The sequence below is a fragment of the Peromyscus eremicus genome, chromosome 1, assembly GCF_949786415.1.
Source record: "Peromyscus eremicus chromosome 1, PerEre_H2_v1, whole genome shotgun sequence".
NCBI lineage: Eukaryota > Metazoa > Chordata > Mammalia > Rodentia > Cricetidae > Peromyscus > Peromyscus eremicus.
The window spans coordinates 43,221,353-43,365,531 of NC_081416.1; the positions used below are offsets into that span (position 1 = coordinate 43,221,353).

Sequence of the window (144,179 nt, forward strand, 5' to 3'; positions counted from 1 at the left end):
GAAAAAAAGAAAGAAAGAAAAAGAAAAAAGAGAATATAGATATGAGGTAGATCATTGAATCTACTCTGAGAAAAAAGATAAAGAAATAATAGGATAAATGGGTAGGTCATTGAATCTACTCTAAAAAGAAAAAGGGGAAGATATAAAAATGACAAAAGGTAGATTACTGAATCTATTATGAAAAGAATAAATGCTTTTAAAAAGGAACTACTTGTTTTACATAGGATAAGTAATGAATTTTTTTTTTTTTTTTGGTTTTTCGAGACAGGGTTTCTCTGTGTAGCTTTGCGCCTTTCCTGGAACTCACTTGGTAGCCCAGGCTGGCCTCGAACTCACAGAGATCCGCCTGGCTCTGCCTCCCGAGTGCTGGGATTAAAGGCGTGCGCCGCCGCCGCCGCCGCCGCCGCCGCCGCCGCCGCCGCCGCCACCGCCACCACCACCACCACCACCACCTGGCTAAGAAATGAATTTTTTGTCTGAGTTTATCAAATACTATAGGACTGGACATTGTCAAAATATATAATGGAGTTTTTATCAGAATCTGTCAAATGTTAGTGGACTAGACATTGTTAATGTAACTCTAAACTGTATATATTGTATATCTTATTGGATAGTTTTTCTTGTATTAGTTATAATCTTTTTTTAATTTTAGACAAAAAAGGGGGGAAATGTGGTGGTATTGTGTTCCCCGAAATATTGTGCACCCTAATAAACTTATCTGGGGTCAGAGACAGAACAGCCACAATATTAAACATAGAGGTTAGGCAGTGGTAGCACACGCCTTTAATCCTAGCATTCTAGAGGCAGAAATCTCTCTGGATCTCTGTGAGTTCAAGGCCACATTGGAAACAGCCAGGCATGGTGAATCATGCCTTTAATCCCAGGGAGTGATGGCAGAAAGCAGAAAGATATATAAGGCATGAGGACCAGAAACTAGAAGCATTTGGCTGGTTAAGCTTTTAGGCTTTGGAGCAGCAGTTCAGCTGAGACCCATTCAGATGAGGACACTGAGGCTTCCAGTCTGAGGAAACAGGATCAGCTGAGGAACTGGTGAGGTGAGGTAGCTGTGGCTTGTTCTGCTTCTCTGATCTTCCAGCATTCACCCCAATAACTGGCCTTAGGTTTGATTTAATTAATAAGACCTTTTAAGATTCCTGCTACATACAATGTTTAAGGATCTGTGTTACTAAGGTGCTTGAGTGTAAACACAGCAGTGATTTGCACATAAGGAAACCTAGGGATCAGCATGGAGCCATACCAGCAAGTTCCTGGCACTGTCTTACTTACCCGAGATGCATGCCTACATATTGTCAGTCCTCCTTATGACTCTGACTGTACTTACATTAGAACATGATATAATCTAACACTTACCATTTACATTTTTCAAACAGTTTCCTCCTATTTTATTATTTCAGTTTTGTGAAGCAGGTGCCATTACCTTCCCTTAACAGGTAAAGAAACAGGTTCAGACGGATCCATTTTCCTGCCCTGGACACACAAACCTCAAGTCTGAGATTCTTCTCTTATTCCCTTTTTTTCTGTCTTTTTCACGACTGTGTTGATTGTCTCCTGTTTTTTACACTTTTGAGCTGAAGGCCACTAGGAGCTGCCGGAAGTAGGGTTTCTCCTTTTCATGTTGTCACTTAATTCTACAGCTTGTTGAAAATTCTTCACTTGAATTATTTGTAGAATGGACACAATATCTTTTTTACAGTGTCGCTGGGATAAATGAATGAGCTAGATTGAGACAAGCTTGACTTATTATCTCAATAAATGTGTTTTCTTACCTCTTCTCAGAGCTTTTTAGAATACATCTTCAACTTTCTTTAAAAAGACTTTTCTTTCCAGCTAAAGCAACCAGAATTATTTCCAGATGTTGAGTTCCCAGTAGTATCATCATTCATAAGAACCACAGGTAATGGAGGGCTGGAGAGATGGCTCAGTGGTTAAGAGTATTTTCTGCTCTTGCTGAGGACCTGAATTTAGTTCCCAGAACCCACATGGTGGCTTACAACAAGCTGAAAAAAAATTTTTTTCCCTTAAGACTTCCTTGACCTAACTTGTTTGCAATGATTTTTCCACTATGAACATCTTCCCAAAACATGAAACCAACCATGGGGGCTGAGGGCTATGGAATGTTTTCATCAGAAGGTCATGTCCAGGAATAACAACAACAAAAAATGCACAGTCAAGGTCATGTCCAGGAACAACTGAAAAGCAGCTTTGCTCCCTTCCGTTGTTCGACAGAGCTGTTCAGTAAGCATTTAAAGTGCCTTCATGTGTCTATTGCTGAAGAGAATCTGTAGTGACAGACCTACCTGCTCTGAGAAGGAGCAGAGAAGTGTGATGTGTAATGGTTTCCAAATCCTGCATCTACTGAGACAGAAAACTTGCATCTATTGGTTACATGAAGCAGATTCATTAGGTACAGATGGACAGCAAGGGTCAGTGGAAGCCTGGAATTCCTTATGAGCTAGCTGGTCCTGCCAAGGCTCAGGGATGCTGGAGTCTCTCATTTGTGCATGTGTCATCTACATCACAGCTGAGAGCCATGGAAAGCAGACCACCTGGCTTTTATATCCTGGGCCATATGACACACTGGGCTAAACTACTGAAGACCATCTTGTTTCTAGGGAGCAGGAACAGAGATGAAACTTATTTGAGGATGCTGACTTCCCAGAAGGCTCATTATTCATAAGAATGACAGGGAAGGATTGGAGAGATGGCTCGGTAGTTAAGAGCATTTTCTGCTCTTGCTGAGGACCTGAGTTTAGTTCCCAGAACCCGCAGTGCTACAACTGTCTGTAACCTCAGTTACAGGGGATCCAATGACTTTGTCTGATCTCCTCTGACACATATACACTCAGGCACATATACATAAAATATTTATTTTTAGAAAAGAAATACAAGTAAGAAAGGGGTGGGACCTAGTCCGTCTAAGGCTGTGTGGACGGACTAGGAACTGTTCAGCAAAGGCTCTAGTAATTTCTTACAAACCCAAACACACACACTTAACCATGCAGCCCAGTGTTCATATGCATAGATGCTCGTCCTGGAGAGTGAAAACACATGTGTTCACAAAAGCATGTGTAAGGTCAGTACAATATGCTGTATTTATTTAAACTTGTATGTAACAAATCTAAAGCCAGGAACCAAAAAGAAGCCAAGTGTTCTTCAGCAGATGAAAGCAAACATAATAAACGGGTAAAGCACGAAGAAATTATTCTGAGTTGTTTTTCTTTCAAGACAATTTGCAGTAAACACACTGCACCCTGGGTGTTATGGTGTGTTCAGATTTCCTCTGATAGACAGCCCAGCCCTTTGTTTTGTTTTGGCTTTGGTTTTTCCAGTTTGTTTGTTTGTTTGTTTGTTTGTTTCACTCTGCCTCACTCAAATTTTCAGGATGTGTGGAATGAACTCAGATTGTTTGCCAGAATATAACACAAACGGCCTTTAGCTCAATTCCCAATAGAGTGTCTGTTCTTTTATGGAACCTTATGAGCCAGGCATGGTTATACATATTGCCCAGCATTCAGGAGGCTGAGATAGGAGAATAGTGATTTCAAGGCCAACTGGCACATGTGGCAAGATAGGGAATCAAAAAAAAAGGTTTTTTCAGAGCTGAGGGCCAAACCCAGAGCCTTGTGCTTGCTAGACAAGCACTCTACAACTGAGTTAAATCCCCAACCCCTCAAAAAGAAAAATCTTAAATACAACATATTGTATGTTGTATTTATGTTTTTGAATGACAAAGTGGCACTGCTGGTAAACATATTAAGGGTGGTCCATGGTTGTGAGTATGAAGGACTAAAAGCAGGGGATATAGCTACGATAGACAGCTCAACATGTGCCTTTTGTTGGACTCTTCGTGTGCTGTCTTTGACTTGTAGCTAGCTGGCTTTGCACATAGTTCTTCATTTTAGTCATGGGCTCTATGCTGAGGATGTCATACTTTGGCCTTAAAATAATGAGAATACACTGTGGGACTGGGGATAGGTCTCCAGGAAATAATCACATGGACCTTAAGTAGATGATTATAGTCTTACAAGAAACCAGTACCCAGACACAACGGTGTACACACGAGCCGTGGTCTCAAAGTGAAGCAAACAAAAGCAAGTGTGTCTAATCTTAGGAAGTAGAACAACAAGATATGGGTGTCAATCATGTGTAAGTAGGGAAGAAAAGCAGGAAGATGGGAAGGTACACACTGTCGGAGGAGGCTAGCACCAGGTAGAGTCATCTTCCTGCTGTTTCCTTTCCCTGGTTGCTAGCTCAGAGGGGCAGATTCTTCCTCATTTTAGGAAACTGGACATCCAACGTTCCAATCTGGAAAACTAGGATTTCTGTAGTTGAAGGTGTCACAGATGGAAATTATGTTCCCAGCAATAAATCAGCCATTTCCCTGTAGGGTTGGAACACATCACTGTTTTCCCAGCTGAGCAATAGAGAAAGTATCCCCTGGCAGTAGGATGAGAATCCATCCCTGGTGCATGAGCTAGCTTTTTGAAGCCCATTCCCTATGATGGGACACCTTGCACAGCCTTGATGCAGGGGGAGGGGCTTGGACCTGCCTCTACTGAATGTACCAGGCTCTGCTGACTCCCATGGGAGGCCTTACCTTTTTGGAGGAGGGAATGGATTGCAGGGAGGGGGGGGATAGGTTGGGGCAGGGGGGAGGCGGGTGGGAAATGGGAAGAGAGGGGTATCTGTGATTGGCATGTAAAATGAATAAAAAAAATTCTTAATAAAAAAACTAAAACTAAAAAAACAAAACAAAACAAAAAACAGAAAGTATCTAAGTATCTGTAAGGAATTTTCTGAGCCAAACCTTACCTCGGTGCCTCAAGATACTGGTATGATTCGTGTACTTGGGGGCCGATTATTGTCTTCTTCTCATCTCATGGCAGTGGAACTATTTGTTAAGAGGCTATTAATATTGATTAATTAAGGGATGAGATAAATGATGGTTAAAGGCTGGAGGACAAGTGTGAAAGTTGGAATATGATGAGACTTTTAAGGTAAAAATACAAGAATTTGGCTGAGGTTTGAAAGAACTCAACTTGAGAAAAGTTGAAACAGTACGTAGCATGGAGTTTTCCTGACTTTTCACCTAGTGCCTTCTTCTATTGGTGTGTTGGGGTTATTTTGGCTTACAGTTCCAGCGAGATGCAGTGCATCATGACAGGAGGGGGAGGAGACAGAGGGTCACACTGCAAGGAAGTCAGGAAGCAGAGAGTGAACAGGAAGTGGAGCCCAGCTATAGAATGTAAAGGCTTGCCTCCCATGTTCTACTTCCTCTAGCAAGGCTCCACCTATGGTTTCTCAACCTCCCAAAATAGCATCACTACCTGGGGACCCAGTTTTCAAACACATGAGCATATGAAAGGTACATTTCACACTCAAATCACAACATTTTGCCTGTGGACCTTATAGCCTCATGGCTATCTCATAATGCAAAATGAACTGTTCCAATTTCCAATGTCCCCACAGTCTTCAACAGCCCCAACACTATTCAAAAGTCCAAAGTCTCTTCTGAGACTCAATAATTTCTTAATTGTGATTCCTTATAATCAAGAAACACATTACATATGTCCAACATGCAATGGCAGTTTTCACCCAGTACCCTCTAGTATTAACACAGAGCATAATCATAGCACAATTATCAAAACAAGAAACTCATACACTACAACTAAGCTACAAAGCTTACTTCCAGTGAAGCTATTTTCCCATTACTATTCCAGTGTTCCAGAATCCAACTCAGGTCTGGCATTGCATATAGTTATCATGTCTCTCTAGTGTTCTCCAGTCAGGGACAGGTCCTAGCCTTTTTTTTTTTTTTCTTTTCTTTCATAGTTATGACACTGTGGGGGAGGACTAGTCTATTTCATGGGTTGCCAGTAGTTTGAGTTTATCTGAGGTCGTTACAGGATTAGACTGAAGGTATCCATTTTCAGCAACTGCACTACAGAAGTGACAACCTTCCCAGTGAGGAGAGGAGAGGAGAGGTGTGTTGCCAGTAGTGGCAGGCTTCCAATCAAACAAGAAGCACAAAGCACCCTACAATGTAGTAACAAAAATCTTGGAGTTAGAACTGACCTGGCAGAAGATTACCAATGGAACTATTTGTTAAGAGGCTATTAATATTGATTAATTAAGGGATGAGATAAATGATGATTAAAGGCTGGAGGACAAGTGTGAAAGTTGGAATATGATGAGACTTTTAAGGTAAAAATACAAAAATTTGCCTGAGGTTCTGTTTGTGAAGAGACACAGAAACTGAAGAGAATTACTAGGGAATTGGGATATTAGATTGATTCCATTACCAATTGGCAATCAGAATCTTTGCAATTAGATTAAAAACCAGTATTAGTGTGTTATAGTGTAACTGCTATATGAAGCTACTTGCCTGTTCATGGAAAAGATAAGAAAGAGAGGCATAAAAGATGCTCTGCCTTTTGCCAACTTATTTCCTAGCTTCAGTGTTGGACATTCAGTATCTTTGGACCGTGTGTGTGGGCTGAGGAGGATCAGACAGAAGCCAAGCATGACACTGTCTTCCTTGTTTCCTCTGCACAAAAAGGAACCTTTACAGACACTTGAAAAATATTGTTGAATGGTTCTTGAAAGAATTTATCATGTCCAAGTCATCAGTTAGCCTTCAGTCTAATCATGGCAGTAGAGCATGGTGGAAGTAGTAAATTGTTCCATGGCCAATGAGACACCCACACCAAACACCTACGTCTGTCATAGGACAATAAGGCCAAGACAGAAACTGAACAGCAAGGTAATCTTTCTTGGCTGTCTCTCTCTTAGAGAGGTAAAAGGGAAATAGATTGGTTTCTTGTGTGGGAAAACTCTGACTTAGCTTCTATCCTTGAAGGCTGGTCTTAACCCTCAGAATGAAGTGTGGTGTATAATTACATGATAAATATCTACAGTCCCAGTTGAAGCAGAGGTTTGCAACTGGCTCCCTACTGTTATCAACTGTTGGGCATTTGAACTGTATTGATGCATAAGACCCATCCCCAGTGATTTGAATACTGTTCAGATGTTCTTCAGAATTTCTTTGGCTGAGGGAGGCAGGAACTCAAAGCAGCCTCAGCTGGCATTCTGGAGTAGGTTGTGTTATTAGTTTGCTGCATGGCAAATTACCCAAAGCTTAGCAATCAAAACCCAGTCATCTTGTATAGTTGGGGTGGGGCTGGGATTTTAGGAGTGGGTATGTTGTTGATTCTACTTCAGGGTCTCTTATGTTAAAACCAAGACATTATATGGGCTTCAGATTTGAAGATTTGGCTAGGGTTGGAGAGCAAGATGGCTCAGTCTTCTAGGTGGTGAACTGGCACTGGATCTTGACACATTTGTGGTCCTGCTACTTTGCCACACAGCCTTTTGTGCAGGATAGAGTGAATGATTTTCTCCAGAATGAGTAGTCCAAGAGAACAAGGCAGAAGCAGCTTGGTAGAATGGCTTGGCTGGGGTTAAGATTCCCTTGAGTAGTAGGAGGGATAGAACTCAATAGAACTCACTGAAAAGTTTTTTGCACCCCAATAAACCCCTCTGCTGACGCAGCAATCCAAATCAAAGCAAATCAGACCGAATTAGAAAAAGCCCCGGTTTAATGGGTAAAGCATTTCCAGGTGATTCTCTAGCCCTCCAGACAGGAGACTGGGAGGAGAGACCGGAAAACCACGTGCCTTTTTTCTGGGATGCAGCTTAAATACCCTATGGAAGTGGTCTTGAGCATCTCTGGGGAAGGAGCTGTGTTTGGCGGGCTTTGAATGGGCAGGTTTGGGGAAAGAGATGGGGGAGGGGAGTTGAGGTGGAGCTTCCACCAGAACATTCCAGACTCTTTGGGTATATGGATGCCAGGGTGCCAGGGGCTGAGGTGGAGCTTCCACTAGAACACTCACAGGTTGAATAATCTCTTACAAAAGCTGAGGACCACTCTCATATCATCTCACATCCTAGAGGAAATATACTGTTCACCCCATCCATTCAGTTTTTACAGAATGAAACGGATTAAAATGATATAAAGAGAAGCTTTGAAGGGGAAAGAATCATAATTTTAAAAACCCCAGCCGGGCGGTGGTGGCGCACGCCTTTAATCCCAGCACTCGGGAGGCAGAGCCAGGTGGATCTCTGTGAGTTCGAGGCCAACCTGGGCTACCAAGTGAGTCCCAGGAAAGGCGCAAAGCTACACAGAGAAACCCTGTCTCGAAAAACCAAAAAAAAAAAAAAAAAAAAAAAAAAAACCCAAGGGTTATAAGTGACTCACCTCTAGCCATAGTGACAGGCTTAGATCTGTCTAATAAACTTTTAACAGCTTTCACATTTGCTGGGCCTCTTAGACTTTCCCAGATGATTTCATAACATGCTATTTGATCTTGAGAGCAGTTTTAGGTCTGTAGGATGGAGTCAAGAGGGTTGGGATTGAAAGATGGATCTAATAACAGTGAACACTCACCAGGTGCCAGGCATTTGATGACACTTTATATCAACCCATAATCAATTTCGTCAGGCACAACAGAATGATTTCAATTTTGTGCTAAGTTCAGTTTCTTTAGGCTTGGAGAGGTAAATAGCACAAATGTGCTCAAGCTCCCCAGTTAAGTGAAAACATAGGTTTATCTTTCTCTGTTCTATGCAATTTCTATTCATTTCCTCTATGCATTTCATTAAAAACATAATTTCCAGGCAGTACACATCATCTCTATTAGTGGCTCCATCTCCTTAGTTACTCTTCTAACTTCTGGTTTCATCTGAATATGAAGCAAATCATGGTTTCCAATTGCAGCAAGTAAACCTTTCTTCTTCGTGTGATTTGTGACTTACTGTAAGCACTAACCATAATCTGAGATAATCCTTCATAAATGTTAACTTTACTCTCAGGTGGCTTCTGTGGTATTACAACACAACCACAGAATCTTAAAAAAACTTTTAATAGTGTACAAAATGGGTGGCTAAGGATGGTGCTGGTGTAATTGAAAGGTGGGTTCAGGAAGCTGGGTGTCTTAGTCACTGTTCTATTGCTGTGAAGAGACTCCATGACCAAGGGAACTCTTACGAAAGAAAGCATTTAATTGGGGGCTTGATTACAGTTTCAGAGACTTAGTCCATTAACATCACGGCAGAAAGCATGGGAGCAGGCATGCGCAGCACTGGAGCAGTAGCTGAGGGCGACTCCTGGATCCTGGTCTGGAGGTGGGGGTGGGGGTGGGCGCGGGGAGAGTGGGGCTAGGAAAAGAAAGAGTGGAGGCAAGGGGAGAGGGAGAGACTGGGACTGGCTTGGGCTTTTGAAATCTCAAAGCCCACCCCCAGTGACACATTTCCTCCAACAAGGCCACACCTGCTAATCCGACTAATCCTTTCGTCCACTCCCGGGGTGACTTAGCATTCAAACACAGGAACAAATGGGGGCCATTCTTAGTCAAACCACCACGCTGAGCTACAGAGTTTGGGGACTGGCAGGGACTCATAAGACAGGATAGCATAGTGGTTAAGGGTGTCACTACTTGAGCCATAAAAGCTGCTGGAAGCATGACCATATATTATACCATATATAGTCTCATAATTATATGGTTGTTCAAACATTAAATAATGTATGTTACCCTTCGTATAGTTAAAAATATGAGTTGTAGAATATAAAGCAAGCATGTCTAAAAGATTCATTTAAGAAATTAATAAGCTGGGCAGTGGTGGCACACACCTTTAGTCCCAGCACTTGGGAGGCAGAGGCAGGCGGATCTCTGTGAGTTCGAGGCCAGCCTGGTCTCCAAAGCGAGTTCCAGGAAAGGCGCAAAACTACACAGAGAAACCCTGTCTGGAAAAACCAAAAAAAAAAAAAAAAAAAAAAAAAAAAAGAAATTAATAAGCTGGCAAGATAGTAACGCTGGCTCAGAGAGAATTAGAGACAGTATTTGTGGTGTCTGTAAGAAAACTACTGGAATAACATCACTTTGATATAAATCTGGTCCCTGTATAGAGCAATAAGCTGAAGCTTTTAGGGTTGTTGTCTCTACCAGAAAAATGATTTGCATCTCTGCCGGCCATATTAATTTTGCTTATCAGCTGTTTTCAAGTGGGGAGTGGTTTTGTCCCTAGGGGGCATTGGTAATGGGAAACATGTTGAAGTTACAACTCGGGGCAGGGGTGGGGGGTGCAAAAGAAGACAGGGACAGTTGTAAGTACTCTGCAGTGTGTACCACACCACCCATAGAAGACCTCTCTAGACTCAAATGCCAGCAGGGTCGAGGAGACAGGGATGGTTGTAAGTACTCTGCAGTGTGTACCACACCACCCATAGAAGACCTCTCTAGACTCAAATGCCAGCAGGGTCAAGAGAGAAAACCTGGTGGTGTTTGTACAGGTTAACATCTACACTTACAAGATCTAAACTGTTCTACTCAGGAGAGAACTGGATAATCTTTGGTTGAGTCAGCTAACTTTGAAGGGGCAGGAAAAAAACCACCTTTTCCTGTTTCCAGGCTTTAGAGGACAGTTCTTCACTCCTACCCTTCCTTTTTTTGGAGTTTTTGAGGCATAGAAGGTATCACTGCGTAGTCCAGGATATCCTGGAACTGGCAGTTGTGCATCAGCCTTCTAAATGCTGGTATCACAGGCACTGCCAGCCGTCAAAACTGAATTTTGTTTGCCTGGTTTTTATTTTTATTTTTTTGTTGTTGAATTTTTGTTTTCTCAGACTGACCTCAAACTCAGCATGTAGCTGAGACTGGTCTTGAACTCCTGATCCTCCTGACCCCACCCTGACCTTCTGTGTGCCATCACATCCGGCAGCACATTTTTTTATTAGCATTTGACACTGTGTGTCGATACAGTTAATGCTCAGTAAAGGTTATTATTGTAAAATTTCAGATTCTATGTGGGTGTCTACATGCTTGTGTGATAAACAAAACCCTCAGCAGCCTTGGACTCTTTTAAAGAACATTGTGACAGCATCACTATTGGAAATGACTTTCCTGTCAGGTGACTTCTTCATGGTCACTTTGAAGTGTTAAGAAAATCCATATAATCTTCAAACTAATCTACGGTAGGTTGTATTTTAAAAGGCAAGTCACATTTTAAAGAGTAATTTGAAATACTAGACTCAAAAAACCCAGCCTCTCTTTTTCCCCAAGGGACTATACTGTCAAATGGAGAGCATCCAAGATGTAGAGAGAAAACCCACTAGATACCTGATGTGAAAAAGTTAGGGAAGTGCAAAAATCAGAGTTGCAGTTTGTGGCACATTAATTGACTGGCTTATTAATCGATGGGGCTGGGGACTGTGTGTCTAGGTGAGTTCTCTGTCACTGAACTATATCTAGGCTCCGTCTGGAGCACTTCTGATTGGCTAACTCATTTTTTTTTTCTTATGGGCAAATGGTGTATGCATAATATCTCAGAAACAAGAAATGGAAAATGAAAAGAAATACAAATGGGCAAATGGTGTATGCATAATATCTCAGAAACAAGAAATGGAAAATGAAAAGAAATACAGGAAATGAAGATGCACAGTTTTCCAAATTCATCTTCTATAATTAGTTGAACAGCATGCCCAATAGTTGTATTAGTTCTGAGTACATCTGGCAGGAAAGTCATATAATAATGAAAACTAGAAGCTAATATGTAAAGAATTGAATACATTACTTATATAAAATCAGTAATTATTTTAAAATGTAACAATTGTGTTAAAATAAATATAATAGTATAGAAATACATAAATGAATGAAATGTTTAAAATAGATCCATGTGTTTAAAGTAGGTACAATGTGAAACAATAGGATATACACATAATTTCATAAACACAAGTGATATTTATTACATAAACAAAAATAATAAAAAAATTGGAGCTAGTAAGAAGCACAAAGAACTAAGACAGAAGAGGAACTTCCCCATCCTGTGGGGCTGAGAAGACACCCAAGGAGCCTTCTCTGACCTCCTCCCTCTGCACCAAGGTTGGCTAGACCTCAGGAGAGGGCACTGCCAGAACCCACTGAATGACAGAGGTCATGCTGGCACATTTTCGGGAGGGTCGTTCTTTAGAATGTTGAGGGAGTCCATCCTCTCTCGTGGTACTCCACCACAGCTGCGGGCTCTAGGGGCTGCTGCCTTCCCTGGACCTATGATCTGGACTCTGGGGGAAGCCATGTTTGCTGCAGGCTCCTGGCCGGCAAACACCCTGCTGTTTCTCCAGCTGCGGCGACTATGGGGATGATTGACAGCTGTTAGTAGTCACACTCTGTCAGTGTGAGCACTTCAGTGTGTGCAGCTGCTATCTGCTGACTACAGGAGTAACTGAAGAGGTCCTCCCTGGGTCACCTAAAATGTCATCGCTAAGACCCTACTACAAGCTACAGAAGTTTGAGGTAGGGACTAGTAGTCTACATTCTTAGCAAATCTTCCAAATGATTCTCAGATACACTAAAGGGTAGGAACTAGTAAAGTTTCAGAAATGTGCATGAGTGGGTGTGACAGAAAGACACACACACACACACACACACACACACACACACACACACACACAGAGAGAGAGAGGCAGGTGGGGGAGGGAAAAGGAAAAGCTCACAGAGATTTCTCTGCTCTAAGCTTTAGTCTCAACTTCCTCAGCGTCTGGATCCATGGGCACAAACATATCAGGTATGCCCACTTCAGTGACCCCCTGTCCCTGATGTTGTCAAGGTCGTGCTACTCTGACTAGAACCTCTGAGTTACCATTAAAAACTTCAGTGAATGTCTGTATGTACACAGAAGTGGTGAGCAATGCCTACCTTGCCTTTTCCATATCTATATTTCCTTCCCTTTGGACCACTGACAGCATATTGAAGGATTAGCCTGTGCCAAAAATTCAAGGTCAGCACAGGAGCTCATCATTGTGCCCTGCCCTGTGGCTAACCTCATGAGCTGGCTAGCTTCCCTGACTAGGTTCCAAATCCAGAACAGAAAGCTCCATCCCCTCTGCCCCAGGGCCCTTGCTTGGTTCCTTCCCAGGGAGGGAGAGGTGGTACATTTTAGTAGGCTATTTCTCTGAGGTTCTTTGCTCTAAAATGGAAAATCTATGTCCATGCTGATGTACTCTGGGGTGATGGCCCGGCCCTGCTCCTACCATTAGCTAGCTGCATGGAGTGGTCTAGCTCTCTGGCTCTGGTTTCAGAGTCCATACTGAGCTAGAATTGGGACAGACAGTAACATTCTAAGATCTTACGATTCTAAATAATAAACAAACTCACTCTTTTTTTTTTTTTTTTGGTTTTTCGAGACAGGGTTTCTCTGTGTAGCTTTGCGCCTTTTCTGGAACTCACTCGGTAGCCCAGGCTGGCCTCGAACTCACAGAGATCCGCCTGCCTCTGCCTCCTGAGTGCTGGGATTAAAGGCATGCGCCACCACCACCCGGCCAACAAACTCACTCTTGAACGTTAAACGGGTACCTAAAAAGGTAAAGCTTGAATCGTATCCATTGGTGATAGATGGTGCGTCTCAGTGCATAGTCTTTACTCAACCTTTGCTAATCTTGTCTTCATTTCTCTGTGTGTGAGGCATACATGTGCATGTGTTTGTGTACACGTGTGTGCACATGAATATGCACTTGGATACAAAGGCCAGAGTTTGACATTGGGCATCTTCCTTTATTGCTTTCTACCTTATTTTTTGAGACAGGGTCTCACTACACCCAGGGGTTGTCAGTTCAGGTAGAGTGGCAGACCAGCGTGAGTCCTCTCAGGTCTCTGCCTCTCCAGCCCTAGCAATGCAGGTGAGTGCTGCTGCACCAGGGTTTTTCTTTTTATTTATTTATTTATTTATTTATTTATTTATTTATTTATTTATTTAATGCCAAATGCTGTTTATTGAAGGACAGGGTTTTTCATGTGAGTACTAGGAATCCAAACTCCGGTCCTCATGCTCATGTGGCAAGTACTTCTGGTTGGGAGCCTTAGCATTTAAGCTATTTCTCCAGCCCCAGTCTTGTCTTTTCCATCTTCTGCCATGTTTAATACTAAGCGCAAGTCTTCAGGCAGCACATCCTAAGGGGACCGAGAAAGCTCAGATTTTAGCAGGCTCGCTCCTTGTCAGTACAAAGAGCAGACACTTGCTCCCTGTATCTTTTTGGATTCAGTATGATCACTAACTGATAAAGGGCAACTGTAATATGAAACAATACATACAAAGAACAAGCACTGGAATTTTTTATTTTAAATTCCTGATTTATGGGGTTGGGGATTTAGCTCAGTGATAAAGTGCTTGCCTAGCAAACGCAAGGCCCTGGGTTCAGTTCGGTCCTCAGCTCTGGGGGGTGGGGGGGAGCGGGGGTGGAATTCCTGATTTATTTCTTACTGATAATGGTAAGCAAAAGATGGTAGTTTTAGCAAACTTAATACAATGTTTCCATTTTTAATGTCCATTGTTCAGTTTCCTCACCACACTCCCCCCCATAAGGCAACCTTTCTCTGTTTAAGTTTTCAATGCTGAAACAGAGCAAAAAATTAAGTATAATAATTCTCTATCACACCTTTATGGTGGAGGGGCATCTCAGAAATTCTTAAGAGGTCTGAAGTGTACATAAAATGTACAATCTATAGACATGAAAATGTGTATTACAGAAGGGCCTGGTGGTGCACACCTTTAATCCCAGCACTCAGAAGGCAGAGGCAGATGGATCTCTATGAGTTCCAGGCCAGCCTGGTCTATACAATGATATCCAGGTCAGCTAAGGCTTCATAGTGAGAGACTATGTCTCAAAATCAAACAAAAATATATACTGCGTTTCCCCACAAAATCAACAAAGTCTACTATGATAATGACAACCATTTAGTTTTGACAGGATCTTGCTAGGGAGGGGAAGCAGGCAGAAGCTGTGGTAGATAGTTTCAGTTCCTATTTCACCCTCCTTTCTTGCTAAAATATCCTTGCTCTGTCCTGTGGCAATGTTCCAAGGCAATGAATGAGTCAAGACTGGCATGAGCTTATCATTATGGCATCCTCTTCCCAACCCCCCAGGCAGTGAGCAGTGGCCATATGGCCCAGTTCTGACAGGAACTGTGGGAAAAGAAGCTAGGTCAGAGAGGGCCTTGAAGGCCACAGGGGGATTTTGACACTTACCCTTTAATCAAGGATAATTAAAATCAGGACTTTTAACAGCTTGGCCAAAAACATGTATGTAGCTGCTAATTTGAGCCTCGGTTTTGTTTATGTTTTGTGTTTTTTATATTGTGTATAACCAAAAACACTCACTGGTTATCAATGGATTTTAGAAATTAAGAAATAATGACAACTGACCAAATGAGGCAATATGACAATATGTAAGAATTGAGAAGATTGTGCGCAATCTATTTTATTATTAATAAACCAATTTTATATTTGAATTAGGACTGCTCTACATGGATACATAATTTTAATCCCAGCATTGAAAAAGGCATTAAGAAATTATATAATTCCCATCCCCTGCCTGTGACTTTTAAAGAAAGGTTCTGGTTTTCCACATGACTGAAGAAATTATGTGATTTTGTAATTCTAGTGCTAGTTTCAGAAAACCAAATAAAACACACCAAATCCTTCAATGGATATAAAAATCTCATCCCAGACACACTGGTATTGGACAAGCAGAAGAAAACCTATACCACAAAGCACAAAATCTCCAGACACCACAGTAAACTGCTGACTCAGCCAATGTGAGACCATTATTTTGGGTCATGCTGCTGGTTGCACGTGGGGAGCATTGCTATGAGATTGCAGACAACAGCATTTTTCAAATTATACAACTAATGCAATGAAAACTAGAAAAAAAAATGCCGGTTGGTATACAAGGTTCATTTCGTAGTGTTTGAGTGTGTGTATACAACACAAATATACATAATAATGTAGACACATAACTATACACACAAATGCAGAAACACACAACACAATACTCATTGCTGGACTAGACACCAATCCTTTTCTCATGCCAGGAACTAGTCAGGAAAATCTGACCTCCATTCTTTAAAGGAACTGACCCTTTGTGCATGAACTGTGCTGTGCCTCCTGCAGAATGAGAGTAAGCCATTCTTGCATTCATGAGAGGTTCCTGTCCAATGGCATGGACACACATTGCTCTACAGATTGTGGAAAGTGTGATAAAAAATGAACAAAGATACAGAAGAGATGTCACTGTCCTGTGGGACATACTGCATTCTGGTTAATGTTCTTCAGCACAACCCTCCACATGTCTCTTTCTTTCTTTCTTTCTTCCTTTCTTTCTTTCTTTCTTTCTTTCTTTCTTTCTTTCTTTCTTTCTTTCTTTCTTTCTTTCTTTCTTTCTTTTTCTTTCTTTTTCCCCCAACATAGGGTTTTGTTGTCTTTCAAGTGTCTTAATCCATCCCAGGAGGACTTGCTGCATTCCATCTTTGTGCTGTTACTCACACACCTTAGGAATAAAGAGAAAAATATGAATACCCCACGTCTTATTTGATTAGATCTTCACACCCAATACCCAAGAACGTTAAGATTACAAGGATTTTTGAGGCAAAAATTCTGCTTTCTCCATAAAGAACCACTCTGAATACAAATCCTGTTGTTTTAATGCTTGCATCAAATTTTGAGCCTATCTTTAGAAATTAGACCCCTCAACAGTTAATGAAGACTCATTACTAAGAATGAATGACTGCTGAGCGCTAAGCCATAAACAGGGCATATATATATATATCACTACCCTGCTTCCCAAGGCTCAAAGAACATTTTGGAAGATGGGGCAGAAGGGATTAGAGAGGTGGAATATGGGGAGAAGAGTGAAACGCTATCTTCTGAACTGGAAGTGAACTCACTGCAGCTACGGTTTCATGCCCAAGACCTGCCCAAGATGGGGCCCACCAACACTGTCATGATAGGGAGGGGCTCTTGAGGCCCCACTCCTCCTGAGGAACTATTTGCAGTCAATTGTGTCTGGGAGAGAGGAAGTCATTTTCTTCTGTAGTGTAACCACTGGTAAGTTGCCTATGTCTGGTAAACGCTCCCTACCTATGCTCACACAACTCTAATTAAACTCAGTGGTTCACAAGCAACAACAACAAAAACAACAACCAGAGTAAACATAGAAAAAAAAAGACATGAAAATACTGGGGGAGGGGAATGTACTGGGAAGAAGGGGTTCAGAGGGAGTGGGAGAGTGGTGAGAGAGGATTATGGGTAATGGAAATGACCAAGTACATTATATACGTGTACATAATCATCAAACAATGAAAAACAGAAAGTCCAGATGCCCAATGTCATTTGCAATCGGCATAGATACTTGACTGCAGGAAAGGAAAACTTTGAGGACCAGAGGTGCATTAAAGGGCAGCTGCCTGCAGCATGCTTTTTGTTTTTGAGTGTTGTCTGGATGTAGGAAAGAAGTATTATAGCCTTCAATCCACTGTCTTAAATGAAGGAGGCTTAGCTGAATTGTTCAGGAATTCAAGAAAATACCTGACCCATTCTTATTCCTCAGTTTTTTTCAGAGAAAACATCTTTTCAGCAGTATTTAATTGCTGAAATAAGTAAAATGTAAAAATGATTGCACTCTCTAACCAAAACTGCTTCTGGGAACTTATTTCAAGAACATAATTCAAAAAGAAAACCAACAGTATACACAGATGTGTGTATGTGTGGGGGGGGAGCGAGAGAGAGACATACAGAGACAGACAGATAGACATACACACACATAAAGGGGGGGGGGGAATTAAACCCAGGGCCTCATGTTAGTCAAGCACTGTGTATTGGTTAGTTTTATGTCAACTTGACGGAAGCTAGAGTTATCTGAGAGTATAGAATCTCAATTGAGAAAATGTTTCCATAAGATCAGGCTGCAGACAGTAGGACATTTTCTTAATTAGTGATTGATGGGAGAGAGCCTAGCCCATTTTGGGTGGAGCTACTCCTGGGCTGGTAGTCTTGGGTTCTATAAGAAAGCAGACTAAGCAAGCCATGATGAGCAAGGCAATAAGGAGTACCCTTCCATGGCCTCTGCATCAGCTCCTGCCTCCATCCTGGCTTGTGTGAGTTCCTGTCCTCACTGGTCTTATCTAGGGACTTATTGCTTATCTATATTTGCAAAGGATAAGGCACTACTATCTTTGAACATTAAAATACACATAATTCAAAACTTTTCAGAAACTTTCTAAAAATTATAGCTAAACACTAACTCTAGTCAAATAATCAGTGAATCTGGTAAAATCTAGTTGTTCCTGTTGCCTGGGGATCAAATGCAGAACTCTCAGCTCCTTCTTGAGTATCATGTCTGCCTGCATGCAGCCATGTCCCTCCATGACGATAATGGACTAAACCTCTGACACAGTCAGCCAGCCCAATTAAATGTGTTTCCTTTATAAGAGCTACCATGGTCATGGTGTCTCTTCACGGTAATAGAAACCTAACCTTCCTGGGTTATTTATCTTTTTCATTTATGCATCAATTTATTACCTTATTACAATCATGACTGTATATTCTTATAATGAAGAATTTGCTGAACAGGTTATGCAAAGTGAAAAAACCAGAGTCAACATTTGACATGTTAGAAAGGTCACCTTGGCTCTCTGAGGCTTAGGGGTTAAAGCAGGCTGTGCTGAGGATCCTTCTGGCTGGAAGAACTTGGAAAGGTGATGGTTACTATAAATAGCACAGTAATTTATCTCTGCAATGGAAGACTACCATAAATCTTGGAGGCAGGAAAAATGGATCTGTTTCAAGCTTTTTCTCTTCTAGTGTTTCTTTTATTATTTTATCTCTATCTTGTATCCAGAACAGAAACTAGGTAGCCTTGAGAAGAATACTTCTCATCTGCCTCTAGATGCAGGCAGGAAAGGTGGTGTGTGTGTGTGTGTGTGTGTGTGTGTGTGTGTATGTGTGTGTGTACATGCACATTTAAGTCCCATACACAGATATGTACTATCTTGTGGCTTCACAGCATCTACTGCAACATGCTAGCTGTTCCTGGCCCTTGTGGACTAATGGCAAAAGAAGGATTTGGGGTGGTATGGGGTATAATACATCTGAGGAACATGACCAAAGCTTCCACTGTCTTTATTGTTAGACAGATCTAAGGCCAAACTCCAGTATACAACTTAATCACTAAAAGGGACTGGGCCTAAGTCTTGGCCATTACTGGGAAGACAGATAACTAGTATCTGGGCACTAAAACACCCCGAAGCCTTTCACTGGGCCAGAAAGAGGATCTGGTCTCTTCCAGATAAATAGTTCTGGCTCAGGGTTATCATTTATAAAGGCTGAACAATTCACATCACCCCACCACTCTTGATCTATTTATGTGAGTGCCCTGGGTTGTATTATGGGAGGCTAACCTTCCATCAGAGTGACAGTTGGCAGGGGTGGGGTGGTGGGAGTGAGATGGCAGAGGTGAGATGGTGGGGGTGAGGTGGCAGGGGTGAGATGGCGGGGGTGAGATGGTGGGGATGAGGTGGCGGGGGTGGGGTGGCAGGGTAGGGTGGCAGACTTGATAAGGATTATTAGTTCTATTTATATGAAGAAAATTTAACAAGGTCCTACAATTTCCTCAAAGGGCTTCCTGCCTATGTGAAGGGCTGACCTCATATAGTCAGGATCAATGGATGCCCAGATGGCCTGGATGGCTAGTCATAGAGGAAATGCTGACGAGAGGGGAAATGTGGTGACATATTGTGTACCCTAATAAAGCTTGCCTGAGGATCAGAGGACAGAGCCAGCCACTAGATTAGACACAGAGGCCAGACAGTGGTGGCACACACCCTTAATCCTATCACTCGGGAAGCAGAGATCTGTCTGGATCTCTGTGAGTTCAAGGCCACACTGAAAACAGAGCCAGGCAGTGGTGGCACACACCTTTAATCCCAGTACTGGGAAGCACACACGCCTTTAATCCCAGGAAGTGATGGTTGGATGGACAAAGGTCTATAAGGCGTGAGGAGACAGGAACTAAAGGCTTTTCAGCAGAAGCATCCCTTTCAGCTAGAGGCTTTTTTTTTTTGGCTAGAGCCTTTCGGATGAGGACTTAGAGGATTTCAGTCAGAGGATTCGTGGAGTTGGTGAGGTGAGATGTGGCAGTGGCTTGTGCCTTTGTCTCTCTGATCTTTCAGCGTTTACCCCGGTATCTGGTACTGGGTTTTTTATTATAAGACCAATTTAAGATTTGAGCAGCAGGTAAACTTAACTCTACCGAGTGACTGACCTGTGGACTACAGCTGGGTTTTCTCACCCCAAACCCTGCTACATTCTTCCCTGCTGTTGAGACTTATGCTGCTCTCTCTTTAGCCAGCTGACCATGACATTTTATCTGTGTTGGCCACAAGAATTGTTTCCCTTTTTTTGAGACAGGGCGCCACTCTGTAGCTTAAGCTATCTTTGAACTCACGATTCTTCTGCCTCATCTACCTGAGTGCTGAGATATAGGAATGCACCATCAGCTCAGCATCAGAATCATTTTATTTTTTTTTAACATTTGTTTTTGTTAGGCTAGATGTGGTGGCTCATGCCTTTAATCCCAGCACTATAGAAGGAAGAAGCAAATAGATCTTTGTGAGTTTGAGGCTAGCCTAGACTTCACAGCTAGTTCCAGGCCAGTAAGGGCAACATAGTGAGAGCTTCATTTAAAAAAAATTATTATTATTATTATTTGTGTGTGTGTGTGTGTGTGTGTGTGTGTGTGTGTGTGTGTATGTGTGTGAGTGTATAAGAGAGGGGGGGCGGAGAGAGGGAAGGGGGAGGAGAAGAGTGGGAGAGAGATACACATTCATGTGGGTGCCAGCAGAGGCCAGAAGAAAGTGTCAGCTCTCCTGGAGCTAGAGTTACAGGCAGCTGTGAGCTTCCCACTGTGGGTGCTGGGTAGTGAACTCCAGTCCTTGGCAAGAGTAGCAAGTGTTCTTAACTGCTGAGCCATCTCTACAGCTCCTGCTCTAATTCTTATAATTCAAATCTAGCAGCTGCTAGACTTAGAGTTTTGTCCTCTCAGCATGGTATTCCATTTCTCTATGGAAAAAATTTAAAAACCAGGTCTCAGGTGGGGCCTTCAACCATGATGGGGTGTATGATTTAGTTATGGTCAATCACAGTATGCCATTTTTTTTTCTGGCCGAAGTGATAGCTTTAGCAAGTCATGTGATCCAAGAAAGATAAATTTAAAAATTTTACCTGGATCATTTCAGTTGAGTTAAATTGGAAATTTACACTAAAAAAACCAAACTGTTGAAGTCTGGGTATATAACCTAGTGATGCTCAGCATGTGCATGTAGGTCTGGGTTTATTCCCTGCACCATAGAAACAAGCCCATATAAAATAAATAATTTGACATCTAGGAAGTAGTAAAGGTAACTCACGAACACCCAGCTCCCCATTTATCATTTCACACTGGATACTGACAGCAGATTATCATGTCTGTGGGTAGAGCAAGCTGATTTAAAAATAAACTCAAAACTGTGGCAGAGCCCTGAGGATACTATCCCAGCCCTTTACTCCAGCTGACCCTAAAGCCATGGCCACCTCCAGATTTTCTTTTCACTTGAGCCAGATGCCTGCTACATCTTTCAGGAAAGTTGTATTTGAAAAACAGAGACTTCAGCCTGGTCTACGGAGCTAGTTCCAGGACAGCCAAGGCTACAAAAAAAACCAAACAAAAACCTGTCTAAACCAAACAAACAAACAAAACCAAAAACCAAATAAACAAACAAAAAACCAAACACCCCCCCCCCCCAAAAAAAAACAAAAACAAAAACAAAAAAAACGAAAAGCCCAGAAACTTTATAAAAACATTTGAGAGAATAAAGCAAAAGGGGACTTCCAGATCTATTAAAATCATCAGCATTTCAGGCCCAATGTGTCAGTCCTCACCCACCACCTCCATGAATTTAAACTATATAACATACAAACCATTAAGAGACGTAACAGGGATAAGTACTTCCAAACCTAAAGCTCCCTGACAACAAAACGATGAAGATCCAGACAGGCACTGTATCTCGGCCTCTGAGCTATGCTCTAGGGAAGCATGAATGAATGAATGAATGCAGTCTCTCCTTTTTGGCATTTGTGCACACCATTCTTGGAGTGCCGTGAACTGTTCTCAAGATTCTTGTTCCTCCACCATTCGATTTGATAGAACAATATTTACCATTTTGCTTCTCTAATTCTTGCTTGACATCTTCATACACTTGAGAAAAGAGGTCCTCTTCAGATCTTGTTCCATCTAGGTAAACTGAGAAGTGAGAAATAGCGATTTAAATGTTAACAGGCTTATTAATAAAGGATGCTTTGGCATTTCTTTAAAACACCAATAGCTTTCACCAAAGAACCCAGAACTGTGACCTAAGGAAGGAAGGAGGGAGGGAAGGAATGAAAAGAGAAAGAGACAGAGGTTAAGCACTGTGCACATGGTATTCACTGTATACCTATTTCTTCTGCATTAGGACACTCCCTCCTAGAGGGAGGAAGGAGGCTCATAAGACTCCAAAGTAAATGAACTCACTGGCTCATGTGTGGTGATATATTGTGTATCAAATAAAGCTTACCTGAGGATCAGAGGACAAGCCAGCCACCAGATTAAACACAGAGGCCAGGCAGTGGTAGCACACACTTTTAATCCTAGCACTTGGGAGGCAGAGATCTGTTTGGATCTCTGTGAGTTCAAAGCCACCATGGACTACATGAGATTGATTCTGTTTAGGAGAGAAACATAACCATGCAGTGGTGGCACACACCTTTAATACCAGTACTTGGGAGTCACACACCTTTAATCCCAGCACTTGAGATCTCATGCCTTTGCTCCCAGTATTTGGGAAGCACACACACAATTAATCCCAGCACTAGGAAGGGAGTGAAATGGCTGGGCAGAGAAGGGCATATAAGGCATGAGGACTCAGGAGCTTTCAGTCAGAGGATTCATGGAGACAGGATCTTGCCTTCCATTCGGCCTGAGGGGTCTGTTATGGTGAGAAGTTTCTCTAGTGGCTTGTTCCTTTGTCTCTCTGATCTTCCAGCAAGCTTTATTTGGTACACAATCTATCACCACACTCACGGAGCTTCTGAGATTCATAAGGCCCCTTGCGAAGGTTACATTAGCAGCAACAACTGCTGGGGACAGAAGACTCTCCCATGCCCGGAGCAGCCAGGAGGTTGTACAAGCAGCTCCAGGGATTCTGCTTAGAGGAGGCGTTGCCATGGTGACATGAACTTTTTAGTGATGCAACTGTCTTTGAGTCACCATGCTCCTGTAAGTAACCCCAATAAACTCACTGGCTGACTAAGCTGGATGTGGGCAGTTTCTTTGGTTTGTTCTTGGTGCCTGACTATCACAGAATGGCAGGAGACTGCAGTGGTACCTGGCCCCAAGAGGAGCAATTCCCCTACCCAACACATGGCCCAACTGGGATCATCTGTGATGCTTTTAAAATGTGTGTCAGTCTGGACTTTACCACACACTACCGAGACCAGAGGGATACATATTTACATAGTTTCAGCAAAACTGGCATGAACACTTTTTGTGAAAAAGAAGTTACCTGGGTTAAAGAAAAAATGACCCTCTAGTCGTAAAACAGCAAGGATGAGGAGATCTGAAGAGAGGTTGCCTGTTGGGCAGTGTGAGTGGCTAGCAGCAGAGGAAGGAACAGCATGGGAGATGAAGTTTTGGAGAAAGGTTGTGTCTTACTGTCTTTCTAGATTTTTTTTTTTTTCCCCAAAGAGCTGGAAACCATGGACTGACTTCATTTAAACAGGGTGACCTAGTTTCTTTTCTGGAGTTGTGATAAAACACTCTAACCAAAAGCAACTTGGGGAAGAAAGGGTTTATTTGGCTTAGACTTCCAGATCACAGTTCACTGAGGGAAGTCGGGCTGGCAGGCAAGGTGAGAACCAGCCACAGGAACCGTGGAGGAATGCTGCTTGCTGGCTTGCTCCCTGCTCGATCGGCTGGCTTTCCTCTACAGCCCAGGCCTAACTGACTACAGTGGCACTGCTCACAAGGGATGGAGCCCTTCCACATCAAATGTCAGTCAGGACAATCTGTCACAGAGATGGCCACAGGCTGACATAATCTAGGTAATCCCTCAATTCGGACTCCCTCAGACGACTCTAGGCTGTGTGAATCTGACAGCTGACATTAACTAGGCCAAAGAACGAGGCCAAAGTTAGACTTGTAGTTTAGACGGAGGGAGCGAAGTGTGCAGGAGGATGTTTCTCCTGTCCGGCACAGCAGCTGCTGGGACAGCACGACCCAACAACAGCTCTAGATGGACTCTGTGCCCTGGCTGCACAGATCTCAACAGAGCTACCTTCCCTGGAGGCCAACAGCCTCTTTTAATACGGATGAGCCTCCTTCGCTCTGAAAAGTATACCAGTCCGACTCCTCCGATGTCCTGTCCAACAGACTTACGCCACTCTCTCACCATGAGCACTGTATAAACACTCCAGTGACAGTCTCTTAGCTCAAGGCCCCAAAATTCATCTTGCCTCCAAACTGGTACCTTGTCGCTCAGGTACCTCAATCTTATTTCTTGCAAAACACGTTTGTCCTACCTCACATATCTACAACTCCTTCATGTTTTCTCCCCCAAAATATCACCTGCTAGTTCCTGGGGGTGTCTGTCATCTTCAACAGCTTTCTGCCCCAGTTCTACTGCGTACTCGTGTTCAATACTGCAACCTCTATATCTACCCTTCGGATCACGAGAGACCCTACTGAAAAGAATAAGTATCAACCACAACCGTGTGTGGAGCCTGTCTGCAGAGAGTTTCCCAGTTCTCCTAGGACATCCTACTAGCATGAGAGGGCCCGGCCTTGGCCTGTATCAACAGAGATAGCACAACCTCCCCTTGCTTTTCTCTACTACAAACACAACAACCTCTTTTGGGTATTTCTCGTGCCTTCCTGTTCCTAGGTCTTTTCTCGGTTCTTCCTATGATCTGGATGACAATCATTCCTCCCAACTTAACTATCCCCTGCCCGCCCCACCCCAAGGCAGCTACACACAGGAGTTTAGTGACAGTTTTCTCAAGGGACCTGGAGGTGGGCAGTCTCCCTGGTGCTTAAAGTCAGTGCTTACCTGGAGAAAAGACCTGTTTGTAAAGCTCACACTTTTAAAGCAGTTTCCCTGTGAAATCTGAGCTGGGTGAGGTAGAGACTGGGTCTGCCTCCCTTACCTTACCTTCAGGCAAGGGTGGGTCAATGAATGATCACGTGACATGCTTGACAAGGAGAAAAAGAAACCAGCAAGAACTAGTTTCAGAGGAGAGGATCCCTGAGATTGCCTGAGCATCTCTTTAAAAACTCCTTGAGAAAAATGACTTCCAAGTAATCCTTCCTGTACTTTGACATAAATGAGAAGTAAAAGGCCTTAAGAGAAAGGGGGGAGGTACTTACCAATCTCCCAGGTGATGGCGTTCATTTCTTGTCTGTGCTTTAGGTACATGGGCCACACGTGGCCATCAAAATACCCTGGGGGGTCAGGAGGTTCATACACCCTTGTACTGGAAAAACATGCAGGAAACTTGATGTTCATACGAAATGATGACTGACAAAGCAAATGAATCCAGTCAAAATAATGCGAAAATCACTCATGTTAAATCTAAAGAGCAATTCAGACTTTTTTTTAAAAAACTCAATCATAGTGAGAAAAGTAGCAAAATGGACTTAGTTCTATAATTCAAACCATAAGCCTGTAACTCATTAACACTCACAATTACCTTTTCTCAGCCTCCGGTGTTTTATAAAAGAATTACGGGACAAGTACAAGAGGAAATAAGGAGTGAGATAGGGACAGGCTGGCTTCCTCACCTATTTAGCTGGTGTTCTCTGCAGCGATAGCAGACCCTGGGCATGGAGGCTGTAAGAGGAGGAAGGAGCTCACAGGATGACTCTGGCCCTTCTTAGAGAAGTTCCTGGGTACTACCCCAGGTGATGAGCACTTCTACAAAAAACGTCTGACTTCTGATATAAGGCTTGATCAATAATGTCACTTTCCTTGTTTTCCTATTTCATCTTTTGGATAACAATGCACAGAGATAGTTTCTAAATGTACCTCCTCCTCCTCTTACATTCTTCATAGGGAATGGTCAGGAAGTAACTTCTGTTCCATATGGTGTCCAGTGGCCTAAGATAACAACACTCAGTTTACAAGGCTCTGTCTCCCACCCCCGCATTCCTTCTGGTTGGTGTTAGGGTGGGGAGGCTTACCTATAATTAAAGAGAAGGAAACCTTCGATAATTAAGATGGGAATGCCTTGAGCATTTTCCAAGGCTACTGGTCCCACAGAGTGTCCTGGGTTTTCCATCCAACATGAAACAGCTGACATCATTTTTTCCATGTTAAGTGCTTCGAGCACTGAGACAAACATAAAACATATGAAATTAATATAGCAAACATTTTTTTTAGGTGGTTGGCTTTTGTGATAAGTGTCTCCAGGGCCCTATAAATGTATGACATAAGAGCATTTCACTTATCCTTCAAGGTATCTAATAATAAATATTTAAAACACCCAATTAAAACACTAATAGAGATATATGTAAATGGTATGTCTGAGACACTTATAGTGGAAAACCAAAGATGTACAAATGTAAAATACAATGAACAGCATGCCACTATTTCTAGCTGTAATTTTTTTTGATGTATTTATTGTGTATGTGTTGGGGTCAGAGGACAACTTGAGGGATCCAGTTCTGTCCTTCTACCACGGGGATCCTAGGGATGGAACTCAGGTTGTCAAAGTGCCTTTACTTACTGAGTTTTCTCCCCCGCCCCCAGCCTTGATACCATAAATTCACAGCTGACTATCCCATCAACTCCTTCCTGATATTGAAAAATTTAAAGTTTATGGTACTGGAGACTAAATCCAGGATTTTGTGTATGTTGGGTAAGCACTCAACTACTGAACTATATATCTCCAGCAAATTCTTTAAAAATCAAAATTAAATTAGGGCTGGAGAGATGGCTTGGTGGTTGAGTCCCCAATGCTCTGGCTGAGGAGCCCCCGTGGTACTGGACTAGGCCCTCTGGATAAGTGAGAGGCTTGAACTGTTTAGGGGACCCCCAGACAGTGGGACCGGGACCTGTCCCTAGTGAATGAGCTGGCTTTTTGGAGCCCAGTGCCTATGGTGGGACACTTTGCACAGCCTTGGTGCAGGGAGGAGGGGCTTGGACCTGCCTCAACTTGAATGTACCAGGCTCTGCTGACTCCCCATGGGAGACCTTGCCTTGGAGAGGGTGGGAGTGAGGGGTGGGTTGGGGGGGACGGCTGGGGAGGTGGGAGGAGGGAGGACGGGGGAATCCGTGGTTGATATGTAAAATGAATAGGAAATCTCTTAATAAAATAAAAAGGAGAAAAGAAAAAAAAAAAAAAGAAGAAGATTCATGGTCAATTCCCAGCACTGACATGGTGGCTCACAGCTGCCTGTAATTCCAATTTTGGAAGACAAAATAAACTACAGATACATTTGAAAGATAAATAACATATCATAATCTATTTGGAAAGTAGCTACTATTTTTAATTGTAAAGGATATCTTATAAATGAAAAAGTTTTTTTTTTTTTAAATGTTCACAGGTGTTTTGCCTGCTTGTATGTCTGTACATATGTGTTCAGTGCTCACAGATGCCAGAAGAACACATCAGATCCCCTGGAAACTGAAGTTACATACAGTTGTAAGCTGCCATGTGGGTGCTGGGACTTGAACCTATCTGCTAGAAGGGCAATCAGTGACTAATCACCAAGCCCACATCTCTCCAGTTGTACATGAAACCTTTTAAAAGTTATAGGATACAAATGTCATTGTAAACCCTGAAATGTGCAACTTCTAGAGCTAACAAATATGACTCTATAGAAGCAGAACATATATTCCTTACGCACGGTCTTAGACCAGACCAGCAACTTGTCAGACATGAAAATTCTCAGCCTCATGCCTGGACCACTAATCACACCATGTGCCCTCCCAAGTGTTCCTACTGGAAAGTTTTAAAGGGTGGTCTAATTAAGTTAATAGAGATAAGACTATTAAGATTTTCTATGGTTATCCGCTGGTTTGGCTAAGTGCCACTTTTTCCAGGAAACTGTCCATTTTATCAGTTTACAAATAAATCTCAGAGGAATATCCACGATTGAGGTAAGCACACATATGCACAGACATACAAGCAGGCAAAGCACCAGGGCTTCTTTTCAACATCTGTAGGGTCTACGATCCCGCGGTTCCCCATGGTTGCTATTTGTAACTTGTACCTCCCCTAATTACTTCTTGACCCATTTTGTTGAACCCCTGTGGGGGTCACTCAGATTCCTCAAACAACAGGTTTATGTCTCCTCTCAACGTGAAGTCTTCACTATTATGTCACTGAGTCCTTGTTCCCTCTTTCTGAAACTCCACAGGTAGAGATGTTAGGTCTTTTGCTATCACTCCATCTTTCTCAATGTTCTCCCATTCAGAGTAATTTCTACCACGTGTTCAAGTTACAACTCTTTTTCTCTCATATTTATTTTTCCACTGAGCCTATCCAGAGGGTTGTAAGACTTAGGTTATTACACTTGTTTCAGTTACCAAATTGCTTCTTGGTTCCTTTTTCGCATTTCCATTTCTTCCCTGGAGCATTTAAACTTTTCTGTTTCAAGCCTATCTACAGTTGCTTGCTGACCCTTTTTTACAAAGCCACTTTAAAAACCTTTGTCAGACAATTTCGGCAGCGTCATCACAGAATTGGTGTTTATCAGCCATTATTTCTCTAATTCAAGTTGAGGTTTTCCTGCCTCTTTGATTGACATACGCCTTTCAGGTATGTCCTGATGATCTGGGGTACTGCGTATTGAGGCTACTATCTAATCTTATTTTGCGGCCAGTCACTCTGAAGTGCACCCAGATTCAGAGGGGCAGGTATGTTCAGTGTCCTTATGATACCAGGCGGGGGGAGGGGGTCATAGAGGGGAAAGGTTCATTGCTGCTGCATGAAGGCAGACGATCAGGCCTCCACTGGTTCCTGATGACAACAGCTGACAAGGCCTGGGTGAGGAAGACAGAGGGGCAGCCTGCACATCCTATCCCGTCTCATTCTGCCAAAGTTTGGAAATTTGGTTCACTGTTTGGTGTATCCCTAAGTTTCTCTGGTCTCACCCGGGCCTGCAGCTGCTTATAAAATAATCACTCAGAGGCTTATATTAATTATCAACTGGATGGCCTATGGCTCAAGCTTCTGGCTAGCCAGCTCTTATAACTCCACCCACTTCTATAAATCTATATGTTGCCACATGGCCATGGCATTACCGGTCTGGTGACATCTTACTCCTTTGGCAGCGGCTCGACATCTCTCCCTGGTCTCCTTTCTCCTTTCCCTATCTCTCTTGGATTTTCCTGCCTGGCTCCATCCTGCCCTGCTATAGGCCAATGCAGCTTTATTTATTAGCCAATGGGAGCAACATATATTCACAGCATACAGAAAGACATCCCACAGCAGTTTGGCTCTGCTAAATCTCCTGTGGGTGATGTAGAGGCCAAGTTACTCCACATTGCTGGTGGTAGGTTAAGGTCTTGGGGTGTAGCCCTCCACTGACCCTGTGGATACAGCAGGGGAATAAGATTTCTCTTTTGAGCCTAGCTAAAGCAGGAGAAAAGGAAACTGTATTCTGGTAGGCCACCCTTATTCTGGTCCTTTGGTTGTAGGTTTCTTGGTGCTTTTCATGTTCATTGATGTTCATGTTGCATACATTTCCAGCACTCCAGGTCATACATGGGAAGAAATAAAGAAAACACAGTGTCTTAGGGTTTCTATTGCTGTGAAGAGACACCATGACCAAGGCAACGCTTATAAAGAAAACATTTAATTGAGGCAGCTGCTAACAGTTTCAGAGTTTTAGTCCATTATCATTTTGGTGGGATGTGGTAGCATGCAGGCAGATATGGTGCTGGAGAGGTAACCAAGTGTCCTGCATCTTGGCTTGTAGGCAATAGGAAGTGGTCTGAGTATCACACTGAGGGAAGCTTGAACAAAAGAGACCTCAAAACCCACTCCCACAGTGACACACTTCCTCCAACAATGCCACACCTCCTAATAGTGCCACTCTCTTTGGGGCCATTTTCTTTCAAACCACCACACCTCAGCCAGCATACTGTCTTCTTTTTCAGCCTTCTTTTCTTTGTTATATTGTGTCGCAGGTTCTGGCTAAATGAATGAGGCCAATGACAAGGGGACAGAGAGTTAAAACATTTTCTATGTTTCCTAGTGACCTATCTTTTAGTCCATGGAATCCATGTGTCTTACTTCACACAAGATGTGATGATACTTAGGATTTGCTAAAAAAAAAAAAATGCAGTTATGATAGAAAGTAAATTAGGTGTAAAACTTTGGATTCACTAAGATAGGATGGATAGTGCATTATTTTCTCTGAAGATGCTAACTACAAATGGACAGATTATTGTAAATGTAATTCTTACTTGATAACTGTTTTTGTTGTGTATAGTTTTACTATGTTAAAGCTAACCCCTTTTTATTTATTTAGTTTTATACCTAATTTACTTTCTATCATAACTAAGGAAAACTATAATTCTAATTATTTAGTCTTTAACTCCATCAAAAACCCAGAAGGATGTAATATTACCTAACAACAGAGACACCTTGCTGCCTGGACAGTCACCCAAAGTTCCTCTGCAATGTTGTGGCATCCATCTTCAGCCTACAGGCCCAGAATATCTGGCAAACTTTTCAGTGAAGCAGGAAATGTGAAGGACTGTCCTACCTTGTATTGGCAAAGTTCCTCAGTCACTTTCCTTTGTCTCCTGTAGAATATCTGGCAGATGCTTCTGTGAAGCAGGAATTTTGAAGGACTGCCCTGCCTTGTTTTGGCAAAGTTTAACATTCTTTTTCCTGTGTGTCCTGCATGCCCAGTCTGCACAGCACATTGTCAGCAGTCAAAGGCAAGAGCAGTTTCTTTGCCTAGTGGCTAACCTTGCCACAATGAAAGCAAACTCCATAAGGAGTTTCTTCAGTAAACTGTCCTTTTAGTAGTTACAAAGGTGTTGAGTCTACCTGGACTCACTTTACCTTGCAACATTTACCTAAAAAGTTTTTTCCCTAAAAATAGACTCTTGGGTATAGGATACATGAACTCATGGCAGGAACATTTCATGGCATTTGAGTGACATATTTGCACTAGTTTGTAATTGCATGTTATGTGCATGAGGCCACGCCATTGGGTCACTATCTCTCTATTAAAATTCTTTGTTTACGAGAGAACTGGAGAAAAGGTGACTGCAATTATTTGATGACCTCCTGCTTTTTTAGAAGGCTTATTCTCATTCTTGCATTTTTTTCTATTGGAATATTACCTTTTTGTTAGCTAGTTTATGAGAACTCTCTAATGAATGGGGGCCATCAATAATGCTTTGTCACCGCTGAAATTGTTTTTTCATTCTTTCTTTACAAAATGTTTTCTAACTTTTGGAAGAAAGAAAGAGAAAAAACAATGTATCAGGATTGAACTTGACATAGAACAGCAAAGAAAGGACTTGGTCTGAAAGTTACTGTGTGTCTGCAAGAACTGTTATATAACAACACCAAATCCTCAGACCCACAAAGTTGAAGATAAGGAACATGACATTTTAGGAAAGTCCCCTTGGTTGGTCTACATACATACTAACAATAGCCTGTTACATGACATTTTAGGAGAGCACCCTCAGTTGGTCTACATACATTCTAAGGATAGCCTGTTACATGATGTTTTAGGAGAGCACCCTCAGTTGGACTACATACATATTAACGATAGCCTGTTAATTACAAAAGGCAGTACGAACAAAAACTCTAGTCTGCTAGTCTCTGGAGGAAAAGAAATGTTTTCAAGCTGACTTGAATTCTTTGGCTTCCAAACAGTATCAGCTTGGGTCAAGAGAATAAAGTGAGTCTAAAAACCATTCCAAAATTTTCTCAGTAGTAAAACAAACAAACACACTTCCTGGTGCTTTGCAACCAGGAAGAGAAGCTGAAGGCCTGAAAGCTTAGTCTGGTGTAGATGAAATATTCTGGTGGGCGAGGGTCAAAGTGTAAGCATGGCTAGTCACATATGCCAGAGTCAGGAATGGACAGAAGGATGGCAAACCTACCCTGTCCTAGCTTCTGGAAAAAAAAAAAAATCTACCATCCCAGTTTTGAGTTTGAAATATACATCTTCAGGAAAATTTCTGTTTACTTAAATAGTTAACAGAAATCATAAAAACCTACAAAGGCAGGCTTAAAATACAGTGATATTTAAGAGAGAGAGAGAGAAAGAAGGAGAGAGAGATGTGTGTGTGTGTGGGGGGGTGGGGGTAGGGGGGAGCTGCATGCCACAGCACACTTGTAGAGACCAGAGGACATCTTGTGGAGGCAGGTCTCTCCTTCCACCTTTACAAAGGCTCAAGGGAATGAAGCTCAGTTCTTCAGGCTTGTGTGACAAGTGCATTAACCCAGGGAGCCTGCTTGCCCTCCCTATTTAAACATTTAACGTTATGTTAATAGAGAGAGACACTGTTTGGATTTGAGAAAGAAAATGAACATAAGCTCATAATATTTTACATGTGACTCTACTTACCATCATACTGCAAAAATCCATTTTCATCTGTGTCTATCTCACACTCTGGCTGGAAAAGCAATAAGACATAAAATCAAAATAGTATGAAGGGCAGAAATGATGCAATTATACAATTAAGCCTTTAATAAATGCTTTGGATAATGAGGAACAAGAGCAAAGACAGATGGTGCCATCTAGTGGGCAGGTAACACTATTCACCAAGTTCATCCTCAGCCAAAGCTTTTGGATATAATTTAATTAACTTTGTTATCACAACTTTTTGTGTTCGGTAAGTTATCTAAGAGACTTCATACGTACCTTGAAGAAGTCATCCTGGGATATTATGCTGCAATTGGGAAGGTGTTTCTGCAAGTTCTTAGCCAGGGTTGTCTTCCCACCATTTGTCACGCTAAGCCAAGAAAAAACACGAGGCCCAGGAAGACATTAGGGAACAGGGAACATTCTTCAACAATAGTTTTTAAAAGGATATTTAAAGCAATATTTACTGCTTGAGATAGAAATGCTCATCTTCACTGATCATGTTTTGCTTCACAGGCAACAATCACAGGTTTGGAAGACAAGCCACCCTAACCGTAAGAGTCAAATGTAGGATGGGAAGAGGCAAATGACAGGCGGGTAAGTGAACTGAACACTAGAACTTCAGAACACAGACACTGTGCAGGAAGCAAAACAACGTTTTCACTATCTAAACAGCTCTGGGTTCCAGAGAAGTCCTTGACACACCTTTCTGCAAGTTTATAGAACTGCCCACAGTCATTGTGATTGTTTCAACCACACAGGAAAAAAAAAAGAGGAAAAACCCCTGCCTATTAGAAGCCCACCTACCAACAGCCCACATTTCCTGTGCCCTGTCTCTTTCCCCTCTCTCTATAGCTGGGGCCCATGTAGAGGCCCAGGGCCACTTCTCCCATCAGGTCAGTTATTTGTTCCCTCTGGCTGGGCTGTGACATCTGGAGGCACGGGTACCCGACTAACTTATGTGTCCTGTTTCCTTCTCTCCTGCAGGTGAGAGGCATTTCTCTAGCCAATCTTTCTTTTCTTTTTGGGTTCTTCTTTGAACCGGGTGTCGCTCTGCAGTCCATATTGACCCCTAACTGGGTAGCCCAGGCTGCGCTTGAATTTACAGTGAACCTTTTACGCTAACCTCCTGAGTTCTGGAATTACAGGTATCAGCCACCAAGCCTGGCTTATTCTACCAGGTTTGCAAAGAGGTGATTGGCTCAGAGCTCAGTCATACCCAAAGGGTCTGTGAAAGAATTCAGGGTCATTGTGAATTTGAAAGGAAAGAGACTGCACCATTTTCACTAAATTCTAACAGGAAGTTAGCAGCTCCTCTTATTATAAGTAGTAATTTACTGTAGTGACGGTGCCTGTGATTTGGGGCATCTACAAGAACCGCACCCCTTTTCAAACTGAGCTGTAGGAGGACGAGTATCTTGAAGTGTCACAGGTGCTCATTATTGTTTTAAACTTAACATATGCTATTTATTACACTAGCAATGAACTATCACAAGGTCACAGATCTGTTTACAAATATTTTATATCTGCATGTTAATACAGTTAATTTTCTTTGTACTCCTGTATCTTATTTTGTGCATTTAAAGTCTCCCCGAAAAGAGGTCAAGATTTTACCACACACCAAATGTTCAAAGCACAAAACTCCTGACGGTACATCTATTGGCAAGAACCCATGATTAGTTCTGGGTAAGACCAACATGACAATGTTTATAACCTAGAGAGAGAAATATACTCATCCAAAGTACTTGTTGTGAGGCTGGGCATGGTGGTATGTGCCTTTAATTCTAGTACCCAGGAGCCAGAGGCAGGTGGATCTCTTGTGAGTTCAAGGCCACCCTGGTCTACAAAGTGAGTACCAGGCTGGCAAGGGCTACATAATGAAACTCTGTCTGCATTTAAAACAAAAACCACCAAAAAGACCCATCCCACCAAACAATAACAACAACAACCCCCCCCCCCAAAATGCTTATTGGATATAAATTATCGTACCTTATACCTGCAAAGTAGAAGATATTAATAATAAGACTGTCCATTTTATCTTACAATACACAGGTAGGTACTGAGAAAATTTATATGACCTTCTCTTTTTTAACAAAAAAAAAAGTCTCTAAACCATACTGCAAGTCCATATTCAAGACACCGAACTTTAGTTTAAAATGAGGAAACTTTACTATGGTCTGAGAAACCTGGCCAGAAAAATGTGTCATTTCTTATACTTTCTCTTTAAGATCGTGTAACTAAATCAACAATAAATAGACCCCTCCCCACTGATACAGCTGAAGACACAGAGAAGGAAGTGCTTTTCACAGGAGTCCTGCAGGGAATGGACTAGCTGCGAAAGAGTTTCATCTTTGAGCACAGAGCCTGTAATCCATGCTTGTAACCATCCCAGTGGGTCAGGTGATGGATGCCTCAGGATCCACTTCTTCCCGGTCAGTAAGCTCAGAACCTCCTTCACACAAGCTCTCTGTGTGAAGAGCTCCAGAGCATGGCTTTAGGATCTGAGGGAGGGAAGTGAGTGGCTACCCGATGCTTTCCTTTCCTTGTTTACAAATAAATGTTTAGCTCCTCTTGTAGTAGGAGGGTGCCGAAGTACAAGCAGAAGCTGAAAACAGTGTTCACAGTTCATCAAACAAGACGAGAGAATACTTGGGTAACAAGGTGATATTAATACCCCCATTTTCCAGCCGAGGAAGGTGGGGCTTAGGAAGCTGCTTATCGCTGGAGGAGGAAGCAAAGTTTAACTACAGCATGGGTCCCCTGCTCCCCAGCCACGAGGATTAAACTGGTAGATGTGTGGAGGAAAATTAGAAGATTATAATTAGGAATTGATGGCCTGCTATGGGAAAGTGGCAGTGAGTGTGAAATCTAGGGCAAGACAAGAGTAGCCTTGCAGAATAACACATCCATGGCTCTGGGCAGACAGAAACCACAACAGAGCACATTCTGATGCTCAATTCACTCTTATTTGCTTTTTTTTTTTTTTTCTATGTCTGATGCTGCGGTTAGAACCTAGGACCTCATACACGCAGGTAAATGCTCTACTACCCAACTACACCCAGTCCTACCTGACTCCTAATTGATTCCTGTATGATGTAATATAATAACACAACAGATTATCTCTCTCAAATTACATCTGTAATATCTTAATGTCTTATCAATAAGACACACATGAAGAATGACAGACATAATCCAGTAGCAAGACAAATAATACCTTTCCAATTGTTGTTGCTGTCACATTTGCACATCATCCTCTGGTACCACAGGTCAGATGACCACGCAATTTAGAATACTTGTGAAAGAGGGATTTGTGGCTAATATTACACCAGGGTAACATAAACTAGCCTAGCCAAATAGTTCACCTGGTTACCCTAAAAGTGGGGGAAGAGGGCTGGAGGAATGAAGGAGCCTGTATTCCTAGGTCAAAGTGGCCACAAAAAAAGAAGGGAGTGACCTCAACCAAAGGAGTGACCAATCAGGTCTCAGCTTCAGTAAACAAATGGAAATGTTGGTAATACTGCTGGTCCTACTACTTCCTTCCCTGGGAAACCCTTTCCCCTCCCACTGGTGTTCACATAGCAGTCCCCTCCTGGGACTTGGGACTCCTCACAGCTTTCTCTACCATGGCCACATGAAACACCATCTGGACATCTGGAGTGTGTGGCCCAGCTGTTTATGGAGGAACTACTCACCCACCAATTCCAATGACAAATGTTTTCATAATGGGCTTTGGAAATCACGTCTTCTTAATATTTCCTAAAATTATATAGAGAGATAAAAAATAAAATCAGTATCATTTAGTTGTCTAGAGTTAGTCCTGAAGAGAAGTCACAGCTGAGAGGGGATCAGTGGCCTCAACCCCACGTTACCCACACTGTCTGCTTCCTGTTGCCAATAGCTGGTGTTTCCTTAGGGCCTGTTAACTAATGTCACGCTTGTGTGACCTGTTACGCTGGGTTACCTTGTGACAACTACTCTTAGTTGTCAACTTGACTACATCTAGAATGAACAAAAATCCAAGCAGCTGGGCACATCTGTGAGAGACTTTTTTTTTCTTACTTAAATCATTTGAAGGGGGACGACCTACTTTTATATTTTTCCTTTTTTTTTTACAATTTATTTTTACTTAATGTGAATTGGTGTTTTGCCATGGGTGTCGGGTCCCTTGAAACTACTTTTATTAATTAATAATTAATTAATTAATTAATTAATTTTGTATACGGTGTGCCTGTGTGTCAGAAGAGGGCACCAGATCTCACTACTGATGGTTGTGAGCCACCGTGTGGTTGCTGGGAATTGAACTCAGGACCTCTGGAAGAGCAGCCAGTGCTCTTAACCTCTGAGCCATCTCTCCAGCCCTGAAACTACTTTGAATCCAGATCTTCTGAGGTGGGAAGATACGGCTTCTGCTGGCAGCCTACAGAAAGAACATGGAAGAAAGGAGGTTGTTCTTTCCCCTCATTGCTCTCGCTCTCACTGGCAACTCCACTCCTTCACTGATATTGGAGCCTGTTTCTTTGGAACTGTGACATATACTGAAGATGAGGTGAGACATCCAGCCTCATGGACTGAAAGACTGCTGGATTCTTGGACCTTCTGTTGGTAGACAGCCATTGTGACTGGCTGGACCACAGCCTGGAAGCCATTCCAATAAATCCCTTATATATTTCTTTCTCCTGTAAGTACTGTTCCTCTAGAGAACTCTGACTAATATACCTCTCTCTATGCCCTTCCTACTTTCCTAGTAAAAGGAGGCACTGCCGCCAGGGGCAGAGGCAAACAGAAGCCAGTCTGTCTCTCATTTCCTCCCTCTCTCTCTCTGAAAAGCTTTCACTGGTAATAGCATACATTCTCAAGCTTTGCAGAAGTGCAAACCGGCCCAGACTGGAATGACATATATCCATTTCTAGAAAAGCCAGAAAGGGAACTAGATCAATCAAGTGAGCATCTTCCTATTGTCGCGAGAGGCTCTGAAATGCTTCATTACTAAGAGCACAAAGGGATGTTTTAAGTGTACTGGCTTGTCAGGCTCTGGTGGATAATCCATGTCATACTTATTGATGTATTATTGAAAAGCCATGCATTTGCCGTGCACAGTTATTGGAAAGTTCTGGTCCCCTTCCTGCCTGACAAATTTGTGCACATTCATCAGGATATTGCCTCAATTACATAGGATGTAAATAATGACTGGTTGTGGTACTAGAAAGACTTGAGGGGGTTACCTCTGTGGGAACTCTAGCAATTCAGAGATGAGGAATGAGATGGAAGAACCTTTGGGTAAGAGAGGTAGAAACTCCCACAGAAACATAAGGAAATGCAAGGCTGTTTTCTCTCTCAAATCAAAACAGCACCCCACCCCCAAACCTGATGACCTGAGTTACTCACTACTAGCTTGATGACTGGAGTTCGATCCCCAGAATTCACATGAAAGGAGAGAACTGACTCCTCTGAGTTGCCCTCTGACCTCTGCATGACACTCATGTGTGTGCCCATGTATACACTAAATAAATAAATGAAAAGTTTAAAACTCAGGTACCCCAGGTCTACATTAGTTAGCAACCTGGGACTATCTAAAGCAGTGTTTGGGTAAATGCTGGACCTATCTTACAGCAATGAGCAGGTGACAATGTGGGAGAGGAGGAGAACTGGGCCATGCAGAAACAAGGCTGGGGCCAGGCTGAGTGGCAGTGGAGCAATGAGCAGCCTACCAATCCCTGAAGCTGTCCATTTCAAAACCTGTTGGATTTGCAAGGCAATTCACTCCAGGCTCAGACATGGCACCAGCAACTTCCATTTCATCATAAGTTTGGACTTCTTTTTTTTTTTTGTTTGTTTGTTTGTTTGTTTTTTCGAGACAGGGTTTCTCTGTGTAGCTTTGCGCCTCTCCTGGAACTCACTTGGTAGCCCAGGCTGGCCTCGAACTCACAGAGATCCGCCTGGCTCTGCCTCCTGAGTGCTGGGATTAAAGGCGTGCGCCACCACCGCCCGTCCAAGTTTGGACTTCTTTAAACATGGTTTAAAACCCAAATTTTGAATAAACTGCAATCAAGAGGTGTCATGCACATACATATATATATATATATACATATATATATATATATATATATGTATATATATATATATATATACACATGCTGAAGAGTTGTTTGTTTTGGGGGCTTTCACGTGGTTCAGCCTGGCCTTAAAGTGGCTATGTAGATGGATGACCTTATATTGATCCTCTTGCCTCTACCATTCAAGTGGTGGCATTACAGGTGTGCACCTCTAAATCTGGCCTTGCAGCAGAGTATGTTATGAAGTACATACAACTTGGAGCAAAGATAAACTGTAAATCTTATGTTGCCTCTGGAGAAACAACCTTTTGAACTTTCCGCGTGTCCTATCACCTTGAATCTTGGGTGGTATTTATGCAGTTTCGTTTACTCAGCGGCAGAGATCATTTGCCCAGGGACACAGGGAGCAGAGAAAACAGACTCAGACAGGAGCAAACCTTAACCGAGTCACTTATATTTCTTTCACATTTATTTACTATTATACTTTTGCGACAGAATCTCACTATGTAGCCCGGGTTGGTCAGGAACTTGCCTCACAGTCAAGGCTGCTTCTGTGGCAAAGCTCCCTTCCTCTAAGTGCTGGGATCACAGGCATGCATCCATCACAAGACTGGCTCACTTACAGAATTTTTAAAAATACTTTTGGTTTACTCTTAGTGAAATGTTGAATCTTCCTCATAGCTGGCTTACGTTGATATTTGATCTACTCCACTTCTAAACATGGTTTACTTTGAATTCTAAAGTACAGAAAGCTCCCAGGGGCATGTGAAGACTCAGCAGGCTGGAAAGAGACAGTAACTCCACCACAAAATCTGAGAGATGATGAGGAAAAAACACATGTGCTCTTCAGATGAGTTCAAGACACATGTTTTCAGGACTTCTGTGCTTTATTCAACAGTGATCTGAATACTCTCTCACGAACGGGACAATCTCTTGCTACTAATTTAAACTTTGATCCCTTTTGGTAAACAGAAATCTCCCACAGCTGCCCTGGTAAGCAAGGCCCAGGAGTATGGCCACCACGAAGCTCCTGGTAACCTATGCCTCTTGAAGTTTCACTCACTTTATTTTAAAATTAACCTTCAGTAGACACTTTGACACTCCATTTTATGAAGGTTCTTTTTTTTTTTTTTTAAATGCTTTATTACATTTGTATTTACATTGTGTGCATGCCATGGATCACCACGGTACACAGGTAGAGGTCATAGGTCTACTTGTGGGAGTCAGTTCTCTTTCCATCGTGTGGGTGCTGAAGATTGAACTCTGGTCATCAGGTATGGCAGCTGAACCATCTTGCTGACCCTGTAGTTTCTTATGTAATCAATGTTTTCATTTTTCTTTTTCTTTCCCCTAATATGCACTCGCCATATAATACTAATCATAACATTGTGAGTTTATGTGTGCGTGAATACAGTCTCAAGAGATGAGCTGTTAGGTTAAGCTTGGGCAACTTTTGTCAAGTACCAGACAGTATATAGTTTTGGCTGCGTGGGCAACTATTCAACTCTGAAGTTGTAATGAGAAAGCTGTCACAATCAATGCATAAGAAAACGAGCTTAGTGTGCTCTAATAAAATTTAACAGACACGGAGATTTAAGTTTCCCCTAACTTTCATATGCCACATGCCACAAAACACTATGCTTTTGCTTTTGTCTCAGCTATTAAAAACACCAAAAGCATTCTTAGAAAGCTTTATAAAAGCCAGGTAACAAGTGGATTGGAATTTGTTAACCAAATGCTGCAGAAAGGGGCGACCTGTCCCGTGGGAATCAAGACCCAGTTCTCCCACCAGCAAATGTGCCACCAGCAAATGTGTAGTCACCTAGAGCTAGCACCGGTGCCGGTGCCCTGAAGAGCTGTAGCTAGCCGCATCCTAGGTGCGCGAGTCTTAACGCGGTTTCCCTAGACGCAATCAGGTTCCGGGTCCCGCGCAGGAGACTCTGGAAGGTGCCCAGGCCTCGGCGTGGCTACGCAGCGGGCAGCGAGTACTCACCGAAGCAGGTTCGAGTCCTCCCCAGCAGGGCCGCAGAACAGGCCGCACGAGGGAACCACTGCTGGTGGCTCACCCGGACTGTGCGAGCACTCTACCGGCTTTCATATTCCTAGCCAAGCAGGGCCCGGGGGGCGTGGCCACCCTAAGGCTCCTCCCCCACGGAGAGGGCGGGGCCCCAGCGCTCCGGAGCAGGTCCGCTCCCGAGCAGGCTGGACCTCCGAGGCTCCGCCGGCTGCCCGCCGCAGCCAATCAGCGGCCGGCGAGGCGCGGCCACTTCCTGGTGGGAAGGCAGGGCGGTCTGCGGAGCTCGCTGGTCCGAGTGTCCCGCATCGGCTACACGCGGGTTCTGAGCGGCCGCGGCCAGCGCAGGCTTGGCGCCCGGTTCCCGTCTGCGTGTGGGGGCTCCCGCGGCTGAGCCTGGCCGCTCCGCGAAGCGCCATGTCCAAGCCACCTCCCAAACCGGTCAAACCAGGTAAGAAACTGCGCGCTGCGCGTGCGGGTCTCCGGGCTGCGGGGCGCAGAGCAGGAGTTCCCGTGGGGCGCCCTCGGGCTCCCTCCGCACGGCTCGCCAGGACGTGCCAGCGAAGTGGTGACAAGCACCTAGGTCGCGGCCACTTCCTCATAGCTCTGCGTGTCGCTTGTCAAGTTGGAGTTCTTGACCCGCCGGCGAACGGGAAGTGCGCTGCGGCTGGGTGGGGTTTGCGCCCGCTGCCTGCGGGGCCGGAGGAGAGCAGGCTGGGGATCCGAGGTCTCTGGGCAGCTTTGGAGGGCTGCACCCGGGCTGCCAGCGGGACAGTCTGGCCCCCGACCCTCTCGGTTCTTCGCTTGAGGCACTGTCGCTCTGTCGTGCGTCCTAGTGCTTTGCTTAGGGTGACTCTGGCGAACTAAACTAGAGAGAGCCCGAAGTTCCTCAAAGCAGTTTTCTTGACCACTCTTCCTGGTTCACTTTTTAAACGTTGTTCTTAGAGTGTTTTCTGTGATGTGGAGAAACGAGAGAATTTAAAGGGACTGCTATATTTCAGTTCGGCCAAATAAACTCGTAGGAGCTTTCATTGGATAGGTAATTAACAGAATTCATAGGAAAGTGGGAGATTAATGACTGACGAATTCCCAGCTCTTTTTTTTTCCCAGTCTGCAACTTTGGTATTGCAAAGGCTGAAACTTGAAACGAGCCATTTACATCATCCTTTATGGCAGCTTATGCTGCTTCAGTGATTTTTTTCCCTTGAGTTTTTTTTTTTTTGTCAGTCACTCGAAATTTAATAACTATTTAGTTTTATTCTTTTGTGGCAGTATCAAGCCCCTGAATTTGAAAATAATGCACACACATTTATGAAGTAGGCATTCTTTGACGACTTAAATTTTTCAGGGCCAAGGGTGAGGGAAGTGGCTCAGACTGGCTTTGGCCTGATCAGAGTCAGGGCGGTGCTGGTTAGAGGCTGCCTTCGATGTGAAATCTGAGAAGTTTGCAATTTGCAATTTAGATGCGGATGTATGAGATGGCAGTTTTGTAAACTCAGATGTAAGTCAGGACCTCAAGTGTACAGCTATGCTGAATTCTTTGATAGCTAAACAAAGCGCTTGATTTAGAAGATTGACTTCGGAATCAGGTCGTGAGTTTTTCATCCCTCCAGACACATTAAAAGAGAAGTCGCGAGTTGCATCTGTGAACTTGTGTGTTCACGCACCTTTGGGTGTGGTTTAGGATTCATCCTGTTACTAAATGGAGATAGTCTCTGGGAACTATTTTGTTGTCTACATCTCTGCTTTTTTCCCTAGCAAGCCAGAAAACACATGGCTAAACATTTTTGCTATTTAGAAAGAACTGACTTCACAGGGATTTACAAGTGAGGCCAAGACATAAGTGAACTTGCCATGAAAATCAGTTTGGTGACTTAGTAACTTACAATGAGAAATATTAGTGTCAGTAGGACTTAACAAAAAAAAAAAACAAAAAAAAACTGGCCCACATGTACTGTGTGGTAGGCACTGGTCTAGTCACCCATACATGTTTGAATTCATTTACTTCTCCCAGCAGCTGTATTAGGTCAGTACCATTCTTTTTTTCCTATTGCCCAGGGGGAATCGAAGAGGTTAACTCATCTCATATCAGTGGTGGGGTGGTGATGGATGGAGGAGCCGGGCTCAGCTAGTCAGGCTCCACTGTGTGAGGGGCCCTGAATATTTTACAGCTGGCTAGGGATCTAAGGTTTCTGACAGCAGTGCTGAACACCTTGGGTACTGACAGCAGGTGTACTGGACTCTCCTTGTTCTCCAGGCAAGTCGCAGGGGTGAAGGTCTCCAAAGAAACCTGGCATTCACGAGAACATATTTAAGGTTTAAATTCTCATTTATTGCTTTGTTTACACCCTCCTTCGTCCCAAAATATTTTTTTTTTAAAAATTCACATTGTCAGAGAGTTGGGGGAGAGGAAAAGGAAAAAGGCTTGGGGCAGTGAGGGAAGAATATTAAGAAATGAGAAGAAAAGTAAGCTGATAGGCACACATGTCATAAGCTCCTGTAAAGTTACTGACCTGGGGCTGTCATGTTATTCCTGATCAGCATCATGCACACAGACAAAAGAGCAATGATAAGGTCCTTTGTGCTCAGGAAATTAACATGTGTTGCTTATTCTGGGACGTAGTTACTTTAATGCCACTGAGATCTGAGACAAAATTCCCCCAGATTCTCTTCATATGTTGGGCTGGATATATGTACAGGAAAACGCTGAGGAATAAAACACCCCGACTCCCAATTTATTGGGCAGCACCGCAAAGAGAGGAGCTGGATGAGGGGGTAGAGTCTAGTTGTGCCTGCCTTGTTTTTCCTGTTGCAATTTAAGAGACTAAGGATTTCTTTTGGCTCACAGTTTCCGGGGGTAGTCTACCACAGTTGAAAAGTCCTGGAGGCAGATGTGTGAGGCAGCTGGCCGCAGTGCATCTGCAGTCACCAAGCAGAGAAGGATGTATGCTCCTGCTCAGATAGCATCCTCCTTTTTATCCAGATGCAGTACCCAAACCCAAAGAATGGTGCTGCCCTTGCCAAGGATGAGTCTTCACAGCTCAGTTAACCTAATCAAGGAAATCCCTCCCAGGCATTCTTAAAGGCTGACCTATGCTAGATAATACCCATAGGTAAATCTGGAAGCTTGTCTCCTATGGGATGTCGTAGCCTAATGTAAGTCAGTATAAATTATCACAAATAGCAAGCAACGGACATTAAATAACAAAGTGGGTAATGTATCTTTCAGGCCAAACAGCCTATACCCAGCAAGGGGCTCTTCTTGGAAGGAGGCTCTCCAGGAAAGTTCTGTTGAGATCTTACAAGGAGAGAGTCCAGCCACGTTCGAACTACCGAGGACTGAGCAGAATCTCACTGTACTTTTTTTTTTTTTTTTTTTTTTTTGGCCTGTGTCCAGAGTGTCCTTTCTGTTTTCTCTCTGTCTTTGCTTCTTTCTCTGTTTCTTTTTGAGACAGGATCTCACTTTCTAGCCCTGGCTGATCTGGAACTTACTTTGCAGACCAGCCTGGGCTGGACCTCACTAAGCTCAGTCTGCCTCTGCCTCACCACCTTGCCTGGTCTTTTGTTTAGACATTCCTTACTGTGGCTTGCACTGGGCCCTGGGGGTTCTGGGGAACAATAAGATAAAGTTCTTACTTGTTTGGTATTTAGTTTCTTTATCTACAGCTAGATGGCTGACCATGTCCATTTAATTGTTTAATCTTGTATAAAAAAAGCAAAATCTTAATGTGGTGCGTGTCTGGAATCCTTGCACTCAAGAGGCTGAAGTCAAAGAGGCCTAGCTATGCAGCACCTACCTCAAAAAACAAACCAAGTAATAAAATATATTTTCTATTTTAGAATATTTGGAGCATACAGATAAACAATAAATATAATAAAATTTAAAAACCATCCTTATCACCTAGAGATAGTACACTGTATGAATAACCTCTCAGGTTTTATTTATTTTTTTCCCCTGTAAGTCAGTTTTTCATCACAAAAGGAAAAATAGAAGCAGTTATCCTCAGAATGGTGTCCGAGAGTCAGTTTGAGATATCTTGCTGTGGGCTGGGATTCTATATTGTCTGTATTGTGCTTGAAACACCATTTCAGTCACAGTTTGCCTGTGCCTTTCCTGGCCTTTTATCTTCTGTGGGGCCACTTTTGGCTCCTGAAGGTTTGTCAATAGATATGGCACCCCAGCTCAGTCTTCAGTGCATAGGACTGACCTGCCCTTCAGAGCCCTGAGACCTCTCAGTTTGTGTAGAGAGCTGTTATGTGGTTTTCAGCCACCCTCAGGAGCCTTGCACTGCAAGGAGAGTGGTTCTACCTAGCTTGAAGGTGGACAGGACAGAATTTAGTCCTCACAGAGACTGAGAAATTTGATGGGCCCTGGGATAAGGAATGCACCGAATATCACCTGAACCTTCAGACCCTCTCATTTTGGACAGATTTGGTGACAGTCCACTGTAGTTGGAAACCTGATGTCTGACCTTGGCCATCTCCTCCAAATGGCTTATTGATTTTGGTGGTGAGAGGAAAGCAATATAAATATTTCATGTGTCCTGTGAAAATAAATCTGTGGAACTTTAGAAGAAACCAGCCAGTGTTCTGACTTCTTTGTTATTCACGATAAAAGCATAAAGGGCATTGTATATATGCCCTTTGACTTGGCTTTCAGATATACACTGGACTGTTTTCTTCTATCAGTGTGATGTATTTATACCTAATGGCTGAGTATAGTCCAAGGGGAAACTTCCGAAAACTCCCTGGATGATGATGGTGGTGATGGGGAAAATTAACATTTAGTTGGCCCCACATGTCAGGCACGATAGCAAGCACTCTGTGTCCTCACTCTCCTGCCTTTATTCTAACTTCACTGTGAAGGAGGTCCCTAGATCCTTGTTTTACTCAGGATAAATAAGCCTCCAAGCTAGCTGTTAGTGATGTATGTGGCTTGGGACTAGAGCTCAGGCTTTAACTCGGACATGCTACGGGGAGGAGGTTCATGTTTGTGTGTGTGTGTGTGGAGATCAGAGCACAGCTTGCTGGAGTCTGTTCTGTCTTCTACCGTGTGCGTCCCAGGGTTTGGCTGCAGGTACCTCAACCCTTGAGATGTCTTCCTGGCCCACATTAGGGGAGTGTGGTAAAAGAAGCACATAGTACCAAGAGTGGCTGAGTTTCTTTTAAACTCCTACATGGTGTTTGCTGATGTTTGTTTAAGGGAACCCTACTGATGCACATTTAGATGGATTCCGGTCTGTTGTTATAGCAGTGTTATAACACACGGTGTAGTTTTGCAAATCCACAGGATAGAGTAGATATAGCCCTGTAGTGGCATTTGGGTATCAGAATGTGGCTATACTGCCATTTTTCAGAGAGATTGCAAATGGATTGTATCAGTTCACTAACCCTCAAAAATTGTGACCCAGCCAAAGCAGAAAAAAAACTTAATTAATACATTGGACTTGGATATTATTTATTGCAGATGATCAGAGTATTGGAAGCACAGGACACAGAATTTGGGGAAACTGAAAAGGTGTCACGGAGGAGGGGTAATTATAAGAAGGGTCTTGAGAGCTGAGTCAGGGTTTGCTGGCGTGTGGACAGGCAAGTCATCCTTTGAAGTACATCCTACCATGCACATCTGACTGACCACAGGTGCCAAGTTTCTCTAAGAATCCAGGGAAACCTGGTGCACGTATGGAACTGCAAATTGTGTGTGTGTGTGTGTGTGTGTGTGTGTGTGTGTGTGTGTGTGTGTTGAGTTAAAGAGAAAGCCACCGCATGCCTTTAATCTCAGTACTTGGGAGGTAGAGGCAGGTGGATCTCAGTGAGTTCGACAGCCTGGTCTACAAAGCGAGTTCCAGAATAGCCAGGACTGTTACACAGAGAAACCCTGTCTTAAAAAACAAAAACAAAACAAAACAAAAAAACAAACAAAAACAAAAAAATAAAGAGAAAGCCATTTGCCTACTTTTAGAAAAATGGTTCTGTTCTATACTGAAAGTGAGAATTGAAGTGTTGGAATTCCAGTCCTCCACTCAGGTGCTTTTGGGTATTGGTAGGCTGTGGCTGTTTAGCTTGTAGCTGTAGTTAAAGAGGGTTAGGTACTTCAAAAGAATGAAGCAAGTTACCTGGTGACTGATGCAGCCACCTTCCTATTCTTGCCAGTCATTTCCTACTTTATTTTTAACACCTGAAGAACTTTTGAGCGCCACAGGCAAGCTTCTCAACTTATTTTGGAGGCAGGACTTGAAGGGCAATTTTGCAGTTGTACATGTTTTTTTGTTTTTTTTTTTTAAAGATTTATTTATTTATTATGTATACAGTATTCTGCCTGCATGTGTCCCTGCAGGCCAGAAGAGGGCACCAGATCTCATTACAGGTGGTTGTGAGCCACCATGTGGTTGCTGGGAATTGAACTCAGGAGCTCTGGAAGAGCAGTCAGTGCTCTTAACCGCTGAGCCATCTCTCCAGCCCGCAGTTGTACATGTTTTGTGTTTTGTCAGTTGTACATGTTTTGTTTTTTTGTTTTTTTGTTTTTTTGTTTTTTTCAAGAAAGGGTCTCTCTGTTACCCTGGATGTCCTGGAACTCACTCTGTAGACCAGGTGGGCCTCCAACTCAGAGATCTGCTTGCCTCTGCCTCCCCAATGCTGGGATTAAAGTTGCATACCGCCACGACCCAGCTTTAGTTTTACATTTTTATTGGCATCGATTTTAAAACAATATCATCCCTACGAATTTGATGAGCTACTCTGGTTTTACATTCTTGGAATTCACCAAGCACTTGGAGTACATCTTTTCTCCTGGCCCTCCTAATTTCTTGGAAACTTGTGAGCAATTTGAACTCAAACTAAGGAAGATGTCACAACCAGTGGCATTGTACCTGAGCCAGAGGGCCTCACTCAGGTCCCTTACAGAAATCAGAGGGAGCACCAAGCAGAGTCTTCATGACCTGCCTTGTTCAGAGAAACTCCTGGGTTCCATTTCAGGACTCCCTGCTGGCTATCCATGGCCTAACTCACTCCTGTGAGACAAGAGCTATCTTCAGCCTGGGGTTAATTTGGAAAGGCTCTTGACAATCTCCCAAGCAAACACTGCACTAACTGGGAGATGCTTCTACATCCTAACATGCTGAGCATAGGTGAGAGCCTTAGATGAGACTCAGTTGACATATCTCTGACTCCAGAAGTCTGGAGCATTTCTGTGTCTCATCTTTGCTTAAGGCCCAGACTCTGACACTTATGTCTGATGCATTGCTTGCTGAGGTTTCTGGGGTTTTCTAGAGCACATCCTCTTTAACTGTTTGAGGGTCTGTTATCTTGATGAATCAGAGAAGCTTCATCTTGATGGTACTTCTGGAGGACCTCAATTGGAGACATTCTCACAGTGTCACGGGCTAAGACAGGGCTTTGGAACATTGCAACAGAAAACAGACTCCTGACTTTAGTGTTCTGTTGGGGGAAGAAAGCTGTCTCTTGAACCACATCTGCATGTAGGGTCTGAAAACCAGTCACCTACTGAGCTGCCTGCCAGGATCTGGCCCAACAGAGCTGCAGGCTGAAGTAGGAGCTGCTGCCGTGGCAATTGTTACCATCCTCTTTCTGAGAACCCCTCCCCGCTCCCACAGGGGTTCTGGTTCTTGCTGAATACCTTCCTTCCCCTTCTGGAGGGCCAAGTCTGTACTTGAATGTTGAGAGTCAGGGGTTCTTTGGGGACTTTTGGTTCCTAGGACTTGATTCTGCTTATTAGGAGCTCTACTTTCCGTAACAAGCTCTTGCCCATTTCCTGGTTGAACTGGGGTCTCTGATGTCAGAGATCTGTTCTGGACTCCCTTTTGACTAGTGTCTAGATCCCCGATGCTTAAACTGTCCTTAGCCCTTACTCTTTGCCACTGTTTTACTGTCTAGCTACCTGTCCGTATGGGCCCCCTGCATTTCTGATGTACCGTTTCACAGTTGGCCTGGAGGCCTGTCTACTTTCACAGTTGACCTGGAGGCTTGTCTACTTTCGGGTAGGCCTTGGTGTGGTTTCACAGTTGGCCTGGAGGCCTGTCTACTTTCACAGTTGACCTGGAGGCTTGTCTGATTTCGGGTAGGCCTTGGTGTGGGCTTACTTCCCTCTTCAGGCCTCATGTTAGGCAGACCCTAATGGCATGGCCAACTTGTTTGGGCATGATGGTGGCACTGTAAGGTACCAGGGTTACAGGCCTGGGGAGACTTATCCCAGTCTTCCTCGCTCACAGCAGTTACAACTTGGTTTCCTTTTTGCTCTGTCCATGGGCCCTGAGGATGAGCTCACTGCTTCTCATCTGATGAGTTAGTGCACTGTCAGTGTTAACCCGATCATTGATCTATTGTAGTTTCCAGCTCCAAAGTACTTACATTAAAATATAAGGTAAGGGTCTGGGATGTAGCTCATCCAGTAGAGTGTTTGCCATGTGTCAGGGACCAGCCCTATTGAACAGTCCTTGAAGGGAGGAGTGAGGACTGAGAAATAATAGATAAGAAAAATAGCATAGAAGAAAAAGACAGAGACACAGGGTAGGTTCTGGAGGGCTCTGAGTCAATACCACAGTTGCCTCGAGTTTATTCCTAATGGGCCTTTTATACACCAGCAAGGGGAGAAGCAAAAGACCTCCCCTTTTCAAAGTCAAGGTACAAAGTACAACAAATGTAGACCCTTCCTTAATTTTCAGAACACCTGGTGACCACGCCTTCCCGCAAAGCATCTTGTAATTAGGCCTTGAAATATAAGACACCCGGTAACCACACCTTTGCCCAAAACATTCTATTATGTAGCCTTGTGGGCAAAGCAAACACACACTCTCTGACCCTGAGTCAAGATGGAATAAGGCATCACCTTGGAGTCTCTGTGGGCCCCCACAACCATGTGTGCACAAAGACCTGAGTTCAATCCCCAGTATCATATAAAGCATGATGGTACATCCTGTAATTCCAGCACGGGAAGTAGAGGAAGGAGGATCAGAAACTTAAGGCCAGATTTACCAACATAGCAAGTTTGGGGCCAGCCTGGGCTACATGAGACCCTGTCTCAAAACAGACACACAGACACACACACATACACACACACACACACACACACACACACACACACACACACACAGTGTGTGTAGTAAGTAAGAAACATGCTTCTGGAAAGGAACTCCTGAATAGTGAGTGACTTTCTAATGGCAGAATTTGGGTATGAAAACCGCCTCAGAGTGGATATTAGAGGCCTACACTATACACTGTAGAGGAGGCCACTTACAGAAATGAAAAATAAAACCCGGCTTCGAGAGGAAGTTCTGGTCTCGAGTTTTCAGTTAACTTGCTAGGTGACCTTGGTAAGTCATAAAAACCACTCTGGACTTCAGTTTCTTCATCACATCTTAAGTCTGATTCCAAGTTTACTTCATTGCTTTGGACTGGCCTTTTATATAATCTCCCACATATCTGAATAATTTCATGCACACTGCCTCTCACAGACCCTTGGGTCTTTTAGTTACTCCCTACCTACCCCTCGCTGTGCCTAGTACCATGTGGATCCACACTTGTGGGGAGATGGAATACTCCAGGTCAGAGTTCAGGACTGATCCTCAGAGGTAGGGAGGTAGGGAGGATGGCCGGAGGACTAGGGTGGGGTACAGTGTATTGATAATGAGATCTGATCCCATTTCACTAGTTCTGCCTGTGTAGGGTAGTGCTTTGCTTACAGCTAACTGGAGAAAGAACTTTGGGAACCTGGCATGATGCTCCTGGGCCACCATAGGCACTGATTCTAAGGAGACCATTGTAAAATGTGACCATGCATGCATGACTGCCAAGGCAGGTTGTTTATTTTTCTCTGTGAGGTTTTTGTTCATTAAACTAATATATTCAGTTATTTATTTGTTTGTTTGTTGAGACAAGGTTTCTCTGTGTAACAGCCCTAGATGTCCTGGAAATAGCTCTGTAGACCAGGCTGGCCTCAAACTCACAGAGATCCGCCTACCTCTACCTCCCAAATGCTGGGATTAAAGGCATGTGCCACCACCACCTGGCCCTAAAACTAATATTTTTCATATAGTCCTCTCCCAGCTCATTCCAGACCTAACCTTTACCCACCCCACTCCCTCCCAACTTCATGTCCCCCCCTCCTTTTTTTTTTTTTTTTTAAATAATCCGCTGAATCCAGTTTTGCTGCCTATATGCTCATGGCTTTGGGGCCATCCTCTGGAGCATGATCAACCTAGCAGGGGTCACACCCTTAAAGAAAACTGACTCCCCCTCCACAGAAGCCATCAACCCATACAGGATTTTATGTTTAGAAAATGTCAGCTCTGTGGATGGGAGCTCTGGGAATATGACTTGTAGTTTTTAGAAATTCATTCTCTGTGTTAAGTGTCCTTTAGAGGTCTTCTTTCTGGGGCACTCCCATCTTATCTTTCTGTCTCTTTGAAATGATACAGTCTTAAACTGTGGGCTCAAGGTCAGCTTCATAGGGATTCTCACTTCCGATTCTAGGCAAGAGGGTTTTCATTGCTGGCCTTTAACCAGAGAGATGAAAAGGCTTCCCCTAAAAGGATGACTGCCCATGTGTTACTCTGCATTGAGGTGCATCTTACTAAGAAACTAAAAACCTCTTTCTTTCTTCCATCTCTGCTCCCTGACTACTAAATAAACAACTCTTAGACCTGGAGTTAAGGAATTAACTCAAGAATTTATAATTACCGTGCTAGGAACAGGTTTCATTGCAGTGTCTTTAGGATTCAACAGATTCTATTTATTGGAGAGTATAATACTATGAATATTAATTTCTTGGGATAGACAGTGAGGGAGGGTGGGCTACATAGGAATGTAGACAATGAGTATAGAGGAGAGTGAATTCTGTGTCTACCTCAGAGCCCGCGGTTCAGATGACCATGGTGTGTGGGTGGGGTCAGGCCCTGAGAGTGCAGATTCTTCCATCTTCTGTCCCAGCCACTCCATTCACATATTACACAGCAAAACAGCAAATAATGCCTGCCATAGGATCTAGGCTGGAGAGGAAGGCAGGGCATCTCTAGATTTTGTTGTTGTTGTTGTTCTTTTTCGAGACAGGGTTTCTCTGTGTAGCTTAGCGCCTTTCCTGGAACTCACTTGGTAGCCCAGGCAGGCCTCGAACTCACAGAGATCTGCCTGGCTCTGCCTCCTGAGTGGGCATCTCTAGATTTTAAGAGCAGATTCCATAGTCTCCTGCCAAACATCTCTATACACATAAATCTGGGTACCCGTCAATTCTAATGGGTTTTCAAAGCATTCCATGAGCCTAGTATAGCCTCAGAGGGGAGTGGGACCTTCCCCGGTCTTAGAGTGTCCTGGAGGTGAAGTACTGAAGTTTGTGACCTTCATGGGTTGCCACCTCCTTTGTCAGGCCCTGCGAGAAAAGGAGGTTTCTATTCTAACAGTCCTGTAATTTACCCTGTTCTGTTGTGGCCCCAGAAAACCACATCTCTAGTTTACCTGGTCCTGATCTCCAGTGAAGTTCTAGAGGCCTCTGTTCCCTTTGGACTTTTCCTTCTTTTTAAGTCTGGGTAGTGTGGGGAAACACCATGATACTTCACCCAGTAAAGGTCACCTCTGGCCCTGTGGGAGCCTCTTGGACTTACTGGGCCTTTCCAGACCTCCTTATATCTGTCAAGCCCTTCATCTCTATAAAGGGTCTCAACTGTGAGGACTGCTCACTACCTAGCTGTCTGTCTGCTGCTTAGTGGCCAGGGTTGAAGAGATGGAGACTCCAGGCCAGGCTCTGAAGTGGAATGGCAGTAGAAGGTACTGGGCCACATTTCCAAGGCCACCATCCATCCTTTTCCCTCCTATGACAGGCATGGTACAGACCTCTGAAGTAAAGCTGCCCTGCTGAGAGAAGACACACCCAGGGAAGCAGTTTCCAGCTGAAAGCCGGGTGTCAGTGGGTTTGACTGCTCTGGACACCTTGCTGATTTCTGGCAGATGAACCCCTTTCCCTTTTTTGAGCCCACCCCACCCCGGTTGTGCCTCCCCCCAACCCAAACACCAACAACTGGTAACTAGACCAAGGGCCTCACACACACTACCCTTAAGCCATATCTCCAGCCATCTTTTTATTTTGGGACAGAGTCCTCACTAAGTTGCTTAGGCTGGCCTAGCCTGGCCTTGAATTTGCAATCCTCCTGCCTCAGTCTCCTAAGTATTGTAGGACTTTGCTATCAAGCCTGACTCCTTGAGACAGGGTCTTTGTGATCGCTTTGGCATGCTGCAGAGAAAAAAAATGGAATCCTTTTGCTTTGGGAAGAGGAAGAGCTCAGTTTTCAAAGGCATTGTTTGTTGACTTTTTTTTCTCTTTTTCTCATGATTTTTACATTTCAAACACACCCAGGTTTGTTTTGTTACACCAGAGTTTGAGTATTAACTTGCTGCTACAGATTTGGCCACCCTTCTGAGACTACATTTTGGCCCCCAGTGATTCTTCCCGTCTCTCCCACACTGCACACCCTTGTTTCTGTGCCAGGTTTCAAAAGTTCAGACGTTCTCAACACATTTCTAGGGTTCATAAATGAACACATTTCTCCCAGCACGTCTTGCTAGGGTGTGCCTGTGGGAGCTAAGTCTAAAAGAGTGTTTCATTGACGCAGGTGTTCTAGATAGTTAAAATCTGAAGTCATTTTTGTTGTTGTTGCTGTTTGTTTTTTCACAAACTTTTTAAACACTGGTTGCACACATTAATACATGAAATGATCTGACCTGTTGTTTCAAATTACCGACCTCCCAGTAGTAGGACGGAATGTCTGTAATTAGTTATGACTAGTATACAGAAGGGTGAAGGCAGGGGTGTGGATACTTCAGGGGGAGGAGAGAAAATAGGAACCAAAACATTGGAGTCAATCGCTGAAAGGAAGGTTGCTTTTTAATAAAATTATCTTTGGTTTTATGAAAATGTGTATGTGTGTATGAGTGTGTGTGTGTGTGTGTGTGTGTGTGTGTGTGTGTGTGTGTGTGTCTGGTTGACTATATTTCTTTTGTGGATCTTTCTAATGCTCTTGAAAGAGTGTGCACACTGGTGTAGACATGTAAGTGTTCTAGCGATTGCTTCCCTAGAGGAGTTGGTTGTGTCTGCCGTTTTTGAGTATGTGGGATTTACACAGTTCCCAGCCACTGGAAATCATATGGAAAACAGCTAAAAGATCAAGTGCAAACACCCCTCCCCTGCCTCTCTGATCTTGAGACAGCCCTGGCACATGTTCATGCCCCAAGCCTGATCTCTCGCTCTTCTTTCCACCCTCTGCCTCAAGCACCCTGATCTGGTGGATGTCCTCAGAATGCACTTCCTGCCCTGCACCCCTGTGCACCACACTGGGCTTTGTTCTGGGGCTTCCTTTCCCTCGCCTCCCTCTCCACGGGTACCTTATGTGATCATTCTAAATTGAAGTAGACGTTGCCTCCTGTAAGCTGTGCTGATCTCAGCGCTCACTAGTGTCTGTGAGTGTTTTTGCCATTGTAGGGGTTTGTCTGTCTGCCATTTCTTTTCATGGCTATTTCAGGGAGAAAACAGGGAGCAAAGGGGACCCTATTAGTAAATCCTGATAAATTTCACATGACTTCCAAATTGTCCTTCAACAGGACATTAATAAAGATCATATTTTCTAGTAATTCCTCTTTACTCTTGGCAGTTCATAACATAAAGGAAATAAATGTGACTTGTAGTTCTGCTACCCAGTTTTTCTTTTTATGCGTATCTTGCTTTACATAGCTAGTTGCATGTACATTACAGCCAGTCTCTTACATAATAGTAAAACATAAGTTTGTTCCCCCAAAGCTATATTTTTCAAACATTACTGATCCTGGGACCGTGCTCATATGAGACTAGTGCTCTGCCACTGAGCCATGTCTCCAGCCTTCGATTTACTTTTTGAAACAAGCTCTTGCTCAGTTGCCCTGGCCTGGAGTACTGACTCTGCTGCTTGGCGGCTTTGAGTGTGTGATCATACATCCTGCTTGAATCTTCCAAGTACCTGGAATAACAGGTAATACCACCAGGCCTAGCTCAAAAACCAAATTTTTAAGAAGGTAATAAAACTGTTGTATACATGTACACATGAATGAACATTTTAAGTCTATATATTCGTGTTCCTAAATCTGTTTTAAAAGTACAAATTTAAACTTATTTAATTCTCCAGTGGTCATCAGGGATGTAATGTATGTTCTGTTCCCTTAATTAAAGCATTGAGGTATTTTTTGCCAGGATATTGTATGTGATGCATTCCCTAATATACAAGGCTAGAATTTGATAATACTGTTTTGTTAGTGACAACAAAGACATATGCATTAATCCCCAAGTAATGTACAAATGCACACAATGATGACTAACAAGGATGCATACATGTCAGAAGCTGTATGTGCTACTTTATGTATATGAATGTTTTCACTCTCAGGAACCTGTGAGTTCTCTTGAGGACTGTCCAGTGCTGAGAACTGGGGTTCTTCATCATGACCTCAGCAATCCCATGGCCCTAGGGAAGCTTTCTCCTTGTTCTGTGGACCCAGACTAGGTACTTCCCAACTGGAACTGTAGCTTCTCGGCTATAAAATATGGTTAATAAAGGATTTGAATTGTTTCAAGGATTCGGTGAATCATAGTGAGTTAGTGCTTTGCATGGTGCCTGGCCCATGGTAAATAAATGTCTTGTAAGTGTGAGTTTAGAAGGGTCATTTAGTTTTCAATGAATGGTTTTAGTATTGGGGAATTTCCTGTCTCTGGTCTTAGCTATGTAGAGTCATTTGCCCAGCTAATGGTCTTATTTTAGAGGGAGCTGGGCCCAGCCTCATTTGGGGTCTTTGTAGAGCACATGGGCTGCAGCTCCCCATAATGTGCCTTTGTCCAATTTGTTACTTTCAGAAGGGGCCGTGGGATGGGGCTTTTCTGTATGGGGGCAGAGACTGAGGATTTCAGGTTTGGTGGGTTCCATGAAGTCTGGAGTGACTGCATGTGTGAGGGAATGAACCAGACAGAATGCAAATGAACAGCTGTGTTCTGATAAATGATCAGTCTTCAGTCCTGGACACTGAACTCCGATCATTTTCATGCTGAGAACTGTTTAAAACTATAAAGCTATTCTGGCCGTGGGTCATACAAAACTAGGCCTTGCTGTCCGACGCCCGTCATTAGGCTTCTGCCTTTCACAGAAGATGGTCCAGATAGTCTCAGAACTGAAATCATTTTCTTCCACTTTTCCTCCTGGTCTCCTCAAACTATTGAGGAATGTTTAGCAATCGTTGTCCCCTTTCTTTAATGGTTAGTTACCCAGGACATAGTCAGACAAGAACGTGTCATTTGGACGTTTGAATCCTCTTATTTAGGACGTTTATGTCATATGTGGAGGAAATGAAAGTAGCCAGTGTTTGTGATCTTTCACGAAGTAAAAGTAAATGACTAAGGTTGCTGAGAGGCGCTGCAGAGTGGAAGCGAATGAAACGAAAATGGACTAGAAAGGCACCCTGTTAATAAACAGAGCCCTCTTGTCAGGAAACACACTGGTTACTGTTTGTAAGGAGCCTGCCATTCCTGCCCCTGAAATCAAGACATACTGCAAATTCTTCTGTGTCCCCCCCCCTTTGGATTGGAGAAGGGGGTGGCAGTCAGAGAAGAGGTAGTATTGGAATAAGAGGAATACAAACAGCATTTATAATCTTTTCTATTGATCTGCTTTAATCCAAGAATATGAGTGTGTGGGAAGAAATGTATGCAGTTACATTATTCTTCACATCCTCAGCTCTTGGACATTGCTGTGCCTCGTTATTTTTGAAGCAGTGGGCTTTTGTGGAATGATACACATGAGAATCCAAGCCAAGAAATGTGTTCTGGGATGATCTCTCATTTATGGGCGTTGGAGTCCACAAAACCCCAGGGAAGCCTGTGTTGGCCTCACAGAGCACAGCTGTTTCCTTTCACCTCAGGAGCGGAAAGATGGCTTTGGCTCTTGGATACCGTCGTTTAGACTCCCCTGTTTCGTTTCTGAGCAGAAAACATCCTGTTTCAGGGCCTGGAGAAATGGCCCAGCAGTTAAGAGTGCTTGCTGCTCTTGCAGAGGACTCAGGTTCAATTCTCAGCACCTTTGTGGGGACAGCTTGTGACTGTAACTCTAGCCTCAGGGGATCTGATGCCTGTTTCTGGATCCCTAGGACCCCTGTACTTACATGCACGTACCCACACACAGATGTAAAGTATGCATAATCAAAAAGAAAACAAATCTAAAAGTAAAAACAGCAAAAGCAACCATTCTGCTATAATCCTGGTAGAAAGCATACTGAAGCTTTCACTTACCCTAAGGATATCCAAGGTAGGACGCTTTGTTTTATACCCACAAAGTATGATGTAAGGTTAGTATTGCTTTCATTCTCTTAGGAAAAATGTGAAGAATAAATGTATATACTAAATTCATGTTTTCTATAATTTACTTTTGGTCAAATGACTTCCTTTTGAGAACTCTAAAATTAGTTATACTATTTGCTTTTGAGGGAGAGGGGAGAATGTTGTGTTTTTAATGCATAGCTGAATCTTAAAACTAAAACAAAATTGAGGAAATATTTAGTATTCCTTATAAACTCCTTCAGCAGATTTTAGGGCTTTTAGGGTTTATCTTTTGACCTTGACTTCTAGTAAGACGTTTTGTAGCTCGAGTTTTCCTGCCTGGCCCACAGTCAGGACAAATCTCTATCACCTGCCAGTCCCACAGCCTCAGACCCGACCAAGTAAACACAGAGACTTATGTTGCTTTCAAACTGTATGGCCGTGGCAGGCTTCTTGCTAGCTGTTCTTATAGCTTAAATTAATTCATTTCCATTAATCTATACCTTGCCACATGGCTCGTGGCTTACCGGCATCTTCACTAGCTGTTTCTCATCGTGGCGGCTGGCAGTGTCTCTCTGACTCAGCCTTCCACTTCCCAGCTTTATTCTCCTCCTTGCCCCACCTATACTTCCTGCCTAGCCAACGGCCAATCAGTGTTTTATTGATTAATTAGCAACACATTTGCCATACATCCCACAGCACTTCCCCCTTTTTTTTTTTCAAAAAGGAAGGTTTTAACCTTAACAAAGCAAAATTACATATCATTTGGGAATTTGGGCGTAGCTTCTCTTACTACTTCCTGCTGGAAGGGGGCGCTGTATCTTATGGGGAAACAAAGAAAATTTTAGAATTATGGAATAGTCCATGAGGCTGTATCGTCTGAGCCAGATGCCTTCAAACCATTCTGGATGTTGGATCATCTGGGCCATGGTGTCATTGGAGACCTTCAGGGGGTCTTGGCTGGTCAAACCTGATGTATCTTAATCTTGAACAAATCCAGAGCCTTTGGCTTTCTGTGGGAACAAAAGCAGAGTCTCTTTTCCAAAGTAACATATCCTTACATTCAAATTTTGAAGTCAAGGTATCTTTAAAATATACATATTGGTTTAACTCAACATCTTTTATGATCAAATGTTTTTCTGCAGTTAGAAATCCCAAAGACAACACAATCCAGATTCTCTGTGTAATATCCATTTTTACGTGGCTTATTTTTTATACTACCTTTACTGTCTCTTTAAAGACTTTATTTTTAAAAACTATTTCTTTATATAACTGTATATATTCCTTTTTCTCTCTTTCAAGCCTACGTACATTTTTACACACATTGTAAACTATTACATCTGAATCTGTCTTATTGTAAATCTATTGCTTTAAACTGCAGCATTTGTAAGACTGAAACGGCAATCTGAATCTGTCTTATCGTGAATCTATTGCCTTAAACTGCAGCAGCTGTGGCTGCTGGCTCCGCCCACCTCAGCTTCCCAACATGGTGGTATGGTACAGTATGTTTACCGCCAGCTCTGGGAGCTATGATGGGTCTATGCTTTTGTCCAAGCAGCGTGTAGCCCAAAAACCTCTTTTTTTGTTTTGTACCAGCAAAGGCTAAATCCACCATGCAGCTTAATGTGCCACTTGCAGAGGCCTCATTCCTGCCATACTGCAGGTCGAGCACGCACACTAGGAACCCACAAGTAGCTCAAACCGGCAGCTGCCGCTCATTTGAGAGAGACAATTAGGAAGCTGTTTTTAGCTCCGTTTTAGAATCTTTTTTCTCAGTTTTTTAGGTGGAAACTCTTGCCACAACGTTGGACGCCATTTGTAGCTAGAGTTTTCCTGACTGGCCCACAGTCAGGGCAAATCTCTTTCACCTGCCAGTCCCACAGCCTCTCAGACCCGACCAAGTAAACACAGAGACTTATGTTGCTTTCAAACTGTATGGCCGTGGCAGGCTTCTTGCTAGCTGTTCTTATAGCTTAAATTAATTCATTTCCATTAATCTATACCTTGCCACATGGCTCGTGGCTTACCGGCATCTTCACTAGCTGTTTCTCATTGTGGCGGCTGGCAGTGTCTCTCTGACTCAGCCTTCCACTTCCCAGCTTTATTCTCCTCCTTGCCCCACCTATACTTCCTGCCTAGCCAACGGCCAATCAGTGTTTTATTGATTAATTAGCAACACATTTGCCATACATCCCACAGCAACGTTTTGCTTGATGATCTAGTTCATAAAACTACATAGAAACATATGCATACACATATATGCACCTACACATCCCATACACTCAGGAATGTAGTAGTATAAGAAGTTCATCTTAGCCTTATACTTCTTTCAGAACCTGCCTCTCAGCTTTGACCAACTGGCCAGCTGACATGACCCACAGACATCTGCTCAAGTATTCATTGTAGATGGCAGAGGAAACCCCCATACCTAATTTTGGTACCCACACCAGTAATCAAACAAGGCGTGATATTTGGGTTTACTATTAACAATGTTGTAATAATTAACAATGATTGTGAAACCATGAATTTTAAGCCCCCAAATCATTTCAACAGTGAAAATTATGCATACAATTTGAGAATTATTGTTGAGGTAGAGTGGTTGCTGATAATCTTTGTGGGATTATCGTCATCATCATCATCGTCATCATCGTCATCGTCGTTGTTGTCTAGTTAAGTCTAGGTGATGAGAAGGTACACACTGCCCTCAGCTACTGCTACATAGGAACCAAGGCTTTACTATCACACTGGCAACTGTGTCGTGGGCAATTGCTGTACTAGCAGAGCTGGTGTGATAGAGAGTGAGCTTAGTTTTACCAAAGTCCCTTTGAGCTAGACTCATAGCGTGGAGAAATTATGGTTCCTGTCCTTTTAAAGGAAATTCTGAAAGTTGGTGTACAGCTGGTAGATGGCTCAGTGGGTAAAGTACTTGCCACTCAAGAATGAGAACCTGAGTTTCAGTTCCAAGAACCCAGGTAAAAGTTACACATGTGGTGTAAGCATCTGTAATCTAGCACTCCCACAGGAGGTGGGAGGTCGAGACAGAATTCCCAGAAACTCTCAGGCCAGCCAGCCTGGAGTACATACTAGAAAAACAGGAGACCCTTCCTGGAATGCCTGGGCTAGTTCTCTGAATATGCCTGCTTTCACAAACATAAGCACATGCTTACATTGTACAGACACACACACACACACACACACACACACACACACACACATATTATAGATGAGCAAAAAAGTTAAAAAGGGTTTTCTAGATTGTCTAATAAATTTATAATCGTATAATTGAACTTTTGAATAGTTTCCTATTTTTGTTATATTGCAGTATTTCATTCTGTCTAGGTGAATGACATTTACTTTTGCCAAATATTAATTTTAACAGTTGCTTGTTTGTCACCAGTATGCTAAAATCTGTATTTGATAAATTCCAAAATATCTATTTAGGCATTTGTCCATTCCCAGTAAAGCAAACATTTCACAAAATCATTATTTCAGCTAAATATAGTATGCTCATCTTTTCTGATCTAGTTGATCTTTTGTTATTCTTTTCAGACAGTCTCACTGTGTGGCCCAGACTGCACAGAATCATCCTGCCTCATTATCCTGTAGGATGATAGTCCTGTGCCACCCTGCATGGCCACATTTCATTTTGAAAGCTGCTCATTTTGTTTCTCGGTCCACTCATGGTTTCTGACCTGTGGTTTTCAACTGCTGAGACCCACTTGCTCTGGGAACAGTGAGATAGCAAGGACAAGTCATTTTGGCATGTGATATTTTCTTGTGCAAGAGAAAGGGTTTTCTGATTTTCTTCTTTTCCTATGTGGATTAGTCAGGGTTCTAGAACTGCGATTTAAAATGTTATGTTAAGACTTGTAGAAAATGGATTGATGCTATTGCTGAACAGTTTCTTTGGCTAATTCCTGCCAGCTATTTCAGAATTGAAGTGATTCTATGCTTTTATTAGCATGGTAAAAATTACTGCGTGGGCATCCTTTAATCAAAATGCTTGGCTGTTTTTCTTTGTTTTGTTTGCTTTACACCTAAGAGTTTTAGTGGTTGAACCTCCCTAATCTGAACATTTGAAGGCCTGAGTGTTCTGGAATCCCAAACTTGCTTTTAGAGAAGTCTTAAATTCCCAGCAAGATTGAGTGGAAGAAACAAAGCTTCCCTGTCTGTCCCGTGCCAGTTCCCATGCATAGCCTCTGAACTGTTGTTAGTTTCCCCCTGTTGTGTTTTGCTAAATTGTTCTATTACCAATAAAAACTTGAGAGGCAATATTGGGGTGGAAATCTGAGAGATCAAAGAAGCAGAGGAAGAGCAACCAGCTAACTTTCCCCTTCTTACCGGGGACCCAGCCAGGGCCTCTTCTCTCCACACTCTTGGATCTCTCCCAGATCCAAGAGAGCATGTGAATTCCAAGTCTTCCCTTCTCCTTCCTGTCTGTATTCCTGGCTTCACTATGGCTAATATCTGGTTGCTGGCTCCACCTCCAGATTCAAAGTTAACTTTATTAACACAATCTAGGAATGTCACACTATGATCAATATCTTGCAACATCCCCCACTGTATTTTCTGTTCCTGTGACAAAATACTATGACAAAGACAACCTTCAGGAGAAAGAGATTCTTTGGGTTTACGGTTCTGGAGGATAAGAGTTCATCATGGCGGGGAGGCATGGCAGTGTTGTAGCTGGTGCAGGAAGCTGAGAGCCCACATCCTTAATCACAGTCTGGAGCAGGGAGCAAGGTGGAAGTGACAAGTTGTTTTTTATTACAGTTCCTACCCCTCAGTGATGTACTTCTTCTGACAAGACTACACCACCTAAACTTCCCTAAACAGCCCCGCCAACTAGTAACCAAGTAGTTGAATGCCTGAGACTCTGGGGGCCATTCTCACTCAAACCACCCATATTCAGTTCCCTGGCCCCCATAGGCTTATGGTCTTACCATAATGCAAAATGCATTTAGTCCAACTTGAAAAGTCTCCATAATTTTTCACACTCTCAACACTGAGTCTCTCCTGAGACTCAAAGTAATCTCTTAATTATAACTCCCCCCATCTGTAAAATTAAGAAGCAAATTATACACTTCCAATGTATATTAGCACAGAATATTCATTACCATTCCAGAAGGGAGGAATGGGGCATAGTAAAGAAATACTGAACTAAAACAAGACTAGAACCCAGCAAGGCAAACATCAAATCTTGCAACTCCGTGTCCAACATCTGCTACTTAATTTTTAAAGGGCTTAAAGGCTCTGCCCCTCCAGCTTTGCTCTCTTCAACATCTCTCTCTCTCTCTCTCTCTCTCTCTCTCTCTCTCTCTCTCTCTCTCTCTCTCTCTCTGCTGATTCTATACCCTGTCTATACCTTGTATAGCTCTGCTTGGCAGATGTTTCATGGCTCTGGCATCTCCAGTATCATGGGTTGTCTTCTGCAACTCAGGCTTCACTTGATAGCATTACACAATGGCTTTTCACAGCCTCTTGCCCTCTCCTGGCCTTCATGCAAAGACTCCCTTGTTTTGTACTGATTGCCCCAGCAGCTCTCTGAAACCATGGAGGAAGAATCCACGACCCCTTCATTCTTCCAGCCTTCATGACTCTAAAGTCAGTATCAAGTAGACATGGAATTCACTGCCAAGTTCAGCTGTCAACGTGGGATGGATGCTGGCGCCCTTGAATCGCATTAGCAGCCGAGTGTTTATTTAGTTGCTATGAGGAGAAGGTGCCTTCAGCTCTCTTCTGCAGGTTAGAAGCTTAGCAAGTGGAGTCTTGCCCCGAGGATACCCTCCTTTTGTTCCAGTGCAGAGAAGGCCTCTCTAATTTCTAGTAGTTACAGCCTCAAGCCTCTAACATTAAGCTTCCTGTTGTTCTTTTTCTCTCTAAACTGTACATTTTGCCCTACTTGCTCTTTTTCATTGTTGACTGTATAAAAGTTACCAATAATACATACCACAGGTTCAGTAATGTGCTGTTTTGAAATCTCCTCTGCCAAGGAAATTAATCCATCCCCTTTTTTAGCCATAGGCAAGTTCTTAGGACAGGGACAGACTGCAAGCCAGAATTTTTGCCAAAATATCACAGGAATGGCCTATAGCTCACTGCTGGTAAAGTCTTTGCTTCCTTCTGAAAACCTTTGAGCTGGGCTTACAGGGTTCACTGCTGTCGGTATGGCTGTCTTCTAGGTTCCTAAGGTTCCTATGTAGATAGCTCTTTAAGCTCTGCTGGTAGCATTCAACTGGTTTCTAGCCCAAGGTTCCAAATTCCTCCTAAAAACAACATGGCCAGATTCTTCACAGCAACCCCCCCCCCCCCGCCCCCCTCTGGTACGAACTTCTAGGCCAGCAGAGCATAAGAACAGGAAGCAAAAGTTTTCTTAGTTTTGAGTGATACCTTTTCCTATTCCACTCCCTATTCCTGGACCCTTGAATCCTGGCTGTAGGAGGGAAAGTACCATGTATTGGATGCTGATTCAAAGCATATATTTTCTTCTGAAGAACCCTGCCTCTGCCGTCCAGGCTATTACCACCATTGGCACTTTAACTGTGTCTTTAAAGGACCATTCTACCTCCACCATTTTATCCAGCCATTTGTTTTAGAATGGTGGGGAACATGGCAAGACTAGTGGATTCCATGAGCATGCACCCTCTGTTGCAGTTCTTTGACCATGAAGTGAGTTTCTTGGTCAGAAGCAATACAGTGTGAAATGAAATGATGATAGAATGGCATGATGGTGGATAAGGCATTCTGTACGACCACACTGTTGGTAGTTTTTGCAGACGCATTACATGCAGCGAAGGCAAATCTCTAACCAGAATAAGAATTTATCCCAGTAAGGTCAAAGCAATGGCCTTCCCACAAAGAAAGCATAATCAATATGCCATCATGTTGCTGGCTGGTCATTCCGGGGAATGGAGCATGTCATATCAGGGCTCATTGTTGGTCTCTGTTGCTGGTAGATCCACCACTCAGCAGGAGCCAGAGCCCTTAAGTCAGCCTCGGTGAGTGGAAGTCCTTGTTATCAAACCCCTACAAAACCTCCATCTCTGCCACCATAGCCACTTTGTTCATGGGTCCACCCAGCAGTGACCAGGACAGGGATGCCTGGGGAAAGAGGCTGGCTGTCCACAGAATGAGGACTAGCTCCTATGCTTAAGTCATCTTTTGACGAGCATTTACATGGAACTGAAGTATCTTCACACCCTTTGTCCATTTGGAGAGCTCTGTCCACATATTTCTTCTATGAATGCCTTTCTCACCAATTATTCTATGATGTTCCTTCCAAGTCCCTGACCATCTGGCCATTTAACCTTATAAGCAAAGTGTAAGACCACGTGTACTGCTGGAAATTCTGCCCACTGTGAATATTTTCCTTTATCCCAGTGTCTTTCATGGTTGTCCCAGAAAGGAGTAGCCACTTCTGGATGTTGCCTACATAAACCTATCAGTAAAACAAGCCCTAGGCTTCTCTTTCTTAGTCAACTGATCATAAGGCACACTCAATGAAGCCATCACTGCATACTTGGGAACAGAAGGCATTCTAACAGGAGTAAAAACCATAGACATTTGGGCAACTTCTTCTTGTAACTTGATTGTACCCTCAGGGCCTGCTTGAGTGTATATACTACTTCCATTTGATAATGGATTGCTGCTGTGCACCCGTACATTATGGGTTAGTGGGTCAGATAATACTCAGCTTAGGTTACATGGTAATTTTGTGCCTCCCCCACTCTCACCCCCTGCCAAGTTTCTACTAAGGTTTAATAGCAGGTTAAGAGCTATCTTTCTAGTCAGCAGACAATGATAGAGCCTTGCTTCAAAAGCCCCAGTCTCTGCTGTGATTTATGCGTAGCAGCCTGCTTAAGACCCCAGACAGTATCCTTGTCTGCCAGTGACACCTCAGGTACTGTCAGGTCTGCTCAGTCACATACTCCAAGTGGTAGAGCAGCCAGGACCTGTTGAAGAGCTCTCTCTTGTTCCAGGTCCCACTCAAAGCTGGCATCTTTCTGAGTCACTTGGTATATAGGCCAGAGAAACAAACCTAAGTGAAGACTGTGCTGCTTCCAAAATCCAAATAGGCCCACTAAGCATTGTGCTTCTTTCTTGGTGGTGGCGGGGGCTGGGTACAACAACTTATCCTTAGAGTATCTATGCACACTCCACACGACATGACTAGAAATTTTACTGAGGTAGAACACTGTTGAGTTTTGATTGGATTTATTTCCTGTGCTCTGACGTATGTATCAACAAGTCCAAGGTGTTTGTTGCCTCCTGCTCACTTGGTCCAATCAGCATGATGTTATTAATATAGTGGACTGGTGTAATATTTTGTGGAAGAGACAAATGATCTAGATCCCAACACGGAGCTGGAGAGTTAATATACCCTTGAGGTAGGGCAGTGAAGGTGTATTGCTATCCTTGCCAGCTGAGAGCAAATTATTTCTTGTGGTGCTTTTGGGCAGATATTTTAAGTTGTATTTGCTAGATATCAAGTACCAGGAAATGTGTTAGCAGCTGCAGTTAGAATTACTACTTGATTATGTTTTTGATAGTCAGTTGTATGCTCCATGATCCATCCACCTGTCTTCTGCACAGGCCAAATAGAGTTAAAGGGAAATATGATGAGAACCACCAACCCTGCATCTTTCAAGTTCTTGATGGTGGCATTAGTTTCTGTAGTCTGTTTCAGAAGGTGATCACTGTTTTTCCTGGTATGTAGTTTTTTTTTTTTTTCTGACTCTTTGGGGGTCCACCACCCAGCTCCCAAATAAATACATGGAGACTTATTCTTACTTATGAATGCTCAGCCTTACCTTGGTTTGTTCCTAGCCAGCTTTTCTAACTTAACTTAAATTATCCTGTTTTTCTTGTTAACTATGTTTTCCTCTGAGCCTTTTACCTTTCTTTGTTCTATATATCGTTCTTTCCTTCTTACTCCAAGGCTGAGTGTGTAGCTGGGTGACTAGCCCCTGGCGTCCTCCCCTCCTTCCCCTTTCCTTACTCCTCCTCTCCTGAGCCTAGATTTCTCCTCCTGTTTATTCTCACTGCCTGGCAACCCTGCCTATTTCTCTCTCCTGCCTAGCTATTGGCCATTCAGCTCTTTATTAGATCAGTCAGGTGTTTTAGACAGGCAAAGTAACACAGCTTTACAGAGTTAAACAAATGCAACACATCTTTATATCATTAAACAGATATTCCACAAGCATAAATAAATGTAACACATTTTAAAATATTCCACAGCACTGGTATGTTAGACTATCTAGATCATATAGTCTAAAAAATCCCCTTTTAATATTTCTATTCATTCTGTGGGTCCTCTTCATTTGGAGAACCCTGACTAACACACCCACCCACCAACACACATAACATCATTATCACCCATAGACTAATTTATAGTGATATGTATCTACCATTACAGTACAACACAATCATTTCACTGCCCTAAAGATTATCTTTGCTCTGTCTTTTTTTTTCTTTTTGATCTTTGTGCTGTCTCTATTGTTTTCCCCTTTCCAGAAAGTCACATAGTTAGAGTCATTAAGATATGTGGCTTTCTTAGATTGATCTCTTTTACTTAGTAATGTGCATTGAAGTCTGCCCCATCTTTTAATTTCTTTTTATTGCTAATAGTATCATTCCATTTTCTGAGCATGTCTTCTAGGCCAGTCAATTGTTGTAGCTTGTTGAATTCATAGCTGGGCATGATTGATAGTAGTTTTCTTCCCTAGTAGCTTGAATAGCACTTTCTAGCACTATGAAAGCTAGCATGTAGGATGAACCTTCCAGGTCAACACTAGCTTGATTTTGCAATGTTTATGACTTTAGCATGTGGTGTGTGTAGTAATAAGGTCTTACCGCCAAGTTCTAGATGATAACCTAGAGCTTTGGCTATAGCCTGTAATATTTGTGGGCCTAAGGGACCTCACTGGCTATTCTGGCTACTTTTATGTCAAACTTGACACAAGCCAGAGTCATGTGGGAAGATGGAACATCAATTGAGGACATTCACCCACCAGAGAGTGGCCTTTGGGCAAGCCTGTGCTATATTTTCTTAATTGATGATTGATGTGAGAGGGTCCAGTTAGCTCACTATGGGTGGTGCCACCTCTGGGCTGGTGGTTCTGGGAGCTGAAGAAAGGCTGAGCAAGTGGTGGAGAGCAAGCCAGTAAGCAGCACTCCTCCACAGCCTCTGCATCAGCTCCTGCCTTCAAGTTCCAGCCCTGTTGAGTTCCTGCCCAGACTGCCTTCAGTGAAGGACTGTGATGTGGAATTATAACAGAAATAAACCCTTGCCTCCAAGTTGCTTATGGTCATAGGGTTTTATTCCATTAATAGAAACCCTAACTAAGATACTGCCCAACAACTCCAAAAGAAATAACTCATACTTGAAATTTGGCTTTTTACTTGTTATTTTTATTGTTTTGATAGGGTAACTTTTATAGGGTAACTTTGTTTTCTCTCTTTTTATGTATGTGTACATGCCAGTTAAATACAGTTATGTGAAGCTCCACCAGCCCTTCACTAACAAGTTAGATGTGACCTTTTTTTTTTTTGCTCTCTTTTACAAATCCCAAGTCATCTATGTCTTGTTCCAGAGGTGCAAAGATAAACACTGGAGAAGCCCACACTTCCTTTCTGGCTGTGAAAGACTAGATCTCCTCCCTCCGCATTCACCCTTCTGTGACCTTGACCTTCACATTTTAAAGTCTGGGGCCAGCCTTCCTGCAGAGGAAGAGGCAGCACTTGGCTGCTGATGGTGGTCTCCTCTCTAGTGACAGCAGGGAGTTAGTGAGAAAAGGGAAGGGCAAGGCTGGAGAAGGGAAACACAGCCACCGACGTGAGTTAGAACTGCTTAACTCAGAGACCCCCACACAGGGTCTCCCTACAGTACCATTCGGACGCTGCTGGATCATCCCAGACTCAGCCCATGTTTAAGACAGAGGTTCTGTTGGGTCTTTTCCAGGGCTTTCATTCTGATGAATCCCAATTTCAGGCCATTTCCAGTCTCTCAGCTCCCAGGCAGGCCTCTTTGTTATATGTAACCATGCTTGTGTGAGAAAATGCTGAGCAGAGAGCCTTAGAGAGCATGTGTTGCACGTCCAGCAGCACAGCTCGTTGACGTTTGTGAGTCTGCCTTCCTTAAGTAAATTTGGAATTGATCAGTGTGTGCCCTGCATCTGTTTCGATGCTCCCTGTCGTGGGATGTCTGTCAGATGTCAGCAAGAAACAGAGCTTAGGTCTTGCCCCTTAGACACTGCTGTAAGGCTGAAGTCAGTCTGTGGAGCACTGGACAGAGCTAACTCAGTATGTCAGAAGGACCAGTGGATTATGTATTAGTATTAATTGATCTAACAACAAAATATTCCAACCCGTTGCCTGGCAGTTGTGAGCAATCTACTGGTTTTGTGATTCCTTAGCCTCTGGATGTTTCTGTTATGTTCTTTCATTTCCAGTTGACTCAATTTTGAGAATTCGGGCCATGATGTTTTGGAATATGAAGTGAAAGGGATCTACAAAAGGTTAATGGCCCAGTATTAAGCTGTAAATAGTGTCCTGTGTTGAAGTGTCTTCTGGGTTTCACACTTTGTTCTGTGTTAGGATAATTGCTGTTCAGTATTTAGTATGCATCAGAACTGAAAGGACTTCAGTTATGCAGATTAGTGGTTCGGTCACTTACTGTGTATTTACTTGCAGGTTCTTCAATTTCTATTGAGTTTTATCTGAGCCCATTGAAGTTGTCCTTGTATCTTGTTTGCAAGACTATCCACATCTTTCATCCTTACCATTATCTGTAAGGAACTAGAAAGTTCTATTGTTGATGTTGATCACAATGGACTGCTTCCTTGCTCTTTGGAAAGTTTGAAGTAATTGAGATAACTAATCTCCACCGTCTGTAAACAATCAACTCTACAGAAAATGTTCTCTGGCAGCTCCTCCTGCCTCCTTGTTTCTGCACCAGCTCTCACTCTGTAGCCCAGGCTGTCCTGGAACTTGCTATGTAGATCAGTGTGGCCTCAAACTTAGAGATCCAAGTGTTGGAATTAAAGGTGGGTACCATCACACCTGGCTTCCTCCTTGTGATGTTTTCTTTCTCACTATGGGTTGTGAGGTGTGGATGGAGTCTCCAAACAAGCAAACTAACAAAAACAAGGAAAAAAATTATATTTATTTCTGCCAGTGACTTTCTCTTCATAGAAACAGAGAGACATAGGACAATAATTCAGATTGCAAAATGTGTGTATGTGTGTGAGTGAGTGTGAGTGTGTGAGTAAGTGTGTGTGTGTGTGTGTGTGAGAGAGAGAGAGAGAGAGAGAGAGAGAGAGAGAGAGAGAGAGAGAGGAGGGGGAAGTTAATTTCATAGGTCCTTCCTCAGGTGCCATACACCTTGTTTGTAGGAACTTTACGAACTGAGCTATCTTCTCTAGCTCTCTGTGTTTTGAGACAGGGCTTCTCTCTATGGTACAGGCTGACCTGGATCTTACTGTGTATAGCCCAAGGTGGTCCAAACTCATGTCAGTCCTGCCTTAGCCTCTGAATGCTATAACTACAGGTGTGACCAACTACAGTTGACAAAAGTTTTCTGGTTGACACATTAAGTCATGTGAGAATCTGAGTTGCTCTTCTGTGGTTGGATGTTTAATGATTTCCTCCTCTGCTTAAAATGAGTGTGGTTGCTTTTTTCGCATGTTATAAATATTACATACATTAGTGTCATGAACGTAAACAGCAATGTAATTTAGAATATGAAGGGCCCCATAAATGGTGTGGATGTTCAAGGTATGTGTGTGAACTTGTGCATTCAGGTGCATGTGCATGTGTGTGGAGGCCGGAGGTCAACATCGGTGTTTTGCTCAGTTACTCTGTTTTGTATTTTGAGATAGGGTCTCTCACTGAACTTGGAGCGTCCTGCTTTGGCTATGCTGGCTGGCCTCTGTCTCCTGAGTGCTGAGATTGTTGGTATGCACCACCACACCTCACCTAGTTAATTAAGATTAATTTTATAATTCATTTATGTGCACACACACATGTGTGTGTGTGTGTGTGTGTGTGTGTGTGTGTGTGTGTGTGTGTGTGTGTGTGTAGGTTCCTGTACAGACCACAGGAGGGTGTTAGATCCTCTGGAATGGAGTTGTAGGCAGTTGTGAGCTGCCTGCATGGCATCTGTATTGGGTCTTCTGGAAGAGAGACAAGTGCTCTTAACTGCTGAGCCATCTCTCCAGCCCCCGCAACCCCTCAACTCTATATTTTTAAGTGTTATTATAACATTATTGTTAGGGCTGTCTCTACTCAGGACAGAGATGCAGTGCAAATCTGTAGTTCCTGTGAAACCAAAGACAGGTGCTTACTGTTGTATTCATATAATAAACATTTTAATTATGTCATCCTGTGGGGAAAAGGTACTACCTCTAAAGCAGTGGTTCTCAACCGTGGGTTGTTGGGAGGGGGTCAGACGACCCTTTTAGAGGGTCACCTAAGACCATCGGAAAACACAGATATTTACATTGTGATTCCTAACAGTAGCAAAATCACAGTTATTAAGTTAGCAACAAAAATAATTTTATGGTTGAGGTCACCACAACATGAGGAACTGTGTTAAAGGCTTGCAGCATTAGGAAGGTTGAGGACCACTGCTCTAAAGTAACATTCCCAAATAGACTTTTCATTTGGGAATTCTAGTGAGGAAAATCAATAACAACTTAGAATAAAGTTAGAAACAAAAGAGTTGATCAGATTCTTTTTTTGTTTTTTGTTTTCTTCTTTTAGGGCAAGTTAAAGTCTTCAGAGCGCTGTATACATTTGAACCCAGGACTGTAAGTATTCTGATTTAAATTGTAAAATTGGCACAGCAACTTAAGATGACTTTCTTTAGACACCTGTTCTGGTGTAAGTAGTCCGTACTTTCTGCGATGCTGTGAGTAATTCACAGGATGAGTGTTCAGTCTCTCCCCACGGCTCTCCCCTAGTGAGTGGAGCTAAGTCCCAGGTTGATGTGCATGGCCTGAGTTTGGAGGTCATAGACTCCCTCACATGGCTTCTCTCCTTGTGTGTGGTGACATCTGTTTTAAGTCACCAAGTGGCCCACGTACAAAAATATCTAAACTACAGAGACCCCAATCTTTGTCAGCTTTGCTGTGGGTCACACACCAACCTTCCTCAGCCGCTCCTTGACCCTCTGCCTCACATCTTCTGCTGGCCTCCTGGAGCGATTATCTTAGCTCTTCTGTCATCATTTTTCTGTTGTTGTGGATCCCGGTGTCCACCCACCCACTCAGCGTTTAGTGAGCCCCTGTTGTGTGCCACACGCTGGATGAGCCTTTGTGAATAGTGCAGCAACAGCTGAAGGAAATATAAGAAAGCTAGCTGAGCACAAGGGAGCCAGCAAACACCATTTCTCCATGATTTCTTAAGGTTCCTGCTTGGGTTCCTGCCCTAATTTCCCCCCATGATGGAAATGTAAGCCGCATCAGCCCTTTCCTTCCCTAAGCTGCATTCGTCAGTGTTTTATCACAGCAACAGGAAGGAAGCTGGAACAACAGGAAGGAAGCCGGAACACCCTCCATAGCACCCATCATTTCTCCCATAGTTACTCCATGGTATCCATCATCATTGGCATGGCTCTCCCACTCTGAGTGCTGATTCACATCACCAGGCCAGGCCTGCTGGGAGATCACAATCTGCCCTTTTCTAAACCCCTACCCAGTTCCTCGTTTGAACATGGGAATACTGCTCACTGCTCTACACCACAGCCGCCCTGCAGTCCTGACAGAAGGTTCCTATTGGAGGTCCATCACTTGGTGGTCATCAGCCGGTGACAGTGATTACTAGCCAGTCCAAGTCTGCATACTCAGATGAGCTTTCCCAAGACTTCAGAGGTAGCAGGTTTCCGGGGTTGTCACCGTCACCATATGAGGTGGGTGAGCCGTGGGTAGAGTGTTTGTGGAGGGGGCTGCTGCAGCAGAACCACAGACCTGAAATTTTAGCCACAGACATACAATTCCTCATTATCCTGGAAGGCAGAAGCCCCAGAGGGAGTTGACAGCAAGGCTGGTTTCTTCTGAGGCCTGTCTGTCATGGTGACTTGTAGTAAGTCACTTTCTCCCCATGTCCTCACATGGCCTCTCCTTGGGTGTGTCAGTGTTCCCGTCTCTTCATGGATGCCAGTTGTGTGGGGTTGGGGTCTGCCTTGAAGCCCTCATTGAATCTTAATGATCTTAATAAAGACTGTCTCCAGCCAGGAGGTAGTGACACATGCCTTTTATCCCATTACTCAAGAGACAGAGGCAGGTGGATCTCTATGAGTTCGAGGCCAGCCTGGTCTACAGAGTGAGTTCTGGGACAGCCAGGGCTATATAGAGAAGTTCTTTCTCAAAAAAACAAAAACAAAAGGCCCTGTCTCTGAGGTGCTGGGAGTTGGGACAGCAACCCAGAATTTGGGAGGAAGCACAAAAGGCCATGACGGATATAGTGGCCTGAGCCCAGGGTCATCTTTAACTTACAGGGACATCTCTGATGAGATCAGGATCACGGAGGAGGATAATTGTGGAGGGGAGCTCACAGCATCATCAGTTGCTCCTCCAGACCATGCAAACACAAGGCCACAGAAGCCTTCTCTAGAATGAGACCTATGTTCCCTGAGGGTAGCGACTGAAGGTGTCCTTAGCCGGTCCACTGTTGTCCTTTCTCACTGACCTCCCCTCGCTGTGTGACTCCCCCTGACCTTTGGCCTTTCCTCACTTCCATATGACTCAAGCTTCTCTATTCTGTTTGCATTCCCTGCTAGGTTAATGTTTCCAATCTGTGGCTTCGGTCCACCATCTGCTGCACATCTGTTTTTCACTATGTGGTCCTCTACGGTGTAGCTCTTGTTCCAGTGCTCCCTCCCCCTCCCCCTCCCCCCTTGTATCACCCGGAGGACTCTCAGTAGAGCCCATCCCTGCACCTTCTCTGGACCCCTGCTCCTGTGAACTGGTTTCCCTTCCGTGAATACTGCGCTGAGCACTCCCACTAGAAGTAGGTGCCTCTTACTGTGGCCTACTCAGGCACAGTACTGTACAGGCAGCTCCCATCTGGGGAGCAGGACCCCGGTTCAGAGCCTGAGCTAGGCTTTCTGGTTTGCCCTGCCTCTTTTGCTGCCTGTGACATGGAGATGACTTAACCTTTGTCTCTGTTGTTTTAGTGAGAACTATGATAATGTAAAGGCAACAGCAGCTGGAATAGTCACTATTGCCAGTGAGTACTGGTTGCTATGTTGATAGACATTTAACAAATACTTTTCTTTGTTTGATATACTGATTACTAATTTACCTCCATTTCTTTTCTGGAGGGAGGTTTTCCATGCTATTTTTTTAAGCTTTAGTTATTATTGAATATACAGGAGTAATACATATTTAATTTATTAGGTAATTTAAAAAGTATTCTATTTTTAAACTGTGACTATAATTTTTGATATACTGGTACTGAGAGTCAATAATGGCCATTCCACATCCTGTTATCCGCACACTCCTCTGTGTTCTCCCTTCTGTCAGTTTAGATACTGAAGTATCTAGTGAACAGGTCAACAGCTCACACAGGCCTTCCTTTAGCTGTTACTAGATATTGAACATCCTCCCAGACCTTCATTTACTTTTATGAGTGCATGAACCTGTCTCTTGGACAATGCTGGAAGCATTGTTTGTTCCCCTGTAACAGGCAGTCATCATCTTTGTATGGGCACACAACACACTGATCACTCAACATGTCATACGCAAGGCACGCACACCACACACCATGGTACAAGGACACCACAGTACAGCACATAGGATTGTGCAGGCTTAGCATACCACACATTGAGTATACTGCATCCACAGCACACCATTTACTCAGCATATGCTGGGCACTGCACTTTGAGAACACAGCACATTGAGGATGTAGCACATTATACTCAGTACACTAAGTTCACAGCACACTACAGAATACACTGAATATACCGCTGAGTGCACAGCACACCACAAGCTCCACATTCTGAACACATTGCACAGTATGCTGAGGTCACAGTACTCCAAGCACACCAAGTATACAGCGCACTGCAGGCATAGTAGGTTGAGTGCATAACACATTATATAGCGCACCAACTACCTCTTTAGAGCATTGTGGCCTGGACATATTGAAGGCTGAGCTGGAAGCTAGGGGCCCTTTACTTACTTATACAGCAGCCTAGAAGGCTATGGTTCTCCTTTTAGCAACTTACAACCCCAGGAGACAGTGAGAGTGGCAGCCAGCTCTAGTTTTGGTAATGCGTTGGCTGGGTAGAGTAAGGCAGGTGTGGCTCCTGATTATCTATCTTGCTTCAAGGAAAGGTATTTCTGGCATCACTCAACCTTCTGTGATTCTAACCCTCCCCCGGCCCCCATTTGGATGAAGTGTCACCCAGAGACCTGCCTGGACTGGATGGACCAGTGTGAAAGCATGTTGACAGGGAGGAACAGTGTGCCTGAGGAACAGTGCCTGAGGAGTGCTGGTTTCTGAAGGAAAACCAGGTGGACCTGCTTGGTCATATAAGGCTTGCTTGGCTGCTCTAGGTTATAATGTGAGGAGGTCTAGAATGGGGATCCAAAAGTTGAGGTAGGATCCCAGCCATGCTCCTCACTCTGGTCTTCAGCCTTCCTGTATCTGCTTGCTAAATGGAGATACCTATGACCCAGTTCTGCCTCGTAGGTTTTTGCAAGGACCCAGTGAGGTCAAGCATACTTTGCATGGGAAAGGAACTGTACGATATTGTTGTCCTGCATTATTGAGGAGTTAGGATAAGGAATTTTTTTCCAAAATCACCATCATTGAACTAGGTCATGATATTGTGTGATGTGTGATATTTCTGTGAGAGAAAACAGAAGCTGGAATTAGAAGCTGGGGCTCCATAGTCTGAACATAACATGTGTGACAATCTCATCGTTAGTATGGCAACAAAAAATGGCCCCACTCCTTAGTAATTTTGGAGAGGGTTAAATTACTGTTTGCAAAGGTCGTGACCAGCGCATGGCACATAAGTAACTATAATAAAAATAATAAATGAAAACATTCATGAAAAATTTATTTTCCTTTTATTAATTTTTTGTGTTTGTAGGTTACCAAATCTAAAAAAATTTAGAAGTATATCACAGTTTCTCTAAGCTTTTAAAAACATTTGCATAAACCAATAAAATTGCTGTCTTGGCACTCTGTTACCCATTCTATAGGATAGTAATGAGAATGTACATTTGCACTCAGTACTAATATGCATTTACACTTGGTATGGGAGTACCAGTCATTGCTTATTTCTTTCAGCTTTTGCTTTACTCAGGAGACAATGTCTCTCTCTGCAGCCCAGGCTGGCCTTGAGCTTAGAGCAATCCTCCTGCCTTAGCCTCCTGAGTGCTGTGATCACAGGCATGAGTCACCGTCCTAGCTCTCTTCTTTGTTCTGAGACCTTGTCGTTCTCCCAGGAGAGATGAGAGAATGTGGTTAAAAACCAGAGAGCAAGCTGGATGTAGTGACGCGCTCAGGGCATCATTGGGTCCCTGCTTTCCCGTTTCTCTTCCGTGAATACGATGCCAGGAATGTAAAAGTAGATCCTCCTTGAACAGTTTACATTAAGTGGTCTGTTGTGGGTTCTTAATGGAAAATGTGACTATTTTAGGTAATGTCTGATTTTAAGTCATAATGTTACCATACTGGCTGTGCAGTCCCCAGCATTGTCAAGAATTTCATAAACCGCCCCCTTAGCCAGGCTAGGAAAGCCCACCCCTTTATTTTGTCCTTTTGGAAGAAGATACTGTGTAGTTAGTATTGTACTTGAGAGCTATTAAAGGAGAATAAACTATAAAAACTAATAAAATGGCTGGGTAGTGGTGGAGCATGCCTTTAATCCCAGTACTTGGGTGGCAGAGGCAGGCAGATCTCTGAGTTCAAGGCCAGCCTGGTCTACAGAGCGAGTTCCAGGACACCCAGGACTACACGGTAAAACCCTGTCTCAAAAAACAAAAACAAAACAAAAACCCCAAACTTATAAAATGGTCAGACCTTTTCCCCCCGTGACTGGCTGCTGGTTGGTGCCTCATTTGATCAAACCTGACCAGGGTGGAGGTGCAGTCGCCCTATAGCACAGCTTCTGCTCATTTAAAGCTGAATCAGCACTGTGAAGTCGTCGGATGACTCAGCTAAGTGACATTTTCCCAATGATGCCCTTTACCAAGCCACAAAATACAATCACCTAAAAGATGCTGAGAGTTTTGACTTTAATTGTTTTTAAAATTGAGATAAAACATAAAATTGACCGTTTTAAAGCCAACAGTTGAGTGGGTTTAATACAGTTGCCGCGGTGAGCAACCACTTCCTTTAGCAGGTTCCAAAACATTTTCATCACCCCAGAGTAAAACCTTTTGCCCAAGAAGTAGCCACTTCTCATTTCCCAACTCATTACCCAGTTCTTACAGAGAAGAAATTAAAGAGGTGATGTGTGTGTGTGTGTGCATATGTGTATGCACACATATGCCTGATGTGTATTTTGGACTTTTTTGGCAGAGATTTTTTTCCTATGTTTTTGTTTTTCTCATGGGTAAGTGATCCTACTAAAGATGGAAATTTAGGCAGATCTGACTTTTGAAGGAGCCCAAAACGGGAGGGAAAGGTGGCTCCTGGGCTTCCCCAAGGCACTGATTCAAGAGGTCTCGTGAGCTATGAGTGGACAGATACAGACTAGAAATGGCCCAGGACATGTCTAATGTGGAATGCGCACATCTAACCCTTGTAGAACTCCAGGAAGTGCAGTCATTATAGAAACAGCTACAGCTCACATCCCCCGTCCCCATATACACCCATTCTAAGTTCCTCCTTCCTTCCCATGCCTTGGTACTTTCTAAGGAGAGATAGTCAAGTGGTGATAAAATGCCACCTTAATGCTCTGAGATGGCCACTGTGTTCAGTGCCATGCCGTGGTGATGAATGTGGGCTCTCTTAAGTGTCTCTGAGAGGATCCCGTTTGCAGCTGTTGTTAAAGGAAATTGTTTCTCTAATCACTTCTATGTCTGCAGCGTATTGAAAGTAATACTGGCCATCCATCTTCAAAACAATGGGTAGAGAAAAATCTCAGAGGTCTTTTATTTCTCTCCTCCTGAATATTATTTCAAATGAAGTTACAGTGCACTTCCTCAGGTCCAGTGGGTTTAACTAGTTTTGTGTAGCTTCTGCTTCTGCTGTAAATTTAGTCTCTGTAAATCAAAGTGTAAAGGTAATAAATGCTTTAGGAAGTTGCCTTTAAAGGAAGTCAGCCATTTTGGGGATCTCATCCATCACCATACAGATGGTGAATCTTTCATCTGACTTCATATTTGTGGTTGCTTCAAGCATGATGCAGTTGCTAACAGTCTTTGTTTATATTGAGGGGCAAACGGCAGTTATGATAGGGCACATCAGCTTTGAAATGAAATCCATCATAGAGCAGAGTCATCTGTACTCATCCCAGTCTTCTCCTGAGAGGAGGCAAACACTTGGGGAAATGAATGGGTGAAATAATTTGTTTCAGTAGTATAATTTTTATTGTATGTGTGGAATAGGCAGAAATGAAAAGGTTTTTTTATATATATATTTTCCTACTAATATTATAAAAGTATACTTGGTAATAGCAACAAATTTGGAAAATTCCTGTGCATATTTTATGTATAATCATCATTTCATCCTGTGTCTGTGCTCAGTGTTTCTTAGCATCTGTCAATATCTGAGATTCTCTTTCACTGGGCGTTGTACTTCCCGTTTACTCAGAAAACCATGGTGTTATCTACTGGCAGTAACAGGATGTGTGAGCCAAGTGCTAGCTTCTTGGGAGAGCCTGCAGAGCACTTGATGGGCCAGGCCAGGGTGAGGGCACTAGCTGTGAAGTCAGCCCCTGCAGTTGCGAGGGTTTCTGATAGCTTCTTGTGTTTTAGCTCTTTAGGCTTGTCAAGGCTGAATTACATATTAGTACTCATGTATGAGAAACATTCATTCTCTCTGAGCATGAGGACCAGGTAATAGTTTTCTGAAAATAAGCAAATACAAGTATTGATGTCTTTCATGGTCACAAGTATTAATGTGTTTCATGGTCTTAATTTTAGACATTTATCCATATATATACATATATGTGTATATATCACACACATTAAATATGCATGTATGTATGTATGCATGTATATAATCTACCATAATTTTTAAGAGGGAAAAGTTTTACCAGTATTCTATGCTGGTGTGAAAAAACCTTTGCTTTGCAATGGAAGAATCTAAAAGGTGTTAGAAACTCTTACTTGTTATATGCACATTCTTTGACAACATTCATCACAGGACAAATCCAGCTTTAGAATTCAAGTATTAATTTACTATAATATTTTGTTGTGTAGTTTATTTTTTGATGTTAATATAGAAGTAATTGTCTATAAGAATACTTTAGGATTTAAAATTTAAAAATTTAAAAGAAATCACTGTATTCTAAGGTAGGAAAAATCTCATGGAGTTAATGTTTGTTTTTTTCTTCCTTCTAGCCCGATGAACTGTACTTTGAAGAAGGAGATATTATCTATATCACGGACATGGTAAGCCCAGCTAATGTTCTGTACTACATCATACTATAGATATATCAACAGAGGGCTACATGGTTTAGCCATAGTATTGTAAATTCTTTTGTGTATATTTACATAGAGGTATATATGCAGAGTCTTGCCTTTTGACACATTTACAGTCACATATCATTGGCAATAGTCATTTTTATTCATCAATAGGAAATAGTTGAATAAGCTTTGTGGTGGCCACAGATGGAACTCTGCAGCCTTACAAAGGAATGAGGATATCTCTCATATACTATTCTGATGTAATTCAAGTGGAATAAAACAAGATAAAAATGCATATATATTATGCTTTACTTGACTAAGAAAGAAAGAGTGAGAGACATAAATATGCTTCTATTTTCTGACATTGAAAATAAAGAAAAAGCTGCAAAATATGACTTTAAAATTAGTTTCCTCTATCTGAAGGAAGGAAAAATAGATTTTTTAAAATTATAATTTGTTTTAGATATGACTTTGGAAGCCTACAAACTTATATGTGGCTGTAAAATTAAATAAATAAAAGCAGTCCCTAAAAATTGCGAGCAGAATGAATCATGTGACTTTAATCACGCTCTGGCACTTAGCTCAGCCACACAGAAAGAAAGTGTTTTCTCTCAGCCAGACTTGGCAGTTTGACTCAACATTTCTAGTGACTATAGCAAATGAAACAGAATGCCAATAAATAAATAATAGAAGGAAGGAATAAATAAATACATATAAAGAAATGGAGAGTGCCCATATTGACCTGCAAATGCTCTGAGACCGCTGTGTGTCTCGCATTTGAGGGCGGATGAGTCATTAGGTCGCTGGTGTCCATTGTGGGTTCTCAGCAGGGAGGAGGAGGATGAGCAGATGTCAGTCAGTAAAATGAAGTAGAAACACAGAAGTCCTTCATTTGAGTTGGAAGAAAGCATCACATTTTATTTTTGAAGGGGGCCTTAGCAAATTGCCAACCCAGTAATAATATATTACTTTCATTGAAAGGAACAAGGCCCCTTTGAGAAATGGCTAGTACCAGCTCTGGGCCATCATATGTGCAGGATGAACTGGCTATCTTGTGACTGGAATAGACGGCAGCTTCAGGAGACTGCAAGTGCCACATGTTGGAGTGACAAGGAAAGCAGTATGCGCTACCCTGAGATGGGGGCAGTTTAAGCATCAGTCAGGGCAACAACCCGCAAGGATTGAAACACTGGTTGAAGTTTATGATTCCTAATGCTATCTGAAAACAGATCTCATTGGTACTGTGAGGAAACACTCTGGAACAAGGGTGTTTATTCTGACACCTGGTCAGGGAAGGAGTCAGTACTTATTGTGTCCTTTCTTCCTGACTTTATCTTGAGTGTTCTGAGAGTTGGTAAGGGAAAGTTAACTCTTTAAAGAGATATACTCTTCATTTAAATGGAAAAATATTCCCATTCTGCAACCCCTCTGATTACTGACAGCAGCTACTTCCCTACAGAGGCAGCCTTGCCGTGCATGTTTCCTGATGGGGGAAATCAATACTACCCATGCCTTCCCAAAAATGTGCGGCTGAATCTGCTTATGCTTTTAGAACTCAGTAGCAACTCATGGGCAATGCATGGAAAAGGGGGATGTTTTTAATGATAGCATAGGTTTACAACAGCAAAATCCAGACTGTTTCAGTTTCTATAGAAGAAATAAATTGTTTATTCAAATATATATATGTATATATATACATGTGTATATATATATATATATATATATATATATATATATATATATATATATATATATATATCTCAAGAGCTAAAAAACCAAACAACAGCAGCAAAACTAACAAAGAAAAGAATGTATGAGAGGCCTGTAAATTAAAGGTGAAGTAAAAGGGAAATTAGTTGTACTATGTGGTCCTTATTTGAAATCTTGAACTGTGGGCCGTTAGGAATGTTGAGTTTTGACTTAGATAATTGATGATGTTAAGAATTCCTGGGGGAAAGTTAGAAACTGTGGTAATGGTGTCACAGTTGCCTTTGAAAATTATTTATCTTTCAGATACATATTCCAATCTTGCAAAGTAAAAAATACACTACCTACCACTAACCCTGGTAATCCCAGAGGGGAAATAAGATGGGTGGTGGGTATTATTGGTCACAAACAATGAGTCACGCAGTTAGGAAATGTTATTACATTGTTCTGCTTCTGTACAGCTATGAACTTCTCTATGATAAACAGTTACCCAAAAGTGAAGATGACACAAGAAGAAACTTTAGAAAATGTGCCAAAGCATAAAAGTATATCAAAGGAGAGATGTGGAAGCCTGCTCTCTAAATCCTTTAGCTATAATCTAAACTAATGCGTTCCTCCTCTTTTCTCACATCTCTGGTTTCTGTGATGGAAGACCTGTGGTGTGTACCTGATGTGAATGGGGATGCTTCTGTACTTAATGTTCGTGACAAGGGACATGGATACAGATGGCAAGGGTTTGAAGATGCTGATCATTGGGGACCCAAATGAGGACTTGGGGACCCAAATAATTTCAGATACAATTACATTCTGACTCCCCTGCTCTCTTGGCAGAGTGATACCAGCTGGTGGAAAGGGACATGCAAAGGCAGGACAGGACTGATCCCGAGCAACTATGGTAAGTGACCAGCTGCACTGTGAGCCTCCTGTTTGTAAGATGGCCGTGCATACCAGGTGTGCACAGCCCAACTCAATGCTTGGGAGAATTCATTGCAACATGAAAAACCACACTATTTCCTGGGAAACACTATGGATTCTGCTCTTAGTACTTTCTTTTAATGCTCTTAAACTCCAGATCACACATTGTTCATCTAGTTCAGCAGTTCTTAACCCATGGGTCGAAACTTTTGGGGGTCAAATGGCCCTTTCACAGGGGTCACGTATCAAATATCCTGCATATCAGATATTTACGTTATAATTCACAACAGTAACAAAGCACAGTTATGAAGTAGCAACAAAAATAATTTATGGTTGGGGTCATCACAGCATGAGGAACTATGAAAGGGCCACAGCATTAGGAAGGTTGAGAAGCACTGCTCTGGTTTGTGGTGAAGAAGCCCCATTGTGTTAACTGAGCGTTGTACTCATTAAGTGCTAATCAAAGCAGCTTGAGGAGCTTGTTAAGGTGTGTCTCAGCCGGGCGGTGGTGGCGCACGCCTTTGATCCCAGCACTTGGGAGGCAGAGCCAGGCGGATCTCTGTGAGTTCGAGGCCAGCCTGGGCTACAGAGTGAGCTCCAGGACAGGCACCAAAACTACACAGAGAAACCCTGTCTCGAAAAAAACAAAACAACAACAAAAAAAGATGTGTCTCCCATGCAAAATTATTAGTACTTCTAGCTGAAAGGTGGGCAGAATATGCAAAAACATGTAAGTAGAAACTAGCCGAGCAAAGCTAAAAAGACACACGATTGGTGAACGAGGGTCCCTGAGTTTAGTCATCTTCTTCCAGTTAGTAACAGGCTACATGACTAAAGACACGCAGAGTGATGCCTCTGGATTCGATTCCACATCTGTGTAGTGGGAGTGCTGGGTTTAGATCACGTGTAAGAGCCTTCTAGGCTTTAGTAGTCCATGACTCCTTAGACTGATGGTAGAGCCAGCATCAGGCACTGGTTCCCAGCACTGCCACTGGGAATGTGCCAATGTCACAGACTGTCCTTCAGAGACATGGAGACGATGGCCAGGTTGAGCTCAGGAGCCTGCACACCCTGGGCTTCGTGTGGTTCTCTTCCTCTGAAGTCCCCTAAATATCTTTCCACTGTGCTGCATTTCCTGCCTTGGCCATAGATACTGTTGTAAGAAAGTCCAAAAATGGACATGAAGAACGTCCTACCCCAGCCCTCCTAGGACGACAGGTGTGGGCCTGAGGTCGCCCTGGAGCAGCAGTCTTGCTCTGGGCGATCCCGCTCACTCTAGGGCCACAGTGGTTGAGAGCAGATAGACGGCTGCTGTCCTTTGGATATAGGCAGCAGTGTCGCTCCCAGTCACTGCTGCATGTCTCCACAGAAGGGAATCACAGCTGTTATCAGGTATCCTCAAAACAAAGGTGTTCCACAGAATGTGGAACTGGGTATCAGATGCTTATACCTTTCATGGCTTTCCTTTATTGAATGCTTGAGTAAACTTGGTGTGGGGTTTTGTTTCTGTTTCTGTTAATGGCTATGCTTGCTGTTGTTTATGCTTCCAGTTGGTTGCTGTGTTACTTACTGCCTTATTGCTTGGCTTGGTTTCATTTAACACAGCCTCTTTTAAAGGAGTACTATCAGTTATTTTCTGTTACTTCTAATCCACCCTAAGTAAGTAATTAATTAAGCTGTTGTATCGGAGGCTCTGGCCATGAAGCTGGGTGCCCATGGGGCATGACTAGCTCCTGTCTATCACTGAGTGACATCATTGATGGGCTTGCATTTTTGTTTTCTATCTAGTGGCTGAGCAGGCAGAATCCATCGACAATCCATTGCATGAAGCTGCAAAAAGAGGTAGGTTTGATTCTCTTTTTCTTTTTTGATAGAAGATACGGTATATCAAAATGCATAGATTTTTAAAAAATGTTTTATTCTTTGAGAGTCTCATACATGTGTACAAGTATTTTTTCTATTTATTTATTTATTTATTTATTTATTTATTTATTTATTTATTTATTTATTTATTTATTTTATAATTTGATTTAATTTTACATATCAGCCACGGATTCCCCTGTCCTCCCTCCTCCTGCCCTCCCCCCCAGCCCACCCCTCATTCCCATCTCCTCCAGGGCAAGGACTCCCCTGGGGATTCAGCACAACCTGGTAGATTCAGTTCAGGCAGGTCCAGTCCCCTCCTCCCAGGCTAAGCAAAGTGTCCCTGCATAGGCCCCAGGTTCCAAACAGCCAGCACATGCACTAAGGACAGGTCCTGGTCCCACTGCCTGGGTGCCTCCCAAACAGTTCAAGCTAATCAACTGTCTCACTTATCCAGAGGGCTTGATCCAGTTGGGGGCTCTTCTGGTGATCGGATGGCCAAACACCCTAACTGTTGTGGTAGAAATCTCATCCAGTGACTGGTGGAAGCGGATGCAGAGATCCACGGCCAGGCCCCAGGTGGAGTTCCAGGAGTCCAATCGGCGAGAAAGAGGAGGGATTGTATGAGCAAGAGTTGTTGAGACCAAGACTGGAAAAAGCGCAGGGACAAATAGCCAAACTAGTGGAAACACATGAACCGTGTACAAGTATTTTGATCTTTCTGCCTTCAACTCTCTCTTCCCTATAGCATGCTCTCTTCCCAACTGCAGGTTCTCTTTTTAAAATAAACAACCCTGAGTCCAATTATTGTCCTTGTGCACATGGCTGTGGGGCCATCCGCTGGAGCGTGGGCAATCTACCAGTGGACACACCCCCAAGAGAAATGACTTCTCTTCCTCCATCAGCTGTCAGCTTCCAATAGCTCTCAGCTGGGAAAGGCACCTCATGAACCCCTCTCCCATTCACATCAGAATTGGGACCGGTTTGATCTTGTGTGTGTAGTAAGTCCACGGGCGCAGCGGCCATCTCATGTCACAGTGCTCTTCTCCATCCTCTGGCTCTTACATTCTTTCCGTTTTCGTACTCCACAATGTTTCCTGAGCCATGGATGGAGAGAGAATGATGCAGCTACCCTGTTTAGGGCTGAGCACTCAGTATTCACTTTTTCCCAGCACTTGGACTGGTTATGAGTCAGCGTTAACTGCTGCCATCGCGAAAATGAAGCTTCTCTGACCAAGGTTGGGAGCAGCACTGACCCATGAGTATAAACATGCATATTTAGAAGGCGGTTGGACAACATGACCACTAAAGCAAAACAACCATTGTGGGTTGCTCCCTGTGACCTGTGACATCCCCAGCCATGGCCATTGGAAAGGTTTACAGTACCAGGCATGAATTCCCTCCTGTTTAACAGGTTTCAAATAGAATCAAAGAAATTGATTATCTCCACAGAAGTCATGCCACTATTGCAGATTTAGGCACATCTTGACTGACAGGTCAATATTATAGCAAAATGCCTAGGTTTTAATTACATGGTTTGATAAGTTTTGTCAAGTACATATATACCCAGAGCACCAACCCTCAGATTAAGATCTAGAACATTTCTGTCATCTCAGAATGTTCTCTCAACGTACCTTCCCACTTAAAACCCTGCCTTCCTCAGAAGCAACCTCTGTGCTGACATCTGTCACCCTAGAAGGGCAAGAGTGATTTTAAAATACCAGGTAACACACGTCTTTGAGCACTTTCCTACATTGTGCTCAAAGGAGGACTAGGCAGGTGGAAGGAAGGTCATGATCTGATTCTCAAAGCTCAGAGGCAGATATGGGCAGATGGGTGTACCAGATCATTACAACACAACACAGTGTTTTAAGTCTCGGAGGGCAGAATGGCAATGGTGTTCAGGGACATAGCACTTAGGAGAGTGTTGTGGGGGTGGCTCTGACTCAACAAGGGTGGGAGTTGTCTTGATCCCCACAAGCCTGGGTGTGGAGGCCCACAAGGGTTTCCTAGTGAGATCTGAGCTTTTTTTTTTTAACCCAGCAGAGCTGCATTAGAGGTGGCTTGACCATGTGCATGGTTTCTAGGTGATTGGAAGGGTCTACAGTTGGCTGAGCTAGGGGGGAGGTCTTTTGCTCCACCCCTTGGCATTCCTATAAATAGCCCTTTAGCAGAGACTGGACCTTAGGTAGATAAGGATCCAGCCCCCCCCCCCCCCCCCCCCCCGCAGGCTATCCTGTGTTTCTATCTGTTTCTCTCCCCTCTATCCTTCTATCTAAATCTCTTATCCCTCTCTCCTCAAGAGTACCCTTGGGGGCCGGGCAGTGGTGGCGCACGCCTTTAATCCCAGCACTTGGGAGGCAGAGCCAGGTGGATCTTTGTGAGTTCGAGGCCAGCCTGTTCTACAGAGCAAGATCCAGGAAAAGGTGCAAAGCTACACAGAGAAACCCTGTCTTGAAAAACCAAAAAAAAAAAAAAAAAAGTATACTTGGGTATAATGTGGGAGCCCAGTTGGCCTGGCTCCCACACCTGGGACACTGGCAATATGAGGGGACATTTTTGACTGTCACAAGACATTGCCCCAAGGCATTCTTCTGTCACAAGGCGTTCTTCAGGTAGAGGCCCAGGCTGTTGCTAAACATCCTAGAGGGCCTAAGGGAAGCCCCACAGCATAGAATTTCTGTAACTCCAATCTCCCATGGCAAGTCTACTAGGAAGCCGTCCTTTGAATAATGGGAAGTGTTGATGCAGCCTCAGCAAGCAGTTTCATTCCATCCCATATCTGCATGTGCAAACAGAAGGGCTTAGATCAACTACAATGACATTCAAAACAAAACAAACAAACTTCTTTGTAAATGAGACACTTAGGACATTAGCCTGAAAATTTTAAATTAGTGACTATACTTTAGCATAGAGCAGTTGTTTTGAGCAGCTTACTAAACTTAAGGTACTACATTTTTTTTCTTTCAAAAACTGAAAATGTCTTTAAATATGAATAGGAAGAATTTCTGTTTATAGTTAGGTTTTGTGTTACTCCCTGCCTTTCAGAATTAAACAGAGATAAAAACAATGTCCTTTTTCCCCTCCGAAACAGAAGTACCTTTAGACCTATTTTCACAACGTCTCCTATTAAAAATGGATGTTACTGCTGTCTGTCAATAACCCCGAGTGCAAATGCACCATAATAAGTGCCTTAGCGGGCAGGTCTCGTTTTAGGGTTTGCTGATGAATCCATCATAAATGGGAGCTTACCACAGATGAAACTGATTGAAAAGCAAAACAAGGAATAAAAGCCTTTTTCTTGTGTTTTTTTATAAGTGTAAAATTCTTTCAGGCAACTTGAGCTGGTTGAGGGAGTGCTTGGACAACCGAGTGGGGGTGAACGGCCTGGACAAAGCTGGAAGTACAGCCCTGTACTGGGCCTGCCACGGGGGCCACAAAGGTACCGCACCCTGCTAGTGACACAGTTCTGTGCGGTTCGAAATCGCCTGGACCTAGGGAGCCTGTTGTCTTAAAATGATAAAAGCAATGCTGCAGATCCTTCAGAGCATCCGCCAAAAGCTGTGTTTCTGGAAACTGCAGAGCAGTGAGGTGGGATGTGGCTGGTGAGCCCCACTGTGCAGATCTCTTGAAAGGCTGGGAACTTCTTCTCTCAGGCTTCAGAATGTACTAGAAAACACCAGTAACAGGATAACAAGCCTACCGTCACATGCCACAGGGAAGGCTCAGTTGGCTCCGGTAGCTTTTCCCTAGCTATGCTTTTGGCCCTACATTTTAAATTTAATGAAAAATTCAGAAGTACCACACTGACTTGGGTCTGCAGTTCTGTGGCAATCAGTAATAATGGCATGTCGAATTCTATGTACTTCATTGTAGCCCAAACTCCACCCTTCACTCTTTCCACCAACTGAGCTATACCTTTGGATCTGAAAATTTTCTTTTGTAATCTACCCTTTTAGGGTTTTTTTCTGAATATAAAATTTGAGGAACTTGTAAGAATTTTCTTAGAACATTCTCCTAATAAGTCTTGTCTTTTGCTATTATGATGTCTGCTTTTACAACGTTCGCTGTTTTCGTCTTAAGAAACTCCTTTTTCTGTTTGAATTGCAGACATAGTGGAGGTTCTGTTTACTCAGCCGAACGTGGAGCTGAACCAGCAGGTGAGACTGCCTACCGTGGGGAATGCATTTAAGTACACCCATCTCTTTCTCATTGACACAGTGCAGCTTGTGCATGGAGACAGTATTTTGGTTGAAATTCGACAGCACACGAGTTTTGTTGTTGCGAGTGTGTTTTTGGGATGTGGTACTGGGGTGTGAAGCCAAGTCTTCACACTGTTCAGGTGTGCATCAGAGAGCTATACCCTCAGTCCTTTTCTGGTACTACAGCACATGTTGGAAATAATCAACTCACAAAGAGAAAAGCTTTCCTTCAGTCCCAGTTTGGGAAGTGCTGTTGCATGATCAATTGGCCCCATTGCTCTTGGGCTGGTACCAAGGTGAGCGAGCACATGGTGGTACAGATCGGCTGGCTCACTGCATCTGCGGTGGACAGTCTCACCACCCCATTAAGCACACACCCCAGGGAACGAAGGTTTCTCACTTGCCCCTCTCTCCAAGACTCTACTGCCTCCTTCTGGATAGCAGCATGCCAGGGATCTCTGGGTATGCTTAAGATCCAAACCACAGCAAGGACCCTTCCTTCTACTGAAGGCTCTGCTCTCTTCCAGACTCAAACGTGAGCCTTAGGAGACAAGCTCCCACCACTTCTAACCTTGGCAGTTTGCAGTCTGTTTGTGACCTGTCTTTTTCCCATTGGAGTCTGTGTCTTTGGTTCTAAAAACTTAGAAGGATGTGCCTTAGTGCTATTTTTCCCTAATGGATGCAGTGAATTCTTTTAGCCTAAGAAATCACCTTATTTCCTTCCCTACATCTAACCACTTTCTTTGCTATTTTGATTCTACAGGTTGAACCTCAGATTTCTTTTTTATCAGAGATTTCTTCATCTTTATTCTTTTTTTTTCAATGATTTCCTTTTTTAAGTTTTTAAAAAAATTTTATTTCTATGTGCATGGGTGTTTTGCTGACCGGTATATTCACCATGTACATGTAGTACCAATGGAGGCCAGAAGAGGGCATCAGATTCCCCAGGGACTGGAGTTGCAGACAATTATGAGCCTTCATGTGGTTGCTGGGGATTGCACCTGAGTCCTCTGGAAGAGCAGTGGGTGCTCTTAACCACAGAGCCATCTCTGCAGCCCCACTTTTATCTTGATTTTTTTTTTTAATTCCCCAAAATTCTATATTCATTTTATATTGCTGTGTAGCAAATTCCCAGGTTTAGCAATGTGTATGGGGTGGGTTGGAATTCTGAGCATGACATCACAAGATTCAGGATCTCACATTGTAAAGCCCAGGTTCCGTTAGAACTGTGTTCTTGAGAAGCTTGAGGTTCCTGTCTAAGCTCACTACAGTTGCTGAGATTTGAGCTTTTCGCCCCTGTAGTACCTACTGATGACCTCAGCTTTTAGATGCCACTTCCTTCTGTCAAGAGTTCACAGAATGGCTCTTTGCCGTCCTCCTTGCGGCTAGTAGGTGGTGGTCTTCGCTCTGCCATTTAACCTTTGTTTTTAAAAGCCTGCCTGACTAGATGTGGCCTACCCAGAATAATCTCCCTTTTGGTGAACCCAATAAATATTGTCTACAAAGTGATGGGCTTTTTATTTTTTAAATACAAGGTCTTACTATGTATCTCAGGCTGGCCTTAAACTTGCTGTGTAGACCAGGCTAGACTTGAACTCACAGAGATCCACCTGTCTCTCTTCTGAGTGCTAGGATTAAAGGCATGCACCACCATGCCCCAGCCAACAGAAGTGATGGCCTTTATATTCTCTGGCTTCACCCACACTTGAGGATGACAGGGTTGTATATGGGGTCTGTTGGGGGACAAGCAAGATCAGGCATTACAGGAGTCATCTGAGAAGTTTGTTGACTACAAGCTCTTATTTCACTCTTACTTTTAATGACATCCTTTTCTTGTCTGATTATATAAAACCATCTAATATGGCTGATATATTAATATTGCTTTTAAAAATGTTCTCTGCTGCCGGGCGGTGGTGGCGCACGCCTTTAATCCCAGCACTCGGGAGGCAGAGCCAGGCGGATCTCTGTGAGTTCGAGGCCAGCCCGGGCTACCAAGTGAGTTCCAGGAAAAGGCGCAAAGCTACACAGAGAAACCCTGTCTCGAAAAACAAAAACAAACAAACAAACAAACAAAAAAAAATGTTCTCTGCTATTTACTGTGCTTTTCTCCCTAGGAGCTTTTTTTATTTTGTTTAAGTTGACCTCTACTCAAACACTTAAGCTGTTTTCAAACACCCAGTGTCTTGGTTCATCCATTTGTCTGTGATTGGAAGCTATGTGCTCTTGGTGGAGGATGGGGTGCCTCTTAATGGACTTCTCCATAGGGTGACATGATGAGGCCCCTCCTGTGTTACTGAGTATGCTAACATAAATACCACTCCTACCCCTCACTGTGGGGCCATACTGTTTGGCAGGGGTCCTGCACTCTCCTGGCCGAAGTCACCACCCTTCCCTTCACCCTTCCCACTGGGCAATGAGGGTAAAAGCAGCTGAGTGAAGGATCTCACTGTTCAGTTTACAGGTTTTCATCCAGCTGGCTTTGTCACCTTCTCTCCTGCCATTGTGCATGAGCTGGGGAACTCTGGGAATCTCTCAGCAGGACAATTCTACTGCTGTTAGTGGGACATCTGCCAGTAATTGGTCCAAGGGGTCTAATGATGTTGTATGAATCCATTTGGTCACTCCTGTTTTCTCTCCATGCCTCATTCTTGTCCCGTGCCTCTAGGAATCTTCAGTTCCTGACTTTTTCTGGGTCTCTTTGCATCTCCTGCCAAGGCCTCTCTCAGCAGGAGCCTGTGCCTCAGCCTGTCTCTGCCACATTAGTTTTGCTGCCTCCGGCTTCCCAGAGCAGATTTTCTCATTGCTTGTTGTTCCTCTCTCCTTTGGAATTCCATGTGGTTCTGGAGCTTTTCTCTTAATTTCGATTTACAGGGACTAAACTTACATTGCTCTCTTCATCCAGTCCACTTTGTATTTTTGTAACACTGTTTTCCCTTTCTTTTACCATAGAACAAGCTGGGAGACACGGCTCTGCACGCAGCTGCCTGGAAGGGTTATGCAGACATTGTCCAGTTGCTACTGGCAAAAGGTAAAGTTTTTATTGAATTGACCTGATATTTGCTTGCCTTGAAAAATAGCTCCTAATGAAGCAGGCCATTTAAAATAGTAGGAAGATTAAGTCTCCTTCCATTAAAGCTGGAGTTTTAACCTCTACTCTTATCTATAGTACATCATTATTATAATTGAGATGAAATTACTGGGGTACATTTATGGTACTTTTTACTGTGAATTAAGACCTTGATAAACTTAAAAAGTACATACAAACGTATTACTTTTAGAAGGAACTTGCTATGCATATCTGTAGGAATGAAGGATTTTAGGAGGAAAGGTTTTTCAGGGCATCGTGTCCTGGGAAAGTTGGTGAGGCTCATGTTTGCTTGGGAGAGCCTGAATAGATAGCAGAAATGCTGTAGCTGCTCTTGCCTAAGCTGAGCCAGTGCTGAGGTGTGAACGAAGGATGCTTTGATCCCATTTCTTGCTTCTGTGTGATTCAGAGCAAGCAGCTAAATCAGGGACTGCTCATCCATTTGTCTGCTTGTCCCATAAATATTAACTGCTCTTACAGAGGGCTGGCCATGCATGCCACTCAGGGGCTTGGCCCAGAGGGCAATTCTGTGGAATCTTTCTCCAAGCCACAATTTGTAGATTCTATCTTTAGGAATCTTTAGGGGCAGTGTTGTAGAATTTATGAGCAAGGATGTTTTTGGTTGAAGTGAGATGATGATGCAAACCCCTGGTCCAAAAGATTATTCACCATGAGGACGATTGTTGGGTTTTCTTAAAGGTCATGCTGAAGGCTGTGCTGTCTAATGTGGCAGCCGTGAGCGGTGTGCTGCTGAGCCACACTTAATGTTTTGTTTTCGAAGTGGTTGCAAGCACCCATGGTACTGCGTACATTGTGGGAACTGTGGCTGTGATAGAAGGCGAGGAGGACAGTTTGACAGCAGCCCTCAGTATCACTTCTAGTGAACCCTTTAAGTAAACCTGTGAGCAAGTCCTTTGGGATGCTGCTCACGATAGTGTTGGAAATGATGACAATCAGGAAGAACTGACTCCTGTCATTAGAGCTGTGATGAAATCAGTTTTGGAACATCCACAAATTGCAATCCCTATAAATGTTCAGATACATCGAGTTTTGTGCATATCTAAGAAAAAATGCACCATTGTTTAATTCTTGTTAAGTTAAAAATGAAGCTATAAGGCTAACACGATGACTGAGCAGGGAAGGGTGCCTGCCACCAGCCTGGGGACTTGAGTTCAGTCCCTGGGACCCGTATGGTGGACGGGGAACACCAGCTCTGGCCTTCCAGGTGCAGCGTGACACAGGTGTCCACACACATACATACAAAGTAAACAAGTGGAATTTACAAATGGAATCACAGAGCAGCACAGGTGATTTGGCTTTGTGCACATGTTCATATGTGTGCAGATCATTGGCAAACACAGGGGAGACGGCTCAGGCCCACTGTAAGAGTGGTCACCTCTGAAGAGCTTAGTTCCGGGGAGTAAATCAACACTGTTGAGTACACTTCTGTATTTCTCGTTCTGTAACAATGCAGATGTCTCTGGATTCTGATGTAATTTGTAGCACCAAGACGAGGGGAAAAAATGAGTGGAAGAGGGCTTACAGGGACAATGAATTTGGGAACAATGAATTGCCTATGAGTTTTATTGTTTTGCCATTCTGCTGATTTGCATATGAATGCACCTGCAGATATAAAATATTAATCCCCTGACGTTCAACCCCGTGGAGTTTTCTAAAGGCCCTCATGAACTGAAGGAGAGGCAAAGGGTGTGCTAGATGGAAGCCCCAAAGCCTTCTGCTAAGATCCACATAACCCTTGGGACAATGGTTATAACTGTGGTTTAGGATTTACACAGGACCTCGTAATGGCCTCATTGAAAAGCCCTGTGCAATCCCTGTCACGTTCATTCTGGGCCATAATTGTTCTCTATGTAGCTTTGCCAAAGTGACTAACTTTGGTACAGAGGATTGGCTGCCTTGGTACAGAGGATTGGCTGCTGTGGTCCAGTCCTCAGAGACACATGGTTTCCTTTTCTTGTGTTGGAAGGTGCCAGGACAGACTTGAGAAACAATGAGAAGAAGCTGGCCTTGGACATGGCCACCAATGCAGCCTGTGCGTCACTCTTGAAAAAGAAGCAGGGGACAGGTATTGTTTTATGTCATTCTCCTTGTTGTGCTTATGACTGAGACTTAGCATCTTTCTATTTCAAAAGGGTTTTGTTTTTGTTTTTTTAAAAGATTTATTTATGGGGCTGAAGAGACAGCTTAGTGGTTAAGAGCATTGGCAGCTCTTCCAGAGGTCCTGAGTTCAATTCTCAGCAACCACATGGTGGCTCACAACCATCTATAATGGGATCTGTTGCCATTTTCTGGCATGCAGGTGTGCGTGCAGATAGAGCACCATAAAGTAAATAAATCTTAAAAAATTAAAAAGAAACAAAAAAATTTAAGAAAATAATTATTTATGTGTTTTATGTGTGTCTTAGTTAGAATTTCTATTGTTGTAAAGAGACACCATGACCATGGCAACTCTTATAAGGAAAACATTTAATTGAGGGAGCTCACTTACAGTTTCAGAGGTTCAATCCATTATCATCATGGTGGGGAGCATGGTGGCATGCAGTCAGACATGGTGCTGGAGGAGTAGCTGAGAGTCCTACATCTTGCAGGCAACAGGAAGTCAACTGAGACACTAGGCGGTATCCTGAGCATAGAAAACCTCAAAGCCCACCCCCACAGTGACATACTTCCTCCAGAAGGCCATACCCATTCCAACAAAGTCATACCTCTTAATAATGCCACTCCTTATGAGATTATGGGGGCCAATTACATTCAAGCTACCACAATGTATTTGTGAGTTTTGTCTACATGTACATCTGCACACCAGAAGATGGCATCAGATTCCATTATAGACAGTTGTGAGCTGGCATGTAAATTCTGGAAATTGAACTCAGGACCTCTGGAAGAGCAGTCAGGTCTCTTAACTGCTGAGCCATCTCTCCAGCCCCACAGAAGGTTTTATCCTCCCCCCCCCTTGATAAATGATTGTGAATTTTGAATATATACCACTGATGTAAATCAGATCTAGAGTAGAATAATAGTGTCAGGTAAGCAAATTTGAAGGCAGGCTCTTTCACGGTGTGTTTCTTCTGTTCTTTGCTGATAATGGGTATGCTTTCCACTCTCACATCATGGCTTCTGGGTGTGGCTGAAGACAGATGTAACTGAAATTCAAGTTCCCCACCCCATGGTTGCATTATGCTTTAGATTTAATGAGGGTAGCAATAAGTTGTAATTGAAATTATTCCAGGCTTTGCCAAAGATTTTAGAATCTATTCACAGTGTGTAGATGGTTTTGAAAATTTAAAGATGAGGTGTATTCTTTTTGTTTGTTTGTATTTTTTGAGACAGAGTTTCTCTGTGTAGTCTTGGCTGTCCTGGATTTCTCTCAATAGATCAAGCTGGCCTTGAACTCACAGAGATCCGCCTGCCTCTGCCTACCAAGTGCTGGAATTAAAGGCATGTGCCATCAACGCCCAGTTGAGGTGTACATACTTAAAGATTAAAATATAGATGTGGGAAAATAAATTTGAAAGAATGAAGTGAAAGTTATACATGGTGGTTATTTCGAATGAAGGGGTTGTCTTTGTTACTGTTCTGTTGCTGTGAAGAGACAACCACAACCATAAATCTTTTTCTGTTTAATGGAAAACTGGTTATATTTCTCTTTATTCTTTTGTTTGTTTTTGTTTTTTAAGACAAGGTTTCTCTGTGTGTAGCCCTGGCTGTCCTGGAACTAGCTCTGCAGACCAGGCTGGCCTCGAACTCACAGAGATCCGCCTGCTTCTGCCCCCTGAGTGCTGGGATTAAAGGCGTGCGCCACCACCGCTTTTTCCCATTAATTTTGAACCCTGTGGAAACTAATCCTTCCCTCCAGTGTCCATCACCCTGAGAAGTGGCAGCATGGCACACCACTCTGTACCATACCCGGCTCCTAACAGAAGCAACAACAGAGACACTCCCTAGTCCCCTCCTTGCCCATCAGAAACCCTCAGCATCCTTCCTCTCGTCAGGGCTTAAGGGAACCTCCCAAATTATCCTCCTTGCCCATTACCAAGTCCCAGCATCAGGCTGCCCGTGAACCTGTTGCTCCTCTTGTAGTACCCTCCTTTTCAGTTTACATACAGTGAAAACCAGCCTGGAGTTTGGTGTTTTAACCAGGAGTGAAACTGCTCTTTCTTTAAAGACATTCATTTATGGATGTGGGCTCTAGAGGGAATGACAGAGTGTTTATTAGCTTAGCTAGTGGTGCCTGCTACAGATTTGGGGAAAGCTGTATTAGCAACTATGTGGGAGAGAAACTAGAAGCCATGCTTGTTGCTGGCTGGGTGGCTTTTGCTTGAGGTCAACCTCCTGGTCCTTGGTGTCCAGTTGAGTGAGGAGGGAGGGCTGTGGCCTAACTTCCTTTCTCTGCCACTGACTTCCTGTTGCTAGACTAGTACCTTCAGAGACTCTACTGAGGTCTAAAGTTTCTTAGGCTCTGAAGGTTCTCATTCTCTGTCCCTTGAGCTGGGTCCTGACCAGCAAGCTATCTTTCTAGCTTGGTAGGGTTCTCTGCCCATCCTCCTGTACCCTCTGCAGAATCGGGACAAGTCACATTTCCGGTGTAATCTGGGCTGTGCTAGTGAGAGAGTATGGTCGGGATACCTTGCTGTTCTGCAGCAGTTAAGCTCTAACAGTCCATTTGTTTTTGAGTTGCTGGAAAGTGTAAGAATTTGACACCCCAGCCAAAGAGGCAGCAGTTAGAATAGCTGTCTTCCTTTTGACCCCTGTTTAAGATTGCTTTAATATTTGACAGGGTTGTAGCTAGAGTTTTCCTGCCTGGCTCACAGTCAGGACAAATCTCTCTCACCTGCCAGTCCCACAGCCGCTCAGACCCAACCAAGTAAACACAGAGACTTATATTGCTTACAAACTGTATGGCCGTACCAGGCTTCTTGCTAACTGTTCTTACAGCTTAAATTAATCCATTTCTATAAATCTATACCTTGCCACATGGCTCGTGGCTTACCGGCATCTTCACATGCTGTTTGTCATCGTGGCGGCTGGCAGTGTCTCTGACTCAGCCTTCCACTTCCCAGCTTTATTCTCCTCCTTGTCCCGCCTATACTTCCTCCTGCCTGACTACTGACCAATCAGTGTTTTATTTACCAACCAATCAGAGCAACACATTTGCCTCACAGAACATCCCACAGCACAGGGTCCGGCTTTTTCATTGATTTTTTTTTTTTTCAGTCTCTTGCTTCTTTGTATACTTAATTTGTCTGAAATGAAACTTAGGCATCTGTGTTTTCGCTTTCCTTTCTCCCTCATTAGTTATCTTTCTATCACCTGCCTTCAGGTAAGGCACAGGCTGTGGACTGGCTGATGTCACTTGTGAAGGGGTTGCTGGTGTGCTCCCTGCGGGCCACAGTGCATGTGGCGGTTTGCTTTGTGCAGTGGCAGTCAGACACCTGGCCTCCCTACCAAGTGCCTCACTCTGTCAAAGGGCTTGGCAGCCTCTGCAGGAGTGATGCTTCATAGGCTGAAAAGCAATGTTGGGAAGGGTTTCGGGGACCCCATAGTCCCTCAGTCAGAGGGGAGATGGTGTTTTGAATTGTCAAAGGCACTGAAAGTGAGGAAAATTCTGAACCGTTTGTGATTTCTTTGTTTTGCCTCCTTCCTGTCTTCTCTTCAGATGGGGTTCGAACGTTAAGCAACGCCGAGGACTACCTTGATGACGAAGACTCAGACTGATTCCTCCCGGAGCTGCTTTGATGCCTAAACTCCTTTTGCTTTTGCCATTCCAAAACCTTGGTTGTTTTGCCGGAAGAGTATTGATAACCGTTCTTTTTTTTTTTTTTTTTTTTGGTTTTTCGAGACAGGGTTTCTCTGTGTAGCTTTGTGCCTTTCCTGGATCTCGCTCTGGAGACCAGGCTGGCCTCGAACTCACAAAGATCCGCCTGCCTCTGCCTCCCGAGTGCTGGGATCAAAGGCGTGCACCACCACCGCCCGGCGATAACCGTTCTTTTTAAAGTCTGTATGAACATGGCACTGTTGCACTGTGATCTGTGATGAGTCGGCATGGCACCGGTGATTCTCACCCGTGGCTTGCCAATAAGCGCTGGGATACTTTGCTGTATAAAATGCATATATGTTCACCAGTGTAGAACAAGAGAAGATTATTTCTATTTATCAAGCTAAAGGAATTTTAATAATTTTTTTCTTTTAAAAAAATCAGGATTTTTTTTTTAAAGTTCTTTACCTCAAGGAATGGGATGTTTTGAGTGGGTTTTTCAAGGGGGAAATGCTTATTATAACGATAGACCAAAACTCTCAACAGAATATTGTCAGCTCTTCTGACAAAAATAAACATTTAAAGAGTCTTTGTTATCTGTTTCTGTGCTATCACTCACTGCTGGTAAATAAATAAAGCTTTTTGTACTCAGGTAAGAACTGATTTTATCTTACTTTTAGATTGCATTTTATATTGGTTAGCACAGAGGAATCATAGTTGTGTTTCACTCACGGCTTCCCAGATCATCAATTGCATGTCTTAGAAAAGATAAAATTTTAATAGTTACAAAATACTCAGAATGGTATTCAAGGTAATACTTAGAACAGAGAAACTCAGTAACCTCATTTCACTTTGATTAAAGTGTGGAAGCTTTAAAAAATCTTGATTTCCACCAGGTGGTGTTGGCACATGCCTTTAATTCCAACACTGGGGAGGCAGAGTTCAAGGCTAGCCTGGTCTATAGAGCGAGTTCCAGGACAGCCAGACTTAAACAGAGAAACCCTGTCTCAAACAAACAAACAAACAAACAAACAAACATCTTAATTTCCTTATGAAAGCTGCCATAATTTTCAGTGTGGTGTAGTTAGGAAACATGAGCATTTCTCTCTCAGATAACATTTGTTTTCTCATAAGGGTTTGGATTCTTTTGCTTTGTCAGGTGACATAGGGAGCATTTTGCAGTACTAACATGACACTTCATTAGAAGTTCTTATTTTTGCTGGGCAGTGATGGTGAACGCCTTTAATCCCAGCACTGAGGAGGCGGAGGCAGAGACAGGTGGATCTCGGTGAGTTCAAGGCCAGCCTGGTCTACAGATTGAGTTCCAGGACAGCCAAAGCTACACAGAGAAACCTTGTCTCGAAAGACCCCCCCAAAAAAAGAAGTTTTAATTTTGTGTCACTGCAGAAATATTAAAGATGGCACGATCTCATCATGTGTCTAGATTCCCAGCCCAGGGCCCAGAAATATATTTCCAAAAATTCACTGTTCATTTCAAAAGGCTTATTGGTCATGAGAAGAAAATTTGTGAAGAAGGAAGTGGGTCAGCTCAGGAAATGAATAACCTACGTAGGTTCACCTTCTGGCTATAGCTGGTTTCTCTCTGTGGGTTAGGTCCCTTGAGAAAGGTACCCGGAGGAACCAGGTCGAGGTTAACCAATTTAGTAGAAAAGAACCCTTGGAAACATTAACAGCAAAGCATGCACTCAGAGAGTAGCTGAGGATGGTACCATAGTCTTCAAATAAATGTGTTTCTTTCTGGTTGTTTGAGATGGCGTCTCACCAGACCATCCTGAGACTCACTGTATAGCCCAAGCTGTCCTCAAACCCTGCCTTTGCCTGCCAAGTGCTGGGATTGTAGGCATGAGCCACCACGCCCGACTTGTTAATAAATTTAATCTAGCCATTTGTATTTCTTTATAAGCAGAAATGGAAGCATAACAATTCCTTCCAGAAATGTTCTCTCTTCCCATAGTACTTGGAAGGCTTTTTCACTGAAACCCGGCATGTGCCTCAGCAAAAAGCTTTTAGAGATCCTGAAACATTTCATTCTTCTGTCCTTTGCAGGCAGGGCAGTTAAACAGTTATTGACAGGGCAGAGACAGTATAAAGGTCATTTGGAGGGAAGAGAGTCACATTTAACCTGTGCTACTGCATAGGCACGCTAGCTGCCTCATCTCACCGTTACCGCCCTTAGGCCACGCTTTTCTGGGGGCTTGTCCAGTCCCCCATCCCCGTGGTCTCATCGTCATATGGGCCCCCCCCCCCCAAGCCTTTGCTGCCTGAGCAGGCAGGGACTCTTGACCACGCTGCTCCTTGGGGTCCCAACTTTGAGTTGCTTCATTCTAGCTGATACCATCCAGCTTCTTCACCACTGTGTCCCCTTTCCATCCTCTAGCTCCTGTGGGACAGCACCAGGCCCAGATGTTTCAAGGCCTTGATGCATCCATCTAGCAAAGCGGATTCCCCTCCATGCTGTATTCCACCTCCCTGACATGAACTGACTGGAGTCCTTATGTAGTTGATGCTATTTCTCCTCTATTTCCTGAAGCCTCTTTTGGAATGGTTTCGCCATGGCGATGGTGAGAGCTAACTGGCAGGGGCAGGGCACTGGGTGTCATACTCTGGAAGGCAGACGAGCACCCCCACTTGAACCTGGCCTACAGAGTGACCACACCTGTCATTGTACTATAGCCTTTCCTAGCCCAGACAGCATCTCTAATCCTCTAGGGGCTGAAAGTGAAATAAGACCCTCAACTCTCCAACCCCAAACTGAATGCAGGTAATTTTTATAAAATTATAATATGCACTTTTAAATAATATTTGTGTTGAAGGTGAAGAATAATAGAGCTTTATTGCTTTTTTCCCTTTCTTAATACGTTGAACCTGGAAGATCCCAAAAGTTGGCCAATTACAGCTTTTAGGGCAGAAAGAAAGGGGCACAGGGGAACTCGGGTGTAGCTTCAAGTTTGGTGCAGCTGGACAGCGTATTCAGCTGTGGTTGAAATGCCAGTCTAGCTGATTTGAGTTGTTTAATGCTGATCTCAACAACAAAAATCAGTTCCAGGAAGCCCACCACACTGTGCAAGGAGGCTTTGGCTGTGTTCTGGAAATAACTGGCAGTTTGCTGTAACCTGAACTTCCTGATAGTCACTGTGGCCTGTCCTAGCCATTGCATCCTTAAGAAGAAGAAGAAGAGGAAGAGGAAGGAGGAGGAGGAGGAGGAGGAGGAGGAGGAGGAGGAGGAGGAGGAGGAGGAAGAAGAAGAAGAAGAAGAAGAAGAAGAAGAAGAAGAAGAAGAAGAAGAAGAAGAAGAAGAAGAAGCAGCAGCCACCTGCTAGCCTCCTGGTGGGCAGTGCTGCTGGTCTAGGTCTAGCCCAGAAGCTTCATGCAAAGGACAGTCAGTCCTCATCAGGGCTTCCTGTTTGGGCTTCCTGTCTGGGGCTGGCTTTTGTAGATTCATTGTTGAGTGGCCATGCATTCTATTAGCTTCTGTGACTCTTCACTGACTCCTTTTTTTTTTTTTTCAAAAGATTAGCCATATTGTTATTACCCAAAGATAAAAGATGGAAATAATATTGAAAATGAAATTTTATATTTTAAATAGAAGAAAATGATAATGTATTTGTTTTGAGACTGGCTGGTATTCAAGCTGTGCACAGACATCATCAGTGTAAACCTCAAAGGGTCTGACTGACTCAGTTATTCTCGACCTGTGGGTCACGACCCCATTCTGCAGCATTAGGAAGGTTGAGAACCACTGGCATGGAGCTTCCTCGGCTTCTGACTTTACTGTTGGGAGCCCTGTGCTTTTCATGTCTTGATTGTCTTTCCCTGCTGACTGGTTTGTGGGAATTTTTTCAAGATTTTTTACTGCAAGTATGTATGTAATGTTAATACACAGAGCAGAAGTATGTTATTTAGCCAAATTTATAAGTATTTGATTACTAAAATGTGAAGTTCTGGTGGAAATAGTCGAAGATTTGGTGACCCCTATTTTTACAACAAAAATAGCTTAGGCAAACGGTTTTCTTAAATGCTGGGAAAACTCCAGGCCACAGATTTATGGGTTTTGTCTCCTTAGTTCTAAATAACATGCTTTTTTATCTGCCCCTCCCTTGCAGTGACATAAAATTAAATAAAACTGCTGCTTATTAAGGGCCTTCCACTGATTCCTGTGGTAGGCACTTTCACAGACATTACATCATTAATCTTTTTCTTTTCTGTTTTATTGCTTTTATTGGATTTTTAAACATTTATTTTATTATTGTTATTGAGTTCTATATATGTGCACTGGATTTACTCATTTCTACCCTACACTCTGCCCTCCAACTCCTCCTGTGCCCTTCCTCCCACCATGCTCCCTCTTAACTTCATTGATCTGTTCAGTCGCCACAGAAAACCAACCTTATCTTCAAGATGCTGTGCTGTAAAGTTAAGGGGCTGGCTCAAGGTTACTGTGCTTGGAGGTGGACACATAGGTCTGGCAGACAGCGGAACCCAAGCACCTGGCAGAGGTCAACATTCACGTTGCCAGAAAACTCTGCAGAAACCTCAGCCTTTCTATCCAAAGCCCTGGTGAAGGCACGTGAAAAATTCAGCACACCTGCTCATCAGCCATGTTACTTCAAACAGCTCCCTGTCACTTCAAACAATCCCATGATTTTCATAAAAGATGATTTTTCCCTCCTAGAAATATGTTAGCAAAACTTTTGGGTTCACAACTCCCAAATGAAATATAATTCAGTAACAGGTTTCCAAAATCTGTGTACATTTGTATGAACGTCCCACAGTTCTTTGGACAATCCTAGCCCATTTATTTCTGTGTAATATGGAAATAGTGGCAGTCCCAGAAAGGACAATGGATGTCTTAGCAGGTCCAGTTGCTGCTTGTGGACATGCAGGAAGCTTCATGGTTCCCAAGCACTTTGTTTGTTTATTTTTTTGTGGTGTGTCCTCAGTCTGCAGGGGGTTCCCAGGGTGCTCAGCCTCAGGCCTCTGCTTTCACAGTCTGCAGACTAGGAGGAGGCCAGCTTCCTGCCTGTGGCTAGAAAGAAAGGATGGAGCAATCTAAGGGAATGCACTAGGGAGCCTGAGAGAGCCCAGAGGAAAGTGGGAGAGACACAAGGGGCTGAGCAGCAAAGAACTGGCCCCCTTTTGCAAATGCTTTTCTGGTAGAAATCATTAGAGTGCTTCAAAATGTGGTTAAGAGTTTAGGCTTTGGAGTCAAGAACTGGGTATGTGTTTCCTCTGCTGCTCATGCCTTGGTGACCTTGGCTGAGTCTCTGGTTTTTTGTTTGTTTTTTGGTTTTTTGAGACAGGGTTTCTCTGTGTAGTTTTGGTGCCTGTCCTAGAACTCGCTCTGTAGACCAGGCTGGCCTCAAATTCACAGAGATCCACCTGGCTCTGCCTCCTAAGTGCTGGGATCAAAGACGTGCGCCACTGCTGCCTGGCTGAGTTTCTTAAACACTAATTCCCAAGCCAAAAGTAGACAAAATAGCAGTACGGACTGCCTAGAGCCTTGGTTCTCAATCTTTCTGATGCTACGACCCTTTAATACAGTTTCTCATGTTGTGGTGCCCCACAACCATGTAAGCATTTTCGTTGCTACTTCATAACTGTAATTTTGCTACCGTTATGATTCGTAATTCCAATTTCTGATATTCGACCCCTGTGAAAGGGTTTTGTGACCCTAAGGGGCGGCAGCCCACAGGATGAGAACCTCGAGCCCGGAGTATTAAGCTTAAATGAAACAATACAAATGATACTTCATGAATGGTGCTCAGCATGTGAATGCATAATAACAAGTTACTTATAAGCAGGGAAATAAAGATGTTTGCATTAGAAACAAATGTGTATAACAGAGGCGTCAGTGTTTTCCAGTCACTGTTGAATTTCCTCAGATATGTCCAGAGCAACTGGACCCTGGTGTTTTCTGTTAGATGTGCTCGCATGTGGCAGTAGTTTTTAATAAAAAGTAACGTTTGTGAACTACAGGGGAAGTTGCATAACTTGAAAAGGCCTGATTAACATAATCCAAGTACCAGGAATGGTTGTGGACATCTGTAATCCCAGTACTTGGGAGGAAGAAGTAGGAAGGACATAAATTCAAGGTCATCTTTGATGACATAGTTCCAGATCATTGTGGGCTACATGAAACCTTATGTCTCAATAAAGTAATAATAACTCAGCAGCTGGGGAGAATAGCTGTGCCAGATTGAGTTGTATATTGCCACTGAGGAGCAGTTTGATGGACTTCAAAGACCATGGGTCCAATGCTCAGCATATACTGATTTCAAGTCAGAAAGTTACTTAGTTTTACCGCCTTTTATCTCGTTTTAAAATAAAAGCAGTTCAAATGAATCAACTTTCTAACTCTGTGTTTCCTCTCTCAACTCTATGCACTGAATCCCATAATGTCGGTGAGATAAAGATGCAATTTCAGACACTTAGAAATTAAGTTTCATGCAGTCACTAATTTGGAACAAGAATGTGAAGAGAACTTTATTATTCCTCATCCTAGGGACTCCTGTGATACCAAGAACAGGTCTTACATCACTAGTCAGTCCGGGCTGTGGAAATGGGAACTGCATGGACGCAGGTGGGCTTGAAGGACCCACCAGTGCCTTTCATTTGCTGGGACTGGATGTAAATTTGGAGAAGCCAGCCATCAAGTTTCACATGTCACGGTGATGCCAGGGCTCTGAGTCTGCAGCCCTCACCTCATCATTTCTCAGTCTGTGACACTGACCAAGGCTCCTTGGTCTCCTCAGTAATAATGGAGGATTAGGCGATGTCACCTAGTGTGAATTCAAGGTGTCATTGATAGGCTTGTTTTTTTTTTTTTTTTTCCTAAAACTTCCCTTCAAGCCCTGCTTCTTGAGGGCCCCGGATTACAGCACGATACTGTGGTTACTACAGCAACTCTGCTGCACGTGTATCAACTGCTGCTGTACTTAGTCTTAGAACTAGGGTCCATATGGTAGGTCTAGGGTGAATAGGTGATCAGAGGCCCGTGTTGTGGGCCCTGTTGTATGGTTTGACTCCTTCCTGCACTTTTAAAATACAACAACCATATTTCTCCACTTTTCATTCTTTTTTTTTTTTTAAAGATTTATTTATTTATTTATTATGTATACAGTATCTGCATATACACCTGCAGGTCAGAAGAGGGCACCAGGTCTCATGGATGGTTGTGAGCCACTATGTAGTTGCTGGGAATTGAACTCATGACCTCTGGAAGAACAGCCAGTGCTCTTAACCTCTGATCCATCTCTCCAGCCCCACACTTTTCATTCTTGGTTAGCAATAGTTATGTTTGTTTTTTTTCTGTAGTGTGAATTCATTGGTTACTACTATTTCTATTACAGTCTCTGACTATTAAGCATTTTAGAAAATTTTAGCATTTAGAAAATTGGCAGTTTTCTGCCAATCTGAGAATTGTTTAAAAATTTTGTTCTTGACAGGCCTTAGATGTCAGTGTGTGCTCCCCTTCCATTTTTGAATAGCTGGAGCCTGAGCCCCAAAGTGATTTTCTGGAGGGAACATGGCAGCTGATACCTTAGCCAGGAATCAGACACAAGTGCTGAGAGAGTTGCTCAGTGAGATGGTTTTCCTGCCACAGACATTTTTCCTGAAGGGATTTTCCAAGTGTTTTACATCCAGCTCCTATTTTCCTCCTCTTTACCTCTTTTTTGGGAACACCGTAGCCATAAGGGGAGTATAAGGGAGCCATAAGGGCCTGATCAGCTCAACATCTTTTGCCTTTTATCTCATAATAAATGCTGGCCTGATTAATATGGGAAGAAACTGAGATGCCAACCACAGTGACATTTGAGATGATGGCAGGTAGTCTCCGCCTTTCTTAGCTGACCATTGCTATGGTGATCTCTCTCAGGTGGCAGGAATTGAGTGTCTTGTGTCCTGACTTCCACTGTGTCTTAGTTATTACAATAACAGGGTCACTCTATCCCCTTCAGTGTGCCTGGTAACAGAGTGTCAGCCACTCATCTATTGGCAACTGGCTTATTTGTATTTAAGGTATTTCCTTTTCTAAGTTGATGAGTTTACTTTACTAACTGGATGAGTTTACTGAGTATTTTGTGGCATCATTGCCATTTAGGCCACAGGAGAATCCTCAGAATGAAACCATGGCTTTTCAGAAGTATTCTTAGTAAATATTGTAGCTGTATGTTTTCTTTTTAACTAAGAGCCCAGTAAACTTTGGAGTGTCCTTAAATAAATATAGATGGAAGGCTGATTTCCTTTCTGCAGTCATTACTAAGGTGCCTTCTTTATTTTAATGACTTACACATATTTTTATTACAGTGTTAATAATGATTTTGCACCTACAAATAAAATCTCATATTCAAATTAGTTTGTGAATCTTTTTTGTTACATACAATTTTGATTTAAATTACAACTATATACATTCAATGCTGTTTAACTTTCATTTATTGTAAGTTTTATAATAAACTTTATTCTCTATGGAAGTCATTGTCATTTCTCTTTTACTATAATTTACTTTTTAAATATTTTTATTTATCCATGACAATTTTGTACTTGTATACAATGTATCACTTGATCATATCTACCCCCATCCCTGCCCTCTCAGTCCCACTAAAATCCCCAATGTCTCACTCTCATTTTTTGGTCCTCTGCTATGGAATAATCCTCTTGTGCACTGTAAAGATTAGTCACTTGAATTAGTTTAATAAAGCACTGATTGGCCAGTAGCCAGACAGGAATTATAGGCAGGGCAACCAAACTAGGAAGAGGAAGGGCGGAGTCAGGAGTCTCCAGCCAGACGCAGAGGAAGCAAGATGAGAATGCCTACTGAGAAAAGGTACTAAGCCATGTGGCTTGACATAGATAAGAACTATGGGTTAATTTAAATGTAAGAGCTAGTTAGTAACAAGCATGAGCTACCATCTGAGTATTTATAATTTATATTAAGCCTTTGAGTGATTATTTGGGAAGCAGCTGCTGGGTTTTGGGAGTTGCTGGTGGGACAGAAACTTCCGATTACAGTCCTTTCCTCTTTCTTTCTTTCTTTCTTTCTTTCTTTCTTTCTTTCTTTCTTCTTTTTTTTTAAATCTACCAAGTGTTGCCTGCTGGAATGTTGCCTGACCTTGAGAAAGTTTTGTGCAGGTAATAATAGTTGCAGTCAATGCTCACCTGTCCTGCTATGTACAGAAGACAGCATTTCAGAGCTTTGCTCCCTGTCCTACAGCTCTTACAGTATTTCTACCCCCTTGTTGGAGATGTTCTTTGAACTGTGGACGTGGGAGGTTCATATAGATTTACAGATGAACACCCACAGTTACTTCCTCTCAACACTTTGAACTGTTAGGAACATCTGCATTAAACACTGCCCACTGCACAAAGAAGTTCCTCTGACCAAAGGTGAGAGCAACATAAATGTATGGGCTTGAACATCAATGTTTATAAGGCAGTTTGACATGTTGCCTGGCTTCATCAGCTTTTTCATGGGAGCTTTATACAAACTTCAAGGACCTTGTAACTTGTATTCATCAAACTTGCAAAATGAATATGGATTACTGCTGTCCTGGAACAAACTATTATTTCTCCTTATTAGCACTGATCCCTTTAACAATTACAGCTGCTCAGTCCATGCCTGTCTTATCCTCAGCTTCATAAGTGCCCACATTTCTTTCCTCACCAAACTGCATGTTCTAAGAGCTGTCCTTGTTAGGGTTTCTGCTGCTGTGATGAAATACCATGACTGAAGCAACTTGGGGAGGAAAGGGATTACTTAGCTTACACTTCCACATTACCGTTCATCATCAAAGGAAGTCAGGGCAAGAACTCAAGGCAAGAACCTGGAGACAGCAGTTGATGAAGGTGATGTTTACTGGCTTACTCTTCGTGGCTTGCTCATCCTGCTTTCTTATAGAACCAGGGCTACCATCCCAGGGGTGGCATCAGCCACAGTGAGATGGTCCCTCCCTCATCAATCACTAATTAAGAAAATGCTCTACAGGCTTCCCGCAGCCAGATCTTAGGGAGGCATTTTCTCAATCGAAGTTGCCTCCTCCCAGATGACTCCAGCTGGTGTCAAGTTGACACAAAACTGGCCAGCACAGCATCCTTCTGTCCTGTTACCTGCTCTTACTCGCTGTAATTTGGGTGAGAAGAATGAGCAGAAACCATGCCATGGCTAAGCTAAGCTGTCTTGAAATTTCCTCTGCCAAATAAAGTAGTCCATTGGTTTGGAATTCAGCCCCACTCAAAATTTCTGGACACAGGTAGAATGTAGCCAAATGTATGTATGTATGTATGTATGTATGTATGTATGTATGTATGTATGTCAGAACATGAATGGCCCCCTACTTCAATTCTTGATGTGTTCCTCTTACCCCGTGAAACCTCATGAGCACAGACTTTAATGTCTGCATCCCTCCCTGCCAGCATTCTGATCTTTCAGACACCCACTAAATCTGCCCATTAAGCTCTTCTTAATATCACTAGGGCGTCTCTAGCATATAGTTCCAAACTGTTCCACATATGTTTCTACAAACCATTTCCAAAGGCCTAAGAATCACCCAGTCAGTTTTATCACAGCAACGTTGTTTCATGCTACCATTTTTTTTATTTTGATCTTCCCCTAATTCCTCCCATGACAACCCTCTTCCACCTCTCCCCAACTTTGTGCCTTCTTGTAAAATAAACAACTGTAGTCCAATTAGTACTGCACATGCATACTCCTCGGTGTGGGACCATCCCCTCCAATGTGGGTGACCTAAGAAGGGCCACACCCTTAAAGAAAACTGACTCTTCCCCAGAAGCCAGTAACTGTGGGTAAATCCTCAGTTGGGGGGTAGAGACTTGTGAACTCTTTCCCTCTGTGCTAGAGTGTTCACAGGCTTGATCTGTACAGACATCTACAGCTGTCCTGAGTCTGTGAGTCAGTGGTCCTGTCATCCAGAGACACTTTCACTATGATCCTTTCCAACCACTGGCTCTTATTTGATTTTCTGATGCCAATTTAAGACACAAGACTAATCGAAGTAGACCTGTGGAGAGGAAGCCGGGCCTCTAGCTGAAAGTTAGTGATTTCCCTGCTGATAGGTAGAACCTGTATGTCATCGATAGAAGTTGACCATCTTGGATGTGCATTCTTCAGTTGGATGTGGATCCTTCTTCTGTCAGGTTTGGGAATATCCATGCAATTGCTTTCTGGAATCCTGATGCAAAAAATCACAAGCAAAATAAAATTGCTATTTTAAGCCACCAACTTTGAGGGTTAATTGTTATCTCTTGTGCAGTGTCACATGGCTACACTTCATGTGCTATTTGAGTCTCACAATAACTCTATGAGTGATGTTCTGTTATATCTTTTTGATGGTAATGAACTTGACCCAAAGATATTAATTTGCCCAAATGACTAACTGTTATGAATTATGCACACACGGGGAACCCCCAGCTAGCCAGGCAGGGTATCCCACGCGTGAAGGAAAACTTGCTGGCATGCTGGGCAGATGCAACGGCAGGCTGGTGGGCGACCCCTGACATTCACAACCCAGACACTACATCTGCATGTAAATGGTTTATTGTAATAGAGAGTCGAAGAGAAGATAGGAAAGAGAGAGAGAAAAGACAGAAAGAGAGAGGGAGAAGCGGGTTGAGGGGTGCACACCTTGTGGGAGTGAAGAGAGAAAGAGAGGAAGGCGCAGAGTTTTTCCTTAAAAAGAAGCTTTTCCGTCAGGACACAGGGTGGTGCCAAGGGCCAGGTCACAATATTAACACTAACTACCTAGGGTGATGGGAATCAAGTCAAGGTCTGCCCACTGTAGCTCACATCAAACTTTTGAGCTAAACTGCTAATTTAACTGTACTATTTGGGTTTCAGTTTACGTGAAAACACAAATTTGTCATCTGGATGGATTAGGTCATTAGTTTTTCAGAAGTTAGATTACCTCTTTTTAATCCTAGGCTCATGGCGTTTTATAAACAGCTGAGACATTTTGGAGACGCCCAGAAAGTAAGCTGTCCCCCTTGTACTAGTGGAGTGCTGCTCACTATTCTCTATCCACCAGTCAGGTCGCTGAGGAACACACAGGGAAGTTTTAAGTAGTAAGAAATGAAACAGAAGCCACAAGTTGCAAAACTATTCCCAGAGTGTTAAAAATCAGCTACGCCAAGCCTTGGCCTGCTAGGCTGCCTAAGCTCTAAAGAGCTGTATTTGCGAGACAAACCTTTAGCACCAGCTCCTCACCTTTTGTTCAAGACAAACTCTCTCTAGTGATGGTAGAGGACACCTATCATTCAGAGATGTGACTTTGACTGTTCCAGCCTCCTTTTCACAAATTATGATGTCTTGCCCATTTCCTTCTGCTCTGAGTCCGCACGGCCACCAATCTTCAAACCCTGGTGACCTTAGTTTGATACACACCATAGTTCTCATTAACGTGTTCCCATGCCCCAGGGAGCTGATACACCTGACCCTTTTTTGATCACAGCTGCCTTCTAGTGGTATTTGGTAGGTGGAATTTAATGGCAGGGGAAAGAGAAGCATAGCTCAGGGCACACAAAGTTAAACAGGACATTGCACTGAAGACAAGCCTAGTTTTCCAGGGCTTGTTTTTCATAGTTCGGAGGCTGTAGGCCGCAATTGTTTTCTCCCTAGGTGTCTCTCCTAGGCTGGCAACGGCTGCCTTCCCACTATGTTCTCACATGCTTCTGTGGGGCGCCCAATACAGCTGACCACACAGCTGCCATGACAGGCTCAGAAGCCCAGACACAGCTTCTGGCAGACAACACCTGGACCCAGGAAAAGGCATAAGCTGACCCCACCCAGGGAGGCCTGCAGCTAAGAGGAAATACCTGACATTCCAAACATTCCCTATATCTCTAGGCAAATGTCAGCCAATCAGGGTCCTGAACCCTAGAAATCCCTCATCCCAGTTTCTGCTATGATAAAAACAACAACAACAACAACAACAACAACAACAACAACAACAACAAAAACCCATCCTGCCTGGGCTTGGGGCTCTCTGCTCTTACCACTGTGTCAGACAGAGAGTCCAAGCTCTGAGCTTGAAAATAAAGGCTCTTTGCTTCTACTACAAATGGGATTCAGTCTCCGTGGTGGTCTGAGCATAATACCTCTTCTCTGAGAATGCACTCCCCTGCCATCCTTTCGTGTGTCCACATTTTCCTTTCTTTTGAGGAAAGCAGTAGATTTCACTAGGACTCACCACAATGGCCTCTATTTAATGTAATCATCTTTTTAAGGTTGTTTCCAAACATTGGGAGTTTCAAAATGTTGCTGGGACACAAGGAGCACACAGTTCTGCCCTTAACAAGGTCTGTAGACAATTGAGGCTGTTTTCAGGTGAGTATGGAATAATTTAATTTTATCCCTTGATGTTCTCTGTAATTTTGGTTATTCTGGTGAGTGTGGACTAAATATTGGCTAAGCCTTTGCCAGATGGAGGTTGTGAGTAGCAGAGCAAGTGAATTTTTAGAAAAGATGAGTGAATGAAGAAAGGAGGACATGACAGCTCCTAGGAATGATGCAGGGGGTTTATTGTAGATGTGAGGGAGAATACAGCCAGAGGCATCTGGAAGGGTCCAGATTGAACCAGGTGACAAGAGGAGAGGGCTGGGGGTGGGGAGCGAGAGGGGAACAGAAGAGAGAGGGAGCAAAGAGATCATAGCTAAAATGGCCGAGTTATATAGGAGTCAGAGAACCTGAGGGAAGAAGGGAAGTGAAGCTCAGGGACTGGAGAGGTTTACGGTAGGGTGTGTGTGGGAGGGTGTCAGCCAGGATGACTCTGTAACGTGATTTTTGAGATCGTGATTTTGAGAGCCTGGTGGCAGAGTCTGCCTTCTTACGTTAAACAGACACATCAGTTAGCCATTTGTCCTGAGTTTGAGACCTAACAGTAAATTTTCTGGGAGAATGCCATAGGAATAGCAGCCGATTTTCTTCCCACAGTGACACATGTGGATGAGACTCTTCAGGAAAGCATGCCCACAGTCAAATCTTGTCACTTCCCACCGTGTCTCTAAGTGATCTCTCCTTCCTTCACCTATGAAGCTGATTAAATGGAGGTGATTTTTTTTTATAAGGCTCTGGAGACCAAGTTAATTCACATAAAATAAAAAAATTAAATTCTTCAGATACTTAAAATTTAGCAATTGGTTGCCTAGATAGTCTCAAGTTCTTCAGTTTGGGGTTATTTCTTAAGATCCTCCAGAATTGTTCTGACATGAATCCCACATGTTTTGGGACTCCACTCTGTTCTCCAGTATGCCTGGAGAGCTTAAGAAATCCATATTTCTTCAGATCACAATCTGCTTTAATCTCCTGCTCCTTCTGAATCAGCATCCTGGACCATGAGGCTCCTGACCATCTCCCCACATCTTTACCCCATCCACAGCCTCATTGACTGAAAATGCCACCAACAGCAGTTGCTTATAGCAGATTTCACCAAAGGTGCATTGCCTTTGTTGCTCTTGGCAATGCCTCAAGAGCACTTCCTGTCCACGCTCTCCGTATGAGTCATCTCCTGCTGCTTTCCCTGAGGTATCTCTTCTGGGAAATTTTCCCATCCCCTAACTGCTATAAACACCCTGAACATTTCTAAATGCACATGCTGTGTGTTCAAGTCCTTACCAAGACTTCCCTTCGGCCATCCTCTCATGTCCCTGTGTCCAGTCTATCACCAGTTCTTTCCTGGAAGCTGCCTACTTCTGACCACCAGCCTGTCCCAGTCACATCACAACTCAGCTGCCCTTAGATGGATAACACTGTGTGCCTGCATAACTCCACTGGATTAGCCCTGGGCCCTCTGGACTCTCACCACCACTGACAGATTCTCATTTCTTTTTCAGTGTAGCAAGAAAATTCCTTTAAAGGACTCTGTTCCTTCTGGCCTCCACCCTCCCTTCTAGTCAGTATCACACCACCCTTCTGCTGCCCTAGTAACCAATGACATTGTTTAGCTCTTTGCATCCATGATTCCTATTGCCAAAGGTAACATCCACCAGCCATTCATCCTGCTTGGAACCCTTCTTGTCTTTGCTAGATGTATGCCTATTAATAGCCACTGATTCCTGGTGTGCAGGTTTTCAGTGCTCACCCCTAGCATTATGTCTTTATTTGTCCTCCACCTGTGGAGATTACCATGGTTAAAGCCATTATTAGATCCATCTCAGTTCAAGCTCCAGTTCTACCACTTGCTCTTTCTGCTGACTTTGGGTAAGTTTTTAACATGCTCTGTGCTTCAAAGTTCTCAGCGCTAAAATGGGAATAGTGATAAAGATAATGTTGACAACTTATAAGGTGATTAATATTTAATGTAGTATATAGTTTTACATAATCCTTTGATTAATGTCATCTGCTTCCAGGTCTCTATTTCCTCATTAGTGAGACCATATCTTGGTGTCTATCTGCCTATCTATCCATCCGTCTGTCTGTCTGTCTATCTATCTGCACCTGGCATAATATTTTCTACATAATGGAACCTCAGTAAATATTTTTCTAAGAAAAGAAAGCGAATTAAAGTGGTCCAGATCCATGAATTAGTAAATTGTTTTAAATTATCTAATCTCAGAAATTCTTTTTTTTTTTTTTTTTTTTTTTTGGTTTTTCGATACAGGGTTTCTCTGTGTAGTTTTGGTGCCTGTCCTGGATCTCGCTCTGTAGACCAGGCTGGTGCCTCCAGAGTGCTGGGATTAAAGGTGTGCACCACCACCACCCAGCACTCAGAAATTCTTTTATAGCAACATAAAACATATACTAACATGCTTGGGTTAACTTTTCCCATACTTTCCTATGCATTTCTTGTGCTGTTGCATTTTTATGTGACTCATTTAATATGTTATGTATGTCCCTGCATTAGGTAGGAAGGGTTCTCTAGAGGAATAGATACAATAAGTTTTTTGAGTTTTTTTTGTTTGTGTGTGTGTGTGTGTGTGTGTGTGTGTGTGTGTGTGTGTGTGTGTTTTAAAAGGGGATTTAGTAGATTGGCTTGCATAATATGGATTGGGTAGTCCAAGAATGGACATCTGCATGCTGGAGAGACTGAGAAGCCAGTAGCTGCTCAGCCCACGAGTCTGGATGCCCCAGCAGTTCTAATCTAGTACTGAAGACCTGAAGAATACCCTGGGGAGTAGCAGGCCTCCAGTCCGCATTGAAGGCCGGAGAAGCTGAAGTCTAATGTCATTAAAGGGCAGAAACAGCAGCAGCAGCAGCAGCAGCAGCAGCAGCAGCAGCAGCAGCAGCAACAGAACAATGCTGCTTTGACTTCGGATCTTTGTCTATGTGGGCCACCTGTGCCAAGATGCCCTGGACTCTGAGGGAGGGTCTTCTACATTATCTTGTCTGGAAACCCCTGCACAGACCCTCCAGAGACATGTCTTTTAGTTGATTCCAGATCCTGTCAAGTCTAATATTAAGATTAACCGTCACAAACACTTTCATGAAAAAAGTAATCCTTTCCTAGAATCTTGATCTTTTAACAGGTCAGTTCATTCTCTTTTAAATTTATTACAGATAGGCTCACATTTACTTCTACAATGTCATTTTATGTACTACATGCTTTTTGTATTTATTGCATTCATCAAATTATCTTTATTACTTTTTCACTTTTAATAGTTTAGTAGTTAAAATTTTATTTTCACTGTCTTAATGTTCATTCTTAATTTTATATATGCTTGGATGGTTTAATGAACCCTAGCATTTATATTCTTAATTCCCTTTTCAATGGTTTTTAAATTCTTTAACTCCAATTGACATTTTCTCTTCCATGTTATTACTGTCTTATTTTAGTTCCTTAGTGTCTGTATCCTGATATCAGTCATCTTTACTAAGAAATGTTGGAGGTACTGAGGCTATGCCCTGAGGTTTTCTTCTAGATTGCTGGAAAGCAGACAAACTGAAGCCTTTTACCTGACAGGGACTGGTAGGAAAATGGAGGACTATGTTGAAACCAACATTCTAATATGGAACCAGAGCTCATCAATGACCTTGTGTTGGAAAACAGGCAGTGTTACATCACCTAAGGAACTATTTCTTGTGTTTTTACTTTCTGTGGCTAAGCCCAAAATGTTTCTACCACTTAAGCATTTTAAAAAGAGAAAGCACATAATATGGAGTACCTTCTCCTCCTGGAGCCCCAATGCCTAGTGTAGGTAATTGCTTCCCAGTTCAAGCACATCTTTCCACCGTTGGCAAGAGAGTGGTCTCCATTCTCTACTTACTCAGCACTCACCTAGTATTCATTTCAATTTAGCACACTATTAGTGAGCTTCTCAATGTCATTTTGTCTTTTAGGAGTGTTGTGGGATATTTGCACACTGTGTGAAAATGTATTGCTGTGATTGGTGTAATAAAAAGCTGAACAGCCAATAGTTAAGAAGAGGTTAGGCAGGACTTTTGGGAACAGAGAGTACTATGGGATGAAGAAGAGCAGAGTCACCAGCCAGATGGAGAGGAAACAGGAGCTGCAAGATGAAAGAGAGGGAATGCCATGTGACAGAACATAGATTAATATTAAATAGGCTAATTTAAGTTATAAGAGCTAGTTGAGGCAAGTCAAAGCTGAAGGCCAAGCTTTCATAATTAATAAGAGGTCTCCATGTCATTATTTGGGAGCTGGAGGGACAGAGAAGGATTCTTTACATGGGGCTCAAACCCATGACCCTGAGATTAAGAGTCTCATGCTCTACTGACTGGTCATGGGTTCAAGCCCCACATTGTGATCCAAATGTAAAGAGTCCTTCTTCCCAGAGTCCTCTCTGTCCCTGGAGTCCCATCTAACCTCTTCCTAGCTATTGGCCATTCAGCTTTTTATTACACCAAACACAGAAATATATTTTCACACAGTGTACAAATATCTCACAACATTTAGTGCATCATTTAGTAATTCTTTCTCTGAGTTATGTGTGGCATCTTCAAACTGACTTTCCAGGGGAAGAGATGATTTGTTGTCATATAGAATTTTAAGCTCTAAATCATTTCTCTTAGTACTCTGTCTAGATACTCATTTGTTTTCTGCATGGTAGGCTGTGAATGTTTGATTGTTCTTTATTTCTCTGCATAAACTTCTTTTGCTCCCCTTGTGAAAACTTTGAAATTCTCCTTTTGGCTTTCCACTGCTTTATAATAATAATATTTCTAAAGTTATACATTTGATGTCACAAAGATATCTTTTACATTGAGATTACTATGTAATGATTAAAGTTAATGAGCATAAAGTTGTCATTGTGATGCAGTGAGAATAGCTCAATCTTATTTCTCTCCAATTGTCTGCTCAGGACTATCTCTGAACTTCTTTTGTTTTCCTGTAGACTACCTGTGGAGCTATGGTCCATAGTCTTGAAATAGTAAGTATCCCACTACAGCAGTTCTAGTTAGTGGGGAAGTGTTGGAGTTTTCTTTTATGAGGTGCACTGCTGAATCCTGCTACCAAACTCTGCAAGAGAACATGTATCTGTCCCTCTGTCTGATTTTCATCTGAGTCCTACTCTCCTTTTTTGTTGCTGTTTAATTAAAAATAGCAGTCATATTGTATTAGGATTCATTGACGTAATTTCATTTCACTTGAATTACTTCTTTTGAGGCCGTCTCCAAAGACATTTTGTATCCTGAGGTCCATAGGGTTTCAGTTTCAACACATGCATTTTAATGTGGGGAAGAGAAGACAGTGTAACAGTAAGAATTTATCTACTGAAAGATTGAGATTATTTAAAAGAGGTACTTGTCTACCTGCAGCAATTGGAAGAAGAGGTGAGTGACTGGTCTTCCAGCTAAACTGCCCCAATCTCTAGCCCAAAAGCCCCAGGGCACATCCCATGCCCCTTTCCATCCCATCTCAGCCCAGCAGCAGGCCAGCAGGTAAGAGTACTGTGGCAGGCTGCTCTACCACCACCACCGCTGCCACTCATTGGACTCTGTAACCTACAAAACCCCACTCTGCTGCCCAAACCTACTGAACCCATCATCCCTCCTCCACTCTGCAACATCAGCAGCCCCTAGAGGCTCAAGCACCACCTGAACCAATTGGAAGAAGAGCAGCCTCCCTGTAAACAACTCTCTCAACAACATCAGTAGACCCTAGAGGCACAAATGCCACTCACACTAGTTGGAAGAACAGGCACAGGCAAAATCTGTACCATTTGGAAAAACAGATTCCATAGGCACAAGTAAAGCCCATGCCAGCCAGAAGAAATGGATGATATGCTAGATGTAGGTACCCAAATCCCATAAACCTCAGCTGAGACAACCATACTTGACCTGACAATGACCAATCACCAGAACCCTTGGCCATTTAGGCTGAAAGACAATAAAGGAAACAGACAACAAAGGAACAAAACACCCATTCAACAAAAACATCAGAAGAATCAACACCTGTACCTATAATGATCCTAAACTCAAATGGGTAAATGGCAGTATAAGAATACATTCAACAACATAAAGAGAAATATAGTACCACCAGAACCTAGTGCTTCTACAACAGCAAGACCTGAACATCCCAATGCAGATGAAGCAGAAAAAAAGACCTTAAAAATAACTTTATGAAGATGATAGAGGCCCTTAAAAAGAAAATAAAAATATTCCCTTAAAGAAATTGAGGAAAAAACAAACAGTTGGAAGAAATCAATAAATCCCCTAAAGAAAAAAAATCAAACAGGTGAAGAAAACTGTTCAAGACTTGAAAATTGAAATAGAGCCAATAAAGAAAACACAAACTGAGGGAATTCTGGAAATGGAAAATCTGAGTAAATGAACAGGAACTACAGATGCAAGCATAACTAATAGAATAAAAGGGATGGAAGAGAGAATCTTAGGTGTTGAAGATACAATAGAGGAAATAGACTCATTGATTAAAGAAAATGTTAAATACAACAAATTCTTAACACAAAACATTCTGGAAATCTGGGACACCATGAAAAGACCAAACTTAATAGGGATAGAAGAAGGAAAAGAATTCCTGCTCAAAGGCCCAGAAAATACATTCAACAAAATCATAGAAGAAAACTTTCCCAACCTAAAGAAAGACATGCCTATGAAGATACAAGAAGCTTACAGAACACCAAAGAGACTGAACCAAAAAAAAAAAAATCTCCCTATCACATAATAATCAAAACACTAAACATAGGGAATAAAGCAAGAATATTAAGAGCTGTAGCTAGAGTTTTCCTGCCTGGCCCACAGTCAGGACAAATCTCTCTCACCTGCCAGTCCCACAGCCGCTCAGACCCAACAAAGTAAACACAGAGACTTATATTGGTTACAAACTGTATGGCCATGGCAGGCTTCTTGCTAACTGTTCTTACAGCTTAAATTAATCCATTTCTATAAATCTATACCTTGCCACGTGGCTCGTGGCTTACCGGCATCTTCACATGCTGTTTGTCATCATGGCGGCTGGCAGTGTCTCTGACTCAGCCTTCCACTTCCCAGCTTTATTATCCTCCTTGTCCCGCCTGTACTTCCTCCCTGGCCACCGGCCAATCAGTGATTTATTTATTGACCAATCAGCAACACACTTGACATACAGACCTTCCCACAGCAAAGAGCTGCAAAGGAAAAAGGCCAAGTGACTTGTAAAGTCAGACCCATCAGAATAACACCCAACTTCTCAATGGAGACTCTAAAAACCAGAAGATCCTGGACAGATGTAGACACTAAGAGATGATGGATGCCAGCCCAGACTATTATACCCAGAAAACCTTTCAATCACCATAGACATAGAAAACAAGTCATTACAAGCCAAAACCAGATTTAAACAATACCTATCCACAAATCCAGCCCTACAGAAAGTACTAGAAGGAAAACTCCAACCCAAGGAAGTTAGCTGCACCCATGAAAACACAGGCAATAGATAATCTCACACCAGCAAATCCCAAAGAAGGGAAACACACACATACTACCACCACCACTACCAAAACCCAAAAATAACAGGAATTAACAATCACTGGTCATTAATATCTCTTACTATCAATGGACTCAATTTGCCTATAAAGACACAGGCTAACAGAATGGCTACAAAAACAGGTTCTATCCCACTGCTGCATACAATAAACACATCTCAACTTCAAAGACAAATTTTACCTCAGAGTAAAGGGTTGGGAAAAGGTTTTCCAATCAAGTACACCTAAGAAACAAGCTGGTGTAGCTATCATGATAGCCAACAAAATAGACTTTAAACTAAAATTAATCAAAAGAGATAGAGAAGGACATTTCATATTCATCACAGGAAAAATCCATCAAGATGAAGTCTCAATTCTGAACATTTATGCCCCAAATAAAAGGACCCCACATTTGTAAAAGGAATGCTCAACTGAATCACCACTGGGTCAAGGAAGAAATAAAGAAAGAAATTAAAGACTTCCTAGAATTCAATGAAAATGAATGAAGAACATACCCAAACTTATGGGACACTCTGAAAGCAGTGCTAAGAGGAAAGTTCACAACACTAAGTGCCCACATAAAGAATTTGGAGAAATCTCACACTAGTGACTTAACAGAACATCTGAAAGCTCTAGAAAAAAAATATCAAACTCACCCAGGAGGAGTAGCTGGCAGGAAATAATCAAATTGAGGGCTGAAATGAATAAACTAGAAACAAAGAGAACAATATAAAGAATCAATGAAACAGAGTTGATTCCTTGAGAAAATCAACAAGATAGACAAATCCTTATCCAAACTAACCAAAAGGCAGAGAGATAATGTAACATGAATCTTAAAAGATCTTATTAATAAAAAACCTGGTGCCATATTTTGAACACTGAAAGATCAGAGAACCAGAAAAAGCCACAGCCAACCTCACCTCTACAACTCCTCAGCCAATCCTATTTCTAGAAATCCCCAGACTGAAAGCCTCTGAGTCTTCACTCCTGGGGGTCTCAGTTGAACTGCTCTTAGTTCCTGTCTCCTCATGCCATATATACCGTTCTCCACCCAGTCATGGGATTAAAGGCATGTGTGCTTCCCAAGCAAAGCTCTCAAGTGCTGGGATAAAGGTGTGTACCACCATGCCTGGCTCTGTTCCCAGTGGGGCCTTGAACTCACAGAAATACAGACGGATCTCTGTCTCCCAAATGATAGGATTAAAGGTGTGTGCCACCACTGTCTGGCCTCTATGTCTAATCTAGTGGCTGGCTCTGTCCTTTGATCCCCAGATAAATTTATTAGGGTACATAATATATTGGGGTACACAATATGTCACCACAAGAGAATATCCAAATAAATAAAATCAGAAATGAAAGTAGGAAAGTAATAACAGACACTGAGGAAATCCAGAGAATCATCAGGTCATACTTCAAAAACTCCACAAAATTGGAAAATCTAAAAGAAATGGACAATTTTCTATATAGGTACCACATATCAAAATTACGTGAAGACCGGATAAACAATTTAAATAGACCTATTACCCCACAAAGAAATAAAAGCAGTCATTAAAAGCCTCCCCCCCTCCCAAAAAAAAGAGCCCAGAGCCAGATGTTTTCAGTGCAGAATTCTACCAGAATTTCAAAGAAGGGTAATACTAATACTCCTCAAATTGTTCCACACAATAGAAACAGAAGGAACATTGCCAAACTCTTTTTATGAGGCTATAATTACCCTGATACCCAAACCACACAAAGATGCAACAAAGAAAGAGAATTACAGACCAATCTCCCTCATGGACATTGATGTAAAAATACTCGATATAATACTGACAAACAGACTCAAGAACACATCAAAAAAATCACCAACCATGTTCAAGTAGGCTTCATCCCAGAGATGCAGGGATGGTTCAACATATGAAAATCTGTCATAACATTTGTATTACTATTTCACTAGTATATATTGCAGGCAGTTTGCTGTTGTAGATCACAAGGTTTGTAACTGAGTGATACTTTGGTAGCATGCAGAGTACCTCCGAGTACCATGAACACTGATCAGAAGCTTCTAGTTCAGCGCCAGCTCAAGTTTTATGTAAGTGTTGTCTTCAGCAATAGAGCTGTCCCATCAGGCTGCGAGGAGTAATCAATAGCCTTATCAATAGCCTGTGATGTTAGATGGGTCCCATGGGACCCCTTCTGCTAATGACTCCAAAAGATGTCACCAATCCTGGCAGTGGAGGTTTTATTTGGTGGTATAAGAAGTTAAACTTGGACATTACCTTCCACCATTATATGGTGTCTCCATTTAGATTTCCTTCATATGTGTATATATTTGAGGAGGTTTTTTTAAAAAAGATCTTTAGTGTTAGCTGTCCCTCCCCATATTCCCTCATTTAGACTTTGTCTTAGTTAGGGTTTCTACTGCTGGGAAGAGACACCATGACCATGGAAACTCTTATAAACGAAAGAATTGAATTGGGGCTGGCTTACAATTCAGAAGTTTAGTTCATTGTCATCATGGTGGGAAGCATGGCACCATGTAGGCAGACATGGTTCTGGACAGGTATGAGAGTTCTACATCTGGATTGGCAGTCAGCAAGAAGAGAGAATGACACTGGGCCTGGCTTGGGCTTCTGAAACCCTAAAGCCAACCCCCAGTGACATACTTCCTCCACCAAGGCCACACCTACTCCACCAAGGCTGCACCTCCTCCACCAAGGCCACACCTACTCCACCAAGGCCACACCTCCTCCACCAAGGCCACACCTCCTCCACCAAGGCCACACCTACTCCACCAAGGCCACACCTCCTCCACCAAGGCCACACCTCCTCCACCAAGGCCACACCTACTCCACCAAGGCCACACCTCCTCCACCAAGGCCACACCTCCTCCACCAAGGCCACACCTACTCCACCAAGGCCACACCTACTCCACCAAGGCTGCACCTCCCAATAGTGCCACTCCCTGTGAGCTTATGGGGGCCATTTTCATTCAAACCACCACACCTACTCTCCCACACCCCTTCCCATTTAATTCTTCTATTCTAGTTTTGCTTTATCTTTCTATAACACTGTATTCTATTTCCCCTTGCTTGGGAGATCCTCTCCTCCTATCTGATGCCTTACTAGATACCTAACCTCTGTCGTTTTTTGGATTGTAGCACATATATCCAAAGCTTAAAAGCTAATATCCACGTATAAAAGAAAACACACAATATTTGTCTTTTGGGGTCTGGGTTACATCACTCAGGATGATTTTTTTTTTCGGGGCTCCATCCATTTACCTTTAAATTTCATTTTTCTTAACAGCTGAGTAATATTCCATTGTGTAGCTATATCACACTGTTGGAATACATTGCTGGCTGGCTAGAGGTCTCAGTCGGCCATGGCCTGGCAGCTTATCTCAATAAGCTCAGCAACATGGAGTTCCTTCTCTACCTAGCTTTATCTGGAAGATGTCCCTGGGCCTGGAGACTGACCTTATCTGAAAGCTATCTCTAAACCAGATACCTGACTTATCTTTAGTTCATACCCTGACACAGATCCCTGCTGGAAGATTCCCTTGCTGCACATACTGGGAGCTTTATGATAGGAGCGTGCCTCTAATACAAATTAGGTGATGCCCTTGCCACTGTCTCCAGCCTCTATATTCCTCTTTCTTCCTGGAATAAAGTGGAGTTGTAACACTTAACCCTCTCCTCAGAGAGCTGTCTCTGTCCACTCATGATCCCTGGGATCCTGCTCACTCATTTCAGCTCCTTCCCACTTCACGGACTTTGCAATCCAGAGGAAGAAGCTTGGAGAGAACCGTATCACACTTCCCCAATCCATTCATCTGTTGATGGACTTCTAGTCTGTTTCCAATTTCTGGCTATTATGAATAGAGCAGCAGTGAACATGGATGAGCAAGAATCTTTGTAGTAGGATATTGAGTATGTGTCTACTACTGGCATAGCTGGATCTCGAGGTAGATCTATTCCCAACTTCTTGAGGAACAACCACACTGATTTCTATATTTGTTATGCCAGTTTGTCCTCCCACCAGCAATGAATAAGTATTCCTCTTTCCCTGAATCCTCACAGTGTGTACTGTCATTTGTTTTATTGATTTTGGCCATTCTGTCTAAGGTAATATGAAATCGAGTAGTTTTAATTTGCATTTACCCAAACGGCTAAGGAAGCTGAACATTTCTGTAAGTGTTCCTCAGCCATTTGTGTTTCATTGTTTACGAACTCTCTTCTTAGTTCTGTATTCCGTTTTTGTACATTGGATTGTTTTCTTCATATTCAGTTTTTATAAGTATTTTTAAGAAGTATTCTAGACACTAATTGTCTATCAGATGTATAATCAGTAAAGATCTTTTCTAATTCCATAAGCTCTCGCTTTACCTGAATGATGATGTCATTTGCCAAACAGAAGCTATTCAGCTTCATGAGGTCCTCTTTATGAATCGTTGGTCTTAGACTGTGCATCCATGTTTTGTTCAGAAAGTCCTTTCCTGTGCTAACAAGGGCAGGCTTACTCCCCACTTTCTCTTCTTTCAGATGCATGGTATCTGGTCTTAAGTTGAGCTCTCTGACCCATTTGGAGTTGAGTTTTGTGCAGGGTGATAAATATGGATCTATTTTAGTTCTTCTACAAGCAGCCATCCAGTCTGAGCAGCAGCATTTGTTGAAGATGCTCTCTTTTCTCCAGTATGTATTTTTTTACTTCCTTGTAAAAACAAAAAAACAAAAAAACAAAAAAACAAAACAAAACAAAACAAAAAAACAAAAAACACCTCAGGTGTCCCTAGGTGTGTGGAAATAGTCTGGGTCTTCGTTTCAATTCCATTGATCAATGTCTATGCTTTTATGATGATACCATGCTACTTTTTATCACTATAACTCTGTAATACAAGTTGAAATCTGGAATGATGATACCCCCCAGCAGTTCATTTATTATTCAGGATTGGCTGTCCTGCTTTTTTGTTTGTTTGTTTCCTTATGAATATGAAGATTGATTTTTCAGTTTCTGTGAAGAATTATTTTGGAATTTGATGGTGATGGTATTGAATCTGTAGATGGCTTTTGGTAGGATGGCTATTTTCACAATTTTAATCCTACTGATCCATGAGCATGGGAGATTGGAAAGACTAACATTTTAACAGAAAGGACTCTTCTCAAGGTTCAAGAGGACAGTGTCCTGGGTACTGAATGCCTGATATGAATACTTCCTCAGTTTCCCTTCCTGCTTTGAGCTCTCCTGCTCTAACCCCCTTTGCTTCTTTCTAGTTTGAACACAATCCTGGAAATCTACAGCAACCACTAGGTCTCACATATGACAAGAATCTGCTCTATACTTGCCTCAAGCATTTTGGCAGTTTCACTTTCTTTTGTGCGCATGCTCCCACTTGTTGCATAATTTATCTCTTCTATAGATACATCATAATGTTCGTATTTATTTTATTGCTTCCATGCAGTCTCAGAAGGGAGGATAGGCAAATGTGTGTGCTAGATAGCTATCTTGAGCTACCTGAAATTTCAAAGGGAAGAATAATTAATGATCAATATTACAGCTAAAGAAATTTCAAACAGTTAAAATGTTCTTATCGGCATGCAAAATTCATCATGCTTAGAGTGTCTGATTTTAATGATAGTTTTAGGTTTTGGTTTTTACATACTGAAGTTTCTGAAAGTATTCTTTTGGGTAAAAAAAATTCTGTCCTCTAGGAAGTCTGTATAGTTATGCTCATGAATCTGTAACAGATTCCAATCAAATAGCTATTATTCTGATCAGATAATATTCTGATCAAATATTCTAGCCTCTCTCAAATAATACGGGAAATTTTGAACTACTGAAGAGCTAGGAATGCACTTTATGTCTAGATGTTTCCTATAGACAGCTCCAACATCTGTCACAAATTCTTCCATTGGCCACCAGGGGACACTAGCTTCAATGTCTTAAAAAAGAATTACTAAAAGTTTTTTTGGACATTGGTTGTCTGTAGTATTAACTCTGAAATCATATCTGATCACATCACATGTACACTGTGACTTTTTCATATTCACCTCGAGGGCCTTGTTTACTAGGAATTTTCTGCTAAAGCAGAAAAGTCTGGTTGAATCCCGGGTGTTGCTGCCACCCTGGGAGTGTGCCTTGAGAATAACCGCTGTCCAGACCTCACAGGCAAAGTTCCTGCCTACAGGAGAGTATATAAGAAGAATCAAGGAGTGTTGGAGACAGTCTTATTCAAGGGAAAGAGAGAAGATCAAATAGTGGAAAAAGAAATAGAAGTATATGACACCGAGTTTGATAAAAGGAAAAAGAAGGAAATAAACAAGATATGGAAGGAGACAATGAGAAGCGAAAGCTTCATGTGATATTAAAGCAAAGGGGGGTGATGTGGGATTCCCTCACTTGCTCCTGCCGAGCTCTCTCAGGTCTGGATCAGGTTGAATGGTGGCCCCCTCTGTAGTCAGCTTTCTGTCTGTAAAGAAGCACCCGAGACAATTGACTTAGAGAAAAGGATTATCAGAGCTCAGGTCAGGAGATTTTAGGGCCAGGTTTGGCAGAATTTTTGCTTTGGGCCTCTGCTGGGGCCACCAGATAGCAGTGATGGAGAGATTATGAGAAAGTACTTACCTCATTGCCAGGAAGTGTGTGTGTGTGTGTGTGTGTGTGTGTGTGATAATCCCTTCCAAGGACACATCTCCACTGACATGATCTGAGAATATTCTGCTAAACCCTTCTCTTACCAGTCTACTACCCCTCAATAGCACTGTCACAAGCACTGTTTCTTTAACACTTGCCCCTTTAGGGGAACACAACATCCAAACTGTAGCAGCTGATAAAGATATGGTCCCTAGGACATTGTTACAGGTGGGTTTTTTTTTTTTTGTTGTTGTTTAACTTAATTTATTATAAAAGTGTGTCTGTTCATGTGGTATATGAGTGTGTGTACATGTGGGGTGTGTGTGTGTGTGTGTGTGTGTGTGTAAGATTTGCCATGATATACATGTAGAGATCAGATAATAACTTCAGGGAGTCAGTTTTCTCCTTATACTTTTGGGTGGGTTTGGAGATTGAACTCATGTTGTCAAGTTCGATGGTAAGCAACTGCCTTTACCTGCTGAGCTGTCCTTCAGGTCATAGGTGTAGCTTTTTTTTTTAATGAATTTTGTTATTCTTATGAATTAACGTAAAAGTTGTTCATATTTATGGGGTACAACATGATTAAACACAGTACAATGTATTGTGATCAGGTCAGGAAAAGAACCATATCCATCTCCTAAAGCACACATTGTTTCTTGGTGTTTGGAGTCTTTTTACATCTCTCTCTCACTTGTCATAAAACATAGAATAGGTTGTAAACTTGCTAAGCATTTCAAGGCAATATCACTCTAAATTAGCTAGTGGGCCTCAGATCCAATACTGACCATCTTCATTAGAGCCAGAAGATAAGGAGTCATACACAAGGTAAGCTTTGTAAAGACAGAGCAAATACGTGCTTCCAACTGTGTATCAACAGCTACCAGGCCCAGAAAGAAGCAGGGAAGAAGGAATTTTAGGTGGGGGAAGCTCTTCAACATCTTGATTTTAGACTTCCAGTTCCGGATCTATGGGAGAATAGATTTTTTTTTTTGTAGCTTTAAGCTATGGCTTCTGGAAATATATAACAGCTCTAGGAGACTAATTTAATTATATCTCAGATCCATCTACAGGGACTGCTAAGACACACATGGTGGGTGCCATAGCTGAGTCTGGTTGAATCCCAGGTGTTGCTGCCGCCCTGGGGATCATGCCTTAAGAATAACTGCTGTCCAGGACCTCACAGACATATTCTAGATGAACTTTAGGGAAGAGATGCTAAGAAAGCTTGTTGGATTTGAAAGAGATTGGTGGCATCTACAGAAAGCTTGCTGATTGCTTCTCAGCATTCCCCTTGGCCAAGACCTGTACCTTGTCAGGAAAATGTCATATCTGAATTGGAAGCAGAAACTTGAAGGCATTTATTTCTCTGTGTATGTGTCTTAGGGTTTAATTGCTGTGAAGAGATACCATGACCACTACAACTCTTATAAAGAAAACATTTTTTATTTTTTTTATTAAATTTATTTATTCTATATCAGGGCTGCAGTTTCTCCTCCCTCCTCTCCTCCCATTCCCTCCTCCACCATCTCCCTCTAACCCCACCCCATCCACTCCTCCTCCATTTCTGTTCAGAAAAGGTCAGGCCTCCCATGACTATCAACAAAACATGGCATGTCAAGTTGCAGTAGGACCAAGCACCTCCCCTTGTATTAAGGCTGGGCAAGGCAACCCAATATGAGGAATAGGGTCCCAAAAGCCAGCAGAAGAGTTAGAGACAGAGGAAAGAAGGAAGAAGTAGGGAAAGGAGACCTTTCTAAGTCCTGCTCATCCTAAGCAAAGGGATGTGAAGGTATCCAGCCAATGAGTGATATGCCACAGTCAACTTCCAAAGGCAGAAATTAGCACCTTGCCAAAAAGCTCAACTGTTGATGACTGGCAACCAAGTGTCCAAGTATCTGGATTAAGACTATCAGAAAATGAAGTAGGTATTAGGATGTGCATGGACATTTAGGAAGTATTGCATGAGGAAACTCAAGATGAAACGGTCTCAGGTGGAATGAAATCTGTTATTCCCAGTTATTCACCACTTTCAGGGAAGTACTTTTGATCATACATTTATTTCTTTTCCTTCCTTCCTTCCTTCCTTCCTTCCTTCCTTCCTTCCTTCCCTCCTTCCTTCTTTTCTTTTTTTTTTTGAAAATAGATTATTTTCTCACATAATGTATCTTAATTACATTTCCCCTCCATTACTCTTTCCAGTTTCATCCACCTGATCAAGGACTCTATATTAATTTCCTTTACAGGTCAATAAAAAGATAGGAAGCAGAAGAATTCAAATTAGAGGTATTTTTTTTTTCTTTTTCAGTGCTTTTTCCACCCTTAGAGGAGCTCCTCCCTACAATAACTGAGTCATGCAGAAGAGATTTCAATCTAAGCCATGATGTTAAATTAGTGGATTAGAACTGATGTTTTTTGACTCTATGTCTTCAAAAAGCATGTTGTTTAATAAAATGATGGTTATTTGGAATAAGAATTGCATCCATTTGAACTGGGCTGCTGGCAGCAGTAAGTTTGCTGCCTTAATCTTAAATGCCCTTTTTTGTCCTGTCCCAGTTAAGTTGTTTGTGTGAAAAATGTGCAGTTGGGTTCCGGAGGGTGCTGGGGATCAGTTCCCCTGTGGTTTTTCCTGTTTGGAAAACAGTGTCCAGCTTGCCTACGGATACAGAGTAACCATTCCTTGACTCCTGCTGTCAGAGGGGTATATAAACCCATGTTGGAACGAATAAAGAGAGCTGCTTCCCTGACGAACTGAAACTGGGTGTCTAGAGTGCTGTTTAACCTCGGCATCCCTCACCAGATTTCGTGCTCCAGCTGTGCGGGCCGCAGCACTGGGCAACCACATAAAATTTTATGTATTTGTTTCTGTGTTTGCAAAGAATCTATGGATAGGATGCTAGTGTAATTCAAGTTTCCTTAACTTGGTATGGGCATAAACTGTTAATGAGAGAAGACAGGAACTAGCTGTGGGTAAAATAGACAAAACTTTACTATTAAGAACCTCTTAGGAGACTGCCACACAGATATTCATCCATAATATTGTATACAAAAGTGAAACCTGTAAAAGGATCACTAAATTTCTAACAACTGGGAATTGTTTAAATGAAGTATGGTATATTTACACAATGGCACAATTTATAAAGCCATTTGAAACACTTTATAGACTCACATATATATTGGTACAGATTTACTTCACATACATCTGCTGTGAAAGTTAATTTTTTGTCAATTTGACACAAACTAGAGTCAGTGGGGAAGTGGGAAACTCAGACTGAAAAGATATCTCCATCCAATGGCCAGTGGGAATGTATTTGGGGGCATTTTCCTGATCACTAATTGATGTAGGAGAGAGCTACTATGGGCAGCTCTCTCCTGAGTAGATGGAATTGAGCTGTGTAAGAAAGGTAGCTCAGCAAGCTATGGAGATCAAACCAGTAAGCAGTGCTCCTCTGTGACCTCTGTTACACTTCTTGCCTCCAGGTTTCTGCTTTGAGCTCCTGCTGGCTTCCGTCCATGATGGACTTTAACCTCTAAGTTTAAATAAACGCTTTCTTCCTTGTGTTGTCTTGGATCATAGTGTTTATCACAGCAGCAGTGAAGCAAAATGGGGCAGCTTCTCGGAGATTCTATTTCTCTGATTTGACGACCTAAAAGTGATTGTATCTTCCAGATACCTTCAAAAAGTAATTATTTTTTTAATCAAGGTATTTTAACCCTAAGTGAAAATTATGGTTTTAGACTTAGTGCATTAACAAATTGCTAGTATAATGTAACACAAAAGTTGGGCACCAGTAAGTAGATGATTCCAAAATACTTGTTGAGTATGGAGTCACATTCACATGGATAAAGGTATGGAGTTTGTGTCTTTCCCATACATTAAGGAGGGCTTTCAGGGGTGGTGGTGGCACATGCCTTTAATCCTAGCATTTGGGAGTCAGAGGCAGGCGGATCTCTGAGTTTGAGGCCAGCCTGGTCTACAGAGCGAGTTCTGGAAACCCTGTGTCAAAAAACAAAACAAAAAACCGAAACAAGTTCCCAATTTTTAAGCTAAGTGGTGGTGGCATGGGCCTTTAATCCCAGCATTTGGGAGGCAGAGACAGGTGGATCTCTGTAAATTCGAGGCCAGCCTGGTCTACAGAGTGAGTTCTACAGACAGTCAGAGCTGTTACACAGAGAAATCCTATCTCAAAAACAACCAAAAGAGGAAAAAATGAAAAAAAGAAAAGAAAAAAAGGGGGGGCTGTTAGGGCAACATTTCCACTTGCTTCCTGGATTTTAGTCCTCTGGCTTCACTTCTAGGTACAGTTACATCTTTGAGTGCAGAATAGTAACCATCTCTGCAAATTTGAAAAACTGGTAAATAAAATGGTGCATAGAGAATCTTGTTTTTCAAAAGAATGAGTCGCTCAGAATGAGACAACACTCACTCGCAGGATCCATCCTCACTGTGGAAATACAGTAAGTATTATGCTGGTTGTTGTCTAACATCACATTCAGGGGTTTTCAAGGATTGTCCTCAATTCCTTTTCTAAATTTGTTTTTGTTTGGTGCAGATTATTTTGATGTAATTGATTAGAATAAAATGTCAATATTTTTACCAAAATTGATGAAAAAACAAAAAATTCATCGAGCAAAGTTTTTCCTAATTAATTAATATAGTTAGAAAAACCTTGCTTGATGAAGTTAAATAATTAGGCTGTACTTTGGGCGTTAAAAGACATAGTAGAAATGTGGACATGCTCATGTAAATAGTGAATTGAAAAGATATGTTGCAAAATTGGATCCACCCAGTGGTCCTGATGTGAGATGATGGATGATTGACAGGTTGCTTCCTCCTCTTTTCTTCTTTTCCCTCTCTCTTCCTCCCACTCTCCACTTTGCTTAAGTGGCAAGATGATGTTTGGATCTATAAACTAAAACTTGGTCCAATCAGTCTTTTAACCCTGTTGTCTGTCTAATGTAGTGTGAAATTTAGCTTGGTACAATGGGGACAAGTTGACAGAGAACAGATTATGAAAAAAACACACAAATAAAAAGAACCAAAACCAATTTTTAATTTTACCATTTTTGAAATCAAGAGTCTGAAAAGCCAATTTTCAAAAGTACATGATTCTGAGAACTGGTCCTCTTGTGGAGAGGGCTTGGACACCAAGAAGCAGAAGAGAGTCAGAGGGACAGTGAAAAGGCATGGCATCTTGATGGGGTGTGTTCTGGGATTTGGAGGGATTGGGTAGTGATAGGATCTCTAAGATATTTGGAGCTGGGTGGCAGGAGAGGACTAACACTCTTAGGTATGTATCGGTGTGAGTTGCTGACTCAGAGCACTTTCCCGTTGGGCTGGTCACTGGCAGAGAAGAAAGTGGGGAAGGGGAGTGAGGATCTCTGGAATTTACTATAATCCAGAGATCTCTTTGTCTTAACAATGGAGCTATTGAGAGTTTGAATCAACATCGATTTGGGAGTATAATAACGTGCAGAATAGTATTGCCCTTCAACCACAGTAAATCACAGCCAGTGCCGCGATACAGAGAGATTACATTCCTGAAAACACTTGCTGCCAGACTGTTTATACTTACTCTCACTTAACACTAATAAAACTAACAGTTTTGAAAACCTAGAGATTCACAAGGCATCATTTCCATTAAAACCCAACCTCAATGAAACACACAAGGTTAAGACGTGGCTTCATTTCTAACCTGGAAACTGCTTAATTAAAAAAAAAAAAAAACAGCACTCGGGAGGCAGAGGCAGGTGGATCTTTGTGAGTTCAAGGCCAGCCTGGTCTACAGAGCGAGATCCAGGAAAGGCACAAAGCTACACAGAGAAACCCTGTCTCGAAAAACCAAAAACCAACCAAACAAACAAACAAAAACCAGTATTGCACAAATAAAGTATCTCTTTAGGCCGTCTAGCAATCAACTGTCTTACTGTTTACATCTACTAAACAAACACCCTGGGTGTGTAAAAAGTGGCTTATTCCTCCTGCTGTGTTTCTGTTTCTTGGGATCTTCAGCCTCTCTTTGACTCACCGCCTCTCTACAGCTAGCACCACTGCTCATGCCTGTCCTGTTTCCCCACACCCCCTTTACCACCACCCTTTCTTCATTTGTTACTTCCACCACATTCCTAAATTTCGCTGACTCTTTTCCTTTTCCTCTTCCCATTCCTTAAACACTGGTGGTCTTTTGACTTGTGTCCTAGCCTTTTCTTTAGTTTCACAGACTCTCACTCTCTACCCGAGAAAGCATACCCATTGTAAATGCTCTGATATCATCTCCACGTTGACTGTTCCTTCCAGTGGGAAATCCAAGCACAGAACTTTCTGCTCGGCATGGGAGCCCTTGTGTGCGTGTTTGGGTCTGCTTTACCAGGTCCCTCTGTCCTTGTATGTACCCTGTGTTGTAGACAATCTAGAACATTTCTGCCACCCACACCTGTACACCTTTCCTCAGTGTTCCAACTTCTCTTCCCTCCCTCCTTCTTCCTAATTCTTAATGTTTAATTCTTTCAAGATTTAGGTGATGTCCTACTACATCTTGTGAGCAGATTCCCACACTTTCCACCTTGATTATAAATTTGCCTATTTGGTTCTTCTCTTAATGAACTTGATCTTACTAGACAAGTTTCAGAATATTATTTTCACACTTATTTTTTAAATACTCTCAATTTTCATAAACTGGTGATCCCAGAGGGCAATGTGTTCTGCTTAATCTTTTAATCATCTTAAGATCTCACTCCAGTGCCTTTCATATAATTCATAGTTAACTCGTTGGTGGTATTATTTATGTGAAGTGTAAGAGTGTTATAAAAGTGGTGATGTGATTAGGGCAGGCTAGGGGAGGAACAATAGCCAGAGATTAATCAATCATCCAAGGCACAATTAGATCAGAAGAGTAAGCTGTGATGTCCTATCACACATAGGTTGATGAGGGGAAATAGCATTGCCTTGAATATTGCAAAGTGGCCAAAAGAAAGGACTTCTGAATGTTCTTACCACAAAGAATTTATAAATATATTAAAGGACATACTACTAATCACTCCGATTTTGTTGCTACATTATGTATTAAAATACAGAAATACCACATTGTACCTCATAAAGATGTGGAATTATTACTTGTCAATTTAAAGCAACATGCAAAGGAATCTGCAATAATCAAAATATTACAGTGCAGTGTTGTCATGCTGGAGTCTTGGGACAGAACAACAACAACAACATTATCATCATCATCATCAACAACAACAAATCCAAACAGATGAACCTAGTTTCAGCTCTAGAATTGATTAGATTAAAAATAATTGTAAATCTCTATCCAGAGATTCTGGAAAATCACATCCATTCCCAGGGAAGCTTCTAATTCTGTCCAGCAGAGGGCAGTGGTACCTAAGTAAACAGAGTTGCCTTTTCCAGTCATCTTCATCAATAGTCTTATTTCAATAGGGGAATGAACTGAAGATGAAGGGCTTTTGCTGTGGAATTGGGATGTGATGTGCAAACTTTACATAAGTCTGCTGCTGGAGCAGCCAGCACTAAACCAACTTACATTCAATTTTTCTTTTAATAAGTCTTTTCTAGACTCGATTTGAAATGTAGCCAAAATCTAGGCCTTAGTATCCAGGAAGTCTCATAGCAGCTAGCACTCTGCACTTCTCTAGAGCAGCTATTAACATTTGGCTGGTCTTCCATTCATTGCCACCCTAATCCTAATCCTAACCCTACTTCTCTAATTCCAGTCCTTCTTTTAATATTAATATTGGAGACCTGGCAGGGAACCTGCTGTCTCAGAGAGGAAGACCTATTACTTGCTTGATAAGGAAACAAGAAAACAGATGCAAGAGATACCAGTCAACATATTTGATAATTTTCTTGTTCATTCATTTATTTTCTCATTTATTCAGTGATCTTACAAGCATTTATCATCTATTACAAAAAAGTATTGTGGGTGGCAGAAATAGACACAATGCATAACATAAATTACAATGTTCACCTTTCAAGAGTAACTAAAGAACAGGAATTGATGGCACAAATACTTAAGTTAATGTGCAGAGATATAGGTAAACAATCTGGGAAATCATCTGAACAGCAACTAACAGGTCCTCATATATTTATTGTTGAGAATATTTTTGTAGGAGGAAATGGGAAAAATGGGGGGCTTTAATTGGGGACAGAGAAGGGAGGTCAAGTCAGAAGAAAAGGGGAAGAAAAGGGGAATTAACACTAAACATGTCTGAAAAAGCTATAAAGAATTATGTCATTATTTATTGACCTAGAATTACATGTAATACATATAAATCAATGGATAGACATACACATATACATATATGTGTATAATTTAAATGAAGTTATCCCATTTGGGTTGACAATGCTCCCTCCAAGAACCACAGTAGCTGGATTTTTTTCTGTGTCCCACCTGGTCCTGCAGCTGCTCAGACCCAAATAAACACATAGAGTCTTATATTATTTTTAAACTATATGGCCTGATGGCTCAGGCTTCTGGCTAGCTAGCTCTTACATCTTAAATTAACCCATTTCTATAAATCTATACTTTGCCACGTGGTTTGTGGCTTACTGGTACTTTGCATCTTGCTTCTTCTGGTTGCGTCTAACAACGTCTCCCAGCTCTGCCTTTCTCCTTCCTCTCTCTCTAGTTGGAAAGTCCCGCCTAACCTTATTCTGCCTCATCACTGGCCAAACAGATTTATTTGTCAACCAATCAGAGCAAAACACATTCACAACATACAGAACAATATTCCACAGCACTTCCCTTTTCTGTCTAATCAAAAAGGAAGGTTTTAACTTTAACATAGTAAAATTACATATAATAGAACAGTTATCAAGCAAGAATTACAGTTACAATATCTAGTGTATTTGTATTTGGCAAAAGCAAATAAAATATTCTGTCTTATATTTGTGAGTCTAAAGTTTCATATCTAATTTATCTTTTATCATAACCAAGGAAAATTGTAACTACCTAATCTTCAACTACATCAAAGACCTCAGAAGGATATATTACCTAAGTAAACAGGAAGTGCATTGTAAGCAACTTTCAAAAATCTAGAATGACAGAGACAGCTGGCTGCCTGGACAATCACCCAAAGTTCCTCTGCAATGTTGGGGCATCCATCTTAAGCTTATAGGCTTAGAGTTTTTAGTTACTTCTCCGTGTGTCCTGTAGAATATCTGCCAGTCTTCTCTGTGAAGTAGGAACCTGAAGGACCATCTCCTCTTGCAAAGTTCAGTGGTCACCTTCCTATGAGTCCTGCATGTTCAGTATATACAACATTTTTTCAAGTATTCCAGGCAAGAGCAGTGTCCTGCCCAAATGGCTTTTTTTTTTTTTTTGGCCAAGAAGAAGATAAACTCCATGTGAAGTGTCTTTGATGCCCATCTTTCTCTTTGAAGTAAATTGGTGATGCCAGGAGCAGACATGTCTTACTGTCTAGAAAGTCTAAGTTTTTAAAACATTTTAAATGCCATATTCTGTAGGTATTTGAAGTGTTTGAAGATTACCTACCTAATTGAAATATATCTATGTATACCTAGAAAACTTAACTAACATGACTATAAATTTGATTATCATAGATGACTAATTATTAATCTGTATTTTTTAACTGTATACTACTATTTCAAATGAGTTGTACAAACAAAATACTTTAAACAAGAGTAGAAATATACATACAGCATAACAAAATTAACTTTAAATTTGTATCAATAAACTAAAATCCATAGCAATGTAAAACGTTTTTAAACAAGTTGTTACTCTTTAAAAGTAGGTTCAATAATCTACCTTTTCATCCTATCATGTCTATACTATCCCCTTTTCTTCTTTACAAAGAGATTGCATTTATAATCAACCCCCTTTAAATAAAAATAAACATTCTTATTTTGGGAATTTGGGCGTAGCTTCTCATACTACTTCCTGCTGGATGAGGGCACTGGCAAACGAATGGGGATCCTGAGAAAATTAAGAATTATGGTCAAGTCCTGACTGGAGTAGTCTGTGATGTTGTATTCAAGACAGTTGCCTTGAAGCTGTTTTTGGATGTTGGACATCTGGGCCTCTCAGGGGGGTCTTCCTTGATCAAACCATATTAGCCTGGAAGCAATCCACAGGTTCTCATCTTCTGTGGAAACAAAAGCAGAACCTCTTTTCCAAAGTAACATATCCTTAGACATAAACTTTGAAGTCCAGATACCTTTAAAATATATATATTGGCTTAACTCAACAGCTTTTACAATCAAATGCCTTTCTGCAGTTAAAAATCCCAAAGGCAATATAATCCAGATTCTTTTTGTGATTTTCATCTTTATATGGCTTATTTTTTATATTACTTTTACTGTCTCTTTAAGGATTTTATTTTTTAAAGCTATCTATTTCTTTATATAACTGTCTATATTCATTTTCCTCTCTCTTCCAAGCCTGCATACATTTTTATACACACCATAAACAATTTAGAGTTTTATGCCATCTGAACATGTCTTATTGTGAATCTATAATCTTTCTCTGACCAGGAGAGATTTTAAATTGTTGAACTGCATGGCTAGTACAAAAAATGACAGCCTTGGCTGCTGACTCCACCTACCTCAGCTTCCCAATATGGTGGTCATATGTTTACAGCCAGCCCTGCATGCCATGCTCTCTGCTGACTCTGGGAGGCAGTGGATCTGTACTTCCCTCCAGCAGCATGGAGCCCAAAACCTTTTTTTGTTTCCTTTTTTTTTTTTTCTTGTCAATATTAGCAAAAGCCAAATCCACCATGCAGTGCACTGTGCAGCTTGGAGAAACCTCTGTGTACTACGGCAGGAATCTGCCACACTGCACTCAAGCCCATACATGTGCTATGAACCTGCCATACTATAAACTCAAGTCTGTACCTGTGGCATCTCTATACCTTAGGGGTCTCTATATCTTGGCCTGCATGCGACATGAAGTAGAAACCTGTTTTTGGCTCCATTATTGAGTGTTTAGAAGCTCTTTTTAAACTCTTTAGGCCTTATGGAAATCTGAGAGCCCCACATTGGTACACCAAATGTAGTTGTAAGTTTTCTCTGGTTCTGCCTGGCTCCCATGGCCCCGTTGTCTCATAGCTGCTTTTAAAATGATAAAAAGAGACTTATATTATTTTTTAAACTATATGACCTAATGGCTTGGGCTTCTCGCTAACTAGCTCTTACATCTTAAATTAACCCATATCTATAAATCTATACTTTGCCATGTGGCTTGTGGCTTACCAGTACTTTGCATCTTGCTTCTTCTGGTTGCGTCTAACAACGTCTCCCAGCTCCGCCTTTCTCCTTCCTCTGTCTCTAGTTGGAATGTCCTGTCTAACCTTATTCTGCCTCATCACTGGCCAAACAGATTTATTTGTCAACCAATCAGAGCAACACACATTCATAGCATACAAAATGACATTCCACAGCACCATAGACTATCTAATAAAAACTCCAACATGAGACACCTTTTTAGTTGTTGGTTAGGGTTGTCCAAGAGACTCCCCAAACAATACAAGCTATTACTGTTGCCCTTAGTTGCCTCCAAGAGGTGGAAGGTAAGTTCCTATTACTGAAGACACCATGCACTTCAGACACAGGACCTGGAAGGTCTGAGCTGGATCTGACATGAAAACCTCCTCCCTGAGGACTAGCTTTAATAGTACCAGAAAGTGTTATGCAAGCTGCTAAGGGAGAGAAGCAACCAGTAGTCTTACCCTGTTGTGATGCCTACAAACCACAGTAAGGACCAGCATGTCAAGATATTCCCAAGGATTCAATAGTGGTACTCACTTAGACCTTAGTGGCAACCAACAGCTCTCCAATTGGACTTAAGACCCAATCCATAGGAGGTAAACCATATCTGCTATTGGAATCCTAGCCAAAACCCAGGGGCTAATGAGGTCATGTATCTTAGAGGAGAACCTCCTGCCACCACTTCCTGAACCAGCATAATTCCTAACTTCATTCTAAATATTAATGCTCATATACACAGGTAAGTGTAGCTCTTATCTCTCATCAAAGAAAGTTATCTTTATAGCAGATAGAGACCATTACAGAAAACGACAGCTAGTCTAACTGCAGAGAACAACTGAACACCAGGTGCCCAGTCCCAATTGAACATCTACAACAGAGCTCTAAGGCTAAAGGAACATCATGGAAGACAGAGTGGAAAGATCCTAGAGAGTCAGAGGGTCAGGAAATGGCTGTGAGGTTGTGTCTGCTATAAATGACGGGGAAGTTTCACCCATAAAGTCTCATCAACATGGCCTCCAAAACAAAACCTGAAACTGTACAAAACCAACATACATGTGAAGATGGAATGGGGAAATCTCATAGGGCCCCACTCCTAGACAAAGCGGTATGGGCAAGTAAGAAACCTGACAGTGGAAGAAATAGTCTTCCCTAGGGATGAGCACCCTAATTGGATACCCAATACCAAGCGATCAGCCCTGAAATCATATACATACAAGTAACACTGAAGGACTGAGCAGGCTGTATTTAAATATTTAGCCTTGTACACACACATGTAACAGTAACAAATTTAAAAAAGCCATGAATTTGAGAGGAAGCAAGAGAGAATTTATTGGAGAGGTTGGAGGGAAGAAAGGGAAGGGGCAAATGATGAAATTACCTTCTAGTTAAAAAAGTGTTTTAGATTCCTCTAGGATTCTAACACTTTGTTTCTGAGTACAGTTTGTGCTCAACAAATGCTTCTCTTTTAAACTTCGTGCATTCCAGTTTCTAATTCATGATGTACATACAACAAGAATGGTAATTGCTCACCATTTGAGGGTCAGAACAGAAAGCCTAGCCCCTAGAGAAACTGTCCAGGCATGTAGTCTGTAAACCGTGTCCTGGGAAACTTCTGGAACAGTTTTTCTTCAGTGTAGTCAAAATCACCTTTAATTATGTTGGATTACATTTTAGCCATTCCAATTTCCTTCCTGGAAACCTACAGAATGAGCATCAGACTTTAGAGGGATGAAGAGAGGGATGGGGGTGGGATGGCGGGAGAACCACCTCTTACAAACACACACACACACACACACACACACACACACACACACACACACACGAACAATGGTAGCTCATGCTGAAAAGCCCAGGACCTCTTCCCCTTGCCTCTGCCAGCTCATATGCGACTCCAATCCAGACATGAACTCTGAGTTCTTTTCCTATTGTGTACACTCCTGAGTCCTCCGTACAACAGAATTACGTCTGGTATGGGATAAATATTTATTTACTGGATTAATTAAGTTATATCCATATAGGTTATCACACAAATCTAATTTCTACCTGAAAGTTCAGTTTGAGGAAGGTTTCTAATGCTGAGAAACAGAAATGCCCTATGTTAAAGTCATCTTCTAAAGTAAGGAAGACAAGTGAGATAACTGAAAGTCCTCAGCGATATGGGTCTCTCTTATATACTTACATTGATATAGATTATATTATAACTCTGTTTTCAAAGCCAAGATTTCATTGCATTCTAAATAACTACTGATTAGGTGGAAGCATAAGCCTGGATTGAGTCCAGTCTCGAGATTCCAATTTACCAAATGTCAAGTACCATTCAAGCTTGGTTTCTCTTTGAACTACTGTGATCATGGATCATCCCTCTCAGGACTGGAATCTGACACGATGGTCTCAAGTTAACATTTGATAACAATGTGACTTGCTATGTGTGGGGGTTTGAATTCACAGCTTGGATCTGGGGCTAAACCCTTCTGGTTGGACTCTAATGTTCAGCTCAATGCATTTTGAACCCTTTTTCAAGGAAGAGGCCTAAGTTTTGTGACTCATGTGCTCATTTCTACTACAATAACTACACTGAGCATCTGTGTCTATGAATGCCTTTACTCAGTTCTCCAGATACAGTTAGGTAGTCTTTATATAGTTATGGGGAAAAGTGCTTTTGATGAAAAAATACTGATTCCTCGCATGGGCTACAAGGTAACTAAAAGCGGGATAAAATCCCGGCATCTCTGCTTTCAGTTTTCCATGTCTCCTTTACTTTGGATCAGACTCCTGTTTATCTCTGCATAAGAATGTTATTATTTTGTGTGTGTGTGAGGCAGGGGGTTGGCACACATTGTGGCATGCATGTGTGTGTCTGTCAGCTGACAGTCTCGGATGCTGGTCTTCACCTTATTTTTTTTTATTATTTTATTTTTGAGATTATAATATAATTTACCTGTTCCTCAGTCCCCCTCCAAATACTTCCAAATATCTCTCCTTGCTCTTTTTCAAATTCATTGTCTCTTTGTTCATCAAGTGTTGTTATTGCATATGACTGTATGCATATACATAGTTATTCTTAAATATAACCTGCTCCATCTGTATAACGTTATTTGTATGCAATTTTTCAGGACTGGCCATGTGGCATTGGATAACCAATTGGTATACTGTTCCCTGGGGAAGGCTATTTCTTCTACTCCTAGAATTCCTTGTTTGCCCATAATTCTTTGTGCAGTATTGAGGCCTTCTGGGCTTTTTCTCATTCACTTTGGCATATCTGTTAGTGTTGTCCTTGTTCCGCTCATGTTCAGACCGTGAGACTTTATGGTTGAAGCTTCTGACATTGTAAGAGACTCAGTCTCACAGCAGATTTCCTGAATCTTTGGCTCTTACAGTCTTTCCAATTCTTTTTCTGCAAGTCTCTTTCCTCATGCACCCTGAGTCTTAGGTACAAGAGTGTTTTATAGGTTTATCCACTGGAACTCTACATTTTGATTGGTTGTGGTTTTCTATAATCTAACCTTCCATCTTGAGATAGGGTCTCTGTTGTTCCTTGCTGCTCATGCCCGACTAGCTGGTCCTCAAGCTCTGAGGCATTCTTTTGTCTCTGCCTTCTGTTTTACCACAGAAGCACTGTGATTACTGATGCATACTGCCCTGCCTGGCTTATATGGGTTCTGGGGATTCTAACTCAGGTCCTCATGCTTATATGGCATGTGCATTTACCCAATGAGCCATTTCCCTAGTCCTGCATCCATCTATAGACTGGTGATTCTATCTTGTATTTCTTTTAAAGGCTGAAGACACAAAGGTAAGAATCATTGTCCTAAACAGGTTGTCACCAAGGATTCTAGGTCACATTACTCCGCACATGTGGAGAATTATTTTTGATGGCGAGGCTGCATTGTGAAGCAGAAGCGATCATTTTATGGGCACTAGATTGTTCCTGTGAGTAGTAAGGACCTTTTTGAACCACCTTTAAGAACCACAGCTGAGAAAAGGATCAACTCATGTATGGGTCCCCTCCTCCACCCCAGTTCTTTCTTCCTCTAAACTTAAAGCTCATGACAGTACCCTAAAGAGGAAGTTGGATAACTGAACTTCTTTATCAGATCCTCTTCTTAACATGTTACATTCATTAAATCTTCTTTCTTTGCTTTTCACCATTACTTATGTCTTTAGTTGTCAAGTTGGGATGAGTGGCCTGCCTTAGACCTGTTGGGGCTGAGTCCAAGATTTTATTTTAAAAGTCTATCAACAGTACCAATATTGGATATGGTAGCTCACACCTATGATTCCAGCATGTGGAAAGCTGAGGCAGGAAGGTTACTATAACTTTGAGGCCAGCATGAACTAGTTAATTGACATTGGTCAGCACTGGCTACGTGGTGAGAGCTTATCTGTGAAACAAAGAAAAACCAAACCAGGCAACCAACCAACCAACCAACCAAACAAAAGCAGTACTGGTTGTTTTAAAGTGTGATTGCCATATTCACATCAAGGTACTTCTGAAGGTGAATTCCTTGGGATTTCTTTCCTCTCAATGTGATTAAGAGTCTTAAAAAAAAAAAAAGAAATGAATTAAAGAGATAAACTCTGTTTCCATGACATCAGGATGGGGGTAGAAGGAAGAGTTGGAGTGAGGTACGCTCGCAACAGCCTGCCTGGAGACTGTCTTCAAGTGGGTTGTACACAGGGCAGGTATAACACAGGGTTTGGGTGCAAGTCTTGTTAGAGAAGATCCTATGAGGAAGCAGGAGGGATTTTCCTATTAAAGATGTATGGGACAGGCTTCTGTATGCCACTCTGAACACAAAGAATTTCAAGTTCTCCATCAGCCCTTTCTTAGTTGAGGATGACTCCTGGAACACTGACTGACTGGCGCTTTCAGCTTGTGTCTACCATCTTTGTGCAGCAAAAGGATTTCCTTTGGTGAGGAACACTGCAGACAGATGACCTCCTCATAGCGGGAAGGGCCTGACTTTGAGAGGACACATCTATGAGTGACTGTTAATTTCAAGGCTGTGTTTAGAGGATAATACTTTTAAAGAGAGGATTTTATTAAACTAAGTTGCCTCCGTGCCATGTCTGTGGACTCATTTACATTAGTTGAACAACTGAGTGGAACAAAAGATGGACCCCTCCCCCATGGCCCCTCAGTCCAGAGACTTCCTCTGCTCTGTGGACTCTTAACTTCCTGACAACCTTGGCATCCCTTTACTCTCCCTCTCACATGCTCACCTGCAGATTTGTAGACTACGCAATCTCCAGAATCATGAAATAAACTCCTTATAACATACCCCTTCTTTTTGGTTAGTTTTGTGGCTAATCCTGTCTGTGCACTGCATTCATGCTTGATTTGGTTCTTTTGGCTAGGGATGAAAGCAGTAGCTACTCTTTGAAAAAGAAGGCAAAATGTGTCTTTTTTAAAAAAATCTATTTCATTTTAATTCTAAGACATACTGGTATTCTGATAAGTTTTCTGAAAGTTGCAAAGCATTTTACTTAGAAATTTAAAAAGTGGTGACCAGTAATATAAATACAGATAACTCTAAACTTTTAAATCTAAGCAACAGCATTGACAAGGATATTCTCCTTTCAGAGGCCTGTTCCTCTGCAGCAGAGAAGTATGCAAAGGCAGGGATTTGTGTTCAATTTCATGTTCTTCTTAGCATCTTGAATGTATTAGCTAAATTTAAAAATTTATGCATATGTGCAGTATTTTTTTCTCTTTGAGGTCCCTGCCACCCAGCTCCCAAATTAATACATGGAGACTTAGTTTTACTTATGAATGCCCCAGCCTTAGCTTGGCTTGTTTCTAGCCACCTTTTCTAACTTAAATTAACCCATTTCTCTTTAGCTACATTTTGCCTGTGGGCTGTTTGCCCTTTCTTTATTCTATATATCTTTCTTTTCTTCTTACTCTGTGGCTTGCTGTGTAGCTGGGTTGCTGGCTCCTGACATCCTTCTCTCCTCCTTTTCTCACTCCTCCCCCTTCTCGTTCTTCTCTCAAGCCTAGATTTCTCTTCCTATTTATTCTCTCTGCATGCCATCCCCGCCTATCCCTCTCTTTTGCCTAGCTATTCGCTGTTCAGTTCTTTATTAGTTCAATCAGGTATTTTAGGCAGGCAAAGTAGCACAGCTTTACAGAGTTAAACAAATGCAACATAAAAGAATGAAACATATTTTTGCATCATTAAACAAATGTTCCACAGCATAAACAAACATAACACGTCTTAAACTAATATTCCACAACACATATGTGTGTGAGTGTGGTGTATATACCTACAGTGTACATACGTGTGTGAGACCAGAGGCAGACATTAGTGGTCCTACTATCACTCTCTGCTTTATTTTCCTGACCCAGGGTCTCTTGTTTAACCTGGGGCTAGTGACAGCCAACAAGCTCCAGAAATCCTTCTGTCTCTTCCCACACCCACAGCATGGCCACACCCAGGTTTTATTTTTTTAAACCTGGGTTTAGGAATTTGAACTCAGTCCTTACACTTGTGCAGCAAGCACTCTTACCTACTGAGCTATCTCCCCAGCCCATAAGCTACAACTTTTACAGTGGATTTAACTCACAGTACCTTCAGTCTATGGAATACAATATTGCTGAAGGTGTGTTTGGACCTCACCTGTTTAGCATTACCCATAGTAAGTACATTAGAATGACTTTATATTTCCTCCTAAGCCCTCTGACTCATTTGGCTCCTAGGTTTCTGAAAAGACGAAGAACTTTAGAGCTGGAGACATGTCTTAGGAGGTAAAGGCCCTAGCTGCACAGGCATAACAACTTGAGTTCAATCTATGGAACTCATGTAAGGGGAAGGAGAGAACTAACTCCTGAAGGGTGTTCTCTGACTTCTGTGGCAGATGTGTGTCCCCCATACATACACATACAATAACACCAATCAACAAACATGTATGTATGTATGTATGTATGTATGTATGTATGTATATATATATTAAAGAATAACTGTGGATTCATGTTGGTAAAAGAATTGCTTTCTTATTTGAATAGTCTAGAGTTTCTGTATGGCACACCACAGTGACAATATCAGTTGGAATCTCTTGAACATCTGAAAAGGATAGGAAACATTAAATATGATCTTATTTTCTACATTAAAAACTAATTTTGGGAGCAACAATTTGAATGAAGCAAATAACCAGAGTTTTTCTGTTATCAGCCAGCACTCCCCAGATGGATCAGGCTTATATAAAGGTGTAGTATTCAGTCTGAGTTGGATAGAGATCAAAATCATAAGATTATTTTTAAAACTCCACTAGGAGTATCAAGGATATGGTCGAGATGACATTTATTCTTTCAGGATGAATTCCAGTGAATTGAAACCGAGTATGTAGAAAAAAAGTATCTTTTGATGAAATCTGTTGAATCTATTTGAGATTCTTGTTTCTGCTAGCCAGTCTAAAGTAGGTGGTGGCCTAGGTGATGATCAGGAGCTAAAGAGAGTATTCACCCTCTGCTTCCCATGCTACATTCTTGCATGCTGCCATCATTGGAAGACTGACACTTGCTGCTTGTGGTAACTAAGACTGGGGCACACGAGGAAGGGATCCAACCTCAGAGCAGCCATTAAAGGTGATTAATTAAAGGTGACAGGAAGACAGTGGCAGTGGGAACTTAAGCACAGTTAAGATTCTCGCAGTCTTTGATTGCTCTACTGGTGTTATGTTTCTGCCTCAGTAAAAATCAACTATTTCCACATGACTGTCAGTGGCTATGGTAGATCTCAAGATTGACATCTTTAGTTTCACTCATGGGAGCAAGTTTGACTTTAGATACACAGACTCAAGAATTGATAAAACATATACATTTTCTTCTCAAATTGAGGGAATGATTTCAGGACTTGCTATGGGCCCACTCAACTTTAGCCTGGGGATGAGGTTAGGTCCATACCTACCAACTCAACTCAGGTAGATTCTATCAGGGACTTTGCATCTGTGGTCTCTAATCAAATTATGCCTTACTCTTTCCACTAAATCACATAAAAAGAGAATAAATCATCCAAAGTCCTCTGGCCAGTATATGCTAGAATTTGGATTTGAGCCCCAACTCCATCTGTGCTTGAACTTGCTATATAGCCAAGGATGATCTTGAATTTTTGGTCCTCTTGCCTCCAGCTGCCAAGTGTGGGGATGACAGGTATGTGCTACCTTCCCTGGCTTATGTTATTTATGATGACTAAGCTTTATTAACCAGTGATGTCATCAAGTTGAACTTTCAAGTTAATATCAGATACCCATTCATTTCCTTCAGTAGTTCTTTGTATCTGGCACTGATAACCTTCACCTGAGCTCTGGGAATAATAATGTTTTGTATTCTTGGAAATAACTTGCTGAGGTATGATATCTATTCTTGATTTTCAACTTGACTACATCTATAATTAACTAAAAACCCAAGCAGCTGGGCACACTTGTAAGAGATTTTTAGTTAATTAGGTTTTTGAGGTTGGAAAACCAAAACTATCGCTGCCATGAGGACCAACCTCCAGCAGCTCAGGGTTTGAGGGGGAGCCTAAGGAGTCAGTGGACTATCACTCAACTTGACTTTTCTATCTGAGAGAGTAAAACTTAATTCTCTGGGGCTGCCAAGAGGGATAAACTTAACTCTCTGGGAAAAGACACACATACTCTCAGGATCCTTTTCTGTTCTCTCTGTTCTTTGTTTCTTTTCTTACCTCTATCTAGATGTATCACTTCTATCTCTCTTGATGTCTTCCTTCCAACTTTCCTTCTATATCTCTCATGATATTTTTCTTCTCTTAACTTTAATTTTTTTCTCTTACAGCTTATATATCCCAGAAAAATATTGCAAACAGAATAAAAATTACAATGTAGGTACGTTCTATTTTTCAAGTGAATGACTGCAATGAATACAAGTAAAAAACAGCATGTTTTTCTTATCCCTTATATGACTAAACATTTTACATATTACCAGTGAAAAATAAGTCCTCCTAAGAACCCACATATATTCATACCCAAACAACTTGTTATAGATTAACAGAGTATAAGCAAGCTGGTATTTTTCTCAGCCAGCTCTTTTACTGGCAAGCTGCATTTTGCAGTTACAAAGAAAGGACCAATTATTTTATTATTTATCTTAAATTTATCTTAGATTTTTCTTATAAAAAGTCTTCAAAGAATCACAAACCTAAACTTTTATATATGAAAAACAATCAGTCAGCTTTACTTTAAATCCTTAGGGATTTAAAGTAGCATGCCCACTCATCAACAGTTTTTTTTTTTTTTTTTTTTTTAATATCAGGAAGCTGAGGGCAGGAAGGAATTAATCAACACTTTTGGTCACCAACCCATCCTAGCAAGATAGGTACATCAGCCACAACAGCCAGGCTGCCATTCACTGT

At 42.4% G+C, this 144,179-nt stretch overlaps 2 protein-coding genes across 2 annotated transcripts; one reads left to right on the forward strand and one right to left on the reverse strand.

The window, feature by feature from the left end:
• Nucleotides 1-15,297: 15,297 nt before the first annotated feature.
• Nmrk1 (nicotinamide riboside kinase 1) lies at nt 15,298-40,704 on the reverse strand. The gene is made up of 9 exons (XM_059259858.1): nt 40,583-40,704; nt 36,229-36,292; nt 32,816-32,906; nt 32,519-32,567; nt 26,156-26,303; nt 26,001-26,072; nt 25,343-25,449; nt 22,100-22,183; nt 15,298-16,396 (listed from the first exon to the last, which is right to left on the reverse strand). The coding sequence occupies exons 2-9, from the start codon at nt 36,255-36,257 to the stop codon at nt 16,389-16,391; spliced, it is 588 nt and encodes a 195-aa protein (XP_059115841.1). The 5' UTR covers nt 36,258-36,292; nt 40,583-40,704; the 3' UTR covers nt 15,298-16,388.
• A 154-nt stretch (nt 40,705-40,858) lies between these two features.
• Ostf1 (osteoclast stimulating factor 1) lies at nt 40,859-96,657 on the forward strand. The gene is made up of 10 exons (XM_059259870.1): nt 40,859-41,054; nt 70,695-70,741; nt 78,455-78,505; nt 81,059-81,122; nt 82,931-82,984; nt 86,340-86,447; nt 87,116-87,165; nt 90,157-90,235; nt 92,280-92,378; nt 95,970-96,657. The coding sequence occupies exons 1-10, from the start codon at nt 41,021-41,023 to the stop codon at nt 96,026-96,028; spliced, it is 645 nt and encodes a 214-aa protein (XP_059115853.1). The 5' UTR covers nt 40,859-41,020; the 3' UTR covers nt 96,029-96,657.
• The last annotated feature ends 47,522 nt before the right edge of the window (nt 96,658-144,179 follow it).

Excerpts from the sequence above, each read along its gene's own strand:
- Nmrk1 (XM_059259858.1), bottom strand. The coding sequence starts at position 36,257 with ATGAAAACATTTGTCATTGGAATTGGTGG. Across the intron at positions 32,907-36,228 it reads TTTGTCATTGGAATTGGTGG|CGTGACAAATGGTGGGAAGA; the intron begins GTGAGTAGTTCC and ends TTCTTGGCTTAG. Across the intron at positions 32,568-32,815 it reads CCCAGGATGACTTCTTCAAG|CCAGAGTGTGAGATAGACAC; the intron begins GTACGTATGAAG and ends TTGCTTTTCCAG.
- Ostf1 (XM_059259870.1), top strand. The coding sequence starts at position 41,021 with ATGTCCAAGCCACCTCCCAAACCGGTCAAACCAG. Across the intron at positions 70,742-78,454 it reads ATACATTTGAACCCAGGACT|CCCGATGAACTGTACTTTGA; the intron begins GTAAGTATTCTG and ends TCTTCCTTCTAG. Across the intron at positions 86,448-87,115 it reads CTGCCACGGGGGCCACAAAG|ACATAGTGGAGGTTCTGTTT; the intron begins GTACCGCACCCT and ends TTTGAATTGCAG.